At 49.1% G+C, this 114,152-nt stretch overlaps 3 protein-coding genes across 3 annotated transcripts; 1 reads left to right on the top strand and 2 right to left on the bottom strand.

The window, feature by feature from the left end:
• The first annotated feature begins 7,141 nt into the window (after positions 1–7,141).
• Positions 7,142–24,175, top strand: LOC133093232 (pancreatic lipase-related protein 2). The gene is made up of 12 exons (XM_061192988.1): positions 7,142–7,190; positions 9,727–9,881; positions 11,263–11,388; positions 13,183–13,317; positions 14,035–14,146; positions 15,625–15,744; positions 16,957–17,076; positions 19,117–19,235; positions 19,682–19,811; positions 22,042–22,153; positions 23,040–23,207; positions 24,112–24,175. Exons 1-12 carry the CDS (start codon positions 7,142–7,144, stop codon positions 24,173–24,175), a joined length of 1,410 nt encoding a protein of 469 aa, XP_061048971.1.
• Positions 24,176–36,595: 12,420 nt separating this feature from the next.
• On the bottom strand, positions 36,596–40,800 carry SPMIP5 (sperm microtubule inner protein 5). The gene is given in 4 exon segments (XM_061192977.1): positions 36,596–36,786; positions 38,211–38,291; positions 38,294–38,428; positions 40,746–40,800. Coding segments are annotated over 4 exon segments (462 nt in total).
• A 2,847-nt stretch (positions 40,801–43,647) lies between these two features.
• On the bottom strand, positions 43,648–111,303 carry HSPA12A (heat shock protein family A (Hsp70) member 12A). The gene is made up of 12 exons (XM_061191030.1): positions 111,141–111,303; positions 76,746–76,831; positions 75,115–75,242; positions 71,318–71,504; positions 68,648–68,752; positions 62,716–62,832; positions 54,825–54,996; positions 51,173–51,259; positions 50,489–50,593; positions 49,507–49,765; positions 48,708–48,811; positions 43,648–47,768 (listed from the first exon to the last, which is right to left on the bottom strand). Exons 1-12 carry the CDS (start codon positions 111,181–111,183, stop codon positions 47,131–47,133), a joined length of 2,031 nt encoding a protein of 676 aa, XP_061047013.1. The 5' UTR covers positions 111,184–111,303; the 3' UTR covers positions 43,648–47,130.
• Positions 111,304–114,152: the final 2,849 nt, after the last annotated feature.

Below are 114,152 nucleotides of genomic sequence, written 5' to 3'. Positions count from 1 at the left end.
CAGAGGTGGTGCATTTTTCAGAATGCATATGAATATGGCCTTCGGAGCAATGAAAATACACCCCATTCATAGTCAGTTTGTTAACATAAAGCTCAGGGGGACATTCAGTCTGGTTGGAAGCAATAGGAAAAGGCACTGAGCCAGCAGTCAGGGCTCTAGTCAAGCCTGGTGACCTTGAGCGAGGACTTTCCACCTCTCTGGGTCTCAGCTTTCTCATCTGTAAAATGGAACGGAAGGCTCCATCCTTAAGTCAGGGAGCTGTAAGATGAGGGAGGCACCTTAGGGAGTATGGCCACAGTCTGACCCCAGACTCAAAGCTACCAGAAGGCAGCAGGCACACAAAGCAGTGCTTGTTAGGATGGGCTTCAGACCCACCCAACTCAGGCCCTGCATGCTCACCCCAAGGTGCGGGAAGCTGGGCATCCAAGGGCTCACGGGACTAGCTGAGGCAGCTCCAGGAGTGCCAGGGGTGCACCAACCAGCCTGCAAACCAGAATCACCTGGGAGCTTAAAAAAAAGAGGGGGGGGTGGCTTGTCCCGGCCCCACCCTGACCAATTCAAGAACAATCCCATGTACAGGCCTTTTTAAAAGGCCCTCGGGTACTTCTCCCCGTGCAGCTGGGTGAAGCTCCCCCAGGAAACAGTATTTCCTGAATCCTCTAAAGGCGAGTCTTCTCATCCCAGGGTTCCAAGTGAACTTATTCCTTATTCTCCAAGGGAATTTATTAATTTTGTGTTTTCACCTAGATGATAATCTATTTGTTTTTAGTCAGTTACAGAGACAAGGTTTTCTCTTTGTTGTGGTAATTTGTAGTAAGAGTTTTGTGTCCTAAATTGATGTGCAATGAAATGATGTTAATGGGAATGTCCGGGGGTGGGGGGGTGGGGGCGGGAGAAAATTTTTAGTAAGGATGGTGTCCTTCTATTTACTCAGGTCTGAGAAACCTTGGAGAGTACGGTCTGGGACTGAAAATGTGGAAGACATGTCCAGTGTCACAGGCTTTGAGAGCAGAGAGTTGGCTTTGGGACCCAGAACGGAGGAGCAAATGTGGCCAGAGAGGAGCAGGGAGGGGTGGGGGAGGAATGAGCCTCAGGGGGTGAGAGCGGGGACCTCAGGGGGTTCCTCAGTGGGGAGATACAGCTGACATCCCTGGCAGCGGGACCCACAGGTGCAAAAGCTCAGGAGAGGAAAAGAACAGGTTTATTCCAGAACTGTGTGTCCTTCCATCTAAGCAGTTGTAGGGTGGGAAGGCATCAGGGAAGAGCAGAAATGAAGCTGGGCGAGGCCACGTGGTGGCCATGTTAATTTTCTCGGGCTGCCATGACAAAGTACCACATACGGCGTGGCTTAAACAATAGAAACTTATGATCTCACAATTTTGGAGGCTGGAAAGTCCAGGACCAAGCTGTCACAGGTTCGGGTCCTTTCGGCGGCTGTGAGGGAGACCCTGTCCATGCCTCTCTCCTTTTGGTGGTTGCTGGTGACCTTTGCCATTTCTTGGCTTGTAGAAGTATCACCCAAATCTCTTCATTCATGTTCACGTGGCCTTCTCCCTCTGTGCATGTCTCTGTATCCAAAGTTCCCCTTTTTATCAGGATACCAGTCATACTGGATCAGGACCCACTCTAATGGCCTCATTTTACCTCTGTAAAAACCCTAACTCCAAAAGGTCATGTTCTGAAGTCCTAGGGTTTAGAACTCCATCATATCTTTTTGCGAAGAACACAACCCAACCTATAACAGTGGCCAACCTTGCATGTCCGGCTTAGGAGCTTGGACTCCACTTAAATTGGATCCCTCTCCACCGGACACCCGCAAACTATTCTCTTTAGTTAAAGCCCAAATTACGTAGCCCTGGTACAAGCCCTCATCAGTGTGCTTCTCCTTGTTAGCTTGTTCAATCAGTTGAAATTGTATTTCTTTTAGGCAATCAGTGTCTGTGCCCCAAGGGACCATCAGTTCCATGAGGGCAGGGCAGCAGGATACTCTGTTCCCTGTTACGCCCTCAAGGCTGCAAGAGCATCCAGCACGCTCTGGCCGCATGAAAATGAGCACGAAAGAGTGAACAAACATGTGAAACACGCATCTGAGGGTGTCAAGGAGCCACCCACAGGATTAGAGCTGGGAGGAAACTCTGGGGGAGGCTGATGCGGTGCCCTAGAGAGAGGTGATGCCAGCCCCTCGAGGGCAAGGGCAGGGAGAGGGGAGGGGAGGGAACAGATAAAAGAGGTGATGAAGGCAAGGAATGAACAGGTCTCAATAGGCCTCAGGGTGCAGGAGAAGGAGAACCCAAGCCTCCCCCTCCCCCGGGCAGCAGCTGTGCCAGCTGGCAGGGCTCCCCAGGCTCTGACCCTGTCACTTGCCTCCATGTGGCCAGTGAATGACTTTTCCCACAGGTGCTGGACTTCCCTTCCCTCCCAGGGCAGACAGCTGGCAGGACCTCAGAACCTCAGGTCCCCAGAGAGGAAGGAGGAGCTGAGCTGGCCCTGCCATGGGCAGCCAACTGGGAGGCGGCCTGGGGCCCTGCCTTGGGTCACCTGTCACAGAGACCAGGCAGGCTAGGGACTGCTTGAGAGCACCCAGTGGGTCTGCCCTCAACCACTGGTGACTGTGGCAGGGGTGCCCAGCCCCGTGGGGGGCAGCTTGGTGCAGGAACAGTGTTCCTAAATGCACCGAGATTCCCCCCATTTACAGGGCAGCAAACTGAGGCCTTCAGAAGGAGAGAGCAGCAGCACGGTAGGAGGTGGCGCCTAAAATCCAGGCCTCCTCCTCCTCCATTCAGCCCAGCTAAGCCCCTTGCTTTCAGGGCCTCTGTTGCCTTGGCTGTAGAATGGGAATTAAAAAGGCGCTCTAGGGCTTCCCTGGTGGCGCAGTGGTTGAGAATCTGCCTGCCAATGCAGGGGACACGGGTTCGAGCCCTGGTCTGGGAGGATCCCACATGCCGCGGAGCAGCTGGGCCCGTGAGCCACAACTACTGAGCCTGCGCGTCTGGAGCCTGTGCTCCGCAACAAGAGAGGCCGCGACAGTGAGAGGCCCGCGCACTGCGATGAAGAGGGGCCCCCACTTGCCGCAACTGGAGAAAGCCCTCGCACAGAAATGAAGACCCAACACAGCTAAAAATAAATAAATAAATTTAAAAAAAAAAAAAGGCGCTCTAGGAGCTACGATTTGATCGCTGCCATTTTCCCTCAAGACACCTTTTGAACCAACACCACCTATTTCTCTTCTGATACTCAGCTCTCTCTCATGCCCTCAACACCTCTTCCAGAGATTGTATTCCCGAGATGTGTTTGTTCAGCTTATTTCTCATTATCTTAGGTATTGTCACCTCTTGGATGATTCCTCATCCACTTTGAATGAGGGGTTTGGATGCTGTGCTCCTTCAGGGTGTCTCTTGCTTGAATTGAAAGGTGAGTCCTTTCTCTAGGTTGCAGTTTCCAAAATTTCCTGTGGGATCCCAGATTTGAAAACGACCTTAGAAGTACATCACTTAAGTCACCCCTCACCTGATGCTTGGCTTCTGTCCATGTCTACTCAGTCACAATGTCATCCAAGTAAGGCAGGGGTCACGCCCCACCAGCAGAGGCCTATCCTACTTCCCAGTGACTCTAACCTTTAGAAAGTTTTTCCTCATATTGAGCAAATCTGCCTCAGTGGGTCCCCTGAGGACAGGGGTGACCACGACCTGCCCTTGGCATTTAGAACAGAGCCTGGTGACCTGGAAATAACGGGAATCGCTTCTTGCCTAAATGAACCCTCCCCTTTCTTTCCAGCTCTGCCCTCCCAGGTGACTGCTGACCAGATGACACACCACTGGCCACTCAGGTGAGGAGTTTTCCCAGATTCCTTGACCAGTCTGTAGCTGGAACCAGGAGAGCATAGACAATGGGAACCACAGATTATCTGAAAGTGTCTTACTAAATCTTTGTCAAAAATGACAGTCAAGTCACAGAAAGGCTTGGCTGCTATTAATTAGTATGGGTGGTGAAACCAAACAACTACGCAATCCAAACCCTCTCCTAAAGCGGATGGAAATGTCCTCATTAGGAATATAGAGTCAGGAAAGGGTGGTGCCCAAGGCCCAGCTAACCCATAAGATGGACCACAGGCCTCTGAACCACTGCGACCAACCTCTCTCAGGGGATGTCCAGTGGCTAGATGCACCTGTCGGGGCCACAGTGACAAAAGATGGCCCAGTCCAAGGGCTTATCCAAGGGACTGTTTACAGAACTATGGACAGGGTTAAGGGAATCCACTAGGGGTACTAAATCACCAGGGATGTAGCAGCAGCTGGGAGCTCTAACTTCCCTGGAATCTGAAGCTTGGAGGGAGGAAGCTGTCATGAGAGTCTGGAAGGAGCTGGGGCCGGGGGAGGCGCTGCAGCTGTCAGGAGAGAAGTGCAACCATCACCCGACCACAGCACAGAAAGGAGGGAGCCTGGGGAAGAAATACCCCAACCTCTCCCTCCTCCCACCTCCTTCCCATTGACTGAACCCAACCAGAAGGCCAAAGGCAAGTAGTGCAGGGAGGCCGTCCATAGAGACAGCTTCCAGGGCACAGAGCAGGGAGGAGAAGGCAGCAGAGATCTGGACGTTATCCAGCTCACCATTAGCTTCCAGTGTCTCATCCTTTCATCCAGCAAATGTTTATTGATCACCTAGTACCTGTCAGGCGCTGTCCTAAGCTCTGGTGACACATAAATGATTCTACAGACCTTGACCCTGCCACCAAAGCAAGGTCTAAACAAATAATCACTGAAATATAATTACTGATTGGGATACATTCCGTGGAAGAAAAAATAAGGAACGTGATAAGAGATGTAAAGGAAGGTCTGGTTTCTCCACGGGCACTGGAGAAGGCTTCTTTGAAGAGGTCACATTTAAGCTGAGCCCTGAGCGATAACTTCAGTTTAGACAGGGAAAGACTGAGGGTGGTGTGTTCCAGGAAGAATAAACAGAATATGCAAAGACTCCAAGATGGGCACTTTCAAGAGACTACACACAGCCCGTGTGCCTGGAGTTCAATGAGCGAGACTCAAGGTGAGGGAGGGGAGAGAGTCATGGTCCAGGTAACACTGCACCATGGTGAGGAGTTTGTATGTTTTCCCAAGAGTGGTGGGCAGCCACTGGCCCCATGTCATGGGTCCAGGGCTTCCATTCAGCCTAATACTGCCATTCCAGGCTCCTCAGTAGGGTCCTTGATTAGCATGAGTGTCAGGCCTTGGACTAGCCTCCTTCCTCAGCTGCAGGACACCTCCAGGAGCTGTGGGGTGGCAACATTGGGCTTTGGGGTCACTGAGGCAGAGGTGACCCCACTCAGGTTCATCATCACTTTACCAGTTCCACAAACCTTGACTTTTCTTAAGCCCACTTGAGATAAGGAAGTTCATTCCTGGGCTTCCCTCAGCACCACCCTGCTCACCTCCAGCCTCAGAGTTCTCAGAAGGGAAGTTCACAAAAAAAGAAGCCATTTTCTACACTTGAAACCCTCCGGAAATTGCTGGCAACCTTAGTGCTTCTGGGAGTGATTGAAGGGCAGGAGTAGAATATGGAGCAACTGGAACGCTCACCCAGCTGCCGACGGGAGTTCATGCACGTGCAGTCGCTGTGGGAAAGTGTTTGGCAGCAGCTCCTAAAGCTAAGCACGCACACACCCCAGGACCCGGCAATGCTACCTCTGGGGACAAACCCGAGGGAAATGAGTGCAAGTCTAACAGAAGACACGCACTAGACTAGAACGGTCCCAGCAGCATCGCCGATAACAGTCCCAAACTAGAAAGAACCCACGTGTCCACCAAGGCAGAATGGATACACCAACTGTGATAGATTCACACAGAAATGCACCATATAACACAGCAGTAGAAAGGAATCAACTACTGATACATGGAACAACATGGATGAATCTCAAAACCGTGTTGTGTGGAAGAAGCAAAACTCTAACCAGCACATACTGTATAATTCCACTTATATGCAATCCCAGAAGAGACCAAACTAATCTATGGTGATAGAAGTCGGAGCATGGTTATGGGGGTGGTGGTAGAGGGATCATGAGAGACACTTCTGGCTGCTGGAAATGTTTTTCGATCTGGGGCGTATACACAGGAGTATACATTTGTCAAAACTCATTAAACTGTACTCAACTTTTAAACTTAAGATTTATACACTTTGGAGCATCTAAATCATATGTCAGTTTTAAAAACAGCTGGGCAGCACCTGGCTTTCACCCCTCAGCCCTGAAGGAAAGCAAACACTTTCATCTTTCTTATCCCTGGGTCATAAACTATATTGTCTCCAAACAAAGCTGTATCTGAACAGTGTTTATTTCACTCTTTTGAGTGCCTCCACCAGCAGGGTTTTTACAACTCTGTCCAGCTTCTTTGGAAGGATGCTCTCCACCCACCTCACCCACAAAGTAACCAAGGGCTGTCTTCATAAACAGATGCTTCCACTAAGCAGATGCTTCGGACTGCCCACTCCTGCACGGCTCTGCCAGTGTCTGCAGGGCAATGAGATGAGTTTGGGGTTCCTGTTTCCAAGAGGATTTGAGTGGGTGGTGCTACAGCTTGGAGTTTCCCTGTTCTCACTTGGGGAACACTATCTTTTGGCAACTGTACCTGTAAATTCAGATTAACAGAGCCCTTTGCTATCCCATAAAGTCAGTTTCCCTTTCCTCAAATCTCATAAACAGCCCTGCTCCCCATCTGAGCTGGCTTTATGTGTTTATGATAACCTAGGTTCAAATCTGGCATGTACAGAGCCCTATCTATCCCCCACCCCCATCCTTTTCTGAGGAATCCAAAGGATAAAGTCTGGTTATAAAAGGCCATGGCCAACCTGCTGGGCTACGGGTGGAAGCTCTGGGGCCACACAGTAAGTCACAGCCCCACGCGGGCAGGGAGCCGGGTAGGGGTAGGGCTGCCAGGGGGACGTGGCCCAGAACAGGGGAGCACAGCAGTGGGAAGACCCTGAGTCCAGGGTCCGAGAGAGGTGCTGCCCAACTCCCTGTGTGCAGGGAGGCCTCAGCCTCAGGGTCCCCACCTCGAGGGAGGGCCCCATGTGTGCTGAGGGCCGCCTGCCCTGTCCTCCAGCCTCGTGCCTGTGCATCTGGTGTCCGTGCGTGTCTCTGTCTTCATCCCCGAAGATGCTGCCCTCTTGGACCATCGGCCTTCTCCTGCTGGCCACAGTCAGAGGTGAGGATGCTGTCACCATCCCTTTGGTGACCGTGCCTGGGCTGGCCTTTGGGTGAGACAGACAGAGGCATCATCATCATCATCATCTTCCTAATTAATAGCATTATCATTATTGCGTGAAACAGCAATCGCTACCAGTCGGGGAGTGATGACTCTGTGGTAAAGACAGGGCACCATGCTCAACAAGGATGATCCCAGCATTGTCCAGCTTCATTCCCGTCCTCCTGCAAAGGCTCCAGTGGCTGGAGCAGGCGGTGGAGGTGGCAGGCAGCTGGGCCAGGTGGAGAGTGGGACGTGCTTATCAGGCCCCCAGTACCCTCAGGCCCTGGGCATGGACAAGTGCACGTCTGCAGACTAAAATCTTGTGGACGTGTCCCCCTGTGAACTCCCGTCCTGCCCGGCCTCCTGCCCAGAGGAGATGCAGACACCCACGTTCTACTTGTCCTGAAACCTCCCTTGTTACCAAAGCCCCCTTGAGCCCGAATCTGCTTATTCCCAACCCCCCACCTCCTCACAAGTGTACCTCGCAGGTGTACCTCACAGGTGCTCTCTTTCCCACGCTGCCGGGTCTTCTCACCTCCTCTCCCATCAGTCAGAACCCCTCACTGCCTGGCTCGGGCCCCCAAACCCTGCTGAGCACAGTCTCCCCAAGAGCAGACACGGTCTCCTCCAGTCCCTGCGAGGGCTTTCTTCTGCATCCAGACGCTTCCCCCTTGTCTCCTCGGCTTGTCCCCCAGCCCCCTCTTGCCTTTCTGGAATTCCACCCCGGCCTTGCAGCCAGACCCAGCCCCTGACAGGAGAGCCCGGGTGGGGTTTGGCTGCTCCACAGGCCTTTCCAACCCCCCTTGGTCTCCTTCGCTGATCTGCTGCTTCCTCCTGCCCCAGACATGGGCATTCCTAAAGGTCACTCCAGGTGCCCTCCTCATCCTTCTGTCCTCAGGACTGCCCCCTTGTCCGGTCCCCACCAGCACAGCCCCAGTCCTCGCAAGCTCCAGGCAGCTCCACCAGGGCCTCCCACCCTGCCTCAGACTCACTTGTCCCACACCAGGCTTGGACACCACCCCCTAGCCCCATCTCCCCACCTCTTCCTTAACCTCCTCTGCCATCAGGTCAAAACGCCTGTCCCCTCTCCAGGCCCACAGCCCTGCCCCCAGGCTCCCCCACCTCTGAGCCACTTACACTTGGCTCCCACCCCACTCACCGGCTCAGCACCCCCAGCACTTCCCCACTACCCACCTAACGCCCAGGTGTCTTAACCTGGCATCGAAGCCCCCGCGCTTACCATCTGAAGCCAAGGTTGCTTTAGCCTCCTGTGGCCTTTCCTGTGGGACTGTTCCCTCTTCCCAGAATGAACTCAACGCTGTCATTGTTCCTTCCCAGTTAGATTTCCTCTCTTTCAGGGCTGGGTTTCGATCTGATTTGTCTCTATGGCTCCCCAGTTCCTACTTTTAGTCCCAGTTAAGCTTCTCGGGTTCAAATCGTGGCTCCACCACTGGCTGTGACCTTGGGTAGCTGACTTTTCGTCTCTGTGCCTTGGGCTCTTCTTCTGTCAAATAGAGGTAATATTCATTCCTTCCTCATGGGCTGTTTGGAGGCTAAACAGGCCAATACTGGCAAAACACTAGTGTGGTATCTGGCCCATAGTAAACAACAAGTATTAACTATTCCAGTTTTTGAATGAATGACCAATATTTGGCTCCATCAGTTGAGGAAGCCTAAGAGAGAAAATCCATTGTAATCCTCTGGATTTGAAATTATGTCACCCCTGGTTATACTGGGGGTGACATAATTGTGAAAATATGTCATGGACTAGAGAAAGGACCCTCAGATTTAGATGGGGTTATTTAGGTCATCAATTGCATGTACTGAGCCCCTACTATACACAGCATGATGCAAAAATAAATTCTCCCTGTTCTTAAGACATGTACCTTTTCAAAGAACAACAGGGAAATCTGAAATGGCAGAGAATAATTTGGAAAAAACAAAGGTGCATAGAAGGATGACGTGAAGACATGTGGACTGGACAGATGCCCAGGAATGCCTGCTGTGTGCACGGCCTGTGCTGGATGTAAGAGAGACCTCAAGACTCATCGAGTAGCATCTCTGTGCTACGACATTCGTAGACACTTGATAAATACCTGATGGTTGATGAGTGGATGTAAAGGGCCATCTGGGAGTTTCCTGCAAGAGGTAGTTTTAAGGCTGAAGGTTCCCAGGAATTCTCAGTGATTCCCCAACTTGCCTGATGAAGAGGGGCACTTATTAAATATGCTGTTTCTCGGGCCCCACCCCAGACCCTCTGAATCAGAATCTCTGAGGGAGGGGCCTGGGAGTGTCTATATGCTCATTCACCCTCAGCCCCAGGTGGTTCTTATCACCACAGAAGTCTGAGGAACACTGACAGCAAAGATAAAGATGAGCATTGGCCTTCACCAGCCCTGAGCTGTACCCTGAAGAGTCCTCCCGAGTAGCTGAGATGACATTGCTCCTTCTAAGAACCTCACAAGTGTCCTGTTTGTTCCTCTTCCTGCCCCAGGAAAGGAGATCTGCTATAAACCTTTTGGCTGCTTTTCCGATGAAAAACCATGGACCGGGATCCTTCAGCGGCCTTTAAAGTTATTTCCCTGGTCTCCCAAGGACATTGACGCCCACTTTCTTCTGTATACAAATGAGAATCCAAATAACTACCAAGTAAGAGGGGCATAGAATGACCGCATGGTGGGGGATTTGGGCGCCCACACTGGAGCCTTCACATGGTTGTCTGAGGAATAATTCACTGCCTTGGAACTTTTCTCATGATGCTCCCTCACCAGTGTTAGACTTAGAGCCATCTTAGCTCTCGGGATCATAAATCCCTTCGAGTATCTGATGAAATCTATGGACGCCCAACCCGGAAACGGACACATTCACACACTTGTGCACAGAACTGCAGGGCTTCCCGGGATTAGAACCCTGTTTGGGGAGGAAGGGGGTGTGAGCAGCCCTTATGGAGAAACCCAGACCTATGTATCCCTGAGAGGGTCTGTCTTCTTTCCAAACCAGGCAGTGGAGGGAGCGTAGCCCCTCAGAGGGTAGGGATCGGGGGATGTAAATCCTTCCTCAGGAGCTAGAAGGGGAACAGGGGACATTTAACGACAAAGGAGAAATTTGGGGACCCTTGGAGCAATCTTCAGTTCCCAGAAGTCCTGCCAGGTGGAGGCCAGCAGGCTTCCTCCAGGTGCTCAGAAGTGAACAGGAAGAACTTGCTCAGAACTCAAGCAGCTCACAGCTCTGACCCCAAACCAAGTTTGAGAGAGCAGGGTGTCTGTCTATAGGTCCCCGAGGTCACCTACTGTGGGATTCTAGGTGACAAACTACCCACCCAGAGTCCCCATTTAAAAAGATAATTTTTTAAAATAAAATATATTTTATGCAAAAAAAAAAAAAAAAAAAAAATCCTGAGAAGGGACTCATAGACTTCCCCAGACGGCCAAAGAGGTCCTGGCACAGAGAAGCTGAGGAACCCCTGGGCCAGAAGCATCAGGCATGAGGGGAGATGCACCTCAATGGAGGAGGAAGGGTTTTAAATGCATAAAATAAAAAACATTGGATTACAAAGGACACTAATTATATTGGAAAACAGTTATCAGAACATTTAAAAAGATAAATATGGGTTGCAGTAATATGTGTGCTGCTTTACTATCTCACTAAATAACAAGGTCTAGGGGTTGGTCTAATAACTTCTGTAATTTTAAATAGTAATGAGTACAAATGATATTTTTAAATATCTGTAACAACTGTAATATAAAATGAAAATATCTGCCACCTCTATTGGTGACAGAGTATTGCTAAGTCTACTATGTTTGTTGCTCAATTTCACAATTAACAAAAATGCTATATTTCAGTATAGAAAAATCACTAAACGTGGACATTCTGAATTCTGTCCTCCAACCCTAAGTCAGGAACTCCTGTTCTAGCCTCACCCAACTTCTTGGGAGTTGAATCTGTCACCTTGGTCTTACGGGAATGGGCTCTAATGGGTATGTGGCTTGGAAAGGCCAACATTCAAGTTCATTTTTTCTAATTTAACCAGAGGATCAATGTCACTGACCTAGCCACCATCGAGGCTTCAAACTTCCAACTGGACCGCAAGACGCGCTTCATCATCCACGGCTTCCTAGACAAGGGGGAGGAGAACTGGATAATTGACCTGTGCAAGGTAGGCACTCACCCTCCTCACCTGGTGAGAGCAGCGCCCAGCACACGGAGTCAATCGCTGCATCCCCTGAAGCTGGGGAAGGATAACCTCCCAGGAGAGATGGGTCCATCCTAAAACCGCTGAGGAAAACTCGGGTTCTCATGGGCACCCAATGTCAAGGTCTCCCAACCCACGAACCTCTAGCCAAACATCTCCTTATGAGGCTGAAAAGACCCAGAGTCCAATCAGAAAGTCCCAGAGGTGGAGACAACAGCAAATTACCTGGAGTTTGTCTCTGATGGTTTATATAAAACCCTTGTATGACATAAAAAATACTTTACCCCCCGCAGAACTACTCTCCAATAGCATTTTCTGTGATGATGGAAATGTTCTATATCTCCACTACCTGAATCAGGAGCCACTGGCCACCTGTGCTTACTGAGCACTTGACTTGTGGCTAGTGTGACCAAAGAACTGAATTTTAAATTTTATTTCATTTTAATTAATTGTAAAGAGCCACATGTGGCTCGTGGGCACAGTATTGGACAGTGCAGCTCTATAGTGATCATGAATATTAGTAATGAATTATTATTCATACCATCCATTTCCTGAGCACTTACTGTGAGTCTGGCATTGCGCTAATCATTCCACAGTCCTTGTCCCGTTTAACCCTCCCAGCCACGCTGTGAGGCAGGCACAGTTATGGTTCTCATTTTATAGATGAAGAAATTAAGGCAAAGAAAAGTTCAATGCTTGCCCAAAGTTGAATCCAGAGGTGGAATGCGAAACGAGGTCTTCTGTCCACAGGACACCACAATCCCGTGTGTCTACAGCTTTAGCCTGTAGGAGGTGCCCATGGCATGGCTCTTAGAGGCTTAAGCTGCACTGGGATAAGACCTCGAGCAGCTTCTGCCCGAGCGCTCTTTGTTCCTCTTGGTCTGGGGTTTCACACGTGCCTCCTGAGTTCCAGAGGGAGGCTATGCGGACCTGGAAATTGGAGAGCCGAGGGTATGTGGTCCACCATGATGCTTTGACCCCCAGCCAACCACTCCCAACTTCACAATGCAGTCCAGGACCTCCCGAAATGAACAAAAGATATAGTGTAGCCCTTTCTGATGTTTCTTTCCCCCACCCCCCAAGGGACCAGTATCTGTGCTTAGGTCACACTGCATGATACAAAAGATGCATGTATCCGGGAGAGTTGTCTCCTACCTCGGTCTAAATTTCATCTTATTAAACTTGTCCCTTAATACTTTATATCTCCCATCAAAGCATTTTGGGGAACATAAAAGCAGCCTCTCTGTGGCTTCAACTATCTCGTATAAGGGTCTGCAAACTTTCCTGTAGAAGAGCAGGTGATAACTATTGTAGCATTTGTGGGTCATATGGTTTCAGCTCATACGGCTTCTGTTGTAGCTATGAGGCAGAGATGAACAATATGTAAACAAATGGGTGTGGCCGTTTGCAATAAAACTTCATAAAAGCAGTTAGCAAACTACTACCCGAGTGGATTTGGCACTCGGGTAGTATTTTGCTAACCCCTGACCTCGTAAGTCATCTTTCTGACCTGGTTGTGTCAATGACCATCTGTAAAACCTCAAACAAGTCACTCTGTTCCGGGCCTCAGTTTCCACACCTGCTAAGTGGGAGTAAGTATACCCAGTTCACAGCACTGTGGTGCGGATCAGGACGAGTGTGAGGAATATTAAAGCTCTGACACAAGCTAGAGGCTTGATGGTTGTGAATTCCTATCTCTGGAGTGTGCCACCATGGCTGTTAATAAACTGGTTTCTCCCTCATGTTTGTCTTTCCCAGAAAATGATTAAAGTGGAGAAGGTGAACTGCGTGTGTGTTGACTGGAAGCGCGGGGCCCGGACGGGATACACCCAAGCCGTCCACAACACGCGGGTCGTGGGAGCCGAGATCGCTTTCTTAATACAAGGGCTGTCGGTAAACCCCTGCCTGGGCCACATCCTGTGGGTCGGGGGGAGGGAGAGGGGCAGGCCAGCACCCCGTGGCACCCAGGGGCAGCCTGGGGACCCATGGGTAGAGGCAGAGCCTGAAAGCCGGGAGCCCAAGAAGGGCCTTTGCTACATGAAGCTGCAAACTTCCTCCCTCCGGGGATGTCCTGAAGATCCCTAGCTGTGGGGCCTGAGGCAGACTAACCTCTTCAAGCCTCAGTTTCCCCTTTTGAAATAAGCCTTCCTTGCAGGCTGTTCTGGGAATTGTAGAGCAGGCTGGGCTGCCCTGAAGTTCTCAGCCCAGATGAGTCTTGGCTCTCAGGGAAGGTCGAGTCTGGAGAACCCCAGAGCCGGGCCCATCACCACGTTCTGGACTGGCCCAGCCCCTGCCGGGGACGAGGGGAGGGAGGTCCGCGGTGGGCTGCGTGTGGGAGCCGGCAGAGCACTGCCAGTCCCGGCCAAGGCGGCCTGCAGGTGACGCGCTGGCCGCTGGTCAGCACCCTTACCCCGCGCGCCAGCCGGACCCTGGGACCTGCAGACTGTGGCCACCCAGGGGCCGGGTCGCGCTGTCCTAGGCGGCGGCCTGGAGTCGGGGGTCGTTCCTCCCGAGTTTCCAGCCTGGGTCCTGCCCCGATCCCTGCTCCCCGAGAGCCGCCGGCGCGTCTCCACCCGGTGCTCTGGGACCTGACGCCCCTTTCCTCCGCAGACCCAGCTGGGCTATGGCCCCGAGAACGTGCACCTCATCGGCCACAGCTTGGGCGCGCACACGGCTGCTGAGGCGGGCAGGAGGCTGGGGGGCCGCGTGGGCAGGATCACAGGTAGGGGCGCTGGGCCGGGGCTGGGGGCGGGCGCCTGCCCAGCCAGGGGAGCAGGCGGTGGAAGGCGAGACCCGCGCACTTCCCACGGCCAAGGGCGCCCCTTCTGGTCCTCCTGGAACTGGTTTTAGGTGGTGCAGGGGACTTAAAAAATAATTGTTCGTATATTTTCATGTGTATTGGAAAATACACGATTGTAAGCAAAAATACATTTATAAAAAAAGAAAAATGTAACTAACACATTAAACTCATGACTTCAGGGTTATTATTGCTAGAGTATGGCAAAGCTTTTTAAAAAGTGAGCTGATTTTTGAAAAAAATCAATTCATCAGTTCCACAAATATTTACTGAATGTCTTCGCTGTGCCAGGACAGGCAGAAAATGAAAGTGACTAGCTGAGACCTGCCATAGGAGGTGCTCAGTAAAGAATGAATGGAGGAAGGAAGGGAGGAAGGAAACACTAGGCAGAATGAATACACAGACATAGACACAGACAACCGTTTGGTGCACCACATCGGTATGTAACTTAGGCAAACTGTTCAAGTCAACATTTAATGAATGCGTCTGTTGCTCTGGGCAACAGGCTAGGCTTCGGGTGAAGGATAAAGGGTCAATAGTTCATGTTTACCCAGAATTTTTCAGTTTGCAATGTCCTTTCTCTTAGATCTTTTCATGGGATTTTCACAGTAACCCTGCCAGGGGGGTTACCGTTGTTATTCCCACTTTCCAGGTTCAAGGAGGACAGGCACCTGGCCTTGAGCAGAGCCAGCACTAGATGTAGGTCACCGGGTCCTGAGTGCCCTGCTCCTTCCACCTTCCGCTTCTCTTTGAAGACGAACTGGGCACAGCCCCCGCCTCAGGAAATCCACAGTCTAGTGCAGGAGGCAGACAACTAAGTAGGCAAATAAAAGCCAAAGCAGAATTAACTAATGCAGAAGAATCCTATGCAATGAGGAGGGAATGAGCCAAGAAAGGAGAGGCTACATTTTCCATGAAGAGGTGTTATTTGAGGGGGTCTTGGAGGGGAGAGAGTCAGATTAGGGGAGAATGTGGGGAAGTGAGTGGCAGGCTGGAGGCCATGACCAAAGACGCGGGGGAATGGACCGTGTAGGGCTCGGAGACTGTGGAGGAGCTGGGCCAGGCCCGGGAGCTCAGTCTTGGAGGGCAGTGGCCAAACAGAACGTGCGTGAGGGAAAAAAGGAAAAGGGAGACGAGGGGAGCAAGGGCACCATCCCGATCTTCCATGACGCCAGGCAGTGGGGATTTCTGGATGTTCTATGACAGGCAACGACCCCACTGGCAGCCTTTCTGTCCCAGCCTCTCTCCCAAGCAGACCAGGAGCTACAGACTCAATTCTCCAAACTATGACTGCTGGGGTGTGGGGTCCTTTGCCCGGGAATCCCCATGGATTTTGTGTGCACAGGGTTTAGATCCTGGGTGGTCTTAGAGTGCGGCCTCCCTGCCCACCTCCCCCTTCTTAGGGCTGGACCCGGCACAGCCATGCTTCCAGGGCACGCCAGAGGAGGTTCGGCTGGACCCGTCCGATGCCATGTTTGTGGATGTGATTCACACGGATTCTGCTCCCATAATCCCTTTCCTGGGTAAGTTCCTCACCCCACCTCTCAGGGACCAGGGCTGTAACTGATGAGAGCAGGTCCAGGCATGTGCCCCCTGCCACCCTCCCCCACCTGCACACACATACCACAGGGTGGTATTCAAAATGGTTAACCAACCAGTCAAAATGGGTGTTTGGGCACCAACCAGTCAAAATGGGTGTCAGCCACAAACAAACAGCCAGTTCAGTGCCAGTGATATCAGCCTGAGGCCCCAGGTAGGACAGAAGACTTCTATAACCTATGGAAGGCTCACTCAGTCTCCAAACTCTGCATCCTTCCCTAGTCTGTCAATATCCAGAGTGGTATTTATTATTGATGTTTGACCTGTACTTGCAAAATGCAAAGGTAATCTTTGCATTTTTTTTCTTCTTTTGTCAAAGCTTTGCTTACAGTTTGTTTTGTTGGAGATTAAATATAGCCCTTAATTTAGTTCTTCTAAAATTAACATTCTTTTTTCAATATTTTCTTGTATAACCACTCATGAAATGTGCCAATAAAGGGTATGTTTTTGATGATCCTATCACTTACGGAATGTTTACCACGTGCTTCATTGAACATTTCGTATACATTAGCTCATTAATCGTTGCAACAACCCTGAAAAGTAGGTATTGTTATTACCACTTCATAGCTGAGGAAACTGAGGCTCGACAAGGTCAAGTAATTGCCCAAGATCACAGATATGTAAGAAGAACCAGAATGTGATCACACGTCTGTGTGCTTCAAAATCCAAACCACCTAGCCATTATGCTGTGGTTCTCAATATAACAACAAAGTTTATGTGGTCTCAGTGTAACACTATAATGCAGAAACCAAAATTTTAAAATGAATAAAGTAATAAAAAGTGCACCAGCCCTGCCATGTGTCTTCTGGTGCATAATGGTATCAGGACACCGATGATGGTATCGTTGTAGTCCAGGGCCTCCCCAAGACAGACAGACAGACACAAATACACGTGTGCCCGCTCACCCAGAGCCTACCTCCCCCCTCATCTCACGTCCTCTGCTCTCTCCTCCTTTCTGGTCTCGCCAAGTGCTCATCTGAGAACTTTCGCAGAGCCAGAGACAGGGTGGCTACGCTGTGGGGAGAAGTTGCCCGGAAGGCTCTTGCTCCCATTGGAAGGAGCTGAACGCTCTTTGTGGCCACCACCTGACCCTGGGACCACTTCCCTCCCGCTCACCTCTGCTGCCAATGTTTCAGGTTTTGGAATGAGCCAAAAGGTGGGCCACCTGGATTTCTACCCAAATGGAGGAAAGGAAATGCCTGGATGTCAGAAAAATCCCCTGTCAACCATCATTGATATAAATGCAATATGGGAAGGTATGTAAACGAGAGAAGCAAGACAGCAGCTGCCCCACTTGGGGAGAAGGCAGGTGGTGTGGTCTGTGCCGGGCATTTTCACAGCAGTGGCCGGAGATAGTTACTCTGGTTAGCCCCATTTTACAGATGAGGAAATGGGGTCAGAAAAGTGATAAAACTTGCCCAAGGCCACCTTATATTTAAGCCCAATTTCTGGCTGCAAAGCCTGACCCCATGCCCAGCCTGCGCCTTCTCCCCCTTGTCAGGACGCTGAGACGTGGGCTGCACTGGCACATCAGTTAGGCCCCCGCTTTGCCTTTGGCCCCTGTCCTTCCTTCAGTGCAGGCTCCTTGAAGATCTGCAGAGCGTAAGCAAAGATTTGGAGGGCTTTGACTTTCTTGCCATTTGCTACTGTCAGGTGCTAGGGATGGAAAGGGACTGAGCTGGTAAGGAGATGATGGGGGGAAGGGGGAGGACGGACGTGCCCTGTGGGTTTGAGGGGCACGTGCATGGAGGCGGAGGCCTGGGGGTCTGGGGGACGAGCCTTGTACGTGTCTCCATTTATCTGAGAGAGCAGGCTCAGTACCCCTAATATTAGGTGACCTAAAGTACCATCTCCATTAGCCGTCCCTTGTTCTGGCCTGGGGCTATTCCTGTCGCCCCTCCCCTGAGAACAGGCTTCACTCTCCTCCCTAAAAGTGGAGGCTTTGAGTCTGTGATCGGCTCATTTTAGTCTTTTATTTTTTCTGAGTGGGGAGTTCCCCGAGGCCAGGGGCTGTGGCCTGGGCGACCCGGACTCCTCAGGACCCTGCGCAGGGCCTGGCGCAAAGGAAGCTCTGTGTCCCGCTTGTTACCTTGAGCTGAGCGGCCTTCCGTGGCATTTTAATCTTGCATGTGCTTCATGTGAAAGAGCACAGTCGATGAAACAATAGCCAACATCCACCGAGAGTCGGTGGAGCTTTTCACCTCCTCTCTGCTCAGCACCAGGTAACTCGAGGGAGGGCTCCTTGGCTGATCTGCTTTCTGAAAGAACACCAGAGTCACAATGAGGGCTGCCTCCTCTCAGATGGGACGAGCAGGGCACACATAATAGGAAGGAGCCCAGGTTTAATTAGAGAGGTGACCGGTCGCTGGAACGTGCTTCTGTTGTGTGCGTGCCGAGTCACCCTGGCTGCTGAGGAACAATTACATCCGCTTGCTTCTCTAACGTGGAATCCCTGGGCAGCAATTTTGGATGAAAGAGACAGTTAAGTTCGAAACAGGTCCTATTGTCTGGTAATGAGTGTTGGTGTGGGGCGCGCGGGACTGGGGGGCTATGGAGAGCTAATCCCCCAAGCACAAAGGGCAACGTTCCTTTCCCCACGGGTGGCGGATAAAGCCCAGCGGAACCCCCAGCAGTGGTCCCCAGGTGTGCCAGGGTCACTGTGGATCACTCCATGGGAAGTTTGTACCTAGTAGCTGGAGACAGGAAAAAACAATTTCCCAAACAAGAGGACTTTGGTTTAAAGAGAAAGACGGTAAATAAAATGCAGTGAAACAGTAGCCAGAGGCCATGGTGACCTTGCTCTCCATTGCTTTTACCTTATGCCTGGAGGAGTAAGAAGGAAGAATTTCTCAGCCTGAGACCATAGACAGAAAAGCTTGGTTCACGCGAAAGGTGAAGTACGATATATCTCTAACCAACGCCCCCCACTCCCCCAAGCCTTTGTTATTCATTTACGTTACATGCCTGGCCCCCGAGGATTAGACAGAGGTGCTTGTTAGACCTTCTCACTCCCTAACACTTGCCTAGCCCCGAGGGGGACCACCCCAGAAAATGGACAGTGCCGGGGAGAGGAAAGCGACTCCAGCCAACCACCACTACTAAACAAGCCCCCACCTTGTCTACTTGCCCCAAAGTATGTCAAGGTCAATGACAGAAATTTTGAATTGTGACCAAGGTGTTCAGGAGCACCAACACCCACCTGTGAAATGCAGAGGTGATTCCTCGCTGGGTCAGAATGGTTCGGGCTTCAAAAGTTTAATGCCTCTTGTGAGCGCCCTTGGCCTTTGCCTTCTCAGGAACCCGAGACTTTGTGGCTTGCAATCACCTAAGAAGCTACAAGTATTACTCAAGCAGTATCCTCAGCCCCGATGGCTTCCTAGGCTACCCTTGTGCATCCTACAATGAGTTTCAGGAGGTAGGTCACAACAGGGGCCCAGGGAAGTTGGTGGTGATGGTGGTTTTGTCCCTTTGGCTTGGAACAGAGCAGAGATGTAACTCCACGGCTAATGAAAGGAGGCACTAGAAATGCTGAGGCTCACAGAGCCTTCCTCCCAGGAATAGGATGGGCAGGAGGGGGACAGCACAGACTTGAACTGTGCTGGGCCTTCCCTAGATCCCCAACTTTTCATTCTGGAAAATTCCCAATGTGTGCAAGGATGCACGGGTAGATGGATGCATGCATGCGTGGATCAGTGGATGGGGAGAAGGGGTAGAATGGATACATGGATGGAAGGAAGAATAGGTAGATGAGAAGATAGATGAGGGATGGATGGATGGATGGATGGATAGATAGGAGGATGGAAAGGAAAATGGGTGAGTCAAAGGCCTACGACTCACAGACAGACTGTTTTCTTTCACTAGAGCGGCTGTTTCCCTTGTCCTGCTGAAGGATGCCCCAAAATGGGGCACTATGCCGACCGATTTCGGGGGAAAACCAGTGCTGTGGGACAAACCTTTTTCCTGAACACAGGAAGCAGTGGTAACTTTACTCGTAAGTTTCCATTTTACTCATTTAAAAATTCTTGCAAATAATTTTAGAGTATCAGCCTTATTAGGACCCTTGGTAGCAATTGACAGAAACTCAACTCCAACCAGTTTAAGCTATAATGGAAAGACAGTAGAATGGCATTTGTCTTGGATCTCAAGTTCACCCCTTTAACCAAAAATCCTGATCAATGGAATAAAGTACAGTGATTGGCCCAGGCTGGGTCACATGTCCACCCACCCCAGGGGCAGGAAGGATGGATCCATTAACTGAAGAGGGCAAGGTGGGGCAAAGCCACTGTAAGTCAAGAAGTCTCCTAGCTAAATACCTCCCCTACCAGTCCCCCTGCACACACACAAGCACACTGCATTTCTGTTGTTGTTTTGCCCAGCTTCTCATTAAAAAAGTACAAGATAGTGAAATGATCAAGATTCTTTTGTTATAAATAATATCACACGGTAGCCGAATAGAAGAGCAATTATTTTTCAAGGGATTTTTACATTAAAAAAAAAAATTTATATAGCACTTCACAAAACTCTTTTCACATACAGTATTTCATGTAATCTTCACAATATTTATCATGAAAGATCATGGTTTGGCACTCTCTATAAAGTCTTATATGTATATTCTTTTAACCCAGTCATTCCACTTCTCAGAGCGTACCTTAGGAAAATATTTGCATGAGAAAGCGCTCAAGGGTGTTCACTGCAGCACTGTTTTTAATACCAGAAGATTGGAGAGAGAAACCTGGATACCCACCAATTGGTAAACCACCAAATACTGTACAGAACCGCTAAAAAGAAGGAGATAGCTCTATGTGCTGAGGAGAGATCTCTAAGGCATATTTAGTGAAAAGGCAAGTGACAAAACAGCCTGCAACATGTCATGTATCAGTCAGGGTCCCAACAGGAGACAGAACTCATCCAAGTGGCTCAAATGGAGAGATTTTACTGACGGGCCTCCAGTTAGAGGTGTGGGCAGGGTTAAAGGAACAAGCAAAATTTTCATGTTAAATTTTTACTTACCCATATTCATATTTTCCAAAATTTTATAATAAAATATTTTTCTTTGTAACAAGAAAAAAAAAAGCAAGGGATGCTGAGGCCCCCGGAATCTGGTGGCTGTGCAGCTCTCAGAATGCAGGGAAGGAGGGAGTTTCTGCCAGACTCATGGTTCTGGAGCAAGGGGGGAGCCAGGGAGATGACACCTGCACCTCTCTCCTCCTGCCTTCTGACCTCCTGCATACACCTCTTATTAGCTAAACCCAGCTAAAAGCCAGCAGCAAGGATCCTGGGGTGGGAGGCAAACATTCTGGAACACAGGGCAGGAAAGAGAAAGGGAATCATTCTGGGGCGGGGATGGGTGGAGAGAATAGAGAATAGCAGCACATACTATTTAAAGAAGGGAAAAGAAGCCTATATTCTTTTATATACATATATGTGTGAGAGAAAGAGAAAGCTCTAGATCAGCATATCTCAACCTCACACTACTGACATTTGGGGCTGGATAATTCGTTGTTGTAGGCGTCTGTCCTGTGCATTGCAGTTTGTTTAACAGATCCTTGGTCTCTACCCACTAGATGCCAGTAGCTCTCCACACCCACCCCACCTCACCCCCAGTGTGACAACCAAAGAAGCCTCCAGACATTGCCAAATGTCCCCAGGGAGGCAAAATCTCCCCCTGATTGGGAACCACTGGACTTGATTAAGTATAGAGACCAAAGTGGTGACATCAGGGAAGGACCTGGGATACAGGGCAGGTAGATGGGGTGCTGATGAAGGTTGTTTCTTTTTTTAATTTACCTGGGTTGTTTTTCTATTGAGAATATGTCCGTTGCATGTGAAAATAGCAATAAACTAAAAGAGCAGTAGGTGATTTATCCAAACATTAGAGCCACAAGCATCTCCCTCTCCCTGTGGCCTTTCTGGGGATGGCCAGTGATGTGTACCCAGGGTACACAGGTGCAGTAACCGGCTGCCCTGCATCCATCAGGGCACATACATTGCTGTATCAACAAGAGATTGTGCTGAAGTATAAGATTTACTTCCTCTTGAGTCCCTCACCCCCACCTAGAATCTGAATCCCGGGACCCCAAACCTCACTTAAGGAAATCATTACTCACATTCACCCTTACCTCTCATCCACGGGGGACTTAGAGCTTGGAACAAGACTGCGTCCACGGGGTCATTCTTTTCAACAGGAGGAGTTAATCGAATGATTGTATTTCTTTCAACAGGTTGGAGATATAGGGTATCTGTCACACTGGCTGGAAAAAAGAAAGTGAGTGGGTACATCAAGATTGCTTTGTATGGAAGTAATGGAAACTCAAAACAATATGAAATTTTCAAGTAAGTTTGATAGTAAAGTGAAATGACCATACTTTCCATAATAGATTCTTCATACAAGATTGGGTATAAACTGCTTTATAAATCTAGCCATCTATTATACAGAACCATTGAATCCTGGAATGTCAAAGCTGGAAGGAAGGCTTAGCATCTGGTTCAATCACCCCATTTTACACACGAGAGGAGTGAGGCCCAGAGGGGGAACTGGGTATTTAAAATGAGACAAATGCTAACTCCTTTTGGATTGTCAGTCGTTGCTTCCTGACTTAGGTTTTATGAATATCAAATTCCCCTTAGGCCAGGCACGTTTGTATGGCAACTCCCTTCCTGGCAACACACACACACAGGAAGCCTGAGGCCAGCTTCTCGTTGCTGTGGTAGCCTCAGCACCTACTTTTGCTGGACATATGAGGTACTTGGCAAATGTGTGTTGGATGAATGCATAACCGTGCTGTAAAAATAGATTCTGTTTTTTGCACGAACTTTTACATAATAATTTTTGTGTTAAGTTAAAGTTCTTTGACAACTTCCTGTGCTACATATGAGGGACTAACAAATGACCTCGGCTGACCCACAGGCATCTTTGAACATAAGACGTTGCATTAATATAGTCCTGCAGTGAACTAATAGGGTTAATATGCCACCCCAAATATTTAATTTCCCTCTAGGGACAAACTAAGACAGTGGAAATCTAGAGTCCAGTATTTTTTAAAGGTCTGTTCTTCACAAATACATTTGTGTTTTAGCGGCCCCTGGATGTGCATGAAGTCATACAACCTATTTGCAGAAAACCAGAAACAGCAGCCATTGTTTGAAGAAAAACTAAATTGCCGTCATCCTATGTATTTATATATCCAGCTGATACAACATTTTCTGTCTATGTTTTCAGAGGATCCCTCCAACCAGATGCAAGTCATATGCATGACATTGATGTGGACCTCAATGTAGGAAAAGTCCAGAAGGTCAAGTTCCTCTGGAACAACAATGTGATAAATCTCTTCCAGCCCAAACTGGGGGCTTCCCGAATTACAGTGCAAAGTGGTGAAGACAGGGCTGAGTGAGTATCTTTTATTCCATCTAAGTTTTATTTTCCATATTTAGCTATCAATCTATTCACCAATCCATCCATGCGTCCAGTCACCCACCTACCCAGCTACGTATTCATCGACTCATCCATTCATCCAGCCCTTTCTGCTCACCCACTTACCTATCCACTTATCCATCCAGCCATCTCTCCAGACCTGTCTCCTCACCCTTCTGGCTGTTCAGCCATCCATCCATTCATCTACCCAACTATTCATCTCAACTCTCCATCTATCCATCCAATTTACTTTGAAAAATCAATCATTTTCCTTAAGCCAAATTCAACTTGACAGGAGCAAGGCCTCAGTGGTAAGGCATAGATTCAAGAAACAGGCAAAGATGAAACTCTTTTACCTTAAGCAATAAGGAAGACACGTGCAGTACTTGTAGGAAATCTCTGAATTAATTTCAGCTGGGGTGCAGGTATTAATGTAAATTGTTTTGTTTGGAGACTATGGCATGTGTTGGGATCTAGCTTACAGGGCCAAGCTCTTCTCATTCGGAGGGAACAGAGTCTTACTTGGTAGGAGTTGGGAAAGTACCTAATTGTGTTTAAAATATGGAAACTCCTAATTGTGTTTAAAATATGGTCCACCTTAAAAGAAGATCATCATTGCTAGGCCCCAAACCCCCTAGACCTTGAAAATCTTTGGTCTGACCACTGATTCACTCTCAGCTCGTTAAAAGCCCAAGGAGGGGAGGAGGTTCTCTGAGTGGATTTGCTGGGTGAGAGTCACTTGGACTCTGCCTGGTGTAGCAGAAAGCTTTTCAGTCAGAGAGGTCCGAATCCCAGCGAGTTGGCCAAAAGCTGTTTACTCATCTGAGGTCACACTTCCACAAGCAAACTAGCCTCATGCTGGAAATGTTTTCTTCCACAGGTATAATTTTTGCAGCAGCGACAGGGTGCAAGAAGACGTTTTACAAACTCTGTACCCTTGTTAAAAATGTGGTGGCCTCAGAAGACCTAAATAGACATTTCTCCAAAGAAGATATACAGATTGCCAACAAACACATGAAAGACTGCTCAACATCATTAATCATTAGAGAAACACAAATCAAAACTACAGTGAGATATCATCTCACACTGGTCAGAATGGCCATAATCAAAAAATCTACAAACAATAAATGGGAATGTAACTTGATACAGCCACTATGGAGAACAGTATGGAGGGTCCTTAAAAAACTAAAAATAGAACTACCATATGACCCAGCAATCCCACTACTGGGCATATACCCTGAGAAAACCATAATTCAAAAAGAGTCATGTACCAAAATGTTCATTGCAGCTCTATTTACGATAGCCAGGACATGGAAGCAACCTAAGTGTCCATCAACAGATGAATGGATAAAGAAGATGTGGCACATATATACAATGCAATATTACTCAGCCATAAAAAGGAACGAAACTGAGTTATTTGTAGTGAGGTGGATGGACCTAGAGACTGTCATACAGAGTGAAGTAAGTCAGAAAGAGAAAAACAAATACCATATGCTAACACATATATATGGAATTTAAAAAAAAAAAAAAAAGAAAATGGTCAGAAGAACCTAGGGCCAAGACGGGAATAAAGATGCAGACCTACTAGAGAATGGACTTGAGGATACGGGGAGGGGGAAGGGTAAGCTGGGACAAAGTGAGAGAGTGGCATGGACATATATACACTACCAAACATAAAATAGCTAGCTAGTGGGAAGCAGCTGCATAGCACAGGGAGATCAGCTTGGTGCTTTGTGACCACCTAGAGGGGTGGGATAGGGAGGGTGGGAGGGAGGGAGATGCAAGAGGGAAGAGATATGGGGACATATGTAGATGTATAACTGATTCACTTTGTTATAAAGCAGAAACTGACACACCATTGTAAAGCAATTATACTCTAATAAAGATGTTAAAAAATAAAAAAAATAAAGGAGAAATGATAAATAAAAATGTGGTGGCCTCTTTATCTTTATGATAATAAAATTTTTAATGGCCTTGTTTTGACGTTGAAGTATTAGTTTGATCTTGAGGTGTTAGTGTGACATTCTCTATGTTCTGGGGTCACATTTCAGAAAAGATTTGGGGGGCTGGAGCCAACTTGGCCACAGGTAATGCCTAAAACATCCCACCGGTCCACCTCTGCCACCATCTCTCTCTTTCAGGGCACTTGGTGTGGCCTGTCCTAATGTATTTTATATCCTTAGACAGTGAAATTCCGTCCTATTTGAAAAGGTTGCTGTCACACATTGCCCACTCAGCTTTCAGCATCCTGGGGGAGAGAGCAGACTCCATGTGAGAGCAGCCTGTGGCATGAGTGACAAGCTCTAAGCATTATTTAGGTGAAACCTGCCTGCGCCATGGAGGAAGAAGGGCTTTAAAAGAAGTTACTACATGCACAGGGCACAAAATGCAAACAATGCAGAAGAGCACTCATACACAGGGTACTTTCCTTCCAGCCTTGCCCTCGGGCCTCTCAGTTCCTCTTCCCAGAGACAACTTGAGTTTTTTCCAGAAACATTCTATGTATAAATATTCATGTACCCTATCTCACACACCCCAGCCCCACCCCACCTTTTTTTTTTTTCTCAAATAAATGGAAGCATACAATATGCACCTTTCTCACCTTGCTTTTTTCACTAACAGTAAGTTTGATATTATTCTCTAATGGTCCAGAAAGGGCTTCTTCATTGTTTGTGTGGCTTCACAGATTCCACTGAGGGAAGTGATGTGGTATGTTTGTTCCTGCTGATGGACATATAAAATTTTCCTATTATGAATATTCATGCAACTACTATCCTTTTATGATATTCTAACATGATACAAATTTGTCTAAGAAATGTTTAGGATGTTTATTTTGATCAGTATTGCCAAATTACAGTCCAATTTACACTCCAACCAACAACATGGTAGGTTGAACTGTAAATTCAAATTGCCGCTCTTGGGGGCCAAAAAATTCAAATATTGACAATTTCATATGGTTTGTTCTAACATGAGAGTGTTTTGCACCCTCACCAATGTGGTAAATTGTCAAACCTTTTGTCAATTAGGCGCTAAAAGTGCTTTTCCCTATGTTGTAATTTGTGTTTGTTTTGTTATGAATGAGAGTGAACATCTTTTCAGTGTTTAATGGCCTTTTGTATTTCTTTTTCTGTGAATTGTCCAAATTGTGTGTCAATTTTAGGCATCTTTTTGATATAATTTTTACTTTAAAGAGCTGTTTAATATTAAGAAAATTGCAATGTTCTGTCGTATGCAGATATTTTCCCCAACTTATCCCTCTCCCTGGGAGAAAACCAGAAAGCCAGTGGGAGGGCCTGGAGCAGGGCCTACACCCGCCGACCTGGGCCCCAGCTCATACAAAGATTCTGCAGATGCTGTAACCCCAGGGGCTGCCCGGAGGGCTCCACCCACCTTACCTCCCACCTGGTCAGCGCCAGGTTTCGGCTTTCCTTCCTGAGCTGGATAGGACCTCAGCCTGCGGGGTCTTCTTTCAAGGCCAATGAGCGGGTAGGAGTCTGTGCTGAGCTCTTGGGGGGCTCGGTGCCGCGGCAGGCAGAGCTGCTGGGGCCTGTGCAGAGTGTTGCCCTTCCAGGCTGGCCTCCTGCCCACTCACGGCCTCCCAATAGCTCCCAGCTGACCTGCTCACTCATTCCTGGGGCCCCAGAGAGTAAACAGGCTGGTGGGAGGAAGAGGGAGGCACTTTCAGGGCCTAGGATGGCAGTGGAGGGCACACCTGTTGGGCAGGGTGGGAGTATCCATCCACTGCTCGATTCTGAGAATCCAGAAATGGCTTCACTGAGCAATTCCGTGAATGGCGTCGTGGCCACAGGGACTGGGGCTTGAGGAGAACAGCAGGTGTTTCAGCCCCTGAGTTTCCGAGAATGAGGCCAGAAGGAGCCCACCCTTCCCTTTACAGGAATGCCTCGAATTCACAGCAGAACCAAAGTGCCTGAGCGCAATACTTTGGGGTTTTTCTTTCATTCTTCTTTTTCTTTATGTTTTCTAAATTTTTTTTCTTGAAGCCCTATACAGCATGTAAAATCTCGACCTGGTGCAGTGAAACAGGTCCTTGTCTGAGACCTTGTAGACTTCCTAGATCTCAGTAAAACTAATATAAATTATAGAACAGAGGTTCTCGGCCTTGGCTACATATTAGCATCAACTGGGGAGATTTAAAAGAAAACCCCACGTCCAGGCCACACCCTAGACCAACTGGAATTTCTGAGTTGGGGCCCAGCACCAGTACTTTGTAAAACTCCTCGGAGACGTGTACCCAAGGTTGAGAACTGCCCTGTGTGTTTCCTTCTAAGAGTTTGTAACAACACTTTCTAATCTTTCCTCTTGCTAATTCTCTGAGTGTGATACAGAACTTAAATGCCCAGCTCTGCAGGAAGGGGGAGCTGGCCTTGGGTCCCAGCTGTCTCTTTCCCTGTACTACGTGGGCTGGCTTCTTCACGTCTCAACCTCAACACACCTGGGAATAACAGTAGCCCTCCCTCACAGGGTGGCTGTGATGATTAAATAAGATAAAGCATGCATAGCACTTAGTACAGTGCCGGGCACATGATAAATACCCAATAAATGAAGCAGGAGGGGCAGGCAGGCCTGAGCTATTCTTTAAGAGTAACAGAGACACCAAGGACAGGACTGAAGACAAGAACAGCCTCCGAGAAGGTATTTGAAGTGGACCCAACAAAGGATTTGTATTCAGAATGCATAAAGAAAAGGACAGCCACATAGAAAAGTGGACAAAATGATATGAGCAGGCAACACACAAAGAGACACCTGAATCATAAATGTTTGAGACTCATCTCACTAGTAATTGAGGGAATACAAATGAAATTCCGATTACCCAAAATACAACTTCATCAATGACAGAGAATGAGTGAGGGTCCACATATATCACCATGAATAGATCTCCCAAATGTCCTGTTGAACAGAAAAGCAAGTGTCAGGAAGATGCCACTTAGATAGAGAGGTTACCATGTAAGTACATTTCTGTTCACAAAATACTACTACTCACTGCCGATGTGGTACAAAATATCAAAAGAAGGACGTTTAAAATCCTCTATCGGTGGTGTTATATTTATTTTTCATTACAAAAGGATCTGAAGCAAATATGACAAAATGTTTGTCTTTGCTAATTCCAGGTGGCGGTTACGATGGTGTTGGTCAATGTTATTTCTTGGTAGTTTTGATCTTTTATCCAAATTTAGGAGAAAAAGGAGAGAGGGCGGTGGTTTACAATACTTTGGAGTTCAGGACCTGTGGCTAGTAGGAGGGGTCACTGGTGAAAGGTTTCTAAGACCCCAAGATCGTCCCCATCTGTATTTGAATTCAAATCCTGATTTATCTGCCATTGTTCCCAAGACACACAGCAAGAGTCTCTCTCCTCTTACTTTTGGGGACTTGTGTCTGTCACATCAAAACTCCCCATCTTCAGTCTCAGACAGTCTTGCCACTTGTCCTCAGTGTCTTGCTGTCATCCCTGTGCCAGTGGCACTACTGATGAGGACCAAACCCAGGACCTGGCAGCATCTTGCTGGAGCGAGCCGAGACCACCCTTACGTAAACAGCTTTATTTCTTAGCATTTACCCACCCAGGCACAAACCTTGTAATTCCACAGAGATCTTACTGAACCAAGATGTTAACAGCAACAAAGATGCAATACAAAGCTCTTCGTTAAGAATGGAGCATCTTCATCCTGTCTTCTCAGACTCCATAGGGGAAAAAAACATGTGAATACTTTACAAAGCTATTTCATAAAATGTTATGTTAAATGAAAAACAAATTACTTTTTCTTTTACTAGCTTTTAATGCTAATAGTGCCGTTTATTCCTGACCTTCAGAAATATGAGATATTTTAAATGACAACTTAAAAAGGGTTCTTGTTTGAAAACGCAAGCTACTTTAGACTGCATATTATTACTTATAAGTATAGTGTGTGCCAGCATCACTCGTTTCAGCATCCCATTTGTACCTAACTGATATATATTTCAGTTGACATTTATTGTTCTCCTGCTTATGTGTCAAATTCCTTAATGATGACTCTGACAAAGTTGTAAGCTCGGTATATATAATTTACATTTGCTACCATATAATCGGTGTTATCTATTAGAATGCTATTTGTGACAAATCATGTTCCAAATAAAAATTGAATTGATTTTTCTGTTACTTTAATATTGTGCCGCTCACAGCTAGCCTTTGATTGAATCTTAAACACTTTAATGCTCTGTTTTTGTTTGAGGCAGATCAGAAATGGAGTCTGCATGATTCACAAATCTAAAACGATTTGTAAAACAACAAAATCAAATTTCAAAAAGCATCTTTATTTTCAAGCCAAGGGAATAAATTTGGTAAAGCTATCATTACAGGGTACACAGCCTAACGACAAAAGCCTCGCATGCACAGTTAATTTCTATGCATCCATTTTCATCTAAATTAGATTTTAACTTTAATGCAGGGTATGAAAAGCCTCTACAGGCTTTTGTTTCTACCTTTTCTCTCAAGCAATTGCAGGCTTTCTCCCGGCTAATCAGAGCTTCATATCACCCTGGTCACTCTCCCTCTTGGCAGTGGGTTTGAGCTACATGCTCAGTTTTCTGGGGTGCATGGGGGTTCTGTTCCCCAGATCCTCCCAAGAGGTCTCTCTCTCAAGAGGGCACTTGCTTGACCCAGACTGCTTACAAAATAAATCACTTACAACTAGATCCTGGCTAGCATCAACCCCTTGGGTTAAGTTCTGGTTTAGAGCAAGGGTCAGTGACTTGGGCCCATGGGCCACCTGGATTTGTACAGACCTCCAGCTAAGAATGGTTTTCACATTTAAATTTTTTTAAATTCAAACAAATAATCTTTCGTGATACATGAAAATGATATGAAATTAAAATTTCAGTGTCTATGAAGTGTTATTGGAATGCAGCCACACATTCATTTATATATTGTCTATCGCTGCTTTCCTGCTAAAACTGCAGAATTGAGTAGTTGCAACAGGGACCATATGGCCTAAAATATTGACTATCTGGGCCTTTACAGAAAAAGTGTCCAGCCCCCAGCTTAGAAGGAAGGGCTTTAGTGATTTATGTCCTGTTAAAAGGGTGAGCACCTTCAGGGTAAGAGGCTGAGGTAGCACTCAGACAAAATGCTGCATTCATGACAATAAGCCTCACAGAAAGCTTTTTCAGACACTGGCTAAGAGATCCTCAAAATGTTCAAAAGTAGGTAAAATGAGGGAAAGAAGGACAACCAAGGAAAACAAAACACCCCCAAACTTCACAAAGCTGCGGATGTGATAAATCTGCACACAAATCATAAATCAGAAATGCCCTTAGACAAATAGGTTTAAAAATACTTTAAGCACGCACCAAATTGAGTTGAGTTTAAGCAAATAGGAGTGATTTGAGGTAAACCGAAGCTAGGGTCTGGGAGTGTGGAGGGCAGGGGGACGTCCCAGGCAGACAGAGAGGTGTGGGGAGAGCTGCCCTTGGTGTGACCTTCAGGAGAACACAAAGCGGAAACAAGGTCTGAAGACCTTGGGGCTGAGTGGCCAGCTCCTCTAGGTCATGGAGGACCTGGTGCCTTTCCCTGATGGTGCCCTGGGCTGGTCAGGAAAGGTGGAGAACATGCTTCTTAGCCTTTGGAGAATCCAGACAAACCCTGTTTTAACCCAATTATTGACATGGTGCTCTTGTCGGGGATATATATGCCCTTGAAGGAGCCACCTGTATTTTTTCTGGGAAAAATGGCCCTGAGTGAATTGTTTAACCTCTGTGTGGTTCAGTTTCCTCATCTGTTGAATGAAAGTATTTATACTAAGTAATACTAATTAAATAAGCTATTCCAGGTAAAGGACCAGAGTCTGACATAAGCGAGCACATTAGCAGGGCTGCTGCTACAGATTTATGATTGGCCAGTTACACCTGTTCTGCCTGCCTCACAGGGTTAGGATCCCTGGAAGAAAAGTGCAGCGGTGAAAAGAACACTTCATTAGGGGCCAGGAGCCCTGGTTCTGAACCCTTTTCTGTTGAGAACTCACTGTGTGGGCTCATCACTCTCCCACCCCCAACCCATGTCAGCTCTAGCAATGTCCCCAAGACCCTTTACCCCCATGGTAATTGATAGTATTTACTGAGCACAGATTTACATGCCTAATCTCTTCATAACTCGTGAGACTGGGTTGGCTCTTCTGTTATCTTCACTTTACAAAATAGAAATCTAAGGCTCAGAGAGATTAAGGAAAGTGCCCAGAGTCACACAGCCAGAAAAAAAGCAGAATTGAGCTCTGAACTCAGGGAGTGTCTGACTCCTGGCCACACGCTTCACAGCTGTGCTGGAACAAGGTTAAAGCCGTAACTGAGATCCTGTTTAGAGCCACCAGTCACCACTCTGTGGGGCAGGGACAGGGAACCAAGGCATCCCCTCCCATCATCCCACCTCCGGGGAAACTGTCAATTCTCCAATACAAAGAGAGAGAAGGGACCCCAAAGGAGTACTTTAACTGCCACAGAATTCAAACTATCCCCACAAAAGGCCCCATTGTCATAAGAAAACACACAAACTCACAACCTCCATTTCTTCAGCATTTCCAGATCGAGGGAATTTTTGTCTTATCAGGTAATAGAATTGTTTTTAGCAGCAAGAATGAGCTCATTACAGATGCAGCTTGTGCTAATAATGATAACCTGCTGTGCAGTAAAATCACCTCTCTCCCTCCCCCGACAGACGACGCTCTAGAAATTACAGGCTAGGAAGAAACAGAAAGGATAAAGATTAAGGAAAAGAATTGCAATGCGGAATTGTTTCAACAAAAGGAGTTTGATATGCACACTGAACTTGATTATCTTAATCATGAAGTTATACAAGAATTAGATACTATTAGACAATCTTTTAATTGCCTTTATTCGATTTTGTTATTTCTGTTACTGGGTTGTTGTTTTGTGTTTTTGTTTTACTGCTCAAGTCATTTTTTAAAGGTCAGTGCCAGGAATTAGCTAGTGACTTAAATATTGACAAGATTCTATCCCGCGAGTGAAATCAAGATGAAGGCAGTTGCAAAGAAGTGGTTTCGGTCCCGGCCTCCCTTAATTTCATGGGCAAAGACTTCAAAAACCTTGGGTCTAGAGCAGTAATCTGCAGACTCTATGGGTTTGGGAGAGGGGAGCAGGCAGAACTGCTTCCCGTGTTCTTCATTTCTGAGGGGCCAGCAGAGATGCAGCAGCCTGGACCACACGGCCCTGGGCAGGTGAGGGATCTGTCTCCTGGTTTCCTTCCTGAGGCTGTGGGATCACTTTCCCAGGGTGGTAAGAAAGCTGGAAAAAATCCCACCTGTTCACTGAGCTTGGTCCCAGCCCTTTGAAGAGAATGCAGCTAACTTCTGTTGAGTCATGGCTTTTTTCTTTAAACATGCAATCTCTAAAAGGTTATTTTTTAATCACTTCAAATAAGGATTTTATCAATTCAAATAAGGAAAACATTTTTTCCTGATTATGAAAACAATACCTGTTGGCTGTGGAAAATTGAAAAAACCACAAGAAAGTAAAAAAGACCAATCACACCATCATCCAAATAATCAGTTAGTATTATGGCTTAGCTCCCTTTACCACTCCTCCCTTGTTTTTAAACAGAAAAACAGGATTATAGTGGTGTGTGTGTGTTCGTGTGTGTGTGTACACATGGGTTTGCTGTTATTGTACTGTCTCATGGTCTTGCTTTTTTCATGTACTGAATCAGAAATTTTTTTCCACAATAGCATTCCTCTATCACATTATCTTTTAATAACAGGATGCATTGTAATGCCACATCCCATTGGGTTTGGGGTGTTGTTTTGTATGACAACCACCCCTTACACACATCTTTTGTTGTTTCCCAGGACAGGGTTCCTTTCTATTTCTGTGCCCCAGACCCCCTGGCTGTCTGATGAACCTATGGACCTCTTCTCAGAACAATGTTTTTAAATGCATAAAGTACAACACATGAGATTACAAAGGGAGCTAGTTATATTGAAATACTATCAAAATACTAAAAAGAACAAATTTGTGAAATAGCCATGTGTTGGCTTATACATATGTTGAAGAACAATGTTAGAGAGCAGACATTGTAGCTCCAATAACAACTGTAATTATAAAGTACTGATCAACATTAACATTATTTCAAGCTGTTTGCAACAAATGTCATATGATGTGAAAAGATCTGGGATTTTTATTGGGTTAAGGTGACAGGTACAGCTGGGGTTTGTTGCTTACATTCATAAACAAAGGAAATATTATATTTCACTTGGCGGTTAGTGAAAACAAACATGTAACTTTTTTCTCATCCCAGTTCTTTTTTCTCATCACAGATATGACTCCTGATTTCTACCCATGGAAACCTGGGGGTCCAGGGAGCCCAGGTGAAAATTCTCACCTTGGGAAAAATGCTCAGGAGTGGCTCAGTTCATCTTTTGGCCCAGCAGTTTTGAGTCTTTTGATAACAATGGCCTCACTGCCCCAGGAGCTGCTTTTGATTTCTTCTTCGTGCCAATGGCTGCAGAGTGAAGTCAGAGAGAGTGCCTGTCAGTGATAAAAGGTCAGCCAGTGTTATGGGTTGAATTGTGTCCCCCCCACTCTGCCCCCCGCAAAAGGATATATTGAAGTCCTAATCCCCAGTACCTCAGAATGTGACTTATTTGGAAATAGGATGTTGCAGGTGTAATTGGTTAAGATGAGGTCATACTGCAGAAGGGTAAGCTCTAATCCAGTGTGACTGGTGTCCTTATTAGAAGACAGCCATGTGAAGACACAGAGACACAGGGAGGTCACATGATGACAGAGATTAGAATGACGCACCGAAGATTGCCAAGGATTGACAGCAAACCACCAGGCGGTGGGGAAGAGGCAAGGGGTGATTCTCCCCTAAGGTTTCAGAGGGCGCATGGCCCTGCTAACACCTTGAACGTGGACTTCTAGCTTCCAGAAGTATGAGACAATAAATTTCTGCTGTCTCATACCACCCAGTTTGGGGTACCATTACAGCAGCCCTAGGAAACCAGTACAGCTGGTGTGCCAGGGCTCTCCCGGGGACTGGGATTCTGAAACACCAGGGTTGGGGTGGGCATGGCCCTGTGCCAGTGTTGGGGACTGCCATGCCACAACCCAAGGTGGCTGATGGGGACCGACTCGTTAGACGGCCGGGCTAGGGCTTCAGTGAGCGCCCGATCCAGGTGCACAATGTTACCTCAGGATCGGGAAGAGCTGGGCCTCACCCAGCAAGGTCAACATAACCTGGAAAAAAATCCATAGACGCTTCAGCATGCTGAGAAGTGTATCCTCTTTATTCTCACATGACAATAAAAGGCCTTTATTATGAATGACATGTTATCACCAACCGGTCAGGGTGCAGGTGGCAATGAAAAGGATGCTTGTCGTATGAAATTTCCCTCGTGCTGGTTGGGGTGTGTGAGGGGCTCTCACGTGAGAATGGCGAGCTTCTGAGCCCCCCTTAATATGTGCCTCTCCTTGGGAGGCTCTCCACTTCTACCCTTCCACGTCCTTTACTGAAGAGAGTGGCTCTAGATAAATCTTCCCGTTGCATGACACATTTGGCCTCTGAGTGCAGCCACACCTCACCGGAGGTCTGGGGTCCTCCATCAGGGCTCTTCCAAGGGTAGGACACCTAGCACCTGGAAGATTAAACCAGCCCCACAAATTGCAGGCAGGTGGCCCAGCGAGGCAGAGGGGTTACTGCAAACATCCCACCCGCCTTTTTTTTTTTTCTACTTAGAAAACAATTTTTTTATTGTGTTAAAATATACATAATACTCACCATCTTAACCATTTTTATGTGTCAGTTCAGTGGTATTAAGTCCATTCACACTGTTGTGCAACATCAGCACCTACATCCCCGTAACTTTTTCTCTTGTAAAACTGCACTTCTGTACCTATTAAGCAATAATCCCCATTCTCCCCTCCCCTCAGTCCTGGCAATCACTGTTAATTTACTGTCTTTAATTTTGACTACTCTAAGTACCTCATATAAATTGAATCATACGTTATTTCCTTCTCTGTTAGACTTATTTCTCTCGGCATAATGTCCTTTAAGTTCAACTGTGTTGTAGCTTGTGTCAGAATTTCCTTCCTTTTTAAGACTGAATAATATTCTGTTGTACATATAGGCCACATTTTGCTTATCCCTTCATCCTTAGATGGACACTTGGGTTACACTACTATGAATAATGCTGCTATAATTATGGGTGTACAAATATCTCTACAAGACCCTGCTTTCAATTCTTTCCAGAATATACTCAGAAGTGGAATTGCTGGGTGTATGGTCATTCTAATTTTAATTGTTTCAAGAGCCCACCATACTGTTTTCCATAGCAGCTGAACTATTTTACATTCCCATCTACAGTGTACAAGAGAATCTAAAGGCAATCCACAGAATGGGGGAAAATGTTTGCAAATTGTATATCTGATAAGGGATTAGTATCCAGAATATATAGAGAATTCCAAACACTTGACAACAAAAAAGCAAACAAACTGATCCAAAAATGAACAAAGGGCTTGAATAGACATTTATCCAAAGAAATGTATAAACGGCAAATAAGCACATAAAAAGATGATCAACATCACTAATCATTAGGAAAATGCAAATCAAAATGATAAAGAGATACCACCTCACACCCATTAGAATGGCTAATATCAAAAAAAAAAAGCAGAAAATAAAAAGTGTTAGCAAAGATGTGGAGAAATTGAAACCATCCCCTTTTTAAAACCAGCAGGAAGGAAGGAAAGTCCTCCCTTACCTGGAATAGAGAAATCTGGATATTTTGGCAGCAGCCTTTCGTGCAGCAAAATTTCTGGAGAAGGGGTAGGAGGAGGTGGTGCGGGCCTAACTCAATATATTCTAAAGTAAGAACAAAAGTCATAGAGTTATTCCTTTCATTAATAATAAAAATAAATATAATCTGTGCAGGTCCCGCATGAGCATGGTGCGTTTATTTCTGATCCTTACAATTTATCCTAAAGGATCATCATCTCCATTTTACAGAAGGAAAAACTGAGGCCACAAGAGCCCCCCACTCCATGCAGTACCCTACCATCTCCCTTCCTCAGCATGCTTGAGCCTTAGGTTGCTGCCCGGATAGGGGGCCCAGTTGGTTTTTACTGCCAGCCTCTCCCTGCAAACCAGCAAAGACCAGAAGCAAGGCTTCTGGAACTTGCTGGGAGCAGGTGGGGAGCAGGACGTGGCTGCCTACTTGGCAGGTCCTGCAATTACAAACACAGCGCCTTCTGTAAAACAAAACAGACACCAAAAAAACAGTCCTAGCGCTGGGCTGGCGACATCTGGAAACCCCTGGCCTGAGATCCGCTCTTCCCCTCGTTCTTGTTACCTGAGTTACAAGGCAGACTTACTCCTCATACGGTTTCAGGTGTGCTCTCCTGGCCTGCTCCACGATGTCCAGGAAGTCCCTGTAGCAGTTTCTGGCCATGACGGTGTACCGCGTGGCACAGCCTAATTCAGTGACCCTGGCTCTCGGCAGGTAGCCTGCCCAGCCGGGGATGGGGGGCTCCTGAAGAGGTTTCGTTATGTACTTGCATTCTGTAAAAAGATGCCATGCTTCCTGAGGGCTTTGAGAAGCCACACAGTGGGCGATGCTCCCAAGCTAGCTGGCACCCCAACAATCAGCCCCGGGGGAAGCACTAGGCCCCTAGACGTGATGAGGGCAGCTACCACCGGTTGGTTGATCCTGCATGCCAGCACGTTGGTAGGGCTTTGCATAGGCTCTCATTTTATTCTCTTACAAACCGTAAGAAGTTGGTGCCATTATTACCTACACTTTGTGGAGAAGGACACTGAGACCTCAGAGAGGTTAAGAAAGTCTTGGCCAAGGTCACATAGCAAGGAAGTGATAGGGTCAGGATTCAAACCCAGGTCTCTCTGATTCCCAAGTTCTTGCTCTTAAATAGATCCCACTCTTTTCTCAGACTAATTACAAAAAAAAAAGAAAAACAGCTTCAGACAATGCTCTTTGACAATCTGAATAAGGGAATCAAGAGAAGCATGCAGGTCAGGAAAAAGCACATCAGACTCAGCTCTGGCTGCCTGGCTGGCTGACCTTTGGCAATTTCACATTTGTGAGATGTAAGATAACTGCCCTTCAGTTGCTGTAAGAATTGAATTAGGCCACTGAGTCCCAGAACCTAAAAGCTGGAAGGCACCCTAGGGAGTGTCTAATCCATCCTTCCCTGCCTTGGATGAAGGAACTGTAGCCCAGAGAGGGGAAGCAACCTGCCCTAGGTCACACAGCAAATAGTCATGGAGCTGGGCTAAATCCCAACTCTTAGGCAGATGTTCCTTGTAATGACTTGGAAATTTTTAAAGCACGCCAAACATGAGAGTCAGCATGTGTTCTTGAAACGTCCCCAATTACAGTAATAATAATAAAGACAATCAGTCCATTACTTTTCTTATAGGCCTTTAGGCCTTAAAAATAGTCTAGGACAAATCATTGTTGTGATGATTAACATGATACAATCATACTGTCAGTTGTTTTTGTCACTGTTATTGTGACTGTTATTCAGTGCAAAACCCCTTCCCGCCCAGCCAGCACCTGGAGGAGCTGGGTTCAAACCAAGGTCTGACCTCAGACAAGGGACACTGCTCTAAAGTGGGAAAAATAGTATCGACTTCATAGGGTCATCGTGGGTGGTTAATGAAATAACGGTAGCCGGCACAGAGAAAGCAACTAAAAGCAGTACCTACTGAGACAACAGCTGCTCTCTGAACCTCTGTGATGATTGTCCAGGGAGCTTAGTACCTAGCATCCTCCTCCCCACCTGTCTCCCTCTCCCCCTGGAAATGTTTCTTTCTCCTTTTAAGAAACTGAGCCTCTCCATTTTGCACAGACGCCTGGGGACCTGGAACTGTGCTGGACCCAGTGCCCTCAGTGGCAGCTCAGCAAGACGGCCAGGCCCTGCGCTTGGGCCCAGGGAGAAGGGGGGCTGGTTTCTGGGAGCCAGTACCCAGAATCAAGGGGCGGTACTGCCAGTAATACTGGTGCAGGGTCCGCAGGACCGTCTCCTCTGAGCAGACGGGCTTTAGTTCGGGGCAGTGGCCACTGAGCGGCGTAATTCCTCCAGCTGGTCTTTATACCGCTGTGTGTTCTCCTGGAAGATTTTCAGACAGTGGGACATGTTGTCCTCGCTGGAGGTGCCCTGGCAGCTAAGGTAGGGCACGAAGCCTGCAAGAGCCGAAGGAATCACGACCTTCAGCGAGGTGTTCAGAACCTGCCCAAACCCCCAGAATCTCAGCCCACCCCTTGCCATTTCTTCCTTGGCCGACAACACTGCATTTTCCCAAAGGCCATTAATACAAGCCGCGCTGTTGTTTCCACTGCGGCTGGGCCCTCCCAAGGCCATGAAAAACTGACCTTGAAGTGGGGAGGGAAGGCCCGTTTCAACAAAGGAGATGACAGTAATATTCTTTGATAGCAAAGCCCCTGATGTCAGCCCAAACGGCAAATGGGGAAAGCATTTAATGGACCAAAATGTTAGTCGAAGGAGTAATTGAAATTATTCATCTTTTTAGAGAGAAAGCTTATTTTCCTTGACACTTCCCAAATGCAATTGGGGATCTTTTCTGTTGGACCACCGGGAAATTGCGGGCTTATTAAAAGCAGAGACCTATTACACAAAAAGGTAAATTCATTATCTGTGAGACCCACCCCGAGCACAATTTCTCACCATTTCCCACAAAATAACATGTAATCATTACAATTAGTATGGGTAAAACACAACTATTTATTTAAACTGGATGCTGAATCCTAAGTACTAAAATGCTGCCATAATAAGACCAGTTTTTAAAAGAACAAAGGTGGAAAAACTGGTTAAGACTTGGCTTTAAACTGTCAATAAATAAATAAATAAATAAATAAATAAATCCCATTATTGAAGCCCACCATTTTTGCCCTTGTCCCCAGGGCCAGAAAACCTGGCCCCAGAGTTGAGAGCAGCAACCCTCACCCCGTGCACCTGCAAGAAACCTCCTCAGGAAGAATCCAATTACTAAACTGTTCCTGACAGTGTTGGAAGTCTTCCACCCACTATCCAGTCTCCTCAGTTTTTGGACAATTAAAAGATACCCTAACATCATGGAGGAGATCGTAGACACCCAGGGGCCCTGTCACACGGTTTTTCTCCATCAGGGTCTACTTTGATCTGCATAGATTTTACCTGATTGCGTATATGCACACACACACATAGAAATACAAGCTACCTTTACTGAGTCTTGCTAAGCGCCAAGATATTTTAAATGGGCTTTGTGTGCTGGCTCCTTTAATCCTCACAAGAGTCTTAGGAGGAATCTATCCCGACCCCATGTAATGGGTTGAATTGATAGACCTATCCAAGTCCTAACCCCTGGTACCTGTGAATGTGAACTTATCTGGAAATAGGGTCTTTGCAGACGTAACTAAGGATTTGGAAATGAGGTCATCATGGATTTAGGGTGGGCTCCAAATCCAGTGCCTGATGTCCTCGCAAGAAAAAGGAGAGGGAGATTTGAGACACACAGACACAGAGACACTGAGCAGAAGACCACATGAAGAGTCATGTGAAGATGGGGACAGAGACTGGAGTGATGCTGCCACAAACCAAGGAACACCAAGGGCCATCAGAGAGAGCACGGCCCTGCCAACATCTTGATTTCAGACTCCGGGCCTCTAGAACTGTGAAAGAATAGCTATCTGTTGTTTTACACAGCAGCCCTAGGAAACTAATACAACCATTTTATAGAAATTTCTACTTACCTTAGAGAGGTAAGTAACTTACTTACAATCACATAGATAATGGCCAGGGAGAGATTGGAATCTCAGTTTATTAGAACCCAAAGCCTATTCTCTTAACCAACCAGTAGGACCAGGGTGAGGATGGGCAACCTTGGAATATTCTCCGTGCCTCTCCCCACCGAGAATACCTATATGTGAGAGCAGAGGGCCTATGGGGACCACCAGGTTTGTTACCCACAGGGATGTGACTTAGTAAATTCTCAGAAGCCTGAGGAGGAAAAGCCCTTAGGTAGGGTGACCAGTTGTCCTGGTTTGCCAACAACTGAGGGGTTTCCTGGGATGCAGGACTTTTAGTGCTAAAACTGGGACCATTCCCGGCAAACCAAAAAAGTTGGTCACCATCCCTCTAGGGGACACAGGAAGAAATGGGACCATAAGGACAGCCCTAGTTCATGGGAACAGCACAACTTGGGAAGAAGGACAGAGCCTCAGCTTATTCATCGTGTCTATCCTGGTCCAAATGTATACAACAGACATTAATTAAGCGCTTCTTACATAGCAGGCCATGTCCTGGGAGATCTGCCTAGATTCTATCTCCCCACTTATCAGAACCCAGTTATCTGCCATCTTCAGCAATGAAACACTTTCAGCAAGTTTCTGAAAAGCTAAAGTGCCTGTACTGGTCCAATAAGCCGGTCGGACACGGACAGTGGGGCAAGGCAGGGACAGCAATCAGGACCATGGTCCCCCTGCAGGGCACATCACCACTTACCACTGTAGCCTGGTGTGATCGGCAGGTGTCTCATGAAGGTCTTGGAAGACTCCATGATTTTGCTCTCTGTTAATGAAGGGAAGTCCTTGCCTGGAGAACTCACTGCGCATGTGCTAGAGCCCTTGGGCGTCAATAACCTTGCCAGGGGATTAGGACAGAGAGAAAGCACCACAATTAGCCAAGGATGCGGTTAAACATGCAATGTACAGGGCATAACAAAGATTAGAGTAAACTGTGGCTGGAAAGGATCAGAAGTTGCAAAGGCTGGCATGGAGTCCAAGATGGGGCGGGGGGCGGACCAAACAGCGTCAGTTTATGTGGATGCTGTCTCCCGAGCCAGACCCCTTCTCCCTTCTGGGATGGCCTGTGGTGCCCCCAAATGGGCCAGGTCCTGCATCTGGCATCTGTTGATGCTTCCAAGTCCTACCCTGCCAAGCCAGATACTCTCTCAAAAGTCATGCCCTTGTGGCCAGGACAAGTGGCCTCAGGGGTGGAGGGGAGGGCCTCAGTCACGGTTTACTCAGCAGTGATGGGAATTTTTAAAACAGTTCAGACATTTGAAGAACACCTGCTACAACACAGCTGAAGACAGGACTGCATTCCTGTGAAACGCTAACGGCCGCCCTAAGGGTTAGTTCCTACCTGAGTCCCTATTTTACACATGGAAAAATAAGGCACAGAGAAGTTAAGTAACTTGTCTGAAGGTTCCTGTGTCCAAGGAGGTGTGACCGAAAGACGTCTACACTCTGGGGGCAGGATTATGTTGCCCAGCAGTGTGCCGCGGGTGCGTGGCCGGCTGCGCAGGTGCAGACCCAGCCCGGAGGCCTGCTTGGAGGAGGCTGAAGGGAAGAGCGCGGAAAGGAGGTGTGCTGGGGGTGGGGCCGCGGAGCGGGTCGGAAAGCGCGGACACGCCCCCTCGCCCCGCCCCGCCCTGCCCCGCCCCGTCCTCACCTTGGCTGGCCTGGATCCTGGCCCCCCGCGGGACCTCCTGCTCTGGCTCGGCCTCCACCAGGGCTCCCAGCCTCTGTGAGCTCACCTCGACCGCGGGGGGGCGGGGGGGAAGGGGCGGAGTCGGACCATCCCCCCCCCACGCCCCTCCCGCGCCTTCCTCACCCTTTGGCCTCCTGGCCGAAGTCCGGGGCCCGGGAGCCAGAGGCGACTGGTGAACCCGAGTGAACTCGGTCAGCGTCGGTCTATGGGGTGAGATGCAGGGATTTGCCCGGAAAATATTTTGCCTCCGAAGCTGTTCTCTGTTCTGAACACACGGTCTCACCCAGGCGAGGCCGTTCTGGGTTTGGAAATTGTGGAGAAGGGTACACGAAGGGATCCGGGTCAAAGCCGCCTTTTCTGATGTAGACACTGGGGAGGCCTGGGCTGGGGGGAGAGGATTGGCAGGAACAGGCCTTGGCAGGGGCGGGGGAAGCAGCCTGGGAGGGAAGCAGAGGCCTGTGTCCCAGACGGCTTCCCCTGGGCTTCTCACACCCCTGCCCCTGGCCTTCTCACACCCCTGTCCTCCTAGCCTCGTGTCTCTTACTAGGAGACTCTCCAGATGGCCAGGACAGGTAACCGGGCAGAAAGGGACAAAGCACCAAAATGAAGGATGCTGGGAAGGTGGAGCCGTACTCCTTCTAACCGTCCTCATTTTATGGGAGATGAGCTTTCATCTCATTGGATTGAAACTGTCAACTACAAATAGGCACTTGCCATCTACTAGGGTTAATTTAGGTGCTACTGAAGTTGCTGACTTTCAACACCCCCTGAAAGGAGTTCAGGGTGGGGAGCAGAAATGAGGCACTCTGTGCTCTGGGAAGAACTGGCATAACAGGGCTTCAGAGAGTTAGATATTTTCAGGAGCCGATTTTACTTTATGAGCCTAATTCTTGCATCTCCTCATATCTAGAAAAGCACTAAAATCCTTCATGGTGACGTCTGCTCCTCGTGACTAGCAGTAGCCTTCACGAAGACTAGCAGAAACCTTCTGCAAAAAAATATGTGCCTGATTGCATGTACTCCCTCTTCACCAAAATCACATATATACTGACTTCCCCCCCTACCTCTTCCGAGCAGTTTCTCAGAGCTATCTGAAATGCTGTCTCCCGGGCTATAGTCCTCATTTTGTCCCAAGTAAAACTTAGCTCTCAACGCTCACGTTGTGCATTTTTTTTAAGTCGACAAAACCAAGCTGCCCACTGTGTGACCCAGATCCAGGGATTGAGTGGCCTTTACAGACAGCTAGTCCCAGCCGCTCCCTACAGATGAGGAAACGGCAGCCAGACTGCCTGCTGGCTCTACTATGCAATACACGTTTGTCTGACTGCACATCCCGGCCTTCCCGACCTCTCCTCATGGGAACTAAACTTCAGATGAAAGCTGGTGCAGCTACCCACTTAGGAAGAACCCATTTATACCTCCCTCGGGGTCCTAGGGCCCGCCTCAGACTATCCAGAAACTACTAGAGCCAACTCTGGAGGGTGACCCAGACACAGCGCCTGGAATAAACCCAAGGACCTAGATGCAGCGGCCAGCTAGTTGTGCCTGCTAGGATACCAGAGGACAAGGCATCAGTCCTTAGCCTTCTGCTTTTCTTTTTTTATGGCCTTCATTTGGGTGCAGTGGAGTTGTCAGTTGTCACTGTGGCTTATCTGCCTTCTCTCTGGCAAGGTTGCTTTCTTTGGCTTCAAGGGAAAAGGGGTTCATGGATGTCAATGGAGGCTTGGTTCCCAGTGAACAGAGGAGCCAGTCTTATTGGAATGAAAGTTAATAAAGCTTGCAACACCTAGGAAAAGACCTGAAAATCAATTTCCATCTGAGATGGGGTAGAGGGGAATGTCAGTAATGTATCTATAATTCCATTTACAAATTCAGAGTGCAAAAAAAAAGTCTGGGCCACATGAGATCCAGAGTTTTGCTTTATTAGACATCTTTGAAGACAGTTTGCAGATACAGTCAAATTGTGAATTGCTGCCAAGTTCTGTGAAGTTTGAATTTATAGTGAACAAGACCCCAGTGGCTGTTATTTTAGAATATATTTTCATATTCCAAGCAGATAAGAGATATGATGTTATGGCCAACAACTTTTATACTAGTCATCCACTTCAGCCATTTCCCAGCATAAATATGCAGCTTAATCACAGCTATTTCATCTCTACAATGTGTGATTTGATCTTCAGCTAATAATGCATTTTGACTCCTGTTTATATAGGTGCATGCGATTCTTTGCCACCCTGGCAATTAACCAGACCTGGACTCTAAAAGCTAAACTTGATCTAAATAACATTCTAGGGGTAGGGCAGGCTCTTTAATCTGGACTCATCTTAGCCATCGGTCTGCAGAAACGCTTGTATGTTTCCTCTTTCCTCTCTTGTCCGTCTGACATTCTTGTCTGACATTCAACATCTATTAATGCCTGCTGTGTACAGAAAGGGAAGTTACAAAGGAAACCCTTTGACAGTTCTGCTTCCAAGAAACTTGAACCTCAGATAATATGCCAGGGACAATTGAGTAATGGGTTAAGACAACGGGCCTTTTAGAAACTTTCTAAGATTAGAAAATGTGTCCAAGTGTACCTATCCAGTGCTCTTACTCTAGAATATTTCTGTGGGGGGGAAGGGGAGAAGGGGTGGATTTGAGGATTCCCTCTAAGAAGTCTATTAGGGCTGCATCTCTGGGGCAGAAGAAAATCCAGTAAAATCATCACCCCCTCTCCATCATCTTTTTGCCAACATTGCAAATTTCAACCATTTCATTTAAGAGAAATAGTAGACAAGGAGACATCCTTAATGCAAGATGGGAAAGGCCTTACATTAGCCAAGAAAAGGACTTGACTCTATTACTCACACTTAATCCAGTAGAAAAGCTGGATTTGTGTACCACCTGATTCCTTCCTTTGATTCTGGTGTCCTGAAAACATCACACTTTGCCTTCAGAGTGACTGCTTCGCCCCACAAGGAGACGCTGACAACCCTGCAGGGACACAGAGTTTTCGGAGGTTTTTCTGCACAGTCACATGGCTTACAGAACCAGAACGTTCAGCTCTCAAAGACAGTTCAGGAGAATCGATACATTATTGTGCACCTTTAAATATAAACTGTGAACCTTTGGGAAGGATGTGTGTGTAGAAAGGTCTGATGGAGCTGTCAATCCAGCCGGTCTGTTTCGTAGAGGATTCTGACCCTAGGCACCTCTGTGCCTCAGTCTGCACACACAGTCCATAGCTTAGCATCAGTACAAATCAATGTCTAGTAAGCACAATTAAGAAATGAAACCATGGAAACTTAAAGGCAGCAATGTCATCAACAAAATTCAAAGAGCATTTTCCCTTTTTTTTTAACAAGAGCACATTGTAGAAATCAAGATTCTGTACAATTTTCTAATATTATATGTACATAAAATTATATTACTTATAACTAAATGGAAAAGTCTTGTTTGTAGAGTATGGCTGGCAACACCAAAGAAAGACCCATAACATTTAGCTTTTGAAGCCGAGCAGGCAGCAGGAGAACCCTAGAGCGCACATTTGTGTCTCCATGCGAAACCCCGCTACTAAGTATGTGACTAGCATTCTCTAGTTCTGTGGTTTGTTAGTGTTTCACATTCTAGTAGGGAATTCTGCAGCCAGCGATGTGAAAAAGAAGACACGTTAGAATGAAGTTGGAAATGCTACTTAAAATCTGCATATGATAATGGGCTGTGATAATGGGTTTGTGAATCCAAGTTGCATTCAAAGTTAGTGGCTGAGTCACCCATCCTCCCCTCATTCATTATGCATGCCTCCGGTGATTTAAAATCGAATTCACTCCAGCAGGTGGAAAAGACAGCTTTGAACAGATCACACGGGCTGAGTCAGGTTCTTGATTCTTTTCCTCAGTTGGCTCCTGAATGTTGAAGACTGGCTTTGCAAGTGGGGAAGGATGGAGAGCGGGCACACACACCAGTTGGTTCCTCAGCCCCATTCTTAGGCTGCCTTTCTTCCGATCTTTTTCCTCCCCAGGCCCTTCCTGTGAAGGTTAAAAGTGCCATCCCCAAGCCAGCTGGAGCTCCAGCCCCACTCACAAGAGGGCAAGGTGTGGGATTGTGGTTCTTCACTTGTAGACTCACTCCCTAAGGGAACCCAACTGGAAGCTGCAGGCTCTGGTCTGTGCCCCAGCTTTCCAAAACCCCGAAGTTAGGAGTTTTCAAATTCCAATTGAACCACAGTCCCCTGTGGCATTTACTAAAAATTGCAGATTCTGGTTTGAAAAAACCCGGCTTCATTCACTAAGTACAGATCTCTGAATGCCTTTAGATAGAATCTTCAGTTCTAGTTTTAAAACTGAAGATTTTAATGAAACGTTTCGTTAAACAGATTCTCTGCCCATGTATCACCAATGTGTTCTTTTCAAAATGTGGAAATAAATGGCCAAATCTCTTAGGGAGATGAGGGCAAGCAGGGAGGAGGGAGTTAGTTTAAAATACGTGTGCCTGTCAAGGGGAGGGACTCTTCCGGACTCCCGGGCTTGGTGATGTGAACAAGGCAAACTGCAGCTTCATTTTCTCACACAGACTCCTACTAAGGTTAACTCAAATTACTTATGAATTCAGAAATCAGGATTTGGCCTTTGGGGAGTTCTATCACAGCATATAATTTGGGATATGTCACTAGCTCAATATCCATTTCCCTCGAAGCAAGTTTTTACCTGCTGAAAAGTTGAGGTGTCAGCTCTCCCACTCACAAATTCTAGTGGATTAGCTGAAGCTACAGTTATTCTTCACTAAACCTTTTTGGAATTTAAATTATGAGAACCTAAAATAGCGCCCAGTGTAGGCAGTCTTCTCCCACCAGCTAAAAACCCTCCAAGTTCCCAGTGAATCATCACTTTTAATCACACCATGATGAAAAGAAATTAACTGCAGATGGATGGCATTTTATATTGACTGCCATCCAAAATACGTAAAAAAGAAAAGTCTCAGAGAGATGAAGAATCTCCTCCTGGCTCAAAGATCTTATTTCAAATCTGGAAGGATCGCGACAGGGCATCCTAAGTTCTACATAAGGGAGATCTCTTCACCCCAAGCCCGATCACTGCTGCAGAAATGTACTGATTCCCTTGTGGGGTGGCGTGGGGGAGGGGGGGTTTCACCACTTCGTACCTATGAACACTAGCTGCTTTTCTGGGATCCTCAAATTTCTTATTTCCCAACCTCCATCTTCACTGCCAACAGTTTTTCCGACTCCAGTATGCCCTCAAAAACCCCTAATTATTTCTAGCCCTGGCTGTTCTCATCTTCCCTGCTGAAATTCAGACGGGTGATGGCTAGGGTCAAGGGCAGGGAAAGAACAGTCAGGGTCGAGGTCAGCAGATGCAGGTGAGCTGAGTCCAAGGGGACAGGGGGCGGGGAGGGCCGGTTAGTAATTTAAGAAGTCGATCCCAACCTTGACACTCTTGGAGGTGGCTACATCAATGGCCGTGGCCTTGATCTCGGTGTCCCCGAACTGCATGAGGGTCTGGATCTCCCTGCGGGTGGGCACGGCAGTGCCGCTGGCCCCCGTGAGATCGAGGCGCAGCGTGCCGCACTTCTTCACCCCAGGGTCGGTGATGAAGCTCACGTTGTCGAGCTCAGAGCTATAGATGTTGATGACAATGACCAGCTGGGAGGGCTTGGCCGGGGTGTAGCTGCGCTTGACCAGCTCGCCCAGGGCCACGGACTGGTCAGCGGAGATGAACTTGTCGAAGACGTCAGTGCACCAGCGAGTGCCGTCCTTCACCAGCAGCTTCTCGGGCGGGTGCTTGCCCTCCACGTAGCGGTTCAGCACCCCAACCCCGTAGGTGAGCGGGGACCGGCGCACCTTGATGACAGCGGGGTCCAGGCCGAAGAGGACGGCGCCCTTGAGGATGGTGAGGCCCACGTCCTGGGGGATGATGATACGGCACTTGTCGCCGAAGGCAGCCTGCACCGCCTGCTGCAGGAGGGGCGCCTCGGCGAAGCCGCCCACCAGGAAGAGGAACTTGACCGTGGACACCTCCGGCTTCTGAAACAGGTCCCCTGAAAGGGAGGAGGAAGGGACAGAGACCTGTCACCAAAAGCCAGGGGGGACCGGGTGGCCTGAGAATGTGGAGAATGGACAAAGCCGCTTGGGCCAGCTGGAGGACAGGCTTAGCCTGAACTTGTTGAACGGAATATTTTTGTAGAGCCAATCTTTTCAAGAAAGGAGGGGTTTGTACATCAATATGCTCAGGAATAAAAACCAAAGCTACTGCTAAGTAGAAACCCATTTTAACAGCTAGACAGTGATCAGTTTACGTAGTTCTTTGTTACATATAAATGAATACCCCTTGCCCTCTCCAAACCTGCGGTTCTGTTAAGGCAGGCTGTCATCAATATTATTCTTTGGTTTTCATAAAATTCCCATCCCACCTCTAGGAGTTCTGACTGTGTAGGTGCAGGGTGGGAAGTGTGTGGAGGGCCTGGATACTGAAAGAGGCCCTGGTGAGTCTACCGTGTATCCCTGGGCGAGGGCCCCTGAGGGAGCAGGTTAACTGCACGGCCAGATTCTGTTTGCTCTCTTGTGGGAGACCCTTTCTTTGGTTTACACAGCAGTTCCTCCTCCCCAGCAGAGGTTGCGGTTTCTAATTTGTTCTGATACAGCAAAGACCATCCATTCCCTAAGGTCTGTCACTCGATGATAATATTGCTTTAGATCTCCCGGCTCTCTGACTTTTGAAGCCAAATGGAAGCCCAAGTGAGAACAGGCTCCGGGCTGCTTTGCAGTACCTGAGGTGAGGGATCCACAGCCAGTGCCCAGCAACCGCCCTCATGCATGCCCAGGCCCTGCCCACTCCTGCCGGGGCCCTGGCCTGCGGCTCCAAGACCCAGACCCCCTGCCATCCTGACTTCACATATACTGGTTGGTGATACTGGAAACATCAGTCCCCATTCTTGGCTCTGCCCCACTGAGTGGCCGAGCCCTGGCTGATCACTTACGGAGATGCTCAATGATGCTATCAATGGTCGGCTTAAAAAGGGCATTCATGGCATCTGGACTCATCCTCAGCATCCCCTGCGAGGACCACTTCACAAAATCCACACTGTGGAGGCATGACAGAGAGAGAATGAGCGGTGAGTGTATAAAGGATACCCAGGCTAACCTGCATAGTCATGGGCCCTGGTAGAATGGTTGTCACATCCGAGGGGGCCGAAGGGGGCTTGAAAGTCCAAAGAACCCTTAGAAATACACTAAACCACCAGGACCCAGACCCTTAGAAGCTTCAAAGCTAAGGCATAACCTCTTTTGTTTCTCTTTGCTTTTGCCTGTGGCCAAAACATTCCCCCAAGACAGTGGATGCCAAAGTCTAGTGCAGAAGGCAGGGAGATAAATAATTCAACAAATATTTACTGAGCACCTACTACCTATGCATCAGGATCTGTTGTAGACACTGGGGGTAAAGCAGGGCCCCAAACAGACAAACTTCCCTGATTTCATACAGCTTATCTTTGTACTTCGTAATCATAGCTGACACAGAGATAGTATTTTCCAGGCCTCAGGCATTGTGCTAAGCATATACGAATACATTTCATCCTCACAACAACCCTTTGAGGTAAGTGGAATTATCATGCCCATTTTCCAGATGAAAAAAGTAAGGAACAAAAAAGTTGAGTCACTTGCCCAAGGTCACACAGCAAGTGTGTAGGATTGGAACTCAGAGTCCACACCACCTTCCTCCTCCCCATGAACAGAATCTACCCCCTAGACTGTCCTGAGCCAAACATGAGCCCAGCTCACTTGCTCTTCCTCAAGGCGTGCTCCACACTGTGCCCACGGAACTTCTTGTAGTAGTCAATGAAGGAGAAGGGCAGGGTGATGTTCAGCGGGTTAGTTCGGTCCGGGGCAGCTGCCCTTTTGCGAGACTCAAATGCAATCATTAAGTCAACCCAGGCCGCAGGACGCTTGATTTTGAATTGCTCAATAAAATCCTCTCCGAATATTTTACACAGAAGCTTTTCAAATTCATAATCTACTCCTAAAGATCCATAGGGTCCACCTGAGTCAAGAACAAAATGGGAGACCACTATGTTAAAAACAGTCAGAAATGGAATCTGGAGTCTGAGAAGCAGCCTACCCTGGGTTCTGGGTTCTGCTCAAAGACAGCAGCACAGACTTGGACCCACTTAGCCAGCAGACCGCAGCTATGCGTTTTTACTTACACTTTAAAACCCTTAGGTTCTTCTCATTCCACGTGGAAAAACTTTCCTACAGAAATCACTCGTCAACAATCTGTTTAAAATCAATTACATTTGAAATAAAATCAATACATTTAACTAACTAGGGGCATCATGGTATTCCCACCCAAGATATCCAAGGACAGTGTCTGGAAAACCAGCAGACCTCACTTAGTCCCTGTGATCTACTAATTACTCATCCCCACCCCACCAAGAAAAAGAGAATGTTCTTTGGTTTGATGATCTTGATCCAAGACCAGGCGTCCTGGGACCTCCCTAGAAAGCTTAACCAGATCACAGGTGACGATCATGGCCAGGATCTGAAACAGGCTCACTTTATGCCCAAACCCAAGTTATGGTGGTTTGTGTTTTAAAGGCCATTTAACTGCATTTTGCTCTCTGGTCTCACGTATCCATATCCTCTACTGCCTGTAATTCCACATGCTGGTGGCACTGAAAGAATGAGATACTGAGAGAAATCTGAAATGAGTTAAACAACTCAGGCATGAGAAAATTAGCCATTTTTCTCATTTTCTCAGGCTTACCTGTTGCTTTGTACAGTTCTTTAAGGTGTCCCTCCGGTAACCATATCTGATGGACTGTCACGTCTACGGTGCCACCGCCACTGTCCACTACCACATACTTGTCACCTGGTACAAAAACAGCCAACCTTTATATAGACCACTTGTCCATCATGTCCTGGAACAAGCTGGCAGGATGACTTTCTGTACCCAGCTAAGCGCCATCAACACTCATTAGTACAATAGTTTTGCTAATTAGCCACACAGTGAGTTATTCATGACTAAAGAGATGAGATAGTGTCTGCCCAGAAGTGCCGGTTAGCATGGATGATGAACCCAAATGAGTGAATCTTTAGGACTAAAGCATTCAGGTCATGCGCTGCTGCATACCTGGCACGTGTGGACCACTTCCTGCCAAGTTAATAGCACCATCAAATGACCTGCTGTTTAGCACAAGACTCAATCTGGAACTGGTGAGTTCCAATTCCTACTTTTCTTCTGAAGAACCTATATGGTTTTAGAACATGCAAAATTACAGCTCCAAAAAGAGCTCTCCCTGGGCGAGTGGTCTGTAAAACCAACTGACTTGGAACATTTTCCAAAAGTACAAAAGGAACAAATAGAAATGCATTTTTGCCAGCAGCCCACACACACACACACACACACACACACAATCCAGCAGGGGCAAAGGACGTTTAAAGATGCTACCTTCCTCCAGCTCGGACCAGATTTCTCCTATGACATTCTCCACCAAAAAGGTCCGACTCTGCCGATTACGTCGTACGTGTTCCTTAGCTAGTGGCCAACAGAAAGAAAATAACGACGGGTAAGAAAACATGAAAGAGCTGGCAGTCACCTGCAGTCAGTGGAGGTAAAAGAGCATGGGAGGTTTAGGAACAGAACATTTGGTGATACTTGATCAAAATGATTACATAAATACAACATAGGGAATGACAAAGTCAGCTCTTCCAGAGCAAGTGGCTATTTCCACCAGCCTTCATCTATTCATCTGCCTGGCAGCTTTGGCCAGTGCCCTGCTGAAAAGCTCACCCTGATGAGATTCCCTTCCTCCAGGGACACTTTCAGGGGAATGCGAATAAAATAGGCCAATTTCCTGGCTTTGCTGCCCCAGCGAGGAGGCTGTCTGCCAAGCAGCCTGCAGTGCGCTTGGTTAAATAATTTCACATCAAGCAGCTTTGTCTGATACAAGGAATGTGGGGTATGTTTTCCTAATCTGGATCCTGGATAAACGGCCAGGAGCCCTTTCCAGACCCCGTTGAAGTCGACATGCTCTTCAGCCACAAGGTGGCGCTTCAGCCACAAGGTGGCACGGCTGAACCTAGAAAAGTCGGCGCCGCCTTTTTCCTGCACACCGCGGGACAACCCGGGGGTGGCTCCGGGTACTCAGTGGCTGTGACTCGCATGGGTATTTCATCTCCCGCAGGCCTCCTGACAGCCCCGTGAGGCGGACAGGCACAAATCACATCGTCCTGTGTTCAGACGAGGAAACCAGGTCAGGGAGGTCAAGGGACTTGCAGTTCCCACGACTCTGTCTTGCAGCCTGAAATTAACCCTCAGACCACGGACCCCCTCTGCCTTTGAGATTTAACAATTTAGAGTGAAGTCTGAAAAAGCAGAATACGAATGTTAAGAGGTGGGAAAGGTGCTGTGAGAGGGAGCCTGGGAAGCAGCAGAGCACAGGCACGATGGGAATTTGGGCAAATCACTTGACGCCTCTCACAGGCAGAGCAGGGACCAGCCCTCTGATTTATCCTCAGCACCCTCTGTGACACCAGGCACACAGCAGGTGATAAGGAAGGCAAAGCACCAAGTATGAGACTGGGAACCCAACAAATGATCACTACAATGAACAATTTAGAGCAATCCTGGTTTTACAGACGAAGGCTCTGTCCACCACTCTGCTGTCCCATCCCACAAGTGTCCCCCCGACCAATTTTTTAGTCCCCAAGCCCTACAAATCCAGCTGTTGCTGGTTATCCAATAAAGAACCCTTGACCCTCCAGCCTCCTTCAGCAAGGAGCACAGTGTCTGCAAAACATTTCTCTGGGGATTAGAATGGCAAACACCGGGCCAGCCTTAAGTTCCTCAGGCTCCGGTTTACAGCGGAGAGGCCAGCCCCCGATTAAAGAGTCCCCGTGGGCCTGGGAGGGATCTCCAAACTCAGGGCTTCTCTGCTCCAGATGAACTTACATTGCACGCCTTGTAGTGGGCATTGGTTTTCTAAAACAATCTAGACGACTAACGAAATGGCATTCATAAAAAACGGCCTAGTGAGGCTAATAAAACATGTTCTGAGCTTCAAAAAATTATCTCATTTTTCGGGCAAATTAAGCCCAAGATTGTGAAAAATGTAGCCTTTTCTAATCTCATTAAGTCTTTTTGGAGTAAAATAATACCGACAGCAAACCCTGCAGTGCTGGGGGCAGAATGCCAGCTCTGGTCTCCTCAGTGGTGGCCACTGGGCGTCCATCAGGGAGGAGCATCAGAGGGCAGAAAACAGCCAGGGGGTCTCAGGGTATTAATGCCATCCTGGGTATCCCGGATTAAGTGCTCTGCCAGGCCTCCACACATAGCAAGCACCGTGTCCTTCCGGGAGACGGGTTCCCACCGTAAAGCAAGACTGAGACAGAACCCCTGTCTCACTGCCCCTCTGAGGGATGGTGGCCAACAATTTGAGGATTTCAAAAACCAAAGACACCCCTCTGAGCACAGGAAAAAACAGTAAATCCCACAAGGCACAGGACACAGACACAGGGCAGTGTGAGGGTAGGTAGGATATGTTAAAGGAAGGGAACCAAAAACTGAGCTCTTGGGGAAGGCAAGCATTCAAAAAAATTTCCCCCTCAAATGTGAATGTTATACTTAAGAAGTATCAAGGAATGCTGTGTTGAATTAGCTAATTCTGACATGAGCTGCTGTTTATGAACAACTGAGTAAGAATCAGCATATGAAATATACAGCCCAGTCAGTCATTCCTCTTTTTTCCAGTTACAACAATGAAGAAGGAAATTTAAATAACGAGATCATCTTGAGTATTTAAAACATGAATGCATTGGATTTAGTTAGCAGTGAGGCCAGCCTTGGCATGCTGGGGAGGCCAAGCATTGCGAGAAAAAGGCAAATCAAGCCCTCAGACTTAGAGGGAAGCCCGTTTCCATTCATTCTGGGTGAATCAGATCCAGGGTGCGAACACATGGCCCCAGCAGGCTGAGGCAGCAGCCTGGGGACAAGCGAACTTCTTGCCACTGTCTCGTGGCTGAGGCTCACAGACGCCTCCATCCTGGGTTAAAAATGCAGAGCAGTGGCTGCCGGGGCAGAGTCACCCTGTGAAGAGGAAGAGAGGCCTGTCTGGGCAGGAATGTGTGCCTGCGAAGGGTAAGCCTGGGCCCCAGCACCCCGGGCAGTGCAGAGACAGGCATTGAGAAGAGGACCAAGAAAAGCTTGGGACCAACCGGTGACCGTCCTCACTGATGGCATCCCTCTCCTCCTGGGCCTGGGCCTTGCAGGGCAGGATGGAGATGGGCTTGGGCGATGGGGGGTTTTCTGTCCTCGGAGCCCTCACCCGGGCACAGAGTTCAGAGCCGGGGTGCACAGCGCCACCTCCCCAGCTCCCATCAGCTTCCATGCTCACTCACGTGGCTCTGAGTGATCCAGGGTGTCTGCAGACTCCGTGGCCCTGGACAGACCGACGGAGCCCTGCATTCCAGGGAAAACAGTCCTGAGGCACAAGATTGTGAGCAACTTGCATATAGTAAATATTAAAGAGAAAAAGGCCCTTAAAATGCCCATCCCGGGTCTCCATGGGCGGTGCTCCTTCCCACAGCTTAATGAGCATCAGCCCCTCAGGAAAAGTCAGCCCTTTCCATCTCTAGTTTCAACTCTCGCCAGGTTTATAGTTAAGACACATAATGAGCTCATCACACACGAAGCGGCCCCAATGAGTGAGTCAGCAATAAATCAACAGTCTTAATGGAGGAATTAATAACAAGCAAGTGGGATTAGATTAAGAATCAGTTAATAGAGAGGAGAGATTAAACGCCTAGTAAAATGCAAGGCCGAGAGCCACTCTCAGGCCACCCTTGGGTTCTTGGAGAGAAGTGTCCTCCCCTAAGGTACTTGGGTGGGTGACGAACTAGGGTAACCACTGCTGAGTTTACGGGGGTCCTTGGAGGGGCCAGGTAGGGGGGCTGAGCACAGAGATACTTAAGGGCCAACCTCCTCCAGAAGCATCTTGATTTCTCACGACCGCACTGAGTGCCTTCAAAACTCCAAGGCACAGAAACATGCAGGGGGCTGGAGGGAAGACAGCGGGGAGGGGGAGAGAGAGAGCAGGAGGTACCCTGTGCAAACCCAGCTCCTACTGTGTCACTGGAGCTGTACCCATTGACCGTGGCCTTGCTGCTCAGCTCAGTCATCTGGTGTAACCGCAGCTTCCGGCAGTAGATGGAGGCCGCCTCGGGCTCCAAGGCAATGAAGAGTTGCTCCGAGTTCTCGGGGGAAGCCAGGCCTGCCTGGAAGACAGAAGGCAAGGCTGGGACCCCTCCAAGGACACCCACGCCTTGGGCTGACACCCCGCAAGGAAGGGACACTCACACTCTGCTTGTTTGGGAAATTCCCTCCACAGGCCTCTCCAGAGCCTAAAATCGGGGGTGATCGGGTGCTGGTCCCCAAGCCAGGTACCCAAACATCACAGAGTGGGAAAAGAAAATGTACAAGCGCCCTTGGGAAATTCCAGGCCCTGTGAGCCTCAGGGCCTCCTGCATTTGGGGCCTGCTTGGCCCAGAACTGACAAGCACAAAGGGGCCAAAGGACCGAAAACTTTGAAAACCACCACGGGATGGAAGGCCGATGGTCTGTTCCCGGTTCCAGGACTAAATGGTCTGACTGAATCGTAGCAAAGCCCAATCTTTGGTGGCCTAGGAAACAGAAGGGCCATCACTGGGCCTCAGCTATGCAAGCGTCTGAGTCTGTTGTGTGGGAATCTGACCTGTTATCTCCAGAGCACCAGGGGGGCTCCAGGAGAAAGCCCCCCCTGGAATCCCACAGAGTCCCCGTTTCCTAGCGTGCAGGGGGAAAGGCCACTGACAGTTATCTTATTCAAAGCCTCTATCCCTTTCACAGCAGAAATGCTTCTGCCCCGTGACATCTGGCTTGTTCCAGTCACAGCCCCTCCAGACTTCACGAAGGGCAGCCAGGAGGCTCCGGGACCAGCCTTCTGAGGGTGCTCAGAGACACAGCCCGGCTTGGCCTCTCACGGCCTTGACCCGGAGCACGAGAGCTAGCTTGCTTGTTGAAGCTGCCCAAGCTCACGGCTTTCCTTGGTTGCCAGCACAATGGGAAATAAAAACTAGCTCCTTCTATCACCACTGTGTTTGCTGTCTTTGCTGCCATTTCCGAGGAAACCCGGGATGCGCCCTTGTGTGGCACCCACTTTGGAGAAGGCTCCCAGATCTCCCCACGCCCCGGGAGGTTTAGTGGACTCATCTCGTCAACCAAGGACAAAGGTCTGCCTAATGTCACACATGTACAGTGACCCGGTGGGGAAGAGCTGGCCTAGAGTCACGGGCATGGGCGGAAGGAGCTTAGGAGGGTCAATTATTGGGCAAGGAGGGGAGGGGAGTTCAGGTTAGAAATTAGAAATGCCTTTCGTCCAACCCCTTCACTTTATGAAGAAAGAAACCAAGGCTCAGAGAGGTAGGGCAACCAACTGTCCCGGTTTCCTGGGACACTGGCCTTTCAGTGCTAAACCCGGGACAGTCTTAGGCTCCAGGGTATCCCAGAGAAGTGGCAGAGCAGCCCAGGCCCAGGTCTTGAGCCTTGCAGACCAGCTCTCTGATTGGTTCTCAGCTCTCCTACTCTTAGTAACTCCAGGTACTGGGGTAGGGCCCAGGCCTCTGTACTTTGACAAAATCCGTGGGTGCCCCTAATACTCCTCCTGAACTGGTTTGAAGGTACGCTATTTACTCTGCGACAGTACTGCCTAGACCTGCTGTCATTCATTGTCCCTAATAACCACACCCCAAACTGAAAATCTCCACTTTGCCAAAAACATGAATGCCTCACAAGGGGAGAACCCGTCTGGACTGAATTACAAAACCAGATGGAACCGCACACGCCTACACCCTCCGCCAGGAACCTGCCTCCTTCCTGCCTTGTACCCTTGGCTGAGGCCGACCACATGGGCAGCATCTGTGCCCATCAGCAGGGTCCCCAGGTCAAAGAGGCCAGGTCTGCCCTTAGCTTACATGGGTCAATAGGTTAGTGACACAGATGCGCGACAAGATTTCCCCATCCAAGGGAATAAAGGTGCCCCCTCCCCCAGCCTTGCTTTCTCATAGGGTCTCCCCAGACATCCTCAGCACAAAGGCAGACAAAGGTTAAAATGCCCGATGAAATAGGACATGGGTTACATGTGTCAGGTGCCACCAGGAACAGTGAAACCTCTGAACCTTTATCCCCAGGATCCCAGAAGAAGAAATCCAAACTGACACCAGGAGGAGCCCCGTCTACAGAACAGCACTCGTGGACTGGTTCTTCTATCCTCATGGGTTTGTACGTAAAGCCAAGGCCCTCCTAGAACAGAAGCTCACAGGCCCAGCTCCCACAACATGGGCTGAGGAAGAAGGAGAGACGCGTTACAAAGCAACAGTGGGCCCTGGATGTATAAGCCTCTCCTCCAAAGTTCAGGATGGAGGATAAACTGGGAGGAGGCTAGCGGGGGCAGAGCAGAGTGGTGCCCGGGACTCAGTGTGGAGGAAAGGCACGGGCTCTGCCCACTCAAAAGGCACATTCCTGTCATTGTGTCCCACTGGGAGGTCAACCAGCCAGGCAGCTCCCATGTGGCTGGTAAGAGCAACAGGGGCCTGGGCCCAGCGGGAATGGGGACAGCAGGGGACAAAGGAGAGCAGAAAATAGACGCCCTTATTCCCCTCCATGCCTTCCCAGAAATTCTGAGCAGGATCTCTAACTTACATGTGAAATATCTATGTGGAAAATCACATCAAGAGGTCCAGAGGAGTGGAGAGCCTGGAGTAAGCAGGCTCTTCACTCAAGAGCGTCCGAGGGTACCTGGTGTGTGACTGAGACCACCCCCCCACCGAATGCTCCCACATCCTGAAGATGTGAAAGACAAGCAGGCTGACCTGAACCTGCCCCGAACAGCGTGGGCTGCACCGCTCGGGGGGCCTTTCACCTGTCCCTCCCCAGCTGGGCTGGCCTCAGCGCCACAGCAAAAGCTTTGACCCATTTCCATGGGGAGTTCCCCACAGTACCCTGCTCAGGATGCCGACAGAAGCAGAGGTGAAGAGGACCCCAAACCATAGGGGAGGGGAAAGGCAAGGTCAGTGGAGGCCCCGGCAGTACCTGGGAGGCCCAGGACAAAGTAACCACACTCCTTTGCTTAAGCCAGCCCCCGTGTCCACTCCCCAGTGAGAGTGAGGGGCCGTGTCCCTACCAGCAAACTCTCATGGAGGCCACAGGGAGAGGTGAGGGGGAGGCAAAGGGAGGCAGCTGCCTCTGCACGGATTCCCAGTCACCAGGAGGCTTCCCAGAGCTGCTGGTGGGCTCCAAGAGAAGGAGGAAATGCGAAAGTCTCTGCCAGACTCTCCGAAACCCAGATGTCTTTATCTCTGCGCAGACGGATCCAGTGCCCTGAAATGTTAGCTTTGTTTCCGCATGAAAACACTTGCCATCCTTCTCAGCAGAAGCCCTCTGGCCTGGCGGCTGGCAGGAGACCTGGGGGTCTTTTCCTGGGATCAGGCCAGGGTCAACCGGGGCAGGAGAGCTCTCTCTCCGCTTTCAATAATTCTGCCTCTGGAGCTGGTATCTCAAGGCCACTGTTCCGTTCCAACGTGAGCTCTCCCTCTGTTTGGTCCCCGGCCCAGCACCTAGCATATTCTGCCCCCGACTATAGATCCATGCGGACCTGTCTAGCCTCTCCTGCAAGATGGTACATTTTCTAGGGGCAGCAGTCAGGTCTTCTTGCCCCGGAGCACACAGTAGGTGCTCAGAGGACAGCTGCCGAATGAATGAATCACCCATCCCTCCAGCCAGCCTTTATTCTGCAATTTCTGGCCCTTCTCATGAGAGCATTTCAAACATGACCCGAGGATTCTGCAATCAGAAAGCGTCTGAACAAGGAGGTTGCCACCCCATTAGACTTCTCCACGAATCTGGGCCAGCAAGAGCTCCATCGTAGTAGTTTTTAGCGCTCTGCTTCCTGGTCACGAGCTCCACCTGAAAGGAGCGGGTGGGTGAGAAGACCGCACTCCAGGGAGCCCGAGGGTACGTGGGCAGTTACCACCTTGACCACTCTGCTCCTTGGCCCTGCAGTCAGCCAGGAAAATCCGCCAGGGGCTGTGTCCACAGCCGAGAAAAACAGCCAGACCAGCGGAGTGCTCAGCTGGCCTGGTGTCAAACTGCAAAGAGCTACAGCTGCACGGCTTCTGAGTGTCATGGGGTTGGGTTTCTTTCCTGATGTGATTATTTTTCACTGCCGTTTGTTCAGAGAGGGAGGCAAATGCAAGCTGCAACTCCGTGTTAGAGGAGATCATCGTACGTTGGGGAAGATCATTTATTTAACAGGTTTCTGGAACCTACTAGAGTTACACATTTTAGGCAAAATGCCTCTAGAAATACACTGGACTACCTCCTATGCATGATGTGCTCAGGATGCAGTGGGACTATCTCCTCATTCTGGGTCTTTTCTGAGGGCCTCAGAAGAGGCAGCAGCTGTTCCTTCTGCCACCATCTTTTCACTGAATGCTCTTAAAAGGTCTAAAGCTGTCCCGAGGCTGTGGATTATAAAAGATGGAGATTTAACCCACTTTCTCAACAATCACTTGACATAAGAGGAGTTTTGGAAGTTTCACAGATGAAACTGTCCCCATGTCAAGTGCTGGGCAGCCCTCACTGGTAGTGAATCTCAGTCCTCCAAGTGCAGGCCCCAGGCCCACCCCCTGCAGGCCTGCTTCTCCACGGGAGATGCTGCCCAGAGATTCATCTCCTGGCTCTGGTCCAGGCCTCTTCCCCCTCCACCAGGCCGGTGGAGAATGACGTTCAGCCTCCATGTGACTGTGCCATGAACTTGGGCTCAGGAGGGCTCCCATGAGCCCGGAAGGAGGGGCTCCCTTTGCCACAGGCAAGCGGGGTGGACAGACCAGTTTCCCAGCTGCCCTGACAGAGAACCATCCCACCTCCTCATCCTTCCTGTTCATCTGTCAGAAGCCAGGCCGACAGGCAGCACTTCAGGTGGAAGGGCTGGTGGGCGCTCTCAGATTTCAGAAGCTGGGCGGGCCAAGAACTGTGTTTTTTGCTCAGATTCTGTATTTATCCGGTTTCTCCAGAGAAACAGAACCAGTAGAATGTATGTATATGTAGAAAGAGATTTGTTATAAGGAATTGGCTTACACGATTATGGAGACTGTCAAATCCCAGGACCTCGGTCGGCAAGCTGGACAGCCAGGAGGGCCAATGGTATAATTCCCTTGCCGGCAGGCTCAAGACCCAGGAGGAGCCGATATTTCAGTTGGAGTCCAAAGGCAGGGGGAAAGCAATGTTCCAGTCTGAAGGCAGGCAGGCAGGCAGACAGGAGGAATTCCCTCTTATTTTATCTAGGAAGGTTCAGCCTTTTGTTCTAGTCAGGCCTTCCACTGATTGAATGAGACCCACCCACCTTAGGGAGGGCAATCTGCTCTATTCAGTCAATCAGTTTAAATGTTAATCTCATCCTAAAACATACTCACAGCAACACTCAGAATGATGTTTGACCAAATATCTGGGTATCCCTAGGCCCAGTCAGGTTGACACATAAGTGTAACCATCACAGGTATGCATCTTTCTTACTCTGCATAATAAATGGGAGGTGAAGAGGGAGAGTTGGAGAGATGCTAATTTTGGAGAGTAGCAAGCTCCATTTCCATCTTGTCATGAAGACTCTCCCAGAAGACAGGCTAAAGAGGGTGCCCCTGATATGCCACCTGTCCCTTGCCAGAAGTACAAATGGCTTCAATGAACCACTTGGATGCAAGTGATTTGAGAGTAGGGCTCCTGTCCTATGACTCGAGCACCTACCACAGTCCTGACACAGGAGGCCCCCGGCGCAGGCTTGTTTAATGAATAAATGAATGAGTGAACAAAGAATGAATGAATGGTACCTGCCATCTTAAAATCCATCCAGTGACTGTAAACTGAACACAAGTATCAAATCAGAGCTACAAAGGGCCAAACATTAAGCTGCACAGACACTGCCCTGGACAAACGTTACCCGGCATGGAGAGGACAGGCCGATCCACAGGGCGTCTCTGGGCCTCAGGAAGCAAAGTCCCCTATCCCCTCCATCCATGCTGGTCACCTGGGCCCTGCCCAGGAGCTGCTGGCCCTCCTACTGCCTGAGGTGCCAAAGCCCAGAGGATGCCATGCCCCCCTCAGCCTGGTTTCCCCCTTGGCCTCCCCAGTGTAAGGGGCCTCTCCCCACACTGGCCCCACCCACTCAGAGAGGCAGTCCTTGAAGAGCCGGCCCAGGGCTCCATCAGCCCCGACAAATCTACAAGTCACCGCACCTCTTTCTTTTTCACGCTAAAAATAAGAACTGTCCCCTTTCCAGGTCACATGTTTGTTGCTGAAGTCTTCCCATGGGCTGGAAAATGAAAGTTAGAACCATGATTCTTGAGTATCCTTCCTGGGAAAATTCAGGATCCCGGGCTGTGTCTTAGCAGACAGCCATGTCCCAGTGTCCCATCTTTGGGTCTTTGGACACTGCCTGAAGGCTGACACCAAGGAAAAGCTCCCTGATGCCCAGGGATCCCATGGACAGTGAAACTGCATTTGTGTCTCTTCCTTTTTAAAGAAGTTGCCTCTTTCTGGAACTTCCACCTTCTTCCTTCATCCCTTTAAAAACAAATCTATTTTTGGCAAACACAAAGACTGAGCCAGATTCTCACGCTGAACAGAGGAAGGGGAGAGCAGAGGAGCCAGCCTGGGGCAGGGAAGGAAAGGAAGGGAATGGGAGAGTGCAGGGCGGGCAGGGGTGGAACACTGCCCTTCCTTGAACTCTACCTGCCGCCTGGCGTAAAGCCTCAAGCGTCCAGGACAATTCCTGACGCCAAGGTGCCTGGGGCCATTTGACTGTGTTCAGAGATCAGTGTTGATTAGATGGGGGTTTTGAAAGGAAAGGTTTATATTTATACATGGGGCCACAGACTCAACATCAAAGGTGTGTCTCCAGGGAAAGGTGGTTCTCTCCTGAGAGGTGTAGCAGGGGACAAGGGGACATCTATGACCTTTGTGACTTTCCCCAGCCCACTCAGGTTGAAGGCTCTGAAAACTGATTCTCAGCACAGACTTGACCCAGGCCCCAGGGTCGGCTTTCATTTATTAACCCAGGGGACTAAGTACAACAGGGGCCAGCTCTGTCCCCAGGACCAGAACAGCAGGTCAGTACGGCCAGCCATTCTTGCCATGAAGTCAGACACTCATGGAAGCCCCGTCGTGGCACAGGTTGTCCGCAAACAATGTGAGGGTTGGAGGCTACGAGGGTTTTGGCACCAGTGGTGCCCCCTGCACCCACGAGGGATGGGCTGGCCGTCGACGCTGGAATGCTCTGTCTCCATGGCGCCGTGTTGACTGGCACGCTCCCTAACTGTACCACTGCCCTCACCCAGCTGTGGGTGTCCTCCACCGGGCAGGTCCAGCAGCCCTCTCCCCTGTCTGGGGTGCCCATACATGCCGTGCTCCTGTGTTGCTCCTAAGATGAACCGTGCAGAGGACAATCGTACTTCCTTTATTTCCCAGCTGCATATGTGCAGCTTTCAGCCTCCACCAGGCTGATGTGCCTGGCTCATGGCCATTGGCCTTGTCTTTATTTCTTCCTTGTTCAAATATTCTTGTTCCCCAAGACTTTTCCTTGAGGGTCTCACTTCCATTTGCCCACAGAGAAATATCTCTGAACCTCAGTTTGCAATCCTAGCCCCAAGGAACCTACAAGGGCAACAAGACCTGGAAATGAATAAAGTCAGAAGGAAAACTGAGCCCAGCCCCTCCCCTTGTCCGTCTGACCCCCGCTGCTCCCCCGGGAGGAAGCTGAGGAATGGGAAGGCTCCTGGCCCCCCGCCTGTGGGAGACCCCTCGCTGCCTCCCCAAGGAGGCCTGTGAATGCTGGGGGACCCTGGAGTGGGGTGACAGCCACCGCCAGGTGCATCTTGGGCCCTGCCCGCCCCCAGCCCCGCACTTACCTGGTAGGCAGCTTGTCTCATGAACTGCTTGGCGGGCTGTTTCCAGATGGCAGGCACTGTGATAACCCATCTGACATCAGAGTTCTCGAACTCTGAACCAGTCTGATCGCTCAGCTCCTAAAGCCAAGGAAAATGCAGCAGGTCAAGTGGACAGAGCTGGTCCTCCTGTGGCTTTGCTGAAAATCCAGGCTTCCTGGCCGTGAACTCTCGGGGCGTCTATTCCACAGCCCCCCGAACTTATCAGCGTCAGGAACAAGAGTCTGTTTTCTGAATATACAGCAAACAGGGAGCTCCCAGCTCCTTCCATTCCCTAGATGTGGCTGCAGGTGGGAGATGGGCAGATCTGAGGCCTTTGGCCACTTCCTAGTCATGTGATTTAGGGCAAGTGACAACCTCTCAGGCCTCAGCTTCCTTATCTGTGCAGTAGGGATAATAATAAGCTCATACAGTTATTGGGAGGATTGATAATTTCCTGAGAGCTACACTTCCTGACAGCTTGCTCCAGTGTCAACCTTGTTAAGCCCTTTCCATACCTCAACCTCATTAATCCACTTGAGAATCCTGTTAGGAAGAGATTAGCACTGCCCCTCTTCTACAGGTGGCAAACTAAGGCCTAGATACGTTCGGTATCTTTGTGATGATTGCCCAGCTAGAAAGTAGCAGAGCCAAAGTTTGGACCCAGATGCAGGTCTATCTTGACTTGAAAGGCCAAGGTCTTAACTAAATTTTTACTTTTGGTCTCGTATCTGAACAGTGCCTGGCCCACAGGAATGCTTAACGACTGGTAGCATTTGTTATCAGAGTTGTCACTGTCACCCACCTTACTGCAGGCCCAGCACATCAGTGGAGTTTTCCTGGCAAGATGGGAAGGGTAGGAACAACACGACCTAAGCAAGAACCGTGCTGCCCTTGACTTTCAGTTAATGTAAAACCTATCTACAAAACAGAAACAGACTCACAGACATAGAGCTCAGACTTGTGGTTGCCAAGGGCGGAGGGGTGGGGAGGTAGGGGAGAGAGAGGGATGGGCTGGGAGTTTGGGGTTGGTAAATGCAAACTATTGCATTTAGAATGGATAAACAACAAGGTCCTACTGTATACGCAATCTCCTGGGATAAACCATAAAGGAAAATAATATTAAAAAAAAAAAAGGATGTTTATATGTGTATAGCTGAGTCACTTTGCTGTACAGCAGAGATGGGCACAACATTGTAAATCAACTCTTCTTCAAAAAAAAGAAAATCAGTGGGACCCATGTGGATAAACAGGACGGGTGGAAGCATCAGAGGTTTCCACCAGGCCCAGGTAGACAAAATATGTCTCTAGAATAGCTCTCAGACTCAGTATTCCCACCGGTAAAATGGGAAGAATAACACTAACCCACAGCATTACTGGCAAGATTAAAGGAGAACACACAGGGAACATCCGGCCCAGAGAAGACCTCTGATTGATGCTTGTTCCTCCCTTCTCCTCCCCTCCTGTTGCCACATTCACCAGACAAATCTGAAATCAAACCTAAACACACACTAATGAGCTTCTGCATCAAAGTCCACTCTGGGGACATGTTTCAGAAGATTAATAGGCTGGCGATTTTTTTTCTAATGGGTATCTCATTTTCTCTATTGTTTCACATAGTTATCTTGGGGCTGACCCACCCTCTCACTGAACTAACTTCCTCTTTGATCAGTAAATTTTTTTTCCCTTTTAAAAAAAACTTTTCACGTTTCATTGTGAGAAAATACACGTAACATAAAATTCACCATCTTAACCATTTATAAGTGTGTGGTTCAGTACATTCACTAAACTTTTTTTAATAAACGTGTTTTTAAAAACATCTCTGCTTTAGACCAACGTGAAACAACCTTTTATTTTTTTAAATTGAGGCATAACTGATTTACAATGTTGTGTAAATTGCTGGTGTACAGCAAAGCAATTCAGATAGATATATATAGATATATATATATGAATGAATATATATAGAGATATATATATGAATGAATATATATATGAACATATATATATATATATATATATATATGTTCTTTTTCAGATTCTTTTCCATTATAGGTTATTATAAGATATCGAATATAGCTCCCTGTGCTATACAGTAGGTCCTTGTTGTTTACTTATTTCATATATAGTACTGTCAAACTCCTAATTTAAATCCCAAACTCCTAATTTATCCCTCCCCACCCCTTTCCCCTTTGGTAACCATAAGTTTGTTTTCTATGTCTGTGGGTCTGTTTCTATTTTATATATAAGTTCATTTGTATCATTTTTTTAGATTCCACATATAAATGACATATGATATTTGTCTTTCTCTGTCTGACTTACTTCACTTAGTGTGATAATCTCTAGGTCCATCCATGTTGCTCCAAATCACCTTATTTCATTCTTTTTAATGGCTAATATTCCATTGTATATATGTACCACATCTTCTTTATCCATTCATCTGTCGATGGACATTTAGGTTACGTCCACGTCTTTGCTATTGTAAATAGTGCTGCTATGAACACTAGGGTGCATGTATCTTTTTGAATTTGCATGTATCTTTTCAGGATATTTGTCCAGGCGTGGGATTGCTGGTGAAAGAGCCATTTTTTGTTTGTGTTTATTTTCGTTTTTTTAATCATGTTTTATTTCCTTGCAGGTCTGCACTGGGCTTTAAAAGCAGGTGAGCATGTGATGGGTTGGGAGGGATTCTAAGCGTGGTGCCTATAACCATCCAGGCTATTTTAAACTCTTTAAACAGGAAAAGGCTCAAAGATGAATGATGGGCTTCCCTGGCCGTATGGAAAGTTGTCTGATGAACTCTTTGTTCGCCAGCGGGTGGAGATCAGCTTGGAAGGGAAGGGACCTGGCACTGACTGAGCATCTCACGTCAGGCACTTTCACTGACTGTCCCTCGTGAATAGTGAGACTGCTCCAGGGACGTGACTTCTGAGATATTCTACTTGAGCTTATTCTGGTCCAACATGCAATAGTCCCCCTCTGCACTGAGCCCACCTGCCCCTCAAACACCAGCCAGCCCCTGACACAGGGCCTAGTTCCTATACACCTCCTCAAACAGCTCTTCTGCATGGAATTTCTTTACAACGTGTTCCCTGCTCGGAGAAGGTTCTGGAAGCTTCTGGCTGAGCCGACAGGTCCACAACCACCCACCCACCTAAGCCCGTGCCTGACCTCTGCCCCCTCCACCTCCTCCCTCCCTTGCGAGATGGTCTGTTCATGCCTTTCTTCTTGGCCAACTTGAAAAACACTCCAGTGTCGTGGACGTTCTCAAGTTCTACATTTTCCCTGAGTCCCCATGGCTGCTCCTCTTATTCCGGAGGCCCCCACCTCCCTCTGTGCCTTCATCTTTCTCCAGGCACTGAGCCCATCCCTCTGAGATCCTTCTCTTCAGGCCGACGGAGGTCCACCTCCTCTCCTGCTTCACTGTCTCCTGGACCAATGGCGGCTTCCCTTCCGAAGGTCCCCGCTGGCCTTACTGCTCCTGCCTCTGGCTGGTCACCACCTTCTTCCTGAAGCGAACCCAGCCCATCTCCCTCCCACTTCCTCGCTTAGAATCCTCTCCCCACCCCTTTTCAAAGAAGAATTTTTTCCCAGGAACCACTCCCTCCCTCCACCCCACCACCTTTATCTCCCTGGTTTTCATGTTCCTCAAATGACCCCACAGTTGGAGTCTCGGCCTCGCCCTCAGCCCTCGGACAGACCTGCTTCAGGATCTTGGTGAGCTGCTAACATATCACTCTCCTCCAACTGCAGGCCCTCGGAACCACGTGGTCTCCCCTCCTCTAACGCTATCCTTGTGGCCATGGCAACCCCTGCGATAAATCCTTTGAGGGCTCCCCACGACCCAGGAAGAATTCCTTCGCCTGGCCTTCGAGGCTTCACAGGATCTCGTCCGGAGCTCGCTGTTCCTGCTCTCTCTGTAGCCTTGCCCTTCGCCTGCTCCAAACTGCCTGCTTCCCACAGCGGTTTGCTATGTTTTCTTTCCCCTGAGCTGTGCCTGGGCCGTTCCACCAGCGCAGAACACCCGCCCTTCCAGCTGCTGCCTGTCAGAGGCCCGCGATCCCTCTCCTCGGGGGAGGATTCCCTGCTGCTGCCCTTGGGCAGAACCTCTGCCTTCACCGAACACTCAACACCCACGGTTACCCCCTCACGACACCCACCCATCGACTGTATGCACTGGGTTTGTTTCCACGTGGCCAGAACTTGCATAGCACCTGGCACACAAAAAGTACTCAAAACAAGAGGTACTTGAACAGATGAAAGCAGTGTTACGACCTCACTTCTTTGGCTCCCTCTAGCCCTATTTCTAGAATTCTATTCTACTCTATTTCTAGAATTCACTAAATTTCTTCTAGCGATCACATAATACCAAATGCTTCTGAAGTTCCCAATTCTTTTTGGATAGAGTTCAATACACGAGGCTCTTGAATCATCTGATCTACACCCACACGTCACCATGCCTATGGGAGGGGACACTGAGTGGATGGCTATATTCCATTTGGAAATTAGCCATTTTCTTAATTCTGGGCCATCACTGAACAAACCTTTGCAAGGGCAAACCAAGGGGGCTTATTCACCTGGTCAGCTTCTTCCATGGGGTCTGGGGTGGGGGGCATGGAGGAGAGGGGGGACAGCAGCAACTATTTACCAAGTAAATAGTTGCTGAGCCCCCAGGGAGGCATTTAACATCTAATATTTCACTTACTATCAAACGACCCACGAGGCACAGTTACCTGCCCCCCTTTTCATGTTAGGAACGTGGGCATCACAGAGAACGAGCACCTCGCCCAAGATCGCACAGCTGTTGCATGTGTCTCCTGCCCTTCTTTCTTTTGTTTGTTTTACTGAGGTATAATTCACATACCGTAAAATTCACCTTTTTAAAGTGCACAGTTTGGGACTTCCCTGGTGGTGCAATGGACACGGGTTCACGGCCAACGCAAGGGACGCGTTGGTCCAGGACGATCCCACGTTTCTGCAGAGCAACTAAGCCCGTGTGCCGAGACTACTGAGCCTGCGCTCTAGAGCCCGCAAGCCACAACTACTGAAGCCCTTGTGCCACAACTACTGAAGCCCACGTGCCTAGAGCCCGTGCTCTGCAACAAGAGAAGCCACCGCAATGAGAAGCCCACACACCACAACGAAGAGTAGCCCCCGCTCGCCGCAACTAGAGAAAGCCCGCGCACAGCAACGAAGACCCAACGCAGCCAAAAAAATAAAATACAAAAGTGCACAATTCAGTGGGTTTTAGTATATTCACAAGGTTGTGCAACCACCCCCGCTATCTAACTTCATCACCCCCCTAAAGAAACCCATACCCCCTGGCAGTCACTCCTCTGTCACTCCCCCAGCCGCTGGCAACCACTAGTCTACTTTCTGTCTCTATGGATTTGCCTCTTCTGAACACTTCCTACAAATGGAATCATACAGTATGTGGCCTTTTGTATCTGGCTTCTTTCACTTAGCATAATGTTTTCAAGGTCCATCCATGCCATAGCAGGTGTCAGTACTTCATTCCTTTCTAAGGCTGAATAATATTGCAGTGTATGGGTGAATCCCATTTAGTTAACCATTCATCCACTGATGGACATTGGGGTTGTTTCTGCTTTTTGGTTATTATGAATAGTGCTGCTAGAAACATTCATGTACAAGTCTTTGTGTGAACATATGCTTTCGTTTCTCTTGGTACATACCTAGGCTTGGAACCGCTGGGCAGACAGTCACTCCGTGTTTAACCTTTTGAGGAACTGCCAGGCCGTTTTCCACAGCAGCTGCACCATTTTCCCTTCCCACCAGCAGTGCACAAGGGCACATCCTGCTTTCTGAATACAAAGCCCACATTCTCTCCCCCGAGGCTGTCCCTGCTCCCCTAGCTGGCAGGTGCCCCCTACTCGCAGCTCAGGCTCTGGCATGTACCTACCTTCAGCGCCTGTTCCTTAAAGTACTGCAGGGCATAAGCAAAGATTTCAAGGGCTTTGATTTTCTTGCCATTTGCTGCCGTCAGGTCTGTATCCATGGTGAGGTCCTAGAGCCAGGACAGGAATGAAACAGTAAGAAGAAGGAGAGACATGCCTTCTGGCTTTAAGCACTGTCACTTGGAGACCTGGGGAACCCAGCGAACCATGTTTGTGTTTCCTGGTGTTTGAGGGGCAGACTAGGATGGCACGTCCCCCAGGACAGGGCTGGCAGCAAAGTCCCCTTATTGTGTAGGTGGCCCTGGCTGCTCCCCTCAGCCCCCACCTCCACTGCTCCCTCCCTCCCTCCCTCCCTCTTTTCCTCTCTCCCCTGGATCCTCTGGGGGCAGAGGTTTCAGGGCAGCAACAGAGCCCAGGAAGAAAAAAAAAAAAGGCAGCAGACGCCACTCCCGATGCAATTTACATACTATTTCCACATGACACACATGGTCACCCTTGGGAGCCCCCCTAATGGAAGCCTAGATAATCATACCAAATCGCTGACATGCACGGTGCTAAACAGACACGAAGCTTTCACTACCCGATGAGCTGCCAACCAAGTCACAAAAATAGAAGAGCTCCTATTTTAAGGCTTGTGCTGCCTAATCCACTGGGAGCCCAGCATCATTGCCTTCCTTCCTCTGCCAGAAGCTACAGCAGTTGCTGAGGGCAGTCCTTGGGTGTAAGATGCTCCGTGAGATGCCGGATGGACTGCGGTCATTAAAAAATGATGAAAATATGGGGCTTCCCTGGTGGCGCAGTGGTTGAGAATCCGCCTGCCAGTGCAGGGGACACGGGTTCGAGCCCTGGTCTGGGAAGATCCCACATGCCGCGGAGCGACTGGGCCCGTGGGCCACAACTGCTGAGCCTGCGCGTCTGGAGCCTGTGCTCTGCAACAAGAGAGGCCGCGATAGTGAGAGGCCCGCGCACCGCGATGAGGAGGGGCCCCCACTTGCCGCAACTGGAGAAAGCCCTCGCACAGAAACAAAGACCCAACACAGCCAAAAATAAATAAATAAATAAATAATAATTAAAAAAAAAAAGAATCACCTGGAAGCCTTGTTAAAACACATATTGCTCCCCAACCCTAGAATTTAAAAAAAAAAAAAAAAAATGATGAAAATAGTCCCCAGAGGGTGGGAACGGGCAGAGAGGGGAGCAATCATCAGGAGGAAACCCCCAAGTCTCCTGGAACCAGAAGACGCATTGCCACCAGGGAAAAAAATCAGTGCGGTCTCTGGATTGATCCAGGCTGGGTAATTAGTCTTTGCCTTTGGAGCGTGAAGGGGTATCAAGCAGCTGAACTGGCCTTGTGGGGCCTGCCCATCATCCTGACCCCTCCACACATGCTCACTCCTCCCACAGCTGGGGCTCAGCAAAGACACCCCAGCTTCGGGGTGGTGGCTCCCAGGCGGCTTCCAGGCATCAGGAAGCCACAGGCTTGGAATTGAAAAATTCAAATTGAAAAAATTCCTGGGCTTCCACCTGCAGGAGATTCCTGTTGGGCACTGAATCCCATCAGGTGAAACAGGAAGGATGGATTTTGAGCTGAAGTCAGTGTGCTTCAGAGAGAGACACACACACGGATGAGCACCGAGCCCTGGAAGGCAGGGTGCTGGCTGCAGGGTTTCCCAGTAACATTTGTTTTGTCATCTGCAAACACTTAACAAGCAGACATATGAAAGCAATAAATAATAGGAGCTAGCAATTGACTTTAACTAACTAAGGACCGACCGGCAACGTTCTAAGAGCTTTGTGTATTTTGATTCCTTTAATCCTTACAACATCCCCATAAGAAAAGCACTCTCCATGTCTCCATTTCACAGATAAGGTAAAGCAAGGCAAGGAGAGTCTAAGTGACTTGGATTAAGTATCTCAAAGGTGTCAGAGGCGGGATTTAAACCCAGGCCATCTGGCCTCAGGGTCTGTGGTCTTAAACACTATCACCATCCTGCATCTCTAAGTACTGAGAGTTAAGGAAAATTTAAGGGATAAAATGCTTAAATTGAAAAAATTTTATCCTATGGCCCAACATTTCGATGAAGCTTGGGGGAGGGTGCTCATCAACTTGGCCATCTTACAAAACCCTGGCAAGTTGGAAGCAGAACTACTTCAGGCATTGGGCCTCCAACTATTGGGCGCTTGATCTCCTGAGCTACCTCCTTCCCCACATAGAAGGTTAATGAGCCAGTTGTTGCTGGTTGTTACTTCCAAACTGGTTAGTTATAACCACTAGCCTGAGCCCCCAAAATGCTCCCTCGTCCCCGAGTCCTTCCTTCAGGATTCCTTGATCTCCCAACAATCCTGCAGGTGAAGGGGGAGCTCCTGGCACAGCAGGGGGCTCCCAGCCCCCTAACGCCTGTGCTCCAGCCAGCCAGGGTCTCTCTGACTGGTCAATTTCCAAAGCAAACAACTTGCTAAATAAACATTCTGAATATCTCCCTGCCCATGCGTAGGTCAGAAAGTGCTGTGTGTTCCACAGAAGTGTTGTGTGCTCCAGGTTGTTTCTAAAATCAAGGTGAATGGACCTTCATTTCTGCTTGGGAGAAACCTGAGGGCCCCCAAGGTCTGGAAAGGCTGGAGGAACCTCGGCTCTCGAATGCGGAGGACTTGGGGCCAGGGAGAGGCTGGCTTACCCCGGTGGTGTGCAGCTTCATCTTGAACTTCTCCAGGTACAGCCACTGCTTGGCCTCACTGGGATCCAGGTCGTGGTAAAAGTCCCTGGCGGCATACCCGAAACCGTGGAACTTCCTCTCCGGAGTCAACAAGATGGTGGTCGGAGTCTTCTGGTTGGACACCCCAGGGTCGCCTCCTTCCCACCGCCTGCCACCAAGGAAAGGCAGAGGTCATGGGCCTTCTTGCGTAATCCCAATGCAGGCAGCACTGATGTGAGCACCTACTGTGTGCATGGCTATTACAGATGTGAGTGCCCATGGTGGCTGCCAAAGGTGCCCTCTGGTTGAGCTGGTTGAGTAGTGACTAGAGACACAGCTTCAGTTAATAAGAAAAACGAAAGGGACAAGTGCCAGGTTCTTGCTCAGTAACTAAGTCTGCTTCATCCTTTCAGCGTTTACTGAGCATCTACTGTGTGCCAGTTGCTAGCGACACAGAGATGAAACATTTATGTCTCTGCCTTCAAATAACTCACAACCTAGTAGGTAATGGGTTTTTTTTTTGTTGTTTGCTTGGCTTGGGTTTTGGTTCTTTAATTTGCAAGCACTCAATAGCAGATGGATAGCTGGTTTGCATCCTCTTTGAAACAGGTAGGGTATAAACGAACACATAAATACCTGCCTCATCAGATGGAAATGAGGGGCCCAGAGAAATGTCCCAGAGGGGTCAGAGGAGACAGAGGTGCCAGAGATGGGGCCTTGGAAAGAAGGCAGGGCTCAGGAGAGACTTGATGCTGAAGGAGGGAAGGACGCTGCAGGCTGCTCTGAGGTGGGCAAGCTAAGTGACTGTGTAGGTTGGAGAAAGCGTGTAAATGAGAAGAGTGATTGTGTACATGTGTGAAAAACGAGATTGGGAAGGTGGTAGGAACCAGGCTGAAGAGAACGCTGAGGAGTGAGAGATTTAATCAGTGAGTAACAGGGAAGCACTAAAGGTTTTAGAGCAGGGGCAGGACAGAATCAGAGCTACTGTTGACCGTTGACCGGAGCGAACTGGGCTAAAGGGCGGGAGACGGGGAGCCAGGAGGCTGAGCAGGAGACTCGGGCCTCGAGGTGAGGGAGCTCGTACAGGGGTACAGAGCCCCGGGAAGAGAGAGAGGGGATGCCGGGGGGGGGGGGCGCTGTCCAGGGGAGAACCGAGCCAAATGGCCCCGGTGGTGAGCAGGTGCAAGGAGCCCCAGAGGTTTCAAGCACGGGAGCCTGGAGGAGACAGCGCCCCTCACAGATGCCAGCAGCCCTGGCCAGGAAGGAGGCAGGAGGAAACGTGGAGAGCTTGATTTGAACGTTCTGGCATCGAACTCCCAGGAGGGGCTTGAAGATACAAGCCTGGGGTTCAGGAAGAGATCCAGGCAGGAAACAGACCTGGGCACCCCCATACTGGGGGGACAGTCACAGCAACAAGGTGGACGAGAGTGCTGACGGGAACCGGGAGGAGGGAAGGAACCATATCCGGCACATCTATATGCTGAAGAGGAGCCAGAAGCGGGGAGGGGAGGATACAGACAGACAGGCAGGCAGATGCGATGGGATTACGTCCCGGAACTGACGGGAGGGGCCATGGAGCAATCAGAGGGTAGGCTGAGCCCCAGCAAAGCTTCCTTCCTTCTCGCAGATAGAAGGAAGGAGAAAAGTAAAGAGAGTGGATGCTTCTCCCTCCTTTGGGGCCACGGCAGAGAAGCCCCGGCTGCCAAGAGGCCAGGGTGCTCTCTCCTCTACCAGGTCCTGGCTCAGCAGCTGGCTCTGGTCCTGCCACTAGCCACATGACCCCTACGAGCAGCCCCTGATGGAGACACATGCCCGAGGGGAAGCACACCTCTCTCCCTGGCCTGCCTTCCTGGGGAGGTGGCTGTACTCCTGGCTGGGCTCTCACCTGCCCCTGACATCACGGTCCAGATGGAGAGCCAACCTCCACCTAGATTTGCCACACAGATGACGCTGGAGTCATCCCTGGCCGGTTTCCCGGTCAAGCCCCATCAGGATGCAGGCTTCTACCCAGGGAGCCAAAGTCCCCATGGTGACCCCATTGAGATGCAGGGATGATCACCAGCCCAGGCAGACACTGGCGCCTGGGCCAGGGGTGCGCTCCACACAACCTTTCAGAAATGGATTTTCCATTACTATTCACACTGACATTTTCAGTAGGTAATGGACTTCCTGAGTTTTTGCCCTTCAAATTTTTAATTCTTCATTCCTATTTAAATACAAACACTTAAACTTTCTCATTCATAATTCTGTCAGTCTGGATCACAGTTATGTTAATATGTTCTGACTGAAATAAAATTCAGGTAGAGCCTCCCTCCAAAAATCTCTACGATAACTAGGATAATGTCCCTAGAGACCCTGAACTCTGGGGATGCTTTGTGAGAATTCCTCCCCAGCAAGTTCAAAGTTATTTTTGCTCTTTTCTTTTTTTTCAGTTTTCGTTGTATGACCATCCTTTTGAAATAACATTTCTTAAAACAACTAGAAGCTGATAAATGTTGATTCTAGCTTTTAATACAGAGCTCTTTTCTTCCCGAGGTTCCCACCTCGGGGGATGGCAGAGCGGACCCTCACAGCATCTGTCCCAACTAACCCGAGGCAGAATCTTGGTTGTGACTGAACACCGAAGGCTATGCTGCAATCAGGGCTCTCTACTAGAACTGGCTTTTTGTTATTTCCTGATGAGACGACACCCACGGGTCTCTGAAGCATCTTGGGACATCCAGTTTTCCAGAGGAAAGGCAGGGCCTAAATCAAGAGTGGGGTAGGGATCACTTTTATCATGACTTATGTTTTAAACAGCACTCTATAAAAAATGCATAAGATCTTATTCTGGGAGTGATAACTAAATTCCACAGTTACCAGCTGAAGGAATTGCAAAGCCCATCACAATGTATCTTCAGAGCCATCCTTGGATTTGGAAAATCAGGGTGATAAATCCCTGGTTCCCAAAGCTTTGAGTGGCCACAGACTGCAAGAAGGCATGAGCCAGTCTGGGGGAGCAGGCACTGGTGCCAGGATAGACCAGGGTCCTCGCAGACAGCTGATCACACGTGGATGGGGTAGACGCCAGGGCTGCTGTGTGCATGAGTCGGGGAGGGGGGGTGGGTGGCGGGGGGGGGGGGGGAGTGGCCCAGGAGACCCAGGGCAGCTTCAGGGTGAAGTTGGCTGAAATTCACCCCGCTCTGCTTTTTCTCAGGCATGGTGCTTTCCACTTCTGGTTTCTGTCATCTCATGACTTCACTTGAAAGAACTAGCACCTTCCCTGCTTACATTTTACTACGTGCTAAGTGTTTGATAGGAAATCTCGTTACATTTGCACACACACTCTGCCAAGCAGGTACTGCCATTATCCCCATTTCACAGATGAGGAAACAGAGCTTTAGAAGGTTCAGCAATTGCCTGAGGTCACACAGTGGTGAGTGGAGGCCTGGATCTCTCCTCCATCACCAGCACCTTATAAGTCAGCACCTCTTACCCAGGCTGCACGCTGGAATCACCTGGTTTCAAAGATACTGTCCAGGTCCTTCCCCAAACCAAGTCAGAATTAAAGCAACACATTTACAGACCAGGAATCTGGAGCCCAGAGATCAGAAGTGGCTTGCCCGAAGTGGCACGGTGAGTTTGGGCCAAGCGGGGCCAGAATCCAGGACCCGCTGACTACGTACCATTCACCTTCTCACTGTACTAATCCCTCTCCCCTCCCCCAAGACCCGCCCCCAAGTCTCCATAGTTATAGCGACCAGCGCCAGCACCTGCCCCTCCCTGCCCACAGCGCTCACCTCATCACATGGATGCATTCTGGCTCCTTGGTGAAGCTGTAGGCATAGCCGCTGGATGTGGTCCCAAAGTCGACAGCCACCACCACGAGAAACGTCTGCTGCTCAGAGACGTTTGGGTCAGCATCGTTCTGCAGATAACCGAGCGGGGTACAGGGAGTGGGTGCGGCAGTCAAGCCAGGCTTTCAGAAGGGTTCCACCCTGCCCTGCTGTGTGCCCACTGTAGACAGAAGCATATTCCACATTCTGGTTCAAGGCTGCCACGTGGTGAGCCCTGGGGAGAGGGCAGGTCTTTCTCAGCCCCTACCTGACTGACTCAGGGAGAAATGGAGGTGTCTCCTGAACAAGGGCCAGGCCACTGGGGAGGGCCCCTGTCTACACTTGCCCACCACTCCCTTTAACAACCGTGCACAAACGTGGCTAATTACGGAAACTCTTCCATCTGGGCTGGAACCCCAGTGGCTCCCTGAGTGACACTGCCCTCTGCCCCCCATTGCCCTCCCCCAGTCCCTGCACAGACCTCCAGACCCTGCTCAGCTGTGCCCTGTGCACCTGCCAGGTGACCCCTCCACCTGCCCGGTCCTGCCATAGCCAGCATATGACCCTGCTAAGTCCTGTCCCCTTGGGGCCCCGAGCCTCTCCTCATCTGTCAAGTGAGTAGGTCAGGCCATTCCAGACTTCCAAAAAATTCTTTAAGCAAATGTAGACTTTTTTTTTTAACATCCACAGAACTTCAAATTATACCAATAATTTTTGGATTTGAAGAGTATTGGTTAGAGCAGGGGGTGAGAGCCCCACGTGTCTGGCCTTTCATCACACTGCCCCCCCATCCCCTTCAGGTTATCCTGAAGCGTTTACAGGGAACCCTCAGGGTACAGAGTTTGAAAACCACAGGATCCAGCTGTTAGGTGACCAAGCCTCTCAGTTTTCCCAAGCCTGAGAGAGTTCCAGGATACAGGCCTTTGCGTGGAAACCAGGACGGTTCCAGGAAAACCAAGACAAGCTGGCGTCCCTACCTAGCGAAGGCTCTGAAGTTCTTCTCAGCAGGGTCTGCTTTGAGGCTCTGAGCAGCTCGTACAAAGCCGCCCTTTCCTCCGGGTACCTCTCTCTGGTTGGCTACATGTAAATCCCTTGAACGGCTGCCCCACAGTATCCACCTTTGAAGTGAGGGGCAGGGCGGGAGCAAATGCCCAGTCTCCAGCCCCCCGCGCTGCCCAGGTCCTCTCTCTCGGGCAAGCTGGTGCAGAAGCAATTACAGCCACAGCTTTTGGTCACGGCGGTTAACTACAGTGGAAAAGCCACTGCATTTCACTGACTCACCCACCAGCCCCAAGTGGCTGCTTCCTCCCGAGAGGATGCCTCGCAGCCTCTGAGCCCTGAATCTTTAAAGAGCTGCTCCCACCCTGCCTGCTCATGTTACCTACACTCAGGCCAATGGCTCCAGAAGCACCAGCCACACCATGGAAAGCCTGTGCTGACCCACAGTGGGGAAGGGGCTTGGTAGGGCTCATGTGGCTGGTACTAGGACAGCTTAATCTCCACCCATGAATGTGAGAAGCCGCTCAGCAGCCCGCCTCTGAAAGCAAAGGTAATCAGCACACGTACCCCCCTCCCCATACACACACATTTCTTACCACAGTGTGGGAAGGGGACAGAGGTGTTATTCCTGTGTCCCCCAGACTCCGGGCTGGAGATGAACATGCAGATGTAGGGGCCATTTCTGAAAGGAAAGACAAGTGCGCTCCTTAGAGGTGGTGTGGACTGAGCCGGAGAGCAGCAGTGAGGGCTGCGTGGCTTTGCTCCTGCAGGGACTGTTGCCCCTGGAAAGCCAGCTAACGTGGGGCGAGGCTGAACTCCAGCCAGAGAGGTAGGGTGTCTGATCTGTCCACCCCCGTATTTGATATTTAAAACTTGACCAAATGAGATGCTCCTTTTCTCCCAGTGACCACCAGGCCTCTCCCTATGTGCCACCCAACTCCCACTTAGCAGAGAGGCTGCCCAGTCCCCAAATCGCCTCGGCACCTGGCTCATGCCCTCTGTAGAGCCAGTCCTTAGCCCAGGCACCACTATGGACCAGAGGAGCCTGTAGCCCCCTGAGATGATGTGCACATTTTTCACGCATTTTCTTGGAAGGGCATCCACAGCTGTCAGGTTCCCAGGGGAGTATGGGACCCCACCCCAAAGATTAACAACCCTAATCGTAAGAATAGAGGACAGGAGTGTGACTTCCAGAAATAATTTCCTTGCTTTGTAGGTGCATCACCTCCTCCCTCCCTCTGGCATGAGGCCCTGCCAGAACAAGGGGAACTCATCTCTCTTCAGTGATGCTGAACGGTTTTGACATTCAATTAAAAAAAAAAAAAAACCATAGCAGAAAGACAGATGGATTAGCATTCCTGGGTCCCCCAGTCGGGGCCCTGCAACAGACACGAGGTCAAATCAGAGAAGAGCCAACAGCAAGGCAGCATGAATATCATGTTGTCGATTCCCCTACTGCTCTTGCAATTACTCAGGCACAGACATTTGTTCTGAAACCTTGCCAGAGCCCCGTGGCTCTCCCCCAGGGATGAGCACCCAAGGAGAAGTCGCCCTGTCCCTGGTCAGTGCTGGAAGCTCCACCCACTCTCCCTGCCCGCTGCCCAGGACTGGCAGGGCCTGCAGAGCAGCGGGACAAGCACCGCAGGCTCCCCCTGCAGACGTGATGGCCAGACCCTGGGCACCAACAAATCTCAGGTACCATCCATTACGTTCTGCAAATACCGCTCCATTCAGTATATAGACTAATACCTGGTGGGGAAAAAATGGGTAATGTGCTACAACAATACCTGTAGTCAAGGAAACCCAGAGGGTATGAGGTATCTGAGAAAGACCCGTCTGCTTCTAGGGAAGCACTAGGAGTGGCTCCATCTGCCTCTGCTTGCCAAATCACTTTGGTTAATCCCACGCGCTTACTGATTTTTTTTTTTTCCTGCTTAGTGAGAACTTAAACAGCATCATTACAGTGGGCACCAAATGGGTTGAGGGAATAAAATGAATCATGAAAGAGTGAATATGAAGCTTCAAATCTGCACAGCCACCTTCCCAATCTGCAGGCGTATGTCCCCTCTCCTCCTGATGAGGCTCAGTTCCAACCTTTGGGAGAAAGGTTCAGAAGCAAGTAAGTACAGAAGCCACAAATCAACTTGTGGGGCCAAGGATTTAAACAGACATTTCTCCAAAGAGCATATACTAATGGTCGATAAGCACGTGAAAGATGCTTAACTCATTAGTCATTAGGGAAATGCACTCATTAGTCATTAGGGAAATCAAAACCACAGTGAGATATTGCTTCACACCCACTAGGATGGCTCTAATTGAAGAGAAAAAAAGGAAATAACAAATGGTGGCAAGGATGTGGAGATATTGGACCCCCTGTATATATCTTGTGGGAATGCAAAATGATACAGCTGCTGTGATAAGCAGCTTGGTAGTTCCTCAAAAAGTCAAATATAGACTTACCATAGACTCAGTTCCACTCCTAGGAATTCCACTCCTAAGTATCTACCCGAAAGAATTGAAAACAGGGATGCTTGTATGTGCGTGTTCACTGCAGCATTATTCACAAAAACCAAAAAGTGAAAACAACCCAAGTATCCATCAACAGACAAATGGATAAACAAAATGTGGTATATCCATTCAATGGAATATTATTCAGCTGTAAAAAGGAATGAAATTCTTACACATGATACACCATGGGTGAACCTAGAAAACATTATGCTAAGTGAAATAAGCTGGACACAAAAGGACAAATACCATATAATGTTTAGAATAGGCAAATTCATAGAGACAGTCAGTAGATTAGAAGTAGCCAGGGGCTAGAGGGAGGAATGGGGAGTACAGAATTTCCGTTTTGGGTGATGAAAAATTTTGGAAAAAGTAGTGACGGTTGCACAACATTGTGAATGTAATTAATGCCACTGATTTGCACACTTAAAAATGGTTAAAATGGCAAATTTTATGTTATATATACTTTACCACAATAAAAAAATTTTATTAAAAAAAACTTGCTCATCTGAGAGGAGAAGCAATGTCCGATTCTACTAGCACCATGGCTCAGTGCTCTTGAAAAGAAAATGGAGACGTGAGCCTGGCTCCTGGACCAGCCGGCTAAACTTCAGCTTCTTTGCTCATCTCCCAGCACAGGGTACCCCCTTCCATAAAAGCAGGGGGAGGTCAGCATCTCCACTTGTGAGTAGTCTGCCCTGCCCCCACCCCGCCTTGGGCAGCCTGCAGAGAGATGCCATCCTGCACTGGGAGCCACCCTCTCTCCACCCGCTACCTGCAAGGCCTGCAGCCATGTGTCCACATTTGCACAGAAGGTTTTGGAAGACACCGAATGTCTAATTGTCCAGAAAATCTGGTGCTGGCAATTAGCAAACAAGCTATTATCTGCAGACAAACCATCCACCCCGCTGTCTGCTTGGTTCTAATTATCCCATCACTCAGCCCTTCTCAGAGCATGTCCTACTGACTCGGAAAATAGCATGTGTTGGGCCACACACTGAACACAGGCCTTGGGCCCCCAGAGGACTCCAGGGAATTTGAAGACAAGAACCAAGGATGTTTTTTGGTTCTCCCTGTACCTCCCTCCCACCCTGCCTCTGGTTCAGTACGAAATAAATCATTTGACTTGCTGATCACTCAGCCAGGCCTAGAGGCAATTGAACTTCATGGATTTTCTCCATTAGAAATTAAAATGCAGCTACATTGTGCGATGATTTAAAACTGATTTGCATAGAAGGTATGGAGGAGTAACATTTTTACAGACACTTGCATATCATGCACACCCACATCTATAGCTCTATAGATCCCAAATCAAAGATAATTCACCAGTTAATGTGCATTGACCCACCACAGAAATATAAAGAGCCTGTAGTGATAACTTTGTTATCAAGCTAATATTTCTTTATTTAACTATTTAAGATGTCAAAAAGGTGCTCAAAAATTTTTAGGGACAAGAATATGGAAAAGCCTACGTTAGCCCCTGCGGGATGTGAGAAGTTTCTGGTGTGCTAATAATCCCAACCAATCTTGAGAGCTTTCATTCAATAGGTAAGTGATTAAGAATAAACACAACAGGGTCAATAGAATATTACCTATTGGTCTATGGATAATTGACAGATCTAAGCTAATAGACAAGAGGAGAGAGTTGATACATGGAATGTCTGTATGTACAAGGTACATGCTGTGTGTCCTGGCTACCAATTAAACCTAGGCCATTATCCACAGTAAGAAACACCAACTGTCATTCACTGTGACCCTGTTTAAGTTTCTCTGTAAAGCCAATATAATAACATCTGCCCCGTGACTGCTCCCGCCTACGTGATATTCCAGTTCAGTACACACAGAGTGACCTGGGCACATCAGGAGCAGAAGAGAAAGGCAAAGCTAAAAGCCCAAGAAGAAGAGAGATTTTTAGAGTGCAGGCTTGGAAGAGAGAAAGGAAGCTGATGAAAAGAAAAGTGATACTCATCTGCAGAGGTAAGGAGAGAAGACTGGTAAAAGAGATTAAAGAAAAATGCTGTACCAGAAGTGTAGTCAAGGGCAGAGCCAAGGGATCAGGGAGTTTTAAGAAATACCTACTTCGCCGTTCCCACAAGATTAAACAGACACTCAAAGCATCTTCCCATTTCAAGCACTAAGTTACTCTGAAATGCAGTAACACAGAGGGATTTGATGATTTCACATCACAGAATCAGAAAAACAAGGAACATTTCAAGAATGCAAACTATCAGCCACAGAATCAAGCCGAGGAGGAAGAGACCAGAAGCTTTCTAGAAAACCAATAGAAAATAATCATCAGGTCTTCTTTGTCATTAGTTTTAGATGATTTACCATTACTTATGTCTTATATACTTACTGTATATAAGTAAGTAATCTTTACTATATATAAGTATATAATCTTTTTTAGTTTAGTGAATATAAAAATAGATACAGGTGTTCCTAGGTTCACTCTTAACCTGGGACTCAGCCCGCAAAACATTCTTCAACCAAGTCATTTGAAAAATAATTTTTGCAGCAAAGAGGGATATATAAATAAATGAAAATATTTATGCAGCCAAGTAGAGGATATAAACAAGTAAAAATAGGATTCAACCAACAAGTCTCCTGCCACAGGATTTTTTAGACCCCAAAGCAGATAGCAGAGGAGAAACTAGTTGAACTTGTGAGGTTAATACTCATCACTTGCCTTAACAGTGTAATAATTAAAATACAGGCTTCATCAGGGTTCCTGCTATAAAACGTGAGACTTGTAAAACCCAGACACATTCTTATTTGCTCCTGGCTCTAATGGCTTTAATCAAAGCAGACACTCCTAAAATAAAAAATAGTCTTAATAAGAGAACCTCAGAGACAGCCATAATTCATGAACTTGCTTGTCAAGCTCTCCTCTGCTGGAGACATTAGTCAGCAAATAGCCGTGAGCAGAATCGTGGACTTTCTGAGATATATAAAATCGATCCTGCTCCATAAATACAACATTTTTAAAGATGAAGACGGAACCATTGGGCTGACTTTATTTTACAAGGCTCCAGGCTCATGTGAAATGACAGGTGGTCTCAAACAATGGAGACTCCCCAGCTTTTTCAAATAGGCCTCCTTGCTAGCTTTTAGATTTATGTTCTATCAAACAAATGCTCAATTTCAAAAGGATTTTTAAGGTCTGGTCCTTATGCTTTTTAAAATGCAGTATATATGTTCATTTCTTTTCTCCTGCTAGCCATGAGATAATAGGTTATTTGCTGACAGTTGCCTAAAATCAGGCCATTTGAAAAAAGCTCTCCCTTTCTCTCTCCTTATATGCCCTCCCTGTAGTGTCACCTTTGAAAATTGATCAGCTCAAGGTCATGTGTAGGTTACTGGCAAATATCTTTTAAGAAGGAAAATTTAAAATTCTTATTACCCTATAACAGGCTGCATGACTAGCTGAACTAATGCATTATTACCGTAAACTGAACTTCCATTTCAGTAAATAATTTATGGGTTTTTTTTTTCAATCACCATGGTTGATGTCCAAAGTAAATGGAAATTTTATTGGTGTGAACTGAGAGACCCTCCTGACTTCAAAGAACACTGAGTGTAAAATAGCTGCTCTCCAAATGCTAAATAACAATTATGGAAATGAGCGTTTATTGCGGCAGAAACCATAGCATCATGCACCAGGGGGCTGCGTCAGGCCCATCCTGACACTGGACAGCAACTTCCAGTAACCCTCCCCATCACTAAATGGATTAGGAGATAAGATGCCCCAGTGAGAGAGAACTGGGGCATCGGGGTTTCCCCAGAGACAGTGAGATCCCCAAGTTCCTGCAACCTCAGTCCATGTGCGGTGGCAGTTCACAATTTCTCTCTTAACCATAGGTTCACAGGAACATGCATGTTCAGGCAGCTGCTGGGGGAGGTGAGGAAATGCCTTCTAGACCAACAGGTCCTCCTACTAATTTTCATGAATTATATTCAGAAACCTCACAGCCTCTGCCCACTGGGACCCAGCATTTGAAGGGGCTCCACCAGATCACCCCATACACAGGATTAAGATACTTTTGTCCACCCAACTTCTCTTTCACAGACTCTGGGCTCATCTGGGCAAGGCCATGCCTTATTTCATCTTTGATTCCTCAGCTCCTGATTTGTCACAGGCACTCAATAAATGTAGGGGGGATGGATGGATGGATAGGTGGTTGGGTGGGTAGATGGATGGATGGATGGGTGGATGGATGGATGGATGGATGGATAGCTGGTTGGGTGGGTAGATGGATGGATGGATGGGTGGACGGATGGATGGATGGGTGGATGGGTGGGCGGATGTTTCTAACGTGTGCCCAAAAGTGGACTCAGTGACTATCCATAGACTTGGAGGGCCACTGAGGTCTTTCCCAACTGAGGCATCATCCCCCGAGTCAGGATATTAGTAACACATATCCTGAGTTACCTCCAACAACGTGGGATCAGCTCTCAAATCACTCCCAGACCTGTCTCTCTCCTCAAATGTCCCCTTTGGTTGGTGCAACCACCATAGCTCCCAGAAGGGAGATTTCCTAGACTTCTCCCTCCCCTCTCATTGCACTCTCAAGCCCTGTCATTCCTACTTCTTAGCATCTCTCACAGTCACCCTCTGCAGCCTCACCACCACAACCTTGGTCCAGACCCTGCTGACCTTTATCAGGGCTCCCACACAGCCTCTTAGTCTCCCCGCTCTGAGTCTCCCCATCCAACTCAGGCTCCTCCGCAGTCAGAGCCATCCGGTCAAAACTAAGGTCTGCTCACGTTACTCGACCAGGCCAGGGCCTTCTATTCCCATCCCCCACACGATAAATCTAGCACACAGCTAGCTAGCGTCCAGGCCTTTAAAAGTCCACCCCGCCTCCCTCTGCAGCCTCATCTCTCTCCATCGCCCCCATCCCTGGCTCCACCCAATCCTTTCACAGTCCCTGGAACACCTGTGCTCAATCCAGCCTCCAGACCTCTGCACATACTGTTCCCCTGCCTGGAGTGCACCCCACTTCCACCCCCTCCTCCGGGGAACTCCACCTCCAAAAGTCAGTCCCCTCTGTTTGAGGGAGAAGAGCCTTCTCTGCTCTCTCGGTACAGAGGAGAGAGGAACTTCTTCATCAGTGCCTGGGGATTGACTGGCGAAACCCAGACTTGCGGAAATGCTAAGGACAGCAGCCAGGTTTCATCAAGAAACAAATTACAAGGAAAATACAGGGGAAAGAAGGAGGGGAAACTATATAGATTAAAGGGTCTCTCGAACTTTGATGTGCATCAGAATCACCTGGAGTGCTTATTAAAACAGACGTGCTGACCCCGCCCCCAAAGTTTCTACTCCAGTAGGTCTGGGAATGCTGAGTATCTGCATGTCTAATGAGTTACCGGGCCATCTGGATCAGCCCCAGACAAAGGCTATACCTTAAAAAGACACGTAAAATACAAAGTAACTCCAGTCATTGCAACACTTGGATCTTTATTGGACCATGATTCAAATGAACAAAAAAATTTATGCCATTTATGAGACAACTGGAAATGTAAACACTGACCAGATATTGATAATATGAAGACATGATTGTTAGTGCTGTAATTATGTAATTTTTAAGAGTTGTTATCCTTTAGAGATACATTCTGAAATATTATCAGATGAAACAATATGATATCTGGGATTTTCATCAAAATAATATGGGATATTAATCCTTTGTCATTGCTTCGTTTGCAAATATTTTCTCCCATTCTGAGGGTGGTCTTTTCATCTTGTTTATAGTTTCCTTTGCTGTGCAAAAGCTTTTAAGTTTCATTAGGTCTCATTTGTTTATTTTTGTTTTTATTTCCATTTCTCTAGGAGGTGGGTCAAAAAGGATATTGCTGTGATTTATGTCATAGAGTGTTCTGCCTATGTTTTCCTCTAAGAGTTTTATAGTGTCTGGTCTTACATTTAGGTCTTTAATCCATTTTGAGTTTATTTTTGCGTACGGTGTTAGGGATACAGCCACTATAGAGAAGAGTATGGAGGTTCCTTAAAAAACTAAAAATAGAACTACCATACGACCCAGTAATCCCACTACTGGGCATATACCCTGAGAAAACCATAATTCAAAAAAGTCATGTACCACAATGTTCATTGCAGCACTATTTACAGTAGCCAGGACATGGAAGCAACTTAAGTGTCCACTGACAGATGAATGGATAAAGAAGATGTGGCACATATATACAATGGAATATTACTCAGCCATAAAAAGAAACGAAATTGAGTTATTTGCAGTGAGGTGGATGGACCTAGAGACTGTCATACAGAGTGAAGTAAGTCAGAAAGAGAAAAACAAATACCGTATGCTAACACATATATATGGAATCTAAAAAAAAAAATGGTTCTGAAGAACCTAGGGGTAGGACAGGAATAAAGACGCGGACATAGAGAATGGACTTGAGGACACGGGTAGGGGGAAGGGTAAGCTGGGATGAAGTGAGAGAGTGGCATTGACATATATACACTACCAAATGTATAATAGCTAGTGGGAAGCAGCTGCATAGCACAAGGAGATCAGCTCGGTGCTTTGTGTCCCCCTAGATGGGTGGGATAGGGAGGGTGGGAGGGAGAATGCAACAGGGAGGGGATATGGGGATATATGTATACATAGAGCTGATTCACTGTGTTATACAGCAGAAACTAACACACTATTATAAAGCAATTATACTCCAATAAAGATGTTAAAAATAATAATGATAATATGGGAGGGGAGGGGCAGATATTAAACGATATTGGCCACAAATTGATAATGACTGAAACTGGTGACTGATTCATCGGGGCTCAATACATTATTTGCCCTACTTTTGTATATGCTTTAAACTTTCCATGATAAAAGAGTTGGTGTTTTAATGTACCAGTTCCATGTCCATCTCCCTCGTGTCAGGAGGGCAAGAGGATATTTTTCTTATGCTGTGTATCAATCAGAGCACCTGGCCCGTACATGGTAGGTAGGTGCTCCAGACATTTGTCAAGCGAATGAATAAGCTAGTAAGAATATATATTCATTTAAACCTATACACGGGGACTCTGAAGGCCTGGGAAGGTTTCAGACCTGGGTCACCGGTGGGTGAGGGGTACAGGTTCAGCTGGCTTCTCTGGAGGTGAGGCTGTTGGGACAGCCCTTGAAGGAGTCTGAGTTTCAGCAGAACCCACCTGGCCCCCTTGCAGGCAGCAAAGCAGGTGTCTGACCACCAGCTGAGTGGCTCTAACTCCGAGGCGGGCTCCAGCAGCCCAGCCTCAGACACGAGGCCCTCCTAGACTTTGAAACGACCTCTGTAAACCCAGGGCCTCAGAGGAGGCAGGGGGCTGTGCCCCACCCACTGCTGGATCCCTCCATGTTCTGAGAAATGGGGAGATGCCCCTGCAGACAGGCAGGGTTTCTCTAAAGACCAGGACACACCCTTTTCGCTGTGTTCAGACTCGCTGGGCTCCCAACTCCACGTGGAAGGGGTGAGAAGCCTCAGTGAAGGCCTTGGCATCTCCTCACACCCCTGAGGAATGGCCAGCTGCAGTGCCAATGTCAGCTGTCGCCCTGTGACCCTTTGTACTAAAAGAACAAACGCTGAGGCCTCCAGAAAGGGAGGGGGGGTGTCCTGCGGGGACCGGGCTGCGGGCACAGCATCCTCCACGCTCAGGCAGGGCAGCCAGCTTGGGCTGCAGAGTCGAGCGCCATGTCTCCCCAGAACCAGGGCAGCTTGAGAACAGGAGCAAAGCTGAAGTTGGCTCCTTGGCTGCAGTTCTTAAAGGAAAGTAAGGAAAGCAAAATGGCTTCTGATGATGATGGAGAACATGGCATGGCAGGTGGAGAAAGCGGAGGTCTGGACACCGGCCTGTGAGCCTGGAGAAACTACCTCACCTCTCTCCGGCGCATCTTCTCCCTCCGTGAAGTGGGAATTTGGATTCTCAGGGCCTCAATCACTGTGTTGCAATGAACAAAAGAGGTAAACCCTCAGAAATATGTAACAGTCCGGGATAAAAGGATCCAGGAAAAGGAGTAACTCTGTGAATAAAGGTGATGAATTTACTGTGGAACGTATTTCACTGATGTAACTGTGGAAAACACAAATGAAGGTATTCAGGCGATGGGAAATGCCTATGCATTCCAGGGAGAAACGTCTTATTCTAAATTCAAGTTCTTCCATTAAAGCTCATGCTTTGGGTCAATATTACCAAACTATTTACATGTGATTATTATTTAGTGCATCTGTTCAATAAATATTGGTTTAAACATTAAAAAAAAAAACCACGAAATATGTAACAGTCCTCACCCACCATTTGCTGAATTCCTTCATGGGGTCAGATATTTATGTATTTTTTTAGTTTAGGCTCTTTTGCAAGTTTATTAAACTCAAATTATTAATTTGAAATTGTTAGAAATGTACAAACTCAGAAATCTATTAGGAAAGCTATCATGGTCCGCATGCACTGAATGCGAATTTCATGCCCCGCTAAGAGCTTTACAGGTGTGGCTTGAGAAAGCCTGCTGTTATGGGCTGGAGGTACTGGCATTCTTCCACTCGATGGGTGAGAAACATAAGGCCTAGAAGGTTAAGAAAGAAGCCCACATTTTTTAGGATGCGGCCCAGCTGGATTCGGAGCTTGCCACCTCTGAGCCTGTGCCCCACACGGTACGCAACACCAGGTCCCGCGCAGGTATTGTTTCTCTTGAAAGATGAAACTACGAGAGAGGTGTTAGTGTTAACTTAAATCCCCATTTCACAGATGGGCAAATAGTGAGGGGGAGGTCAGGAGGTCACAATCACAGGGCACCCCCAAGCCCCCGCGGCTGTCTCTGCCTCCGGCCTCAGAAGACCGCATGGCTCACCCTTCCTTTGGCTCCGAAGCCGCACAGTGTTCTCCATTTCAAATGCTATAATTCTTCAAATCCAAATATCAGGGTGGGGAGGAGCCATGATAACACAGAGGTTCCGAGTCAGGAAAGCCTGGCCTCAAATCCCAGCATGGCCACTTCCCAGAGGCAGGCCCTGGGGGGAGCTACTTAGCCTCTTCAAGCCTGTTTTCCCACCCCTCCTGGAAAATGGGGCAGAGGGGATCATGACGATGGTGATACATTTCATAGGATCACTGTAAAATAATGCATGAATAAGTGAAATAATATCTATAAAGCCTGGTGCATGGCGAGCACTTGATAAATTATAGATGTCATTTATCATGGTTACCATCACGATCATCATCACCAAATCGGTCCAACTGCTGTTCAGAAAAAGCACCCACGTGCTTACACCAGGGGACAGAGCTCCCACTTATGCACAAGGGCGGCAAATGCATTTTCTTTACATTATGCTTCTCTGGGCTTCTTAATCAAGGATAAAAAGTCTCACCAGACAGAAACTTGGCAAATGGGACCTTCAGGAAAACTCAGCGATGGGAAACACGAGGGCCTTGCTGCCATGGGTGAGGGAGACTGGCTGGCCCCGACTTCCCGCTCAGGCCACCTGCTCACCTCAGGGGCACTTTCAGAATAACCAAGGAGACCCTGGGAAGCCACGTGACCCTCCGCGCCAGGCAATAAACTCAGGCTTTCCTGTCCTCTACGATGAAGCACATTTTCCAACTGACCGGGTAAATGAAGAATCACTCTCCCACCAAGGAAAAGATTCCACCTGCCTGGGCACCTGGAAGACCAGGGTTTAGACTTCTCCAATTTCTATCGTGAACAGCCTTGGGATGATGGCTCAGCCCACAGAGGCCACGGCACAGCTGGGGCTGACTGTACTGAGACTAAAGCCAGGGGCAATGGCATTCCAGCCTGTTGGTCTCCCCCGCAGGGGGATCTTTCCCCTCCCAAACACTCATCATCTGTCCCTGGGGAGGGGAGAGGGAGAAGCAGAACATGACGTAAGAGTTGGGGAGACAGACAGCTGGTTCACCCCCTTCAGCTGAACCCTCCTGATGAAAGAAAGTTGTGCCACCTCCAGGCAGGAAGGGTTGCCCTTAGCCCGCTTGTACCCCAAACCAGAACCGGAGCACAAACCTCCCGTACTCTGCCGGTGCCTGAGAGCTGAGGCTCGTGCACGTTACAGATCCCTCCGAGGAGTGTCTTAATGGGAGAACTGTCCCAAATCAGCAGCGCAGTTTGTGCACTGCACAAAGGCACCACCTTGAGGGACATCGCCCAAGCAGGACTGCATCCACCCCTAGGTATGGGTGCCGTTTTCTTACCCCAAAGGTGCCCTTCCAAGTCATGAACTAAAGGGCTATATCACCTAGAGTGAGCACCTTTTTCCAATTTTTGAGCCCAGAGAAGATCTGTCTCTAATTCCTCTAAAAGCACCATAAAAGGCAGCCATAGCACTTAATAATCAAAAAAAGGAAGGAAATGCCTGGAAAGGTACTGAGTTCCCCATCACTAGAGGAGTTCGAGTTGAGGCCAGGCAATCACTTAGCTGTAGAAGAGCAACAGAGGGTCAGAAAAAAGGAGATGGGACTCAGGAGGAGTGGAAACCAGGCTGGATGGATTGAGGCATTCGACCAACATTCACTGAGCACATGACTCACTACCTGCCGGGAGCTGTAGAAGCTGTGCAGCACTGTGGTTAAGCACAGGGGTGTTGGGCCTGGGGAGGCTGTTTCAAATCCCAGCTCAGTTATTTATTGATCTTGGTGGATACTGCTGCATCCACCCCAAATCCACTTCTCCCTTCTTAACCAAACCCTATTTTACATGACTAGGGGGAGGGGGGACCCTTCCCCAGATCCAGGGTAGATCCTGAGTAGTCTGAACCAATCAAGGCAACCCCCTTCCCCTTCCAATGATGGACGTGGGAATGGGTTTGTGACCCACAGCTCTGGCTGATGGGACGTGAAGGGAAGTCTGCCGGAGGCTCCTGGGAAAGAAACATCCTGACTCTCAAGCGAGCCCATGAGGCCAACACCTGTGGCTGCCATCTTGCCGCCAGCCCAAGATGCAGTCAGCATGGAAAGAACCTCCATCCATCCTTCAGTGGGTCCATGAGCTGCCAAATACCTGCCTTGGAGCCTGCCAGACCTCTGGACTTTCCATTCATGGTCATAACTAATTTCCTTTTTCTAGAAACAAGATAAAGTCAGTTTTTCCATGCTTTGCAGCTAAAAACTGATGCACAGCTGTGCAATCTTGAACAAGTTACTAAGCTTCTCTGTGGTTCAATTTTCCTTCTGTATTAAATAGAGATGATAATAACTCTTACTTCCTGAGATTAATGAGGATTCAATAAGAATAATGCAGGCAAAGGTCTTAACAAGTGTAGCTATTATTCCTTACAGTGTCTCATTTTATCTTTACAAACAACCCAATGAGGTAGGAAATAGGTAGATATTAGCCCCATTTAACAGCAGAGGAAACCAAGGCAGAGAGAGGTTAAGCATTTCCCCAAAATCTCACAGCTAGTAAGTGCCTGTCTCTAATGCCCAAGTCCCTTCCCTCCACCACATTCCAGCCCTGAGGTTCCAGGGGCCCTGAGACTGGCCTGAGCCTGTACCATGGAAAACTTGCAGCAAAGAGCAGTGAAAAATCAGATCTCTGGAGGGAGGGGGGATAGGGGGGGACTGCTAATGGATATGAGTTTCTTTTGGGGGTGATGAAAATGCTCTGGAATTTGATAGTGGGGATGGTTGCACAGCCTCGTGAATATATTAAAAACCACTGAATTGTAGACTTTAAAATGGTGGGTTTTATGATATGTGAATTATATCTCAAGAAAAAAAAAATCAAAGAGCTGCAGGAAACCACATTGTAAGGACAACTGTCCCCTAGCCCACCTGCCCTCAGGGGCACAGCCCTCCTCCCTGGGGTGACCATCGGTGGCTCCCATCCACCCTGGCCACCGCTCCCTCACTGAACAGAAGCCAACCTCTCTGCCAAGCAGGGTTCAGCAATTCTCCCAGGATGGCTGCCGACTACAGCTAGGCCGGGGGCAACAGCTGGCACTGGCCTGTCCCCAGACACCCTGCTCTTTAGCAACACAAGAACGTGGGCACAGAGCGGCGTCAGTGCCCCAGGTCACCAGCTGTGTCTTCACTTTTCCCCTAGATGCTCTGAAGCCGGCTGGCCAGAGCTAAAGGGCCAGGAGGCTCCCAAGGACCAGGCATCCTGACAGCGAGCTACAGACAGGGGGCTTGTCGGTGCTTCTCCCCGGATAAGTAGTTTCAAGGGATTCTGGAATAAATGTCAGGAGAAGGTGCCCGATAACCTGCAGCCACACTAGCCCTCAGCAGGAGTCACGGCCTCATCTTAGCAGGAGGGCAAACTGCATCAGCATTAAAACATTCTTCTGTTAACTATTTGCAAGTGCCCACTGCCTGAACCTGGCTCCTAGGCCGGGAGGTGCTCAGGAACCTGCCTGAGAAATTCCTGCTCCCAGAATATAAAGGAAAAGAGAAGAGAAATGCCACAGGGGGCTCAAAAGAGCCCCTGGGGAGGTGAAGCATGGCCCACCCACTGCAGCCTGAAGGGGGGCTTCCAAGGGGGCGACCAAATGCCCTCCAGCACAGGCAGCCTGGCACCTGTACACAGACCATTCCCCACACGCTGGGCGAAGGCTTCATGTCAGCTGGAAGGAAAGAAAGTCCTTTCAGAGACTTTTAAGACTAAGTTTAAACTCCCTAGTTCTTACTCTTTTTATACAAAACCTTCACTGATGGATTGACCTTCTTACAAAAATGGAATTAGTAAACTGGGTTAAGATATTGATTAACTTTAGACTTTGCTAAGTTAAGTATACATGGCAAAATTTCAACAGTAACTACTCTTGAAAGGAGTTGAAATAGAATATCTAACTTCCAAGCAGTAACAGGAGATAAAAACAAAGAAAACTAGTGGACAATTCCCCCAGGACCAAATTTGCTCAAAGCCTTTGCCAAAAGAATATAAAGACCATGTTAAGGTACTTTCCAGAGAATGGTGCTTACTTCCTCAGGCTACTCCACAGAGCAGGGGGAAAACCCTAAGCCACCAGGACCCAGAGGGTCCCCCACAGCACCCCCTGGCCCACCTAAGGCCAAGCAGCTGTGATGAGGCCCGCAGAGCCTCCCCACCGATACACCAGACCCAGCTCCTGTCCCAGAGAGAGCAGATGCTGACCACCAAACTCTGATCCCTTTTTTAATCTGAACTTCAAGCAAGTCAACTACAATGAAAACAAAGCCAAACCCCACCCTTGGAGTGAATCACTACAGCAGGGAAAGAGCAAACAAACCGCAAACTCCTGCTAATCCCCGTATCTACCATCCCTACCGCGCAGAAATGCAAACGCGAGTCCTTCCAAATCTTCTCCTGAGCTGAGGTGGGGAAGGCAAGCCTCAAAACCATACGAACCTCAGGAAATAAAATACATATTATGTTTAGGGCCCACAAGGAGGCCACACAGATGGCCCCAGATGCCAAACAATTCAGATCCATCACGGGTGCCCACACCCCCTGGTGCATGCATGATATTCGTGCATGAGTATTCAGGCCACGTGACCTCCCAGGACCCCTGGTTCCAGCCCCTGCAGGGCCCAGATAAGTAAGAACCGAGGTCCAAGGAATGGGACTTTGCACCCTAGCCGCTACCTGTGGATGGCCAGTTGCCCAACCTCGGGCTTAGGAAGCCGTCTGGGCCTCCATAAGCCCAGGGCGGTGTTCCTCCGGCTTTCCATTGCTGCTGCGCCACGGGCCTGTCCCTCCTGGCACCCAGGCCTGCCCGCTGCACTAAATCTAACCGTGCACATGAGGGCTTCGGGCCTCATGGTTCTCTTTAACAGCTCCGTCTGGAACTCAATTAGTCAGGGGCCATCTCCCCTTCAGAGCAGAATGCTCCAGATGCAGAGTGACCAGCCTGCCTGCCACCCACCAGGCACAGCCCCACCCGCTGAGCCGGGAATGTCTGAGCACAGGGCAGTGACCTCCAGGAGGGGCCCACGGGAATGCCTCAGGCTGGGAAAGTGGCAGCTGGTCACAGGGACATCCATATGGGCCCGCACTCCCACCCTCATCTCCCTGCCCCTCTCTCTCCACACACCTAGTCTGGGAAGGTCCCAAAGGTTTGGACACAACTCTGGGGACAGTCTGCGTTAGTGAACAAGAAGACTTCCGGAAGCTAAATGTGTAGCAGGGAAGCAGGCAGGGGCCACAGGGCATCACTTCAGCATTTCCTGGGAAGTCCGTCAGCGGAGCGGACGAGGGTCCCATCCCCCACCCCCCGTGTGCCTGCCCACACCCTCCTCTGCCCCATCCCCATTGGGCTCCATTAGTCTTGTCTAGTGGATATGCAACACATGGGTACTTAATTTATGAGAATCCGACTATGAGCTCTCAGGCCACTACAGAGCAAGTGACTTCAATTTAAATATTGTAATTAAGAACACCGGAAAATGCTATCTTGCCCATGAACTCTTTATTAGACACCATGGTGAGTGCCATGGGGGACTGAGGTGGGGTGGGCAGCCCCAGGGTGATGGCGTTTGGCCTTTCGAAGGGCAAGTTTGCTGAGTGAACAAGATGGGGAGGGAACCCTAGGCAGGGGGAAGAGCACAAGCAAAGACAGAGCAATGTGGAGAGCTTCCCAGAGGCCTTGCACCCTCCCTCCCGGCTGCCCCCGGCTCACATCACATCACATCACATCACAGCCACCAATTTCATCAGGTTACTCCCAGCCTCAAGCACCTGCTGTGGCTCTCCTCTGCCCTTCATATCAGATCTAACCCTTTAACCAATCAGACAGCTCCATTAGCGCCCGCACCACTGCCACCCCATCATGACTGCCCCCAGACAACCCCCTGCACCAGCTGGGCTGTGTTCTCTGCCATCTGGGAAGCCATCTGCCATCCCCCAGACCCTCTCGTGCACCGGTCTGCAGGGAGAAAAGGCCCCACTAACCTTCCCGTGGGAGGAGCTGACCCTTGTGGCTGCCCTCCCACCAGGCACAGCCTTGAACTACTCTTCCAGGAGTGGGGGACGGGGCCAAGGACACAAGGTCAGCTGGGCTGGAGGAGGACACCTGGTTCCACCCACACCAGCTCTGCCACAGGCAGGACTCTGTCCTGGGCCTCAGTCTCCGCAGCTGCAACCTGGGCTAACGACTGCTCCCCCTCACAGGGCTGCGTGGAGACCGCAAGGGAAGACCTATGAGAAAATGACAGCCCCGAACTGGGTGCAGAGCAGGTACTCAGGAAGCACAGGCCCACCCACCGTTCTGAGGCCCAGAGCGCACACCTGCTGACTGAGGTTTTCCACCTACATTTCCACCGGAGGCCACTTAATCCTGTGCCCTGGACCAGAGGAGGCCCCCTACCACCACGTGTGCACCCCGGAAACCACTGTGGGCAAGAAGGGTGGCCATCAGCCTCTGGTGCCCAAGGCCAGCCAGGCTGACCCGTGCTCGTGCTTCACAGCCCTAGCATTTCTGCTTGAGCTGAGCATCCCCACCCTGTGACTCAGCAACTCCACCAGCAGGATTCTACCCAAGAGAAATATGTACGTGCCCCCAAAAAGATCTGTTCCAGAATGTTCACAGCAGTTCTTTTCATAATCGCCAAAAACTGGAAACAATCCAAACATCCATCCACAGGAGAACGGATGAACAAAGTATGGTATGGCCACACAATGAAATACTACTCAGCAATAAAAAGGGAGCAAAATCCTCTACACCCAACAACATGAACAAACCTCAAACGCACTGCGTTGAATACAAGACCCTGGTCATGAAAGAGCAGATGCTCTAAGGTTCCATTCATATGAAGTTCAAGAACATCTCAGGTGAAAGGTATCAGAACAATGGTTACCTCACAGGGTGGGTAGATAGAGACCAGGATGGGGCACAAGGGAACTTTCTGGAGTGATGAAAATGTCCTGTATCTTGCCTAGTGTGGTGTTACACAGCATATCAGCATCCTATTGCTGCTGTAATAAATTATCACAAACTCAGTGACTTAAAACCAGACAGTTCTGGAAGTCAGAAGTCTGACACGGGTCTCACCGGGCTAAAAATCAAGGTGTTGACCAGGCTGCATTCCTTCTGGAGGCTCCAGGGGAAAATCCACTTTCTTGCCTTTTCCAGCTTCTAGGGGACACCTGCACTCCTTGGCTTGTGTCCCCTCCCCCCATCTTCAAGGCCAGCAGCAGAGCGTCTCCGAATCTCTGACTCTGGCCCTCCTGCCTCCCATTGTCCCTCTGCCCTTATAAGGACCCTTGGGGTTACACTGAGCCCACCCCAATAATCCAGGACAATCTCTCCATCTCAAATCCCTTAATGCAATCACTTCTACAAAGTCCCTTTGGCCATGCAAGGTAACATATGTGAATGTTCCAGGAGAGTAGGACACGGACATCTTGAAGGACCATTATTGGGCCCACCACACCTGAGTATATGGATTTTACATACGTAAAATCCACGAGCTACACACTTAACATTTGTATGCTTTACTGTATGTGAATTATACCAATTATAACCATAAAGAGCAAACAAGAAGGGCACCTATAGCCTGGGCTGTAGATGTCACGTCCCGGGCATGGCGTTGCAGGCACCATCTCACTTAATCCTCATACCCACCCTGCACCATCAACTGCTTTCTGGAAACGGAGGTGTGAGGAGAGAGAAAACCTCGCCTGCAGCTGGCAGGAGGCAAAGCCAGCTTGAATCCAAGCTCTGCCTGCTCCCCAAGTCACCAAAGACCCCTGCTACAGGAGAGGCCCTTTGATGCCCCATTGTTATTGCCATGTGAGTACTAGAACTTTCCCCTAACTCGGTTCTGAGAACAACAGTGGTATGAGTGGGATGAGAAAAGAAAACTCAAGGTAGGGACAGCAGGGGTGATGGAGGCTGCACACCGGAGACCCCCTGCCCTGTCCAGAGGGGTGACCGTGCTTTGGCTCCACCCAAGAGAGGAATCAGAAATCCAGATTTTTAGGTGAAATCTCTCATCCATTTTAATTATAGGCAATGAGTTCAAATGGATGAGCAAACCATTGTCCACAGGCCTCCAGCCAGCCACCTCGCGCACCCCACTGCACCCCACCCCACCTGCTCCAGCAGGCCTGCCAGCAAGCCGCAGCCTCGCGCCTCAGAACCCTGCTCTGCTCTCTGCAGGGCACGGGCACCTGTGGGGAAACTGACAGAAGGACACAAAGCTGCTCCGGTGAGAAGGGACCTGACCGCTCCTAAAGGGAGCCCACGAGGCAGCTGCAACGAGGCCTCCTGCCTGCTGGGAACGCACACTCCTGCGGGGACCAGAGGCCCCGTTCCTGCGATCCCTGCTACTCTCACCACTAAGGCACCTCCAAAAAGAAGGTCTGGGGCTTCCAGGCAAATTTGCTGTTTTGCCAGATGCCCACCTGAGGGCCCCTGACCGCACCTTGATAGCTGGGGCCCAGGTCACCTGTGTCCAGGTTCAAGCAGAGCTCGGCTAAGCCATCCACAGCTGGGAGCCCAGGCACCTGAGGCAGCACCCGCCGTGAGCTCTAGGAGGAGACAGCTCGGTTACTTTTCAAGTCCCCCCGCCTCTCGTGCCCGCGCAGAGCCCTGCACCTGGGCAGTGCCCAGCCCATCCTGCTCCCTGGATGGTTGGTGGTGTAAGGGAGCCAAGGGGTCTTGTGGCGTGGCTTTCTTGTGGCTGGGGGCAAAGCATATGAGGGAGCGTTACAGAAATTATCCAGGACAAGGATTTTTGAAGAACACAAAAATCCAAACTCGGAAGCCATCAGGCCGCCTACCCACTCTCTCCCCATGGGGCCTTAACCAAGAACCATCACCTTTCGAGCCTCTGCGTCCTTGTCTATAAAAGGAGGATAACACCCCCTTCCCCACGGCACTGGGTTTTATGAAAGCGCATCTACCGGCTCTGTCTCACCTGGTCTGGCAAGTCTGGAAGGCTGGACACCGAGTGGTCAGCAGGGGCTGCTCTGAGGGGTGTGGCCCTGGCTGTTTCCTCCTTTCTTCCTTTGGATTATACTTTCCGTGATGAACATGTAGTGCTTTCGTCATAGAACCAGCGTTACCTTGGTTTTTACCCAGTCCCTGCCCAGGACACGGCGAGGACAGAGGAGATGGCTGGGCAGGGTGGGGTGAGCAGGGTGTGAAGCTGGCCTTCACCCAGTGCCTCCTGCAGCCTCGCCGCTACTGCTCAGCCACGGTACTGGTCCTGCCCGAGGTCCCTGCCTGCTCCTCCGCTTCCCGCACCGGGACCCCCAGCCTCCACCAGCTCCCGGCGATCACCCGGCTCCCGCACTCTGGGGGCCACGCTCTGTCTGGCAAATCTCCCCAGCGACCCTACGCAGGAGGCTGTACCTCTCAGCTGCATCCTAGAGATGAGGAGACAGAAGCTCGGGAAGGCTTCCAGTCCGGCCCAAGACCTCACAAGGAGTACGCTGCAGAGCTAGACTCGTACCCCGGACTTGAGCTGGTCCCACCATGCCACCCTGAGCTCCTAGGTCCTGGCTCCACCGCTGGGCTCCAGCCCTTCCAACCAGCACTGCCCTCAGCTTTACTCATTCACCTCCTGGTCGGAGTCCTGCTGTTCGGTCGCCAAATCTGGGAACCAGCCTGGAGCTGGCACTGTGCATGGGACGGCCACAGGGACCCCCATGGGCTCTGGGCCCTGAGGGTTCAGCTGGGGGTCGGGGGAGGCAAGAGAGGGTCACCTTGAATTGTAAGCATATTCACAGATGGAAACCAATTGACAAATTCTTCTCTGAGGGTGAGGCAAAACCAGTTGTGAGCACGGTGGGGGGGGGGGGGAGTGTGGGGAGGGAGGCGCTTTGCTGGCAGAAGGAGGTGGGAGGGGCCTCTATCTTGGGACACAAAATCCCTGACTACTTCTTAATGAGTCACAGGCTGAGCAGGGCCACCCCTCTGCCACGGTCATTGTATTTTTGGCTTCCGTTTGTGTTTGCTGCTTATTTCAACCTCACTGCTAGTATTTCAGTAACAAGTGGCCCCGCCCTCCCCCGCTCCCCCCGCCACTAAGATTTTTGAGGGGCAATGTTAACAGGATCCCAGCTGCATTCTTCAGCATGCTTTATTCTATCTTAAGGCCTTACTCTACAGGAATACATGTCCATTTCATAATACATATAACTATATAACTATAGATATATTGCAACGTATATACTATATATTATATATATATAACATAGCTCACTGAGGAAGTCTGTTTTTTCCATATAACTATTCATTCAACACACAAGGTTTAGGCCAAAAAATAAGTAGGACAAAGTGAATTCTGACTTTGCTACTGCGCCCTGATAAATCCCATCCCCTGGGCTCATCTTCCTTCCTGAGAACCTCAGGCTCTGCCCCCGGCATGTAGCACTTTGGGATCTCACTGGTGAATGTTCAGGGAAGGCCCAAGGAATGAAGCATTGGGGAAAAATCAATGCCCACAACTAGCCAAGTCCTTGTGGGTTCATGTTTGAATGAACCGTACGAACCCCAAGGGAAGACCTATCAGAAGCTTCCACAGTCTCTGTCTCTCTCTTCCTCTGTCTCTCTCCCTCTGTCTGTCTCTGTCTCTTTCCTTCCCTTTCCTCCACCTCTGTTGCTCCCTCTCCCTATCGCTCCATACCTGCATGCACACGCATACTTATGTGTGCACATGTACACACACACGCACACACACACACTCCCAGCAGCCTGTCCTGAGACAGGTCTGGAAGGACCCAGCAAGCCCAGCAGTATCCGGTCTTTGCTGGGTCTTTGGCACCACTGCTCACCATTCCCCTTCGGACTAGACAATCCCCTTTCTTCCAAGTCCTCTCCAGGGCCCAAGCTGGGTGCTGCCACCCCAATGTCCCTATCCTCAGCCTCCCCCATCCTCAGTATCCCAACCCAGACAAGCAGAGTCTTCGCTTGCCTTGAGGGACAGCATGACCCTACTCTGCCACTAGGTCACTGTGTGCTCTTCAGGTGACTGCCACTTTCTAGGATTCTGTTTCTTTATCAGGAAAATGAAGAGGTTGGCTCATAGATGCTGAACGCCCAATTGTACCTTCCAGCTTTAACCATTTCTCACTCTGATCATCAAAGTCACACCAAGTGCTGATGGCTGATAAAGACTCAAATCTGCACAGCAACTCTGTCTCCAGATCTCTACTAATTCTGGTTCCATGATGCCTCAATGTACCAAGCAATAAAATCCCCTCTATGGGACTTCCCTGGTGGCGCAGTGGTTGAGAATCTGCCTGCCAATGCAGGGGACACGGGTTCGAGCCCTGGTCTGGGAGGATCCCACATGCCGCGGAGCAACTAGGCCCGTGAGCCACAATTACTGAGCCTGCGCGTCTGGAGCCTGTGCTCCGCAACAAGAGAGACCGCGATAATGAGAGGCCCGCGCACCGCGATGAAGAGTGGCCCCCACTTGCCGCAACTAGAGGAAGCCCTCGCACAGAAACGAAGACCCAACACAGCCATAAAATAAAATAAATAAATTAAAAAAAAAAAATCCCCTCTATGTGGACCTAATAAAATGTCATCAAGTTTTTATTTTGCCAAGGACAGACATTAAAACTGTCTTATTAAACCTATTATCTGCTATTTTATTCAATTCATAAAAGAACGGAAAATAGGACTGCACTAGTTATCTACTGCTATTAAGAAAAAAACTGTCCCCTACAGGTAGTTATGGTGCTAGTAACCCGAATAAGTCATTTGCAGGAGATGGTTCCTAGGTGAGGGCTGTACATACAGGTATTTCCCTGAAAATCTTCACATTCAGCAAAATCCTATTAAAAATAACAGGATTCATGGGGGAAAATAGGGTTGGTGCATATCAGTCAACACCCACAGAACCCTGCACCTGAGCCTTTCCAAAACCAGTAACGGCTCGAGTGCTATCCTGGTCCAGCGGCCACCGGGCCCTGGACCCAAGACCACACACAGTGAATAAGTCGTTGGCTCCTGTTCCTCCTTTGAGATGAAGGACCTCAGGGACACTCACTTCTTACAGAGACCGATCTCATCAAAATGAAAAGCCCCATCCAGAATGTCACCTGCACCACTGCTCTCTTACAGGGGCAATGCCTTCCAGCTCCTTCATCTGCCCTCTGAGCTTTCCCATACAGCTTAAGGGGATGGAAAGATAAAAAATGGCCACAACTGGCACTAAAGGAAGGTGAATCTACACATTTTCCATTTTCTTCTTAATTCTTATTGATCTTTAATCATGAGAAAGCTCATCCTGATCTACCAAAACATAAGCACACAGGGAAAATTTGCCAATGAGCCAACACAACTTCCACGTATACCCACATCATTCCCCCATTTATCAATCATAGAAACGCGTGTTGTAACAAACAAACAAATAATTTCAGGTGTAAGATAACGGGAAGTGGCTTTGAAGAAAATTCAACTGTGAGTAACATCTGATTTACAAAGGGCTGATTTCTGGACAATTGGCATGCACTCACAGAACGTCTTAAAAAGTAAGAAAATCCAACCTACAAGTTGTTTGAAAACGTACGACAAGTTTTTAAGGTTTGTACTTGTAACATGTGAGTCAAGCTGACTCTTGTTAGATTAAAAATAGCTGCAAATTTTTTGCAGCACCTCCCATCAAGAGGTGGAGTCTATTTCTCCACCCCTTGCCTCTGGCTGGCCTGGTGAATTGCTTTGAGGACTAGAATGACTTCTCAGGAAGGTCTCAAGGCCTTGCAGCCTCGTCCCTCCTCCTCTTGCTGCCCTGAGACCACCACGTGCAGGAGCCAGAGCTAGCCTCCTTGAGGATGAAAGACCACATGAAGAAAGAACCCAGCTGCCAGCCAGCACCAACCCCCAGGCCCATGAGTGAGGCTATCTGGACTCTCCAGCCCAGCTGAGTCATCAGATGGCTGCAGTCACATTAGTGACCCTAGGCAAAGCCAATAAAAGACCTACCCAGCAGAGACCTGCCAACAGAATCAGGAGCAAATACAATGGCTATTGTTTTAAACCATTAAATCTTGGGATAGTTTCTTACATAGCAAAAGCAGATATAATGTGATATTTTGTAGATATTTCACTAATTATTAATTTAATAGTTTCCCCCACTTGGGAGCCAATAAACCTTTGATTCAGGTCTCAATGATTCCATAGGCCCCTAAGAAGGATCTAATCCAGCCCCCAAAGTGGCAGTGTCTCCAAAGACCCTACCAGGATTGATTAAAAGCCAAGGGCTAACCAACAACCCAAACTCTAGGAAGGCATCATGCAGCAGGTTCAAGAGGAGCCCGACAGATATAAAACACAGAGGAGAACAGTTCCCAACATTCACACTGCTCCTGGGGGAGGCTGAAGACTCTCTAACCAACGCACCTAAATCTTTCTGACTGTGGTAGGCTGAAAAACGCGCCGCCCACCCCAAATGTGCCTGTGTTCTAATCCCTGGAACCCGTGAATATATGAAAAAAGGATTTTGCAGATGTGAGTAAATTAAGGATCTTGAAAGAGGGAGATTATCCTGGATTATCCGGGTGGGCCTAATAAGAGATCCTTATACAAGGGTCCTTATAAGAGGAGGTAGGAGGGGCACAGTCAGGGGGAAGATGTGACAGTGGAAGCAGAGATTGGAGTGATGCACTCTGAAGATGGAAGAAGGGGCTGCGAGCCAAGGAATGCAGGTGACCTCTAGAAGCAGGAAAATGCGAGGAGGCGGGTTCTCCCCTAGAGCCTCCAGAAGGAACACAGCTCTGCCAGCACCTTGACTTTAGACCGATGAGACCCAGTTTGGAATTACTTCCAACCTCCAAACTATAAGATAATACATTTGTGTTGTTTTATGCCACTGAATTTGTGATCATTTTTACAACAGCAGTAGGAAACTAATACACTGGATAATTCCTCCTGACTACAAGAACGTAACTTGGAACTTTTATCCGTAATAACAAAAACAGCTAATAATAATAGCTAACATTAATTTAGTGTCTACTTTGTGGTCGGCTCTGTTCTAAGTGCTTTTCTTGTATAAACTCATTTAATCCTCACAAAAACCATATGAAGAAGACTATTACAATCCATATTTTACAGATGAGAAAACTGAGCCTTTAAGAGGTTAAGTAACTCGCTACGGCCACAGAACAGGTAAACGACACAGCCCACAGCTGAGCCCAGGCAGTCTGGCTCCAGACCCCATATTTAACCATTACATCTCCCAAATCAAACCAACAATGATAATAATCAATTACAGCCATTTACTGAGCCCCCTCTAGGTACCAGCCTCATGCCCAGCCCTGGACATACTGTCTCTCACTTAATAGTCACAACACCCCAGTGGAGCAGGATTATTATTCATCCTTGTTTACAGCAGAAGAAATTGAGGCACAGCGATGTTTCACCCAGATGTTAAACACATCTGAACCTAGAAGCGTCAGAAGCAAAAGCTCGAGTTTAACCACACACCCTCCTGCCTCCTTCATCCCACTTGAGGCCCAGATGGCTGAGAAGAGGACAGAGATAAGTAGCACGAACACATAATTTATCTTCCAAACTGAGATACTCAGAAAGTGAACAGAGTCACTATTAACGCTTTCACTGGGACAAGAGGCAGAGAGCAGAACTGTCCTGGCAAACCCGGACACACGGCCACCCTAAAGATAAGGGGGCTAAAATCAAGGTGCATACTCTGCAGGTCACAGTTCCCCAGAAGGGGTGTGGTGGAGCAGCTGTTGGCCCCTCCTGACATCTACAGCTGCCAGGGCACGGTCAAGGCTGGAAAAGGAGGGTGGTCCTGGCAGAGCTCAGAGCAGACTCTGCAAAGCTCCAGATCTGGGGCGTCATCACGGCGGGCCGAGTCATTCTGATGGTGGCCTGGGAGTCCATTCAGGGCAGAGGTTGGGCAGCCCTGGAGAGAGCCCAGGTATGCAAAGAGACCTTGAACCCCACTGGTGCCCCAGTCAGAAACCCATCGTGGAGCTCAGAGCCTTGGCAAAGGGCTAAGTGAAAGCCAAGCAGGGTCAGCATCCTGAGACACCAGCTCTCCTCTAAAGACCTGGGCCTGAACAAGACAAGGTTGCCCACTCTCACCACTATTATTCAACATAGCTTTGGAAGCTTTAGCCACAGCAATCAGAGAAGAAAAAGAAGTAAGAGGAATCCAAATCAGAAAAGAAGAAGTAAAACTGTCACTGTTTGCAGATGACATGATACTATACATAGAGAATCCTAAAGATGCTACCAGAAAACTACTAGAGCTAATCAATGAATTTGGTAAAGTAGCAGGATACAAAATCAATGCACAGAAATCCCTTGCATTCCTATACACTAGTGATGAAAAATCTGAAAGAGAAATTAAGGAAACACTCCCATCTACTACTGCAACAAAAAGAATAAAATACCTAGGAATAAACCTACCTAAGGAGACAAAGACCTGTATGCAGAAAACTATAAGACACTGATGAAAGAAATTAAAGATGATACAAACAGATGGAGAGATATACCATGTTCTTGGATTGGAAGAATCAACATTGTGAAAATGACTGTACTACCCAAAGCAATCTACAGATTCAATGCAATCCCTATCAAACTACCAATGGCATTTTTCACAGAACTAGAACAAAAAATTTCACAATTTGTATGGACACACAAAAGACCCCAAATAGCCAAAGCAATCTTGAGAAAGAAAAACGGAGCTGGAGGAATCAGGCTCCCGGACTTCAGACTATACTACAAAGCTACAGTAATCAAGGCAGTATGGTACTGGCACAAAAACAGAAATATAGATCAATGGAACAGGATAGAAAGCCCAGAGATAAACTCACACACATATGGTCACCTTATCTTTGATAAAGGAGGCAAGAATATACAATGGAGACAGCCTCTTCAATAAGTGGTGCTGGGAAAACTGGACAGCTACATGTAAAAGAATGAAATTAGAACACTCCCTAACACCATACACAAAAATAAACTCAAAACGGATTAAAGACCTAAATGTAAGGCCAGACACTATAAAACTCTTAGAGGAAAACATAGGCAGAACACTCCATGACATAAATCACAGCAAGATCCTTTTTGACCCACCTCCTAGAGAAATGGAAATAAAAACAAAAATAAACAAATGGAACCTAATGAAACTTAAAAGCTTTTGCACAGCAAAGGAAACCATAAAGAAGACGAAAAGACAACCCTCAGAATGGGAGAAAATATTTGCAAATGAAGCAACTGACAGAGGATTAATCTCCAAAATATACAAGCATGCAGCGCAATATCAAAAAAACAAACAACCCAATCCAAAAATGGGCAGAAGAGACTTAAATAGACATTTCTCCAAAGAAGATATACAGATTGCCAACAAACACATGAAAGAATGCTCAACATCACTAATCATTAGAGAAATGCAAATCAAAACTACAATGAGGTATCACCTCACACCAGTCAGAATGGCCATCATCAAAAAATCCACAAACAATAAATCCTGGAGAGGGTGTGGAGAAAAGGGAACCCTCCTGCACTGTTGGTGGGAATGTAAATTGATACAGCCACTATGGAGAACAGTATGGAGGGTCCTTAAAAAACTAAAACTAGAACTACCATATGACCCAGCAATCCCACTACTGGGCATATACCCTGAGAAAACCATAATTCAAAAAGGGTCATGTACCAAAATGTTCATTGCAGCTCTATTTACAATAGCCAGGACATGGAAGCAACCTAAGTGTCCATCAACAGATGAACGGATAAAGAAGATGTGGCACATATATACAATGGAATGTTACTCAGCCATAAAAAGAAATGAAATTGAGTTATTTGTAGTGAGGTGGATGGACCTAGAGACTGTCATACAGAGTGAAGTAAGTCAGAAAGAGAAAAACAAATACCGTATGCTAACACGTATATATGGAATCTAAAAAAAAAAAAAAAAATGGTTCTGAAGAACCTAAGGGCAGGACAGGAATAAAGATGCAGACATACAGAGTGGACTTCAGGACACAGGGAGGGGGAAGGGTAAGCTGGGACGAAGTGAGAGAGTGGCATGGACATATACACACTACCAAATGTAAAACAGATAGCTAGTGGGAAGCAGCCGCATAGCACAGGGAGATCAGCTCGGTGCTTTGTGACCACCTAGAGGGGTGGGATAGGGAGGGTGGGAGGGAGACGCAAGAGGGAGGAGATATGGGGATATATGTATATGTATAGATGATTCACTTTGTTATACAGCAGAAACTAACACACCATCGTAAAGCAATTATACTCCAATAAAGATGTTAAATAAATAAATAAATAAAATAAAGACCTGGGCCTGCTGGACACGAAGCCGCAGGGCCTGAGGCTCAGGCTGTGTCTGCCCCTTCCCAGCAGTGGGATCTCGTCCAGCCCTTCTTTCCTCTGAGCCTCCTGGACGAAATGCACCCTCTGATAACTGCCCTATCTCCATCCACAGGATTCATAATAATGAACAATAATCGTGGACAACAGCAAGTATTCACCATGAGCCAGGAAGTGTACTCAGCACTTAGCAGGGGTTATGAGAGTAAATAAAATCCACTCTGGGATGGGTACTAAGGTTATTCCCACTTTACAGATGAGGAAACTGAGGTGGGGGGGGGAGTAAGTAAATTGCCCAGAATCCCATTGCTGATGAGTAGTGAAGCTAGGATTGGAATCCAAGCCGACTGCCCTTGTAAAATCCCATTGGAACATTCTCTCTTCCCCACCTGGCCAACCCAGAGCGGCACAGTCTAGTGCAGGGATCCCCAGAGGGAGGGTCCCATTCCCCCGGTGCGCCAGGGACCAGGCAGTCACATTTCACACTAATTCTCGCCCAATTATAAGACTCATTGATGGGCTTTGCAAATATATCCCCAGGCCCCATTTCCCTGGTGGGTCTAATTCCAGAAAATCTGGGAATGAGAATTTTAATGACCTCCCCCCAGGTGATTCCTAAAGCTTTTCCCTTCCTGTTCAAGCCCCTCTTGAGCCTGTTTCCATGAAAGAGTCTGATGCTCCCATGTCCTTGACCTCCTCTAAAACTCTCTAGTCTCCCTCTGTACCCAGAGCGCAGCCTCAGCACAAAACCTTCTGCAGGCAGCAGGATCTGCCTAAAGTGTACTAACTTCATGTGGGTTCCATGCATTTGGGCTATGGTTACCTTCTGTTTGTGGAAATGATACAGGTTTTCTATTTATGGAAGTGATATAAATAAGACTCTTAAAATAAGTGCATTAAAGAAAAACAGTAGGTCAATTTTTAAAATAATACATTATAGTTTGGGTGGTCGGTACAAAAGAGGGGAACCTCAAGTAGCTAAAGACAGACGGAGAAGCAGTTCCCTGAGGATAAGAGGTGCCTGAGGAGGCTTTCCTGACAGCCCTGAGCTCTGTTCTAGCACCACCCCCAAGAGCTAGGTCACCCGGAGGAATGCATTTAATTCCGCTCAGCCTCAGTTTCCCCTTGTGTAAAATCACCCACTTCATGGAGTACTTATGAAGATTTAATGAGATGAGACAGGTGAAGTATTTAACACAGGGCTGGTGCTTAAAACTCCCTGGTGACTCAGACGGTCCAGCACCAGGGAGTGGACCGTGTCTGCAGCTCCCTCCCCTCCACTCCCACGTGCTAAGGTCCCAAGTCTGAAATGCAGACATGTGAAAACTCAGTGACTCTCAAACTTGGCCACTCACCCAAAGAGGTCCTGATATAATAGTTCTGGGATGAGGCCTGGGCACCAGGAATTTTAAAACACTCTCCAAGTGCTTCTAACAGGCAGCCAGGATTAAGAACCACTGTGGTAACTAATCCCAGGGAATGTCCAGTGGCCAAAAAGTGTGGCTCCTGACACCACCTGCTCCAGGACCAGCCCTGGATGACAGCTGTCCTCATTCTTGCTTCCCACCAGTGGACTCTGCAAAGATGGGGAAAGGTGTTCAAAAGCGTTCAAAACAGTTTCCTGCCCATCCGTTATCTCCACTGTTCCCACAACAGACCCAGCAGGCATCATGCACCCCTTTCACAGACCAGGCAAGGAAAGCTTAGGTGGAGTTGACCCGCAGTCTTTGGGCTCCAAAGCCACTTTGCTCCTCCAGCCCTCTGCACCTCTAGTGCACATCTGGACCAAAAGCAGGACTGGGAGTCATTTGCAATAAACGTAACGCAGCAAGGATTTGCAGAGCCCGCTGCGGTGGGGTCAGGGTCGTTTCTGAGCGGTGCTTGCTCTTCTTGGTCGTCTCCTTGGCTCACCCGGCTGTCCTGGCAATGCCCAGACCCGGGTGGGAGGCGATCGCTCCCTGCCACATGCTGCTTATTCATTAAACCCCTGGTTCCTCCCTGCCATTCTAATTATGCGCAGCGATAATAAAGAAGCTTTCTCCCTCACCAAAGAGGCCTATTTATGCGACGAGAGCACTTCGCCCCCACAAGATTGAGTCGTCACTCAAAGCCTTGTTGGAATCAAAGTCGCATCTCTTCAGGGATTGACTGAACCTCACCCACCTCCCCCTCCAGCTTCCGCCCACTCCTGGGCATCCGCGTTTCTAGAAGCGCCACTTCCCTGTGGAGGGGGCAGGATGTGGATGCCATTCCCACTGCTGTGCTCCCTCACAGCTTGCTGACTGAGATTCACTCAACACACAGTAGGACATTTATTGAGCACCTACTATGTGCCTCCCTAAGAGTATGGAAATGAAAGACACAGTCCCTGCCCCTGTTCGGAGAAAAGGGATTGAGAGAAAGAGCACAATCTTTTAGGTTCCATGACCAATTCATATCCCAACTCCAGCATTCATTGGCTGGATGAATAGATTCATTGGCTGGGCAAAGTTACAAAATTTCTCAAAGGCCTCAACTGCCGCATCAAAAAAATGGGGTAATAATAACACCAACCTCCTGGGGCTGTTGGGGGAGTCAGTGGGATATTCCCATAGGAAACTGGAATGAACGCTAGTTGGGATTAGCCATGGTTAGCACCAAAGGCTTTGCCCCACACAGGCAGGATCTCATCCAGATGCAGGAGGCCAGGAAGGCTTCCTGAGAAGTGATACCTGAGCTGAGTTTTGAAGGATGAGCAGGAGTTTGCTAGAGAAAGTGAGGATGTTCCAGACAGGAGGAACTGCATGAGGGCCACAGGAGATGACAGGGCTCTGGGAAACGCAGGAGACGGTGTGGGAAACATGCACAGGGGTGCATCACGGTGACAGGGGACAGAGCTGCAAGGCAGGTGTGGACATGCAAGTGGATCCCATGGCCACAGCCTTAACTAGTGATACCCAGAGCATCACTTCGACTTTTTCTTGGCTCCTTTGGGAGCCGCAACCAGCACCCTTCCACGCCCGTCCGGAGTTTGGTGGCCACAGGAAAGTGGGGCAGCCGCACTCTATTAGTCATGCACTCATTCATGCAGACGCTCCACACAACTCCCGGAGGGCCCAGCACATGCTGCTAGACCACCTCCTAACCCTCACTCAGCCCATTTCCAGATGTGCCACGCTGGCCTGGCAGCTTTCTCCTCAGTGAAATAGGGGTAAAAGTGCCCCCTCCTAGAGTCATTCATCCAATAACAAATGTGATCAGGGCTAAGTGAGATAATTCAGTATTCTCAGGTTTCAATATAAACTAAGTCCTCAATAAACGTCACAATTTAAAATGTTTATTTTTATTACGATTATCTGCCAGGATGGTAAGAATCCCATCTCCAAAGCCCAAAGCACTGCTTCCAGAGGTACCCCCAACCCAGGCAAAACCCCTGCCTGCTGTGCCTCTCCTTCCCTTCCCCCCACCCTGGAGCAAGTGACCTGGTTTCCACTGCCCACACCTAGCCCTGACTCGGTCACCACAGGAGCTAGTCCAGCCTGAACCACCCCAGCCCCCCAGTTCCCCTCATCCTTCTAGGGCGCCACATGTCAACCAACTCAGGTATTGGTGGGGGCAAGACTGAGGGTCATCTCAGCCTTTTTGGTCCAAAGCTCCAGGGGTTAAAGGGTGGACCCTCTGATTCTATAAAGTAACTAATTTAAATGTTCTATTAACGAAATTTGCAAACACATACAAAGCAAATGGAATAGTAATGAACCGTCAGGTACCCACCACCCCGCTTCAATGCCTACCAACCTGCCATTCTTGTTTCACAGGCACGTCCCCCACTTGATTTACTGGGAAAAGTTTTATAGCTTTATGGCCATCCCTTCTAGTATACCCCACCACCCGGCGCTCCCACTGGTCCCAAGTCCCAACACACTTTGATGCCTCTGGCACCGAGAGAGTCCTTGAAATAATCCCCTGAAGAGCAATCATTTTTATGTCCCTAACAGAATGGTAATCACTGGCCCACAGGGGCTATACAGGATGGTGGTGAAGGGCTGGAACCCTGGAATCAGATGGCCTAGGTCCAAATCAATACTCACTAGATATGTGACCTTGGATAGGTCATTCAACCTATGTTTAGATTTCCTACCCAGTAAAAGGGGAATGCTGGTACCAGGTTTCTTGTGTGGCTTTAAGAAATAAAATAATGCATGTTCATTGCCCAGCACAGAATAGGCAATGAGGAAACCTTAGAAATAGACGTGTTAGGTGGTGGGTGAGCAGGCTCTGCTCCTATGAGATACTATTAATAGCTCTCATTTTATAGATGAAGGGATGGAGGCCAGAGAGAAGCAGTGAGCTGCCAGGGACAGCCTGCTCTGTGTCCCAAGTTCATGTGCCTGGAATTGTCACAGCATGCCTTGAACCACAGGTCACTGGAAGTGAAGAAACACTCTAGAATAGATACAGGCAGCAGTGGCAGGTGGCCCAGCACACCCCGCATGTCTCCCCATTCTGGATGGGGAGCTCTCTCAGCCTGAGAAGAGACAACTACACAGTGCCCCTGTGAGTGTGTGTGCAGGGTAGGAGCGCTGAATTCCATTTTTCTAGACAAAGCGGGGGAGGAGGCTGGTACACGTCGCTGCTCACTCTTCTGATTTGACAAATCCTATGGCCAACCTTGCACTGGATATAGCCACCCACCATTCTAGCATGAGAGGCAAGAAACTGCTTCACTAACTTCAGCTTTAGCAATCCTTAGCAGTTCTGATGTCCCTCCTTATCATCCTACTTTTTTTTTTTTTTCCAATTTAAAGGAGAAGGGTGGGGAAAAGATAAATCAATCCAGTTGCTGAGTGATGTTCAGACAAAGACAGCCTCCAGCCCACTGCCCGTGTTTGCCAGCTGAGGAAGGGCAGGGGAGGGGGGCAGATTTGGGATGCTGTATTTAGGCCCCCGCCTGGACTCTCCACGTCCCTTCCAGGAATGAGCCTTGTCAGGATCTCCCCCTCCCCCCAGCACTCCCCCACCACTGCAGTGTCGTGTCGTGTCGGGAGGCACCTCCCAGATCCGCAGGAACAATGGGCTGGGGAGGGGGGCAGGTGCGGCTCGGAGCTCATCAGTGGGCGAGGGGACGCGGCCACAGACAGCAAGACTGTGAGTACACTTCTCGTGGTGGGTGTGCTGCCACCTGAATCAGTTTCCCCAGCTCCGGTGGGGTCCCCGCAGAGCCGAGCGCTCCTTTCCTGGATGAATTTCCCTTACGCCCTAAGCATTTTAATTTCGTCCTCGCTGGGAGGCTTGCCTTGTCGCTCCGGAGGAAGCCCCCGGGCCACGCTCCCCTCCAGCAGCTGCTACTGCCAAGGCCCTGCAGGTCAGGGATGCGCGGCATCCTCCGTGCGCCCAACTTTCCCCACTTGGGACCCACAATCCTGGCCAGCCTGTCCCCTCTGCTGGCGAAAGCCATGATTTATAGCCCTGGGATCCAAGAGCTGCCCCTCCTCTTTCCCCCACTCCCAGGTCCAGTCTCGCTCCTTCCCCTCCCTCCCCCCACTTTCTGAGCCTGAACCACGCTTCCCAAAGAAAGCGGCCCTGGCACATTTGCGAAATGCGAGCGTCTGTCCTCTGCACTGGGCGCCGTCTCCTCCCCCCGAGCCCGGGCAAGAAGGGATAGAGGAGCCCCCGCCGTTTCCCTCCTCCTCAGCCCAGAGAATCCCCGGGGATGGGCGGGGATGGAGAGTGAGATGCAGTTCGGCCCGGAGCTACAGCCGCCACTCCGGGTGCGTCTGTCCGGCCTCGTCGGGGTGAGAGAACAGGTCCAAATCTCTGACCCCCCCTGGTGCCCACCCCCGCCTCGCTGAGTCACGAAAATGAGCCGCTGGGGACACCGGGTCACCCCGAGGCCGGCCGTTTAAATGGCCAGCGCGGGCGTCCCCGCATAGCACGCAGGGGACGCACATGGGGGACGGTTCTCACCCAGACGTGCATTGGGCCCCCACAGGAGGCGACATCCCGCGGCAGGGACAGTGGGGTGTCCGGGTGGGGGCTGCGGTCCTCGCCGCAGTGTCCGCACCCCAGCTGGGAGCGGAGCACGTGACCAGCGCGCCACCCATGGCCCCCTGGACTCCTGGCCCGGCCGCGGTGCTGACCCCGGCCCTGCCTGCTAGGGAAGGGTGGAGCGGGGACGCCTACTTTCCCGCGGCCCGCGAGGGGACTGCGGGGCGCCGAGCGCGCCTCATCCCTCCTCCGGCCGCCCCGCCGCAGCCGCAGGACCCGCACCCTGCGCTCACCTCGGGGCCCAGTGTCGCTGCCGCCGGCCTCCTTGTCCGCCATGGTCGCGCAGCCCCCGCCCGCGAGAGGAGCCTCCGGCGCGGCGCCCGTGCCCGTGCAGGTCCCTGTCCGTGTTCTCGGCGGGCGCTCGGGCCGGGTCTGAGCCGCCGGGTAGCGGGAGCACTGCTCTGACGCGGCCGCCGCCGCAGCTCGGGCTCCTCCCCGTGCTCCTCCAGGGCCCGCCCCGCGCCCCGCCCCGCCCAGCCGGCCCGCCTGGGAAGGAAGGCGCGGCGTCCGGCCCAGCAGGAGAGCCCCGGGTCCTCCCGCCCGGAGCCGCCGCGCCTAGCCGGGCCCCTCCTCTCCGGGGCTCACACCCGAGGCGGCCGCACCCCGGGTGGTGGCGCGGCCCGGGCCCGGTGGCTCGCCAGCCGGCCAGAAGCAGGCGCGCACAGGGCGCTCGGGTGGGCGAGCGGCGGGGACTGGATTTCAGGCCCCCTTGGCCCCGCTACGCGTCAGACCTTTGGAACGGCCGGAGGCTGAAGCCCTACAGCAAGCACTGCACACGCACCCCACTCTCCAGAGGACGCCCGCTCCAGTTTATTTCTCTCCCCTAGGGTCCCAGAGGAGCGGTCAAGGACCCGCGCAAAGGCGGAACCCTCAGGCCGCAGACCGAAGACCTGAGCTGGGGCGGTGCTGTGGGCACCGACGCCGGCGTCCGCCCCCAGGCCGCCTGCCGGACTCCATGGCAACTCGGGACCCGGGAGGCGCTTGCTGCGTGGAGCCTTGCATATATGGGCTCCCACCCGGGCCCTCCTTACAAGTCTGAGAATAACGACATTAATAATTCAGGGCTTGGGAGGTCAGTGATTCATTCTCCCTGTCCTCTGGCTCCACCACACACGTGCCATGGGCACCTGTTCGGTCCTGGCCAGGTGGCTTCTGAGTCCGCTGTGCAAAGAGGCAACCAGGGCCGTGATAAGATTCTAATGATCACAGTCACTGGATCCTTCCCCTTGTGCCTGACACTACGCTAAGAGCTTAAGAGCCTTATCTCATTTTCTCCGAATAACTCTTAGAGTTGGGGACCACAGGTCCCCATTTTGCAGATAAGAAAACTGAGGTTTGAGGGTGTTAAGTGATGATTCCAAGAACACACACAGCAAGTAAGTGCCCAGGCTGGAATCCCCACCTAGGTCAAAAAAACCAGCTTTCCCTCTGCCTTGAGATGGGCCACAACTCCAAAAGGGCACTTAGGGGAGGTGTAATCGTGCAGCCCGTTTATGGAAGAGGGGGTGGGCAGAGGGCTACAGGGAGAGCCCAGAGACTGGGGTCTGCTCAGAGGGTAATGGTCTGGGTGATGAGTTAAAAGGATGAACTTGCCGTCTGTCTGCCTGCATTAAAAATCCCAAATGTACAGTCTCTGACTGTGTGTGAGACCACAGGCAAGTTATTTAACCTCTCCGAGCCTTAGTATTTTCATCTGTGAAATGGGTGCAACAGGAGAACCCACTTCCTAAGACTGAAGAGGGCTAGATGAGATGATGCGTGTAATATGTTTCACTTGGGGTCTGGTGCATGACATGCAGTCCAACAAGTATTAGATATTATTAAGTCACAAGCTTTTTAAAAAGTGGACAATGGCCAGTTGGGTGGGGCAGTGGGCAGTAGGGGCATATGGAAGGGGGGGCTTCCAGAGTAGAGAACAGTGTCTTCCTACAGAGCAGCCTCTCCTTACCAAGGTGGCTTGCTTGCTCAGAGGCAGACCCAAGAGATGGTCTGGAGGCCAAGAGTATGTAGCACCCAAACACAGGCAAGAGGAAGGGTTGAGGCAGCTGTCCAGGTGACAACCTGGACGAGCAGGCTCAGGATGAAGAGTAGAAGGGCCGCCACTGGTCCTGCATCAACCCGAGAGCTGCCTTCCCGGTTCAGCTCATATGTCCCCATTGCGTGAAGATGGCCGGGCTGAGGCTCCCTGGATTGGAATATGAGAGGGCAGGGACAGTCACCAGCACTCTGTCCACTGAACATCAGTGTCACATGGACACATGCCTAGGCAGTGATGCCAGAAAGAGCTTTCTATTAAACATGGTTCTGATTGAGTCTCTCTTGTGCTCAAAACCATGCTGGGCTTCCCTCATCTATGGGAAAAAACCCTGACTCTTTAGAGAGACATGCAACACGTTTCACAATACTAGTGAGCCCAACCTTCCTCTTCTGTAGTCTCTTTCCCAAGAAGCCTTTCCTCCACCAGCCTTCCTCAGCCACGGTCACAAGCTGCCTCTATCTCCATGTTTGGCACCCCCTTCACTTCCCTCCTCCACCTGCCCACATCCAGACATCCTTCAAGGCCCCAGTCCAAAGCCATCAGCCCAAGGACACCTAGGACACCACCCCGCACCCCCAGGCTCCCACGGTATTCTACATACTCACACACCTCTCTTTTTCTCCTCCCTCTATACTGTCTGCTGCCCAGGCTGTACTCAGGAGGCTCCACCGTCTATCTGCAGGGAAGCCCACCTCCACACCCAGGGCTGGACTTTCCTCCAGGGCTCCAGACCTACTGAAAGTCTCCCCAGGGTGCTTCCCAAGCCCTTCCCACTCAACCAAAGCCCGGCTCATCCTCTCCTGCCCTCCCTCCTGGGTGCCTGGTCTCAGTAAAGGCAGCACCACCCTCCAGTCGCCAAGCCACACACCTGGGCATCGGTTTTCAATGCTCTCTCTGCATCCATCCAAGTTTATGCAATCTCCAAGTCAAGTGTTGCCCAGTTGATCTCTCTGTCCTCACGGCCACCTCCTTGTCCAGGCCCCATCAGCTCTCACTGCCTACGGGTCTGCAGGGCCCCCTCACTGGTCGGACCTCTGGCTCCTGTCCTGCCCCCTCAGTCCATTCTTTGGGAATCCAGTCTGCCCTGCCCACCTCTCCAGCTCCATCTCTCCCCTATGACTTCTTTCAATCCCTCCCGCCCACCCCTGTCTCTCTTATGCTGGGATTTCAAACACCTTAAAATGCATTTGAGGTTTGGACCACTCCT

The sequence above is a fragment of the Eubalaena glacialis genome, chromosome 1 (assembly GCF_028564815.1).
Source record: "Eubalaena glacialis isolate mEubGla1 chromosome 1, mEubGla1.1.hap2.+ XY, whole genome shotgun sequence".
Lineage (NCBI taxonomy): Eukaryota > Metazoa > Chordata > Mammalia > Artiodactyla > Balaenidae > Eubalaena > Eubalaena glacialis.
Note: the sequence above shows the minus strand (reverse complement) of the source record. Positions and strands in the feature narration are given on the sequence as shown.

What these genes read in the sequence shown, in the direction of transcription:
- HSPA12A (XM_061191030.1), bottom strand. Translation starts at nt 111,183, where the DNA reads ATGGCGGACAAGGAGGCCGGCGGCAGCGACACTGGGCCCCGAG. An exon ending in TGTCCCCTTCCCACACTGTG is followed by an intron (nt 75,243 to 76,745) that starts GTAAGAAATGTG and finishes GGTTATCTGCAG; the next exon opens with AACGATGCTGACCCAAACGT. An exon ending in CTGGTCCGAGCTGGAGGAAG is followed by an intron (nt 50,594 to 51,172) that starts GTAGCATCTTTA and finishes TTTTTGTACCAG; the next exon opens with GTGACAAGTATGTGGTAGTG.
- LOC133093232 (XM_061192988.1), top strand. Translation starts at nt 7,142, where the DNA reads ATGCTGCCCTCTTGGACCATCGGCCTTCTCCTGCTGGCCACAGTCAGA. An exon ending in TCCCATAATCCCTTTCCTGG is followed by an intron (nt 15,745 to 16,956) that starts GTAAGTTCCTCA and finishes CCAATGTTTCAG; the next exon opens with GTTTTGGAATGAGCCAAAAG. An exon ending in AAGCAGTGGTAACTTTACTC is followed by an intron (nt 19,812 to 22,041) that starts GTAAGTTTCCAT and finishes TTCTTTCAACAG; the next exon opens with GTTGGAGATATAGGGTATCT.